General features: G+C 45.8%; 3 protein-coding genes across 3 annotated transcripts; 1 reads left to right on the top strand and 2 right to left on the bottom strand.

Annotated features, from left to right (window-relative positions):
• The first annotated feature begins 9,295 nt into the window (after positions 1–9,295).
• LOC137418004 (neurogenic locus notch homolog protein 1-like) lies at positions 9,296–93,748 on the top strand. The gene is made up of 35 exons (XM_068103948.2): positions 9,296–9,683; positions 12,974–13,061; positions 23,748–24,010; positions 27,820–28,158; positions 29,274–29,396; positions 40,598–40,831; positions 48,140–48,295; positions 48,388–48,573; positions 51,492–51,605; positions 54,303–54,416; positions 55,447–55,680; positions 55,805–55,915; positions 56,247–56,439; positions 57,313–57,458; positions 58,756–58,869; positions 58,988–59,107; positions 59,289–59,441; positions 59,609–59,837; positions 59,940–60,141; positions 60,572–60,722; positions 61,455–61,639; positions 61,944–62,076; positions 62,322–62,579; positions 68,685–68,797; positions 70,064–70,313; positions 70,941–71,247; positions 71,419–71,781; positions 71,941–72,083; positions 72,330–72,555; positions 87,509–87,605; positions 87,877–88,042; positions 89,296–89,624; positions 90,122–90,269; positions 90,380–90,477; positions 90,600–93,748. The coding sequence occupies exons 1-35, from the start codon at positions 9,632–9,634 to the stop codon at positions 91,842–91,844; spliced, it is 7,383 nt and encodes a 2,460-aa protein (XP_067960049.2). The 5' UTR covers positions 9,296–9,631; the 3' UTR covers positions 91,845–93,748.
• Positions 93,749–96,104: 2,356 nt separating this feature from the next.
• SEC22B (SEC22 homolog B, vesicle trafficking protein) lies at positions 96,105–104,104 on the bottom strand. The gene is made up of 5 exons (XM_068096980.2): positions 103,499–104,104; positions 101,542–101,651; positions 99,179–99,339; positions 96,722–96,868; positions 96,105–96,485 (listed from the first exon to the last, which is right to left on the bottom strand). Exons 1-5 carry the CDS (start codon positions 103,571–103,573, stop codon positions 96,331–96,333), a joined length of 648 nt encoding a protein of 215 aa, XP_067953081.2. The 5' UTR covers positions 103,574–104,104; the 3' UTR covers positions 96,105–96,330.
• Positions 104,105–111,058: 6,954 nt separating this feature from the next.
• Positions 111,059–115,157, bottom strand: MRPS14 (mitochondrial ribosomal protein S14). The gene is made up of 3 exons (XM_068103955.2): positions 114,913–115,157; positions 111,717–111,875; positions 111,059–111,531 (listed from the first exon to the last, which is right to left on the bottom strand). The coding sequence occupies exons 1-3, from the start codon at positions 114,967–114,969 to the stop codon at positions 111,349–111,351; spliced, it is 399 nt and encodes a 132-aa protein (XP_067960056.2). The 5' UTR covers positions 114,970–115,157; the 3' UTR covers positions 111,059–111,348.
• Positions 115,158–129,398: the final 14,241 nt, after the last annotated feature.

The following is a 129,398-nucleotide window of genomic DNA, read 5'->3' as shown; positions in this document are numbered from 1 at the left end:
GTATATATATATATATATATATATATATATATATATATATATATATATATATATATATATATATATATATATATATATATATATATAATATATATATATATATATATATATAGTATATATATATATATAGTATATATATATATATATATATATATATATATATATATATATATATATATATATATATACAGTGAAACCTTGACTTACGAGTGCACCAACTTACGAGTTTTCCGAGATACGAGCCGTCGCTCGGGCGGTTTATTGCTTTGAGATGCGAGCCGAGATCTGAGTTACGAGCTTACACCACCCGCCACCAGGTGGGTTCCGGTCACGTGGTTATCTTGCCATGCAAGCATCTCTGCCGTATATCGCTGCTGTTTTGTTTTCGCCATTTTGGTTATTTTGGAGCTGACGCCACCCGCTACCAGGTGGGTTCCAGTCACGTGGTTATCTTGCCGTGCAAGCATCTCTGCCGTATATAGCTGCTGCTTTGTTTTCGCATTTTGGTTATTTTGGAAAATTTCTTAGTTTTAACCATGGGTCCTAAGAAATTGAGTGCCAAGGGCAGTACTGAGAAGAAGAAGAGGATGATGTGCTTGGATATAAAACACGCAATCGTCGAACAACATGAGCGAGGTGTGCGTGTTGTCGACTTGGCGAGGCAGTACGATCGTAGTACTTCTACGATATGTACGATTTTTGAAGCAGAAGGAGTCGATAAAGGCTATAACGCCAGCCAAGGGCGTTACGATTATTTCAAAGCTCCAGACCTCTATCCATGAAGAGATGGAGAAGTTGTTGTTTGTGTGGTTGACGGAGAAGCAGCTCGCAGGAGATACCGTGACCGAGAGCATCATGTGTGAGAAGGCCCGAGACATTTACGGGGATTTGGTGCAGCAGACGGCGGGAACATCAACGGACGAGGCATCGGAAGAGTCATTCAAAGCCAGTCGGGGATGGTTTGATAATTTTAAGAAGAGGACCGGCATTCACTCCGTCGTCAGGCATGGTGAGGCAGCAAGCTCGGATGTGAAGGCAGCTGAAGATTTTATTATAACTTTTGCCAAACTGATAGAAGCTGAAGGATACATCCCCCAGCAAATCTTCAACTGTGACGAGACAGGGCTCTTCTGGAAAAAAGATGCCGAGGAGGACGTATATAACGGCAGAGGAGAAGAGCATGCCAGGCCACAAACCCATGAAGGATAGGTTAACCCTTGCACTGTGCGCGAATGCGAGTGGTGACTGCAAGATTAAGCCGCTACTCGTATATCACTCTGAAAACCCCAGAGCCTTTATGTCTCATAGGATACTTAAAGAAAAACTGCAGGTTATGTGGAGAGCAAACGCAAAGGCGTGGGTCACCAGGCAGTTCTTTGTGGAGTGGGTAAACCTGGTCATTGGTCCTGCCATCAAGAAGTACCTTTTGGAAAATAACCCTACCCCTGCAAGCCCTTCTCGTCCTTGACAATGCTCCCGCACACCCACCAAACCTCGAAGACGACACCCTTGAAGAATTTAAGTTCATTAAGGTCCTCTACCTTCCAGCCAACACCACCCCTATCCTGCAGCCCAATGGACCAGCAGGTGATTTCGAATTTCAAAAAGCTCTTCACCAAGCACCTGTTCCGGCGCTGCTTTGAGGTTACGGAGAGCACAAACCTCACCCTTCGAGAGTTCTGGAAGGATCACTACAATATCGTGACCTGCCTCAGAATTATCGACATGGCCTGGCAGGGTGTTACAAGGAGGACCTTAAACTCTGCATGGAAGAAGCTGTGGCCTGAGGTTGTGTCCGAAAGGGACTTTGAAGGATTCGAACCTGAAGTGTTAGTGGTGGAGGAGATTGTGTCCCTCGGAAAGTCCATGGGCCTGCAAGTGAATGAAGAAGATGTTAACGACCTCGTCGAGAAGCACAACGAGGAACTGACAACGGAGGAATTAAAGAAGCTACAGCAGCAGCAGAAGACGGAGGTTTTGCAGGAAATTAACGCGGAGGAGCCAGAGGCGGAGGTGGTTATCGCTACAAGTGAGATTAAGGAAATGTTGGGAATGTGGGAGAAAATTTCAGAGTTTATTGAAAAGAAACACCCTGAAAAAGTTGCAACAGGTCGTGCGTTGGCGCTGTGTAACGACACTTGCCTCACTCATTTTCGAAACATTTTGAAAGGGAGGAAGAAACAAACCTCGTTGGACAGGTTTTTCTTGAAACGCCCTGCAAGTGAAAGCGAGGAAAGTGTGGCGAAAAAGGCAAAAGTTATCTCCTCTACCTCCGCCAGCATCTTCGTCTGATCTTCAAGGTAAATACACTTAATAAAACCAGTTTATTTCTTTACATTCTCTTTTATTATGTACAGCATATACGAGGTCGTGCTTGTTTATACATTATTTGTTATTTATAAAGTACATTTTTCTTATTTAAAAACACGTAACAAAAAAAATTGGTGTGGTTTTTTGGGGGCTGGAACGGATTAATAGCATTTCAATGCATTTTAATGGGGAAATTTGATTTGAGAAACGAGCAAATTGAGTTACGAGCTCGGTCACAGAACGAATTAAACTCGTAAGTCAAGGTTTCACTGTATATATATATATATATATATATATATATATATATATATATATATATATATATATATATATATATATATATATATATACATATATATATATATGTATGTCGGGAGGGAGATCATAGGTTTCCACCACAATGAAAGATTGACAAGCGTTTATTAATACACCAAGTACACAGCTGGGAGGAATGCTGACATCTACAGCACGAATGGACAGCATGCCACGTCAGCCTTCCTAGAGAATATACGAATTCAAAGTCCGTTTATATAGGAGTTCACTTGTCACATATATATATATATATATATATATATATATATATATATATATATATATATATATATATATATATATATATATATATATATATATATATACAGACTTGGCATTTAATATGGAATATTTTTTTTGTGGGGGTGAACTTACTTTTCAAGATGTCTTAGAACCAAAAGTTCATTGGAATTATGTTGAAATTATTCTAGATTTTGTGAATGTGACCTTTAAAAGAAACAAAAACCACATTTGACATTTCGAAACAAATAAATTGATCCTTGAAAGTGATGTAAACTGATATCAAACTCAATTCATGGACAGTACTGTGTTAAACTTCTGTACGTTTTCCAGAAGTATCTATTTATTTTGCACATTAGCCAAATTTTTTTTTAACAAAAACAAAAGTTAAATTACGACTGGGATTACCGACAGTAAATTAACAGTTCAGTACTTCGTGTAACCCCCACGAGCATTCAGGAGAGCACGTACACGTTGAGGCATGCTGTTCACGAGATTTGCCAAGGTTTGGACAGGAATCGCTTGCCATGCAGTGACAATAGCCTGCTGCAATTCGCGCACAGAGGTCGGCTGCTGGTCCAAGTGGTCGAATTGATGCGTTAATTCTGCCCACAAGTTCTCTATCGGATTCATATCCGGGGACATGGCAGCCCACTCCATATGCTCTACACCACGGTCAGCAATAAAGTGTTGGATCATGCGAGCATGATGAGGCCGTGCATTGTCATCTTGGAAGACAAAGTTTCCTGGAAATGCTGCACGAGCAAATGGAAGCAATGTTTCTTCCAGAATGGCCCTGTACTTGAACTGGTTCAGGTTTCCATTCAGAACAACCAGGTCAGTTTTGCCCTGCCCTCAGAACTTGAGTACCAGTTCACTGGTAATTCCCTGGTTGTCGTTGAAGGCGGCAAAAAGGGTTGGCGTCAGGAAGGGCATCCGGCCGTAAAACATTGCTTCAAAAAGGGGACCAAAAAAACAACAACTACCACGGTCCCCGAAAAGGCCAACCCCCGCTTTGCGGGGAAAAATGGCCTCCAAACGGTGGTTATGAAAAGCAGCCCAAACGGTCACCCCACCACCTCCAGCTTGGACTCTTGGCACTATACAATCTTTGTTGTAGGCTTCATGCACTTGTCTGCGCACTCGGACGCGGCCATCTTGACGATAGACCAGAAATCTAGACTCGTCAGTGAAGATCACGTGATTCCAGTGTCCTGGCTGCCATTGACGGTGCTCTCTGGCCCACTGCAATCGGCGCTGGCGGTGTTGTCTGGCCAGGCGTGGCTTTCTCAGGGGACGCCTGGCACGATAGCCTGCTTGAACCAGTCGTTGGTTGACTAGCCTTCTAGATACAGGCACATTTGTCAGTTGCTGCCACTCAGTCCTAAGCCGATTCGCTGACTTGGTACGGCCATTGCGGACTAAACGGTGCAGCTGGCGATCATCCCTCCTTGTGGTTCTGCGGGGACGTCCTGGCCTCGGTATTGGAGTAGGGACACCCTTCTGAGCATTTCGTTTCAGGATCTTTGACACCTGACCTTGAGTGATGCCATACTGCCGAGCAATAGCACGTTCTTTCATGCCGTAATTTCGTAAAGCCACCACTCCTTGACAAACAGCATTGTCGAGTTGACGGACCATCTCCAGAGGAAGCGGCAATAACTTTTGGAGACGTTCAGCAGTTGTTTTCCACTAATACAGAACGCAACAACCCTTGTATACCCGACTGTGAAGCCAATCGTCAAATGCACCTGTCCGTACATTTTGCCACGCCACCTGTGATATAATCCTGTTGTTGACTTCTTGCTGCGACAGACAATCAGTGACATGGTTCTTTTAACAAATAAATCACCAAAGTGTAAAATAAACTCACCGGATTGATATCCTGAGTTAAGAAAGTAAACACAAGTCAAGAAAAAAAAAATTCCATATTAAATGCCAAGTCTGTATATATATATATATATATATATATATATATATATATATATATATATATATTTAGTTTCTATCGGATTTTGTACTAAATCTAATTAAATAAACAAAACTTTACTTTTTACACACACACACACACACACACACACACACACACACACACACACACACACACACACACACACACACACACACACACACAGCCATTTCAGATTGTATATACTACTATAAAGTATAAAAGCTTAGTTAATCATGCATTTCATTTCAGATTGTATATACTACTACCTGATCTGTCTTGAATTGCAATGGAGCGCCGTCACTGTATGAATGTATCGGACACTTTTTGCTACATCTGTGGGCTCTTTACATCTAAAAGCTTGAAGAAACCAATTACAAGGAGTGTTAAAGGAGCACACAAACATTACTTCAAATGCCCTGTTGGTGATCAAGACAAGAAGTAGGCACCCCACATAGCATGTAAGCCCTGTTTAAACCACTTGAATGAATGGATGTGTGGTAAACGTCCATCCGGTATGCCTTTCGCCGTACCAATGGTTTGGCGTGAACCAAAGGGTCACTGTTCTGACTGCTACTTCTGCCTCACTAACACCAAAGGGTATTCAGTGAAAACCCGGTCTAAGATCAAGTATCCTAACGTACCTTCTGCTCTCAAGCCAGTACTCCATTGCCCTGAGCTGCCAGTTCCAAATCCTCCTTTAAATAGCACAAGCGAATCAGAAGCTAGGTGAGGAGGATAGTTGCATGGATGCCGACTTTGAAGAAGATTCAAAAAGCAGGGAGCCCCACCTTATCAGTCAGGTAGAGCTGCATGACCTTATAAGGGACCCTAACCTACCCAAGGAGAAAAGTGAACTCCTTGGATCTCGACTCAGGCAATGGAACCTGCTGCAAGATGGAGTTCGTACCACCAGTTTCCGCCTTAGACATGTGGAGCTCTCAATGTATTTCAAGATGAACGACAAGCTTTGTTACTGTCATGATGTTGTATCGTTAATGGAACACCTTTTTAAGTCTCGTCCTTATCAAAGAGAAGAATGGAGGTTGTTCATAGATTCAGGGAAGAACACACTTAAGGCTGTCCTTCTCCATAATGGAAATGAGCTTCCTTCTGTTCCAATTGCGCATGCCCATGAAATGAATGAAAGTTATGAAACGACGAGGACTCTGTTGGCTGCTATTGACTACAAAACACATCAATGGCACAATAAAACTTAAACTTAAATAAAACAAATAAAACTTAAAACTTAAATGTAAATAAAAACTTAAAGTTCATATTATTTTTTGTGATATTTTATAAAGTTCATATTATTTTTGGAGATTTACATTTTTTTATGTGATGCAAATAAAAACTTAAAGTTCATATTATTTTTTGTGATATTTTATAACGTTCATATTATTTTTGGAGATTTACATTTTTTTATGTGATGCAAATAAAAACTTAAAGTTCATATTATTTTTTGTGACAACAAATGGCCTTATTGAGACTTAATCAAGAAATTCGCATGCTCTAAACATTTTTTCCACACTTATGATGTACTACGTCAAGGTTACGTGATAGCGAAATTTTAAGGTCAGATTCGGATTCGTGGGCACCAAATTAGTTAGAAACAGTTGAAAATAAGTCAGAACCAATTTGGCTGTTGACCAGTGTTACATACTATTGGAATGTACCTTTAGACCCTTTAGACCCCTTTATACCCTTCGGACTCCCTAGAGCCTTTTTAGACTTTTTGAGACCCTTTAGACACTACAATCCCCTTTAGACCCTTCAGACTTTTACACCCTTTAGACCGCTTTATATCCTTTAATTAGACCCTTTTCAGACCTTTCGACCTTCACACATTTTCAGACCTTTGCCCTTTAGACCATTTGTACCTTTGATTTGCAATCAATGACCTTTCATTTACTAAATCCATCTATTTATTTGCCACACAAAATACACCACCAAAACAAGTCCTGTTGAGGGTCTGCAATCTCTGATTGCCCTTTCTAGTGCCATTCTAGTTACCCTCGCCAGAGGAGAGGGTACTGCATTTGGGTCCGTTTGTTTGTTACTTGCAAAATCGAAGATTTTTCAAGTATATTGGTCGGTTGACTTTGTTATTACTTGGCAAAAAAATTTTTTTGGACAAGTATGTTGATCACTCCGGCTGTGTGTGTGTTGTTTGTGTGTTTGTGTGTTTGTGTGTTTGTCTGTCCGCTCACTTATACTTGCCTACAGGTTACAATTTTAAACCAATATTCATGAAACTTCACCCAATGGTAGAGTTTGTGGTCCGACAGAATCCTATTTATTTTTGAGGTCAAAAGGTCAACATAGGCCAAAGGTCAACCACTTTAATCAAATTTCTAAAATCCTCAATTTTCATCCGATTCACTTGAAATTTGAATATGATTTACATATCAGCGAACTGAATTCAGCCACCAACTATTTTTGAGATCAACATAGGCCAAAAGGTCAACATAGGCCAAAAGGTCAACAACCAATTCAAATTTCTAAAATCCTCAATTTTCATCTGATTGACTTGAAATTTGAAGAGGATTTGCATACTTGATCATTGAATTCAACCACCAATAATTTTTGAGGTCCCACCCGAAGACCCAAAAGACAAAGAGGACACAGAGCCCTAAAATATCAAGGGGACCCAAAAAACCCAAGACCCTGAGGACCCAAAGGACAAAACTACACGTCCTGGCGAGGATCTGCAATCTCTGATTGCTGTTTCTTGTTATTATTGCCATTATTATTTTAGGGTTTTTCTGCTTGATTATTCCATTCCAGATCTTGAGAGTCCGAGTGTGAATCCCTCATATCCACTTGACCTTCAACATTTTGGAATGACTGAAAATTAGGAAATGGGTCGCCATCTACAATATCTGCATAAAACTCAACATCATAAAAATTGGAGGAAAATTATTCACGTTATGATCAAAAAGGTGTTTTTTGTTAATTAGGTCATACATCCGAAAAAGTATGTCAGCGACACTCATCAAATATCAGGTGTATAACTTCAGTGCAGGTACACCATTATGATGCAAGAACACCTTGGTAGACCAAGGGGTCTTTAAGATTCCGCCTTGGCAAAATTGAGCGATGACAAAATACGCCTAATTTTTATCGGATTATCATTTGACCTTGACCTTTAACCCGGAAACGTATTATGTAAATGCACCTTACTCTTGGCTATATTGAAAGGGCAATTCATTCCGATCAGACAAACTCCAGTCGCGTTTTGGTGAAAAATGTTAAAATGTTTATAATTAGGTCATGACCTTAGATTAGGTCAACGTCAAAAAGTCAACCGCATACTTTTTATTCTCATTATTGATGCAAAATTGTATTCGATGCAGATGTAAAGGAGTGATGGAATTCATTCAAACTCAACAACCAGGGGGAAATGATCGACTTGGACGTAACGGGGTCTTACGCTATGCAGAGAAAACGCGGGAAACTCGGGGGAGGGAGGGGGTGGGGGGGGGGGGGGGGAGGCGACCGACGTACGGGACTTCGCACAAATGACGTCATTTCGCAATACAATACTCTTCAAGAGACTTCGTGATGAAGAGATCAGTCGGGTGCATCACGCAGCGCTGTTACGTCATTCCCCAGCGGTGACGTCATTGAAGGGAAGCGCCATGGGAGCACCGATGACCTCGTGAACTAAAACTGGGAAATTTGCTGTTGCGTCACGTGATTTCCTCCAAAAAGGTTCCTCATGGGGGTTCAATTCCGCCAGAGTCGGCCCAATCCCCCAAACGAGCCGTGAGAGCCAATGAGAACGAAGCAGAGCGTCTCCCAAAAACCCGCTTCTTCTTGCCACGCTGCTGGTGGAATTGAACAACCGTCAAATTTGTATCACACCTGTCCATGCAGGTTTCACTTAAAATCAAACAAGGTAATCGAACGTTTCGGGGGAGGATGAGCGGTTCTGGCTGCTGCATTACGGAGCACGCCGTCCCTCCTCATGATCACGTCATCTCTCGAGCGGACTAGGCCAATGTGCGCCGGTGCATCATTTGCACTACCTGTATGTACATATAGGTGGGAGCGCTGCAATAAGGCACGGGCGTGCTGGACCAAACGGATTGAGAAAACCCCGCACACCGCGAGTAAAATGGCGCGAATATAAATTCTGTTCGACAAGAGGCAAAGTTAGTATCGAGGTTAGCGAAGTGATCGCAGTATATATATATAAAAAATACGTGAATATATAAATAGGTGATTCGGTATTAATTGGTAGGTTTTGTCGAAGGGCAACGACGGAGCGTGAGTTTAATGTATTTAAGACAATGCGCAGTTTCGTGCTGGTTTTATGGTTGTTGTATTGTACATCCCGTACTCGCACCTATGTATGGCGCTAAAACCGAACGTCAATTAGTCATTCACACGTCACGTGCCTCGCTCAGGATTGTCCGAGAGTTTGGCAAAAAACGAGGGGCGGACGAGGCGCGTCCTCCTACGCGGAGAAAATAGTGCGTGCTTTGAGAGCCGACCGAAAGTTAGGCAGAGAGAAAGTAGATCCGTTGGCAAAAGTTTGTGCGAAGTGCGGAGTTGGGAGTCACGAGCACATCGAGACCGCGAGCGGTGCACGCTTCGTAGTCCGGGGAGCGGGAAAGACCTGATAGGGGGTCGCGAAGGGGTGGTGTGCACGAGTTGACCGGTGGGAGTGGGTTCGAGTGGTGTGCGAGAGAGTGTGCCGCGAAAGATTTTCGAGGAGAAAGGGGAAGGAGAAGTGCGAGCCTGAGACGCCGAGTCCATGCGGTTCGGGGCTCGTCGATCCGGGACCCTGTGAACAGATCCGAGCCGAGTCCTGGGATGCCTCGGCGACTCTTCGTCTGCGGTCTGTTGTTCGTGTTGTTACGGACAGGTGAGTGAAGGAGCGTCGGACACGGACGAACAAACGGTGCGCACCGCACGGCGCATTCCGAGACCGTCAGTGCGAGAAACCGGTAAACGGGGGATGAAAGTTTATATAAATGTTACTCCTTCACAGGGAGAACTTTTATATAATGGGTTAAAATGTAAATAATGGGTTTATCATCCACAGATAATGTATATAATAGTTTATCATAGAGACATATAATTGCGAGACATATCATCGAGACATTAATTTATCATTGCGATATAATGCATTGCGATTATAGTTTATCATCTGGAAATAATGTATATAATGGGTTTATCATTGGGATATAATGTATATAATGGGTTTATCATCTGGAAACAATGTATATAATGGGTTTAGCATCTGGAAATGTATATAATGGCTTTATCATCTGGAAATGTATATAATGGGTTTAGCATCTGGAATTGATGTATATCATTGGTTTATCATCGGGAAATAATGTATATATCATGGGTTTATCATCTGCAAATGTATATAATGGGTTTATCATAGAGACATTAATTTATCATTGCGATATAATGCATATTATAGTTTATCATCTGGAAATAATGTATATAATGGGTTTATCATTGGGATATAATATATATATAATGGGGTTATCATTGGGATATAATGTGTGTAATGGGTTTGTCATCTGGAAATAATGTATATATCATGGGTTTATCATCTGGAGATAATGTATATGTCATGGGTTTATAATCTGGAGATAATGTATATCATGGGTTTATCATCTGGAAATGATGTATATATAATGGGTTTGCCATCTGGAGATAATGTAGATAATGGGTTTAGCATCTGGAAATGATGTATATATAATAGGTTTATCATCTGGAGATGTATATATAATGGGTTTATCATCTGGAGATAATGTAGATAATGGGTTTAGCATCTGGAAAATGATGTATATAATGGGTTTATCATCAGGAGATAATGTATATATAATGGGTTTTTCATCTGGAGATAATGTATATAATGGGTTTATCATCTGTAAATGTATATAATGGGTTTATCATCTGGATATAATGTACATAATGGGTTTATCATCGGAAATAATGTATATATAATGGGTTCATCATCTGTAAATGTATATAATGGGTTTATCATCTGTAAATGATGTATATAATGGGTTTATTATGGGGATATAATGTATATATAATGTTTTATCATCAGGACATGATGGAAATATAATGGGTTTATCATCTGGAGATAATGGGTTTGTCATCAGAATATAATGTCTATAAAATGGGTTTATCATTGGGGAATAATGTATATATCATGCGTTTATCCTCTGGAGATGATGTATATAATGGGTTTATCATCTGGAAATATATATAATGGGTTTATCATCTGTAAATGATGTATATAATGGGTTTATTATGGGGGATATAATGTATATATAATGTTTTATCATCAGGACATGATGGAAATATAATGGGTTTATCATCTGGAGATAATGGGTTTGTCATCAGAATATAATGTCTATAAAATGGGTTTATCATTGGGGGATAATGTATATAATGGGTTTATCATCTGGAGGTAATGTATATAATGGATTTATCATCTGAAGATAATGTACATAATGGCTTTAACATTGCAATATAATGTATATAATGGCTTATCATGGTGGTCAACACATATAATGGAGCAAGTGTGTGTATGTTTCATCTACTCTGAGAGGATTTGACCTAGGAAGCTGAAACTTTCAGAGATCAATGAGGCACCATGAAGTTGTGCATGCGCCAGCTTCGTTTGATTCAATTTGGTTGCCTCTTTTCAAGGTTTGAAAGCAGAAATGTCACCCATCTTGGAATTGTCGTCCTTTGAGGGGAGGGTGGGAGCAATTGGAATTATCCGAGATATATTAAACCAGAATGTATTATGTATGCACAGAAGCACCACGCACCTTTTTCGTCATATACGTAACAAGGGTTAATTTTATTTTCGGGAGCGTTCAAAGCAGTGGTCTGTTGCCTATACACCACCCAAATAAAGGGATGTGTCAGAACGTGTTGCATGCTTGGAATAAATAAGGTTGTGTGTGTGTGTGTGTGTGTGTGTGTGTGTGTGCGTGTGCGTGCGCACATGCATGTGAACATGCCCCAAACATGAGCACCATTAATAACATAATGGTGTTTAGTTTATGTATGAGCATTTCAAAGTCCAGCAAAGGTGGAACCTTCATGTTGAGCGCATGCAAGTCCATTCGTTTGCCTCTAATGTGCATGGCATTTAATGAATGATCCAATGTTACCATCGCAAAAGGAGATGTCTGAGTGTTGGTGCGTTTGTGATTGTGGATGAACAGACAGCGGCGGTTCATTCCCCCACTGTAGTTCATTGAATCGATCAAATGAGATTCCGTTAAAATGTACGAACACCCATTTTGTTTTCATTACTCTCTTTCCTTTGTTTGTTTGGCTTGTCACCTGTCCTCCTGAAGAGCCATAGTATGATAATACGAGGTTATACGATGGGAGAGAAGAGGCCATTTGCCCATCTTGCCTCTAATTTATCCACACTCCATTATTCTGCTGTCAGTTTGCTTATTTTTGATTTATAAGTGATGTCCGAGGTGCTTCTGCTAGTGAGAAGTGCGAAGTGGTGGCTAGGACAAAACAGGTGCGAGAGTGATTGAGTTTATATTTTATTTTTTGCAGGTGAAGCGTAGAATGGCAGGCTGCCTCAGTATTATGTTTCCCACGTACCTGTTGTTTAGTCCACCCACCAAATCCCCACCACATGTGGTTTGTTAGAGATTTCATTAGATGCCACAGAGCTTGAGCGAATTACATTTTCCTTTCTCCTCTGGGCAGCTGTCGCCTACTGCATGCCAAGTGTCTCGTATTTTCATTGGGACAGCCACGATTGGTTTGCCTCGGCTGGTTAGTCTTATGTGCTGTATGTTAAAAATCCGGATTCTGACCGACCTATCACATAACACGACTGTTGTGGATTGATTAATATAGCAAATGCATGGTTGCATAATGTGCAGAAAATCATACTGTTTAGCCGTGCCCTTTATGTACTCATCTTGATTGCCCCGTCACGTGTGCCCATGTCAATTGCCCCGTCACGTGTGCCCATGTCAATTGCCCCGTCGTGTGTTCCCATGTCGACTCTGGCCCATTGCGTGTGCTCACGTCAACTTTTCCCCATTGTGTGTTCCCATGTCAACTGTGCCCCATTGTGTGTGCCCATGTCTACTTTGCCCCGTTGTGTATACCCATGTCAACTCTGTCCTGTTGCCACTCCAGGTACAGCTCTGCAGTGCTATGACTCGGTACGACCCTGCATGAATGGTGGGACGTGCCATCGCCTGCACAATGGCATAGGAGAGTGCAGGTGAGAGAACTTGGTCCTCTGATTTGGTTCCACGCACAGGGATTGTTGACCCCATGTTGTACCCTTACCACTGTACATTCAACTTCATTTCACACCGAGCCATCAGATTTTTTTTTTAAAGGCCTGCCCAGTGGTGCTGAATGGTGAAGAAAATGAATTTGTCAAAACTTGTTCTTATTCATTCATAGAAGCTTTTATAGAGTACTTGCAGGGGTACCCGGTGTTGCCCGGTGTTGTTCTAATCCTGTTGGTATTTTGAAGAAATAAAAATGTTTTTGTTTTTTTGTGGGGGCCTAAAACACTTCCCTATGCCCACTAAGTAAGGCAGAGGGTCGGGGATCATTTAATATCACCTTTCACATCTCTACAAAGGCTTTCGCACGATAGAGCAAAAAAAAAAATCCAACTTTTTTTGTTTTTTTTCAATTTTTTGTTGGCCTACACCACCCTGCGGCACTCACTGATGAACCTCTGAAATTTTTATGAAGATCTTTTCAGCCATCTCTGAGAAAAATGGTGACAGACCCACACACACAGACCCACACACACAGACCCACACACACAGACCCACACACACAGACCCACACACACAGACACACACACACACACACACACATACACACAGACAGATACACACAGACACACACACATAGACACAGACACACACACACAGACATGTACACAAACACAGACACACACCACAGACACACACACACACACCACAGACACACACACACCACAGACACACACACACACACACACACACACACACACACACACACACACACACACACACATACCACTGACACACATAGACACACACAAACACAGACACACCACAGACACACAAACAGACACACAGATACACAGACACACACAGACAGACAGACACACACACACACACACACACACACACACACACACACACACACTCACACACACACCACAGACACACACATTCACACACCACAGAAACACACCACAGACACACAAACAAACACACACACACACACACACAGACACACACACACAGACACACAGACAGACAAACACAAACACACACACACACACACACACACAGACACACACACACACACACACACACACACACAAACACACACACACACACCTCTTATAGTATAGATTGGACCACATTACAAATACGATTATTTAGTTGTGATGGTGGTCGCGGTCGTGGAGGCTCATACCGTTGACAGGAGATAGTGTTACTCAGGACTATTCGTTATTTCCATGGCTCGGAACCGATCCTGGACCGGTCGCCACTCCGTTGTGGATGTGAGGGTGTCCACCAAGTAGCCTTGGGAATCGAACCCACATCGGCGAGGGAAAATCGACAAGTTTCCCACCACTGCGGGTGACCACCACTGTGAAGCAATCCATATCATTTGGCAAAAAATATTTATGAGATCAAATTTATCACCAATGACGTAATTTCCATTTTATGGGGTTTTATCGTCAGCTTGAACCCAAGACTTTAAGCAAATGGAAAATTTCTCACCGAATCATCAGCCGAACCAACAATAACAGTCAAATTCTCGGCTAAGTCGAGTCAGTGTAGTCATTGAAGAGGCATGAAACAACACATTTTATTCCATAGTCTTCAAAACAACGTTTTTTGGGGAGGGGATTGGGGGGGGGGGGGGCGCTAAAAGCTCAATTTAGGTCTTTATGGACCTTTCGGTCAAGCAGTTGGTCATAGCAACCCTCCGTGAAGCTCGCCGGTTTTTGTAGCCTTGGGGATCGGGACACAAAAGACAACATTGTACGAGAGGCTGTTGAAGGGAGCTCCGGGTACCGGGGAGAGGAGGGGGTAGGGGGGGGGGACGGGGGGACGTGCGGAGCCTGATAATTGCTCTGTGCGGGGAATTCTTGCAGCGACGGTGGCAAAATGAGTGTGGAGTGATGAAGAAGGTGGAGGGAGAGGGTTTGTCCATTAATTCACAATATGAATGAATGGAAGTAGCTTTGATTCCGGTCACGTACTCGCGACTTGCAACATACAAGTCAGCGGTTGAAATACAGATACTGACGCGAGTTTGAGGGAAACGTGAGTTGAGTTGAGAACTATGTATGGTATTGCCGACCTTCAATGTGGCAGTCTTGGGAGTATTTAACGTTATTATTATTATTATTTAGTCGACCTTTGCACTCTTCCAATAAGCGTAGGGTTCTCCCCGTGTTCCCGTACAGATTTACCTTGGTGTACTTACCTTGGTTACCATTTCGCTGCATGAACGGTGAACTTGGAATGAACGATCACATTAGGTCTCATTGCTGTTTTGGCTCCTCTTCGTTCTTCGAACATTTATTATCATCATTCCTCAGCCAGGAGGGTGCATAGATCACATATTTCCCTGACATTTTGTGTTGTGACGTCTGAACCACGAAGACCCAAGTGTATGTAAAAAAAATAAAATAATAGAAATCATGTCAGAGCAGAGCAAACTATTTTTTTGGCTTTTAAAATGTTCCCAGGAAAATGTGCACACGATAAAAAGCCTCCGGCTGTGGTGTTGTCTCTGCGATTGCCTATCAGGAAGTTTTCCTGCAGAAACAGTCTCCTCCATGGAGAAACGTTTCCTGTCTGAGAGCTCGCCTGCATCATTCGTGTGTGCGTGCTTGAAGAACTACCTCTCTACATTCTGCTGAGACAGAAAATGGACAGATTTTAATTTGCACCTTGTCCAAATCGCCACAAATTCCATGACTTGGTATGCCGGGCCAGTTGCCTTAAATCCAAACGGAGGTCAAACTACCACTGATGGAAGTCGCTGTGGTTTGTTGATCAAGCTGTTCAGCCTGTCGTGGCGAGTACGATCTACCTATCCTATGTGGAGGTATGTGAAGCATTCGGCCTGTTGGCAGCCAGCCTGCCGTTCCCACGGTCGCAGTAGCCCCGAGTGCTCCCCTGGGAAGCCAGGCCTGGAGAGGCCACGGGTCAAGGGACAGCCGCAGGTGTTTTACCAGACTGTCCTGGCCGGCTGTTCGGGTAGGGTGCCTGGCATCGGGCCTCCATCTTGATTCTTCCCGGCATTTACTGTCACTCAAGAATGATTCAGCCTGGCTCTCATCAGTTTCTTTTTGTCTTTCTTTTTCATTTGTCTATGGCTGAAGAATTTAGAGAATTTCCAGGCTCGGCAACCAGTTTCCATTGCAATTTTGTTTCTCCCTTATTGCCCTCAAAAGTCCATGGCGCAGCGTTCTTTCCTGTTCCAATTCCATTAGATAAGCTGATTGGACCGACCCGGCGCACAACTCGGGAGCCACGAGGCCGATGGTGACCCATACATATCGTGGCTTCTCGTCGAGCAGTTGGGGGACTTTCTCCAATCGGTCCACCAAATCCATCTAGTAGTGTGAATGGGTTAACCAGGAAGCCGATGGCAAGCCATACATATTGTGGCTCCTGATTGGGCAGTGACAGGGCTTTTCTCCAATTGGTCCACCGAGTCCACCGAAGGTGAATGATTCATCGATGCAAGATTATTAAACCGCTGTTTTTCATTCCCCCAACAGGCTTTCCATGCAATGTTCAAGTGTATTTTTCCGTGCTACCTGCTGCTGCAATTTGGCAGCCACGGCTTTTGAAATCCAATTAGTTTTTTTTGACTGTGAGTCGTGAGACATGTTTTGTATTTTGAAGGAATGTAAAAGCATGACCCCTAGTTTTGAGGCTTAGAAAATGAAACCATGTCCAAAAATAGATCCACAGGCTTTGGAATGAAGATTTAAAATCGGCCTGTTTCACGTTCCCATCATCCTTCCGAAAGGTGTTTGATCCGACATGCTTCCTGCCATCTCCTCCAGACGGCCGTGCTTTCTGGAATTGAACCTTCCTGGCATGCAGAGAGTGCGAAGTGGAATGAGGATGGGTAGGGTAGGGGAGAGGGCAGCGTGATCAGCAGGAGGTGAAACGTGCGGTGCAGCTATTCAAACGGCGTCCATGGATTTGTATGACTTTCCGTCCAGCAGCTGCACCATGAGCCGCCATCGGAGCACCCTCTGGCATTCACAATGCCGTACACAGAAGAGATTATGGTATCGCGATCTCCATTTCTCATTGTAATATAATACGCCTCAAGTACAATCTGTTACGACCGTTTTGTGCACCGTAATTTGCAGAGAGTAGTTACACATCAACTGGACAGCTAAGGAGAGGGAACCAAAAATTGATGAACCATTATAAAGTGTGCGTTGTTATTAAATGATTCCATTTGCTCTATTTCGTTTTGACAGGTATTGTACCTCTCATTGCCAAGTTACTCCTTGTATGGTCATGTCCCCTCTGTTCATCATCCACCTCTACTTTGTGGAGCATGAAGGGGGCTTCCTTAAATCTGAGCACTGCTGATGTTGGTCTCAATTTTGAGGATATTTGTCTGTGTGTACGTTCACGTGGGCATGTATGCACATGTGTATGTGTGTGTGTGTATGTGTGTGTGTGTTACGCAGTGGAGGTGTCGGAAAGGGGGAGAGTCTATCTTTTAATAATTTTTTTTCCCCTGGGTAGCAGGAAAACTTGTTGGAGAATTGGTCGCTGTTATTCAATTCACGGTCTGAATCCCGGAAGCCCGCAATACTGGAATCGAGTCCCTGTTTTCCACTGCATGTAACTTTTATTCTTCCCACCAAGTCTCTGATTATCGCACAGACTTCCAATGGGTAGGGTTCAAAGAGATCAGATCGAAGATTAAACAAATTGAGATTCAGTGGAGATGGTGGGGGTGGAGAAGGAAGGGAGGGAGATGGAAGGGAGGGAGATGGAAGGGAGGGAGATGGAAGGGAGGGAGATGGAAGGGAGGGAGATGGAAGGGAGGGAGGGGGAAGGGAGGGAGAGGGAAGGGAGGGAGAGGGAAGGGAGGGAGAGGGAAGGGAGGGAGGGAGAGGGAAGGGAGGGAGAGGGAAGGGAGGGAGAGGGAAGGGAGGGGGAGGGAAGGGAGGGAGAGGGAAGGAAGGGAGAGGGAAGGGAGGGAGAGGGAAGGGAGGGAGAGGGAAGGGAGGGGGAAGGAGGGAGGGAGAGGGAAGGGAGGGAGAGGGAAGGGAGGGAGAGGGAAGGGAGGGGGAGGGAAGGGAGGGGGAAAGAGTGGGAGAGAGAATTTGTATTTTAAGGGAATGTAAAAGCCTGACCCAGAGTTTTAATCCACAGAAAGCAAAACCATGTCCAAAAATAGGTCTCCAGGCTTTGGAATCAAGATGTAAATGTGGCCTGTTTATTGTTCCTATCTGAACTGGTGGCTCACAATGCTCGGAACCCTGGTCTACATCCTATATACTATAGGTACTTGCCTATATTCTACTAATGTCCTTCTGATTCATGTAAAGGTACACTGATGTCTACCAATGTCTTTGTCCATGTGATTTATATGCAAGCTCCTCGATGCAAACACAGGGGAATAACAGTGCTGTGAGCGCAATCACCAGAAATACCGACAGTGCTGGCGTGCACATCATAACGACGACGTACGAACACTAGTGGGAGGAAACGTGGTGGTCATGCCAATACAATACGAATAACATACTGGGTTGCTTGGAAATTGGAAATATTATGGAGTGGAATCAGGGTTTGGACTCAGAATTGCACTTGGACAAATCATTTGCAGATGATGACATCACCGGTGTTCCGGGAGAAAGCGGGAAGTAGAGTTAATCAATCAGATGGTATCTTCATGGTGCTTTATGTGTTAAAATTAACTTCGGAACAAAATACTGAATTATCTCGGGTTTCGAGCGTGAAACGCGGGTTGGCCTGTTCAGCGCTGCCATCTCAACAGCTGGCTCCAAACCCAGGTTTAAATCCCGTATATTATAGGTATTTGTCCGTCATTACCTCTGCCACCAAGAGTGGACGGAGGTTATGTTTTCACCACTGTCTGTCTGTTTGCTTCTTTGTCTGTTTGCAGGATACCTCAAAAGGTTATGGACGGATTATGACGAAACTTGGTGGAGAAGGTTGGGTGTGAGATGAGGACAAACGATTAGATTTTGGTGAAGATTCACATCCGGCTACTAGAAATGTGAAGACGGGTGTTAAGCCTGTGTCCCGTCTGCTAGCATTGGCTGGTGGGCTTGATGTATTTCATGATGAATCGGCAAGTTATCTCCAGCACCCTGATCAAATTTCAAATTCTCAAATCACCTTCAGTTTAATGTCAGGCCTGGCAAACCGGTTCATAAAAGACGTACATGCTTTCTGAGAAGCACCGACCACAGATTAATGCAAAGTGGGACGAGGGCAAGAGTGACGCGGTGAGAGGCGGAGGGATGGGGGAGGAAGTGGGGGACCAGGGGTTTCAAGTAAGAGACAGTTATCTTCACATTCTGTTCCATTACTTTTTTTAAAGTTTATTTTTTAAAAAAACTAAGAAGTTTAATTTCTCCTTCTACCGCTAATCTTGACATCTCATGTTCTTCGCAGTGATCATTCAGACCATTGAGATATTTTTTACACTTATGAGTTAGCATCTTCTGATTGTAACATGTCTATCATGAATTGACACATGTCTGCTATCATTGGCTTTGTGGATGTTAAAGATCCCACATTTTCTTTTGACAATATTGGATGAGCTATCGACGGCACCTTGAAGACATTGCAACTTCCTGACGTGACTTCACTGCAATGGCAAACCATTCGATGTAATCATTGCCATGAGACTGCTTTGGCAAAACTGACCCCACCTTCAGACAGAGATGGGGATGTGAGAGAGGGGAAGGGGGCGGGGGGAGCAGAGGGAGAGACACAGGCACAGGCATGGGAGGAGAGGTGTGGGTAGAGGGAGAGGGTCGGGGGGAAGCGGAAGGGGAGACTTAACAAATGGCAATACCTGCGTGTTCGGAGAAGCCATAATAGATGGAAACGGTTCGATCAATATTTGCTCCCAAACAATCATTGCATTTGTTGAATTGGAAGAAATTGGAAGAATTGGTTGAAAAGGAAGAATTAATAATCTTTATAACTCTTATTCCTTTGAAGTTTTTATGAGCCTTGACCCATACAACGACATCAATGTATAATTTGTTTCTGTGTAACCATGGCGTGCTCATTCAGCTTCCATAGCAGATGGCACACGTGATCGTCGGGGCAGAAAGGCTCCTCCTTTGATGTCACGAAATGCTCCGCATTGGGTGCGTCCAACATAAGCCATTCAAAGTTTGATTCGGCAACCGGATCGGTGTGGGAAGCCGAGATTGGGTGTGGGAGGGGGTGAAGGAGGTGGAGGTATATGTGGAGGGAATTTTGGGGTTGGAATATCGTCACAAATGTTACAACCCCCTCACCCTCCCACACCAGCACGATTCCTACTCCCTCCTCCCCCCAAAGGGAGCAATCCGCCACGTGCTTAATGTCATGGACTGGGGTTTGCTGGTCTGGGAATTTGCCAGTCCCAGCGCACTAATGAATGGCAATTAATATCGCACTCGCACTCACGCACACACACACACATCACAATTTCTCAAACTCGGTGTAAATTCGAAAAAATAAACGGGCTTGCTGATTCGTAAATTGCTCCAATTGCAGCGGAAATGTGCAGAGTAATGCCACGTCGCAGGATTCCGTTGCTGAGGTTCGCGTGATGCGCCAGGTTTCGATGTAAGAATGTTCCCCCCAGGCTGCGGCAGCTGGACCGGTTGAGGGCACAATGGATTGGGCCAGGCTATCGGCCGGGCTCGGGGCCTTGGGCTCGGCGGCCTGTGTGTGGTCTCGTGGGGACAGCCCAGGGCCGATTAACCCCTTTGTGAGCATCTAAGCAACAGCTTGGCCGACCAAGGGCCACAGATCTTTCCCCAAACAGGTTAAACCGCCTTTTTAACCAATGGGGATGGAGTGAATGGTTGATTTGCCCTTTCACGACTGCTATTTTGAGACGGCACAGGTGGCAGAGGACAATCTGCAGCGATTTTAATAAAAGGAAATATTTATGAGACAAAAGGCAAAATGTTCCAAACCGAGGTGAGTATGTTTTCTTTACAACGATCGAACAATGGGTCGTTACTTCACACCATCGACGAAATGTTGAACACACCATGTTTACACATTCAATTCCCAAATGGTGTTTGGCCAAACTTGGAGCCATCTTTGTGCAATCGGGGTGAGAGTGGCGGTGAGTTGTGACTAGCCTGACCCTGGTTGCTTGGCGGAGGGTCAAGGGGTGCCAGGGTCGTGGCTTTGAGAGAGCTCTCCTCCTCTCCATAGCCCCCATCCACACACCATAACCCCTCCCTTGAGGGCATGCCGGCCTTCTTGGCATGCTGACCATGCTGGGAACAGCAACCAGTACAAAGGCCTATTACCTCGGTAACATGGGCCTGGGAGCCTAGGGGGCTTGGGTGTGCGGGAAGACGGATAGTCTTAACCGTGAGTGCAACAGGATTTTTTCCAGAGCTGGAAAAGTGAGTGAAGTCGTTGAATTGAAGAATTGGGCACGATGGTTCCTTGGTGTGAATACATGTCATGAGGAGTTAAGGCTGAGTTAAAAGTTCGAAATTGAAGACCAGAGAGGAATTGGTTGATGAATAAAAATATATATTATTGTGGCCTTGAGAATTATCCAATATTTATTGTGAGATGTGTTAAAATAATACCTTGATGATGGTTGGTTGTTTAGGACACAACTGCTAATTGTTGAAGTATTCTGATGCTTTTACAGGTGGTCATTCAGTCAAAATGCCTGTTATTGTTTGCCAAATACCTGAATTATGTACATGAGGACCCTGATCTTTGAGTGGTTAACGCCATCATGACAGACCTTTGACCTGTGACAGAATTATTTTGAGTATGGGGCAGCATCGCATCAGACAAAAATCAGTAGGTACAAATCAATCAGACAGCGCAAATCAACTTGGTAGTTGGCTCAAATCATGTGGGTAGTTGGAGTGAATCACGTGGGCAGTTGGAGTGAATCATGTGGGCAGTTGGAGTGAATCATGTGGGCAGCTGGAGTGAATCACGTGGGCAATTGGAGTGAATCACGTGGGCAATTGGAGTGCATTGTGTAAGCAGTTGGATCAAATCATTTGGGCAGTTGGAGTGAATCACGTGGGCGGTTGGAGTAAATCCCGTGGGCGGTTGGAGTGAATCCCGTGGGCGGTTGGAGTGAATCCCGTGGGCAGTTGGAGTGAATCCCGTGGGCAGTTGGAGTGGATCACGTGGGCAGTTGGAGTGAATCATGTGGGCAGTTGGAGTGAATCATGTGGGCAGTTGGAGTGAATCATGTGGGCAGTTGGAGTGAATCACGTGGGCAGTTGGAGGAAATCACGTGGGCAGTTGGAGGGAATCACGTGGGCAGTTGGAGTGGATCACGTGGGCAGTTGGAGTGAATCACGTGGGCAGTTGGAGTGAATCATGTGGGCAGTTGGAGTGAATCACGTGGGCAATTGGAGTGCATTGTGTAAGCAGTTGGATCAAATCATGTGGGCAGTTGGAGTGAATCACATGGGTGGTTGGAGTAAATCCCGTGGGCGGTTGGAGTGAATCCCGTGGGCAGTTGGAGTGAATCCCGTGGGCAGTTGGAGTGAATCACGTGGGCAGTTGGAGTGAATCCCGTGGGCAGTTGGAGTGAATCCCGTGGGCAGTTGGAGTAAATCCCGTGGGCGGTTGGAGTAAATCCCGTGGGCGGTTGGAGTGAATCACGTGGGCGGTTGGAGTGAATCCCGTGGGCGGTTGAGTGAATCACGTGGGCGGTTGGAGTGAATCAACAATGCGCAGTTGTCGCCAATCAGATTTTCATGGATGAACGGTAAGTCAGTAATTACAAAAGGTACCTGGTGATAAGTTAAGACGATGACATAAACACATGTTCTGTGGATTCCACAAGTAATTAACATCTGCTGATGGTACTTGGTGTCATTGCTGAGTGTATTTGTGTCATAGAGAATGGTAGTTGTGGTGGGTCCTGCTGTGATCATCTATGACATCACAAAGGGATTAAAAAAATTGTTCAAATGCAGTGAACCTGAGAGACTGTCTTGTAGAACACCTGTGCCACTTCATTGTGGGACAGGTGACCTGCACAGCTCCTTGTTGTCATGATTCTTGTAAATTAAGTCATTCTGGTTATTGAGCTTATAAATGACGGTTGTGAATGAAATGACACGTGATACACCAGCACCCTTCTATTTAACCCTATATTGGTGATGCGATACACAGCCGGACTCAGGATGGATTGATTATATGAGGTTTAAATAGGTTTGTGATCCCCAAATGAAATTCCTTGACTTCCTGCCATTTCCACCCACTGAAACCTCCCCCTCTCCCTTCGCCTTCATTCTTCTCCCTTTGTAAATATTTGTTTATTTGCCAATGTCTGTGGATCTGATGCTTTTTCCATTGTCATTTATCTCTAACCGTACCTAGTCCTCCTTATCCCATTTCATCCCTTTGTGATGTGTTCCACTTGTAGGAGATAAGAATTGGGACATTGTGTTAACCCATGGTAGCTGCCCCTGTAGAGATTACATGTTTACATGGTGCTTGGACAGAGATTCAGTTAAACTATTTCAAACCAAATCGGTATGCTTCGACATTTATTTTCTTTCTCTTCCATCCTTTTCTTTTATCCCCCACCCCCCCCCCTTTTTACCTCAGCTTCCCCCTCTTTCACCACCACTCCCCTCCCCCTTTCATCCTCAAATATAATCTCACCTGTGTGCACCACATGTCATTTCCAGGTGCCGTAGTGGATATGTGGGTGCATATTGCCAGCTACCAGATCCGTGCCTCAGCTCTCCGTGCCAAAACAGAGGCACATGCCACGTGGACGTACGTGCGGGGGCAGCTGCATACACCTGCGAATGTCCACTGGGTTTCATGGACAGTCTTTGCCTGACTCCGGTGGACAATGCATGCTTGAGAACACCATGTCATAACGGAGGCACCTGCCGCCTCCTCGACCTACAGCATTATCAGTGCCACTGCTTGCTTGGTTGGACAGGTAAAAAACAATGATGGAAATGTGATTCTTCTCATTATATTGATTGATTAATTTATGTATGTGTGTTTGTTTGTATATATGTATGTATGTATATATGCATGTTTGTATATGTAAATATGTATGTATGTATGTATGTATGCATGTTTGTGTATTTGTATGTATGTATGCATGTTTGTATATACACTACATGACCAAACGTATGTGGACACCCCTTCTAATTAGTGGATTTGGCTGTTTTAGCCACACCCATTGCTGTGATAGGTATATATAATAAAGCACACAGCCATGCAATCTCCATAGACAAACATTGGCAGTAGAATAGGCCGCACTGAAGAGCTCAGTAACTTTCAATGTGGCACCGTCATAGGATGACACCTTTCCGACAAGTCATTTCGTCAAGTTTCTGCCCTGCTAGAGCTGCCCCGGTCAACTGTAAGTGCTGTTATTGTGAAGGGGAAACGTCTAGGAGCAACAACAGTTCAGCCACGAAGTGGTAGGCCACACAAGCTCACAGAATGGGACCGCCGAGTGCTGAAGCGCGTAGTGCATAAAAATCGTCTATCCTCGGTTGCAACACTCACTACCGAATTCCAAACTGCCTCTGGAAGTAACGTCAGCACAACAACTGTTTGTCGGGAGCTTCATGAAATGGGTTTCCATGGCCGAGCATCCGTACACAAGCCTAAGATCACCATGAGCAATGCCAAGCGTCGGCTGGAGTGGTGTTAAGCTCGCCGCCATTGGACTCTGGAGCAGCGGAAACGCGTTCTCTGGAGTGATAAATCACACTTTACCATCTGCCTGTCCTACGGATGAATCTGGGTTTGGCGGATGCCAGGAGAACGCTACCTGCCCGAATGCATAGTGCCAACTGTAAAGTTTGGTGGAGGAGGAATAATGGTCTGGGGCTGTTTTTCATGGTTCAGGCTAGGCCCCTTAGTTCCAGTGAAGGGAAATCTTAACGCTACAGCACACAATAACATTCTAGACAATTGTGTGCTTCCAACTTTGTGGCAACAGTTTGGGGAAGGCCCTTTCCTGTTTCAGCATGCCAATGGCCCCTTTATTTAATTTGTATGTATTTGAGGTCCATACAGAAATGGTTTGTCGAGATTGGTGTGGAAAAACTTGACCGGCCTGCACAGAACCCTGACCTCAACCCCATCGAACACCTTTGGGATGAATTGGAATGCTGACTGCGAGCCAGGCCTAATCGCCCAACATCACTGCCCGACCTCACCAATGCTCTTGTGGCTGAATGGAAGCAAATCCCCACAGCAATGTTCCAACATCTCGTGAAAAGCCCTCCCAGAAGAGTGGAGGCTGTTACAGCAGCAAAAGGGGGGGGGGGGGGGGGGGGATTAACTCCATATTAATGCCCATGATTTTGGAATGAGATGTTCGATGTTCTGGTGTCCGCATACTTTTGGTGATGGAGTGTATGTATGCATGTATGTTTGCATGTTTGTGTATATGTATGGATGTATTCGTTTCTTGATGAATTTACTTATTTGGTGGGTTTTTTTGTGTTTCATTTAATTATGTACAGTACGGTACTATGTAATTTTTAGTTTTATTTTATTTATTTATTTATTTATTTATCACATAGTTATTATTACTAGGGCATGCCCGTACTATATCTATATCTAAAATTATATCCCCCCCTCTATTTACATGAAATGGTTTGGTCCATGAAATGTTTTGGTTCATGTGCAACGCCAAAGCGAACGGCGAACGCTTTACATGAAATGGTTTGGTTCATGAAATGTTTTGGTCCATTCGCAACGCCAAAGCGAACGGCGAACGGCTTGCGAGTACAGTGACAATCCCCCCGGGGTTTTAATTAGTTTTAAAACGGAGCTTGGCAACCGCTGGCGTTCTTTAGCCGGCAGCTTCGCCCGCCCGAACGCCGTTACAGTACCTTCGACCGCGAGTTGCTCGGACTTCACTTGGCGGTCAGGCACTTCCGCCATCTGCTCGTGCGAGTACAGTGACAATCCCCCCCCCCCCCCTCTATTTACATGAAATGGTTTTTATTAGTTTTAAAACATAGTTTAACGCCAACATAGCGCCAACATAGTTTGCAAACGTGAAATAAATGAATACGCTCTCAAATGTGCCATCCGAGGCAGAGTGTGTTCGGCACACGCGATAGCTCGCTGCTCTCTGATTGGTTGAATCGTTTTTTGGACATAGCTCGGTAAGTAATTGTCCGATTAATATGAAACCTTGAAAAGGCACATCCTCGGGTCCCCAGCAATATACCTGGCAAGTTTAAAGTATATCGGACCCGTGGTTGTCGAGAAACAGCGGTCACAGACAAACAAACGTACAAACGTACAAACAAACACACAGAGATTACTGGAATTATAGATAGACTAGGGCATTGCCCGTACTATATCTATATCTAAAATTATATCCCCCCCCTCTATTTACATGAAATGGTTTGGTCCAAAGCGAACGGCTTCCGGAGTTTGGTAAAGAAATCGCCATCGCGTGCACAAACGCGCAGGAAAGCGAATGAATCGCAAATTCGTTTTTATTAGTTTTAAAACATAGTTTAACGCCAACATAGTTTGCAAACGTGAAATAAATGAATACGCTCTCAAATGTGCCATCCGAGGCAGAGTGTGTCCGCCACGTTCGGCACACGCGATAGTTCGCTGCTCTCTGATTGGTTGAATCGTTTTTTGGACATAGCTCGGTAAGTAATTGTCCGATTAATATGAAACCTTGAAAAGGCACATCCTCGGGTCCCCAGCAATATACCTGGCAAGTTAAAAGTATATCGGACCCGTGGTTGTCGAGAAACAGCGGTCACAGACAAACAAACGTACAAACAGAGATTACTGGAATTATAGATAGACTAGGGCATGCCCGTACTATATCTATATCTAAAATTATATCCCCCCCCTCTATTTACATGAAATGGTTTGGTCCAAAGCGAACGGCTTGCGAGTGGTGAGAATCCCCCCCCTCTATTTACATGCAATGGTTTGGTCCAAAGCGAACGGCTTCCGGAGTTTGGTAAAGAAATCGCCATCGCGTGCACAAACGCGCAGGAAAGCGAATGAATCGCAAATTCGTTTTTATTAGTTGTAAAACATAGTTTAACGCCAACATAGTTTGCAAACGTGAAATAAATGAATACGCTCTCAAATGTGCCATCCGAGGCAGAGTGTGCCCGCCACGTTCGGCACACGCGATAGTTCGCTGCTCTCTGATTGGTTGAATCGTTTTTTGGACATAGCTCGGTAAGTAATTGTCCGATTAATATGAAACCTTGAAAAGGCACATCCTCGGGTCCCCAGCAATATACCTGGCAAGTTAAAAGTATATCGGACCCGTGGTTGTCGAGAAACAGCGGTCACAGACAAACGTACAGACAGAGATTACTGGAATTATAGATAGATTAGTACCCCTCCACTCTCCCCCTGGTGCACAGCAAGAGTTGTGTCTAAGCCATAACTTTTTTTTACCATTTGTACTTTTGTCATCAAATTTTCAACAACGCCTTATGATGAGAATATGGAGAGAATAATAAAAAATTGGGTCAAAATGTGAAGGGGCAAAATCATAGTGCTTATAAATAGCCCCTATTAGCCCCACCTCAGCGTGTCAAGAATGAGACGACACGTTTTTTAAAATCACTTCCGTGTTTATTTATTTATTTATTTAATACCATTGAATTTCAGTGTGTCTGTCCTGGACATGCTTTCTCATTTGTATTTTGTTCTGTCTATATGTACATCAATATATGTATCTATATCTCTTTCTGCACCCTTCCTTTGATCACATGCAACCCCAAGGCACTAACTGCGATGTTCCTGATCCATGCGCATCAAACCCGTGTGGTTTTGGTGGCCGTTGTGAGGTGCACGCTCAATCCTACCGCTGCACCTGTGAGCCAGGCTATACTGGACCGCTGTGCCGTGACGACGTGGACGAATGCACTGGGGGTTCTGGGCCCTGTTTGAATGGCGGAACCTGTTCCAACCTATCCGGTTCATACTCGTGTCTGTGCCCGCCTGGGTTTAGCGGTCACCACTGTGAGACCCCTTACGTGCCGTGCGCACCCTCGCTCTGCCAGCACGGCGGAACATGCCAACCCATGGGCGATAGCTCCTACATGTGCAGCTGTCTTCCTGGTGGGTGGAACTCCTTATTATGGCAATAATATGTATTGAATTAAGAGCGACGTGTGTGAAAGAGATGAGGCAAAATTATAAAAAATAATGATAAAATGATGGAGGTTGATGGCATGGAGGGAAAGGTACCCGTTAAGTCCAGGTTGAGAGTGGGGGAGCCGATGAAGGTGAAGGGGGTGGTGATTGAAAATCACTCCACCATTTTGGATCTGTGATACTATACGTAGATAGGTGCTCATTTTGATACCTTTGTTTTCAAGTTGAAGGAAAATAAAGTGTTGTTTACGATTTCCGATTTATGAGGGCTTCTCAAACACAAATACGAGTTCAGATCGACATGATGAACTTGCTATTGTAATGAAAGTGGCAGAAAGCGAGGTTGGCAGTGGAGAGGGGGGAGGATGGGGGAGGGGTAAAAGTGATTTGGGGAGTAGAAGTTAGTTTCTTATTGATTGGAAGAGTTCTTTAATGGGACAACATGGTCAGCTGTATCCGTTGTCTTATCGCAGCTTGTCAGCCGACTGCCTGTCTAAGCTCTTTCCTTCCCCAATCGCTGGCTACCATCAGCCTTTCAACTCTCTCCTGGCAGAATTCTCATCACCTGACACCGATCTTCCCATCTTGTTTGTTGTATGATGTTTGCTAACGCTTTCCATTTGCTGTCTATGGGGCTGTCTATTCTGCTTTACGGGTTGGCTAGTCGTGCTTGCGTGGTTCATGGTGATGTTAAAACTCGAGCAACCTCCTTCTCTGTCATCCGGATTTACGCAATTCCATCTCCGTTTACATATTATGTGTAAAAATCCTGCGGAATGTTTTGACATGACGTCCTTCCACTTCCCTATCCCTCCCACCACCCATTACCACCTCCACCTCACCCTGCACAAATAGGCTTGAGAGTGGTTGATGAATCCTGTGTGTCATCGTTATGGTATTATATTTGCGGTAATATGATGGTAATGGCCTGAGACCGGTTGAGTTATGTTAAGCGTGGAAGTCGACGTGTTGATATCCTTCCCTTCTTGTTCTGGTACCTGAGCTTTAAATATGTCATCCACCTTTAATCCAATGTCCTTTAACCCTCTTGTCTCCTCTCCCGCAAACACACTGACCAGGATTCACCGGTTCGGACTGCGAAGTGAATATTGACAACTGTCCAGAGAACTGGTGTAAGCACGGTGCCACTTGTGTCGATGGCGTCAATACATACAACTGCCAGTGCCCTCCTCAGTGGACAGGTAAGCTTACCTCGGCATTTTCTACACGACCGGGGTCCATGTGTTCTAGCTTGATAGTTTTATTTTCGTGATATAAAAATAATGATGGCTTGGCCGTCATGCATACTCACGTGATTCACATGATGACGTATCTTGATGAGCAGGACAAGATAAATCCTCCATTCTGCAAGCAGAATGGGTCACTCATGATAGCTTTCCTGGCTTTTGATTGGAGGAAATGATCAGTCTGATTGGCATGCTCGGTCAACCCGAAATAGTGAAAGGCTGGCAAAGAAGCGTATGCTTGCTTGCCATCTTTTCTCTTTGCTAATAAAGTTCTTTCTTTTGTTAGAAATGAAAAGGCATTAACATGATCTGGCTTGCTTGAGTTGTTGGATCACTTCCTGCTTCTGTTTATTTCACTTGGTGGAGGGTCTTGCTGCCAGGCCCCAGGTTGATGCATTCTCTGGCTTAGTCTTAACACAGTGTCAAAAAGTCCAACAGAATGCACTTGGGAAAGGCTTTGGCCCAGGCTGGTCCAAGTGAGAAAGGATTGTGGATACCATGTATGTTCCATTGGCTGCATACACTGTATGATTGCAAGTCTTGCCATAGCAATAACAAGGGTAATCTGAAAACATTTTACCCCATTTCTTTTTATCGGCAATAGGCATTGTTTTCTCGGTCAGCCTTTTTTACACCAAGAGAACTTTGGTGGAAGGTAGATCGCGTGTGGATTCAACAACTTAAATAATAGGAATAGTGCCGGCCTTGTATGGCCTACTCGACCAAGTTGGTGCTTTGCTCATTACCGTGGCCTCACTGGCTTCCTCAAGTCACTCTATTGCATTGGATCATTGCTTACCTTTCCAATCTTGACGTGTGCTGGTATCGAAGGCAAAGTTCATTACTATCGGCAGGCGATCACCACCTTACTGACACATCGTGCAAGATCTGTTTGGAAATTGATTGTTGGTTGCTATCAACTATAACATTATACCGTGCATGTTTGGTGGTGGAATTGGATTTGGCTAATTTTTGTTGGGATGGGGTAGGGAGGGTATGGGAGTGCGGGGTGGGGAGATGGTTCCCAAAATGTTTATTTTCTGACTTTGTTTGGAAAATGATCACCCGGAATGATTTTCTTTTGCTTGTGTGTTTGTTGCGATGGGAAAATTGCACAAGTAACCAATCAGATTACAGTACTTGATAGATAGAGCTGAATTGCATTGAGGATTATAGATGTCACACACTCATCCACTGAGTTTTAAAATCATTAAAATAAACTTTTAAAAAGTTTTTAAATCGTCTGAAAAACGAGTTTTATTACAGTATCCAAGTGACAATCTGATATTTTATAGGACAAATCTGACATCTGACAAATTCATATCTGAACATCTCATATCTGACAAATCTCTGATATTCTATCTATGCGTCAGTTGATGTTGCTCTTTGCACAAAGCGTTTTTAATCAAATTCTTGTGCGTGTGTTTTTCTGCTGATATTCTTACCCAGACAAGCCTGGTGTTGGGCTAGCGGCTGGGGTGCCAGCTTAGGATCCTAGGATCCTGGGTTCGAATCCCGGTCGATCGCTGAATTAACGCCAGGGGGGTTGACTCAGCCTGTCATCCTTCCGAGGTCGGCAAATTGAGTACCAGTTCACTGGTAATTCCGTTTGTCGTAAAAAAAAAAGGCGACAAAAAGGGTTGGCGGCAGGAAGGGCATCCGGCCGTAAAACACTGCTTCAAAAAGGGGACCAACAAAAACAACAACAACCACGGTCCCCGAAAAAGGCCAACCCCCGCTTTGCGGGGAAAAATGGCCTCTAAAGGTGGTTTTATTTTTATTTTTATTCTTACCCAGACAATATTGCTCTTTGCATGTCGTGCTTTGGATGCCAAACTCGAGGTAATTCTTCATTTGCAGTTTGGTTCAATATCAGTTCCTTCTTCATTCACGAGTTCCAGCTCGTCGAATAAATAATTGTGGTTCCAAGGTTCTTTTCACAGTAATGACATTTCCTGGCTGTGGGACTTTCGGTATAATATTGTTGGACTCTGTTGAAGAAGCGGCTTGGCCTCGGTAAAATATCAGCCTCGGTCTGGTGTAAGGCCAGGCAGTGAATCTGGGCCTGTGGTGAGGCTTGGTGGTGAACCAGGACCTGGGGCGAGGCTTGGTGATCCTGGTGTTGGGGTGAGCATTGGTGGTGACGTTCAGTTCAGGGTGTGAGGGCGTATGGCTATGTTTACGACGATGGCTTTGTGTGTGAAGATCGTGGGAAGAAGAAGAAAAGGTAGTTATGATGAAATTCTATTGTTATGTACTTATGTTCACAATATTGTACATCAGAAATAGTCATGATGGGTCAACGAATATCCATGACTACTCTGCCACCTCCCCTCCCACACTACCAACTATCAACCACAAAGTTATTACACCTGCCCTTTATATACAGTCATGTGAAAAAGTAAGTACACCCCATGTAAAGTTTTGACTTTTTCAACATATTTCAACATACAGCTATTTGATCTTCATTTCAACAATATTGATAGATAAAGGTAATATAATATAACAAGTATCATGAAACATTTACATTTTGTAGTCCATTGTATAATTTAAATAAACATAAATGCAAATTTCGCATGTGGAAAAAGTAAGTACACCCTTGGCTCTAATAGGTGGTATTGCCCCCTTTGGCAGAAACAACCTCAAGTAGGCGTTTCTTATAACTGTCTACTAGTCTCTGACATCAACTGGGAGAAATTTTTGCCCACTCCTCCATGCAGAATTCTTTCAGCTGTGCGATGTTTGAGGGGTTTCTTGCATGCACAGCTCGTCTCAATTCCCCCCACAACATATCGATGGGATTTAGATCTGGGCTTTGACTTGGCCATTCCAGAACCCTCCATTTCTTTCTTTTCAGCCATTCCTTGGTGGATTTACTGGTATGTTTAGGGTCATTGTCATGTTGCAAGGTCCACCTTCGGTTGAGCTTCAACTTTCCGACAGATGGCCTCACATTATCCTCAAGCACCCTCTGGTACAATGTAGAATTAATAGTGGATTCTATGATGGTGAGCTGCCCAGGCCCTGATGCAGCAAAGCTGCCCCAAATCATAATATTTCCACCACCATGCTTTACAGTAGGTTTCAGGTTCTTGTGGTCAAATGCTGTCTTTGGTTTTTGCCAAACATGTCTTCTGGTACTGTGGCCAAATAGCTCTACCTTTGACTCATCTGTCCAGAGCACATTGTTCCAGAAGTGCTGGTCTTTGCGTAGGTGTTCATTGGCAAACTTTAGTCTTGCCCTGATGTTCTTTCTGGACAGCAAAGGTTTCCTCCTGGCACACCTCCCATGTAGATCAAATTTGTGCAGCCTCTTTCTAATGGTAGACTCGTGCACTTTGACATCAACAGTGGCAAGAGCTACCTGTAGGTCCCGTGATGACATTCTGGGGTTCTTAGAGACTTCTTTCAGCATCTTGTGGTCTGCTCTCGGGCTGAACTTGCTGGGGCGGCCTGGCCTGAACAAGTTGGCAGTTGTTTGGAATCTTCTCCACTTGTGGATGATCTTCCAGACAGTCGAATGATTGATTTCAAATTGTTTGGAGATCTTTTTAAATCCCTTCCCAGACTCGTAGGCATCTATAACCTTCTTTCTGAACACCTCAGAGAGCTCTTTTGATCTAGGCATCGTGACGCCGCACACTTCAACAACAAAGAGCAAACCAAACTAAATGTCTGAGGTTTAAATAAGACAGGTTCCTCCAAGATCCTCTCTAACGATGTTCTAATCACTTGCACCTGAGCTGGTGCACCTGATTCTAATTTTAGGTATTTGAAGTAGTGATAAATGTAGGGGTGTACTTACTTTTTCCACATGCGAAATTTGCATTTATGTTTATTTAAATTATACAATGGACTACAAAATGTAAATGTTTCATGATATTAGTTATATCATATCACCTTTATGTATCAATATTGTTGAAATGAAGATCAAATAGCTGTATGTTGAAATATGTTGAAAAAGTCAAAATTTTACATGGGGTGTACTTACTTTTTCACGTGACTGTAGCACAAGCCTTTGTTGAAGTGTCCATTGGTAGTTTATTTTATGGTTGCTATTATACCCTTAGCTTTGCACAAAGGTTCTTCGAATTGGCTGGAATCTATCCTGGAACGTGCCTTGGGCGAAGGCTGTGTCACGTCTCGAGAGGCCGTGTATGGCGCCGTGATGGCATTGTGGTTAAGTTTTAGGTTGACGTTATAAACCCACCCATTTTGGATCCAAATACCAGCATTCTCACCCTGTCACGATTATGCAGTTAATTGCTTGATTAATGGGAACACTAAGTTGCAGTTTACTAACTTAGGAAACCGAGACAGTAGAGCACAGTTGTGTTATGATAGCTATGGCCATGTTTGCTCGTGCTCTGCCTTTCAAACCCTATGGCCTGGTTCGCTAAATGCGGATGGGGTGAAGATGTCTCTTCCTCTTTTGTTGGGCAAGAATGAGGGAAGTTCAGTGTCAAAGAGGTGAAAGGGGGCGGAGGAGGAGAGGAGAGGGATGAGTAGGAGGGGATGAGAAATGCTGTGGTTTTACCACAGTCGGAAGTAAAAGTACTGTAAAGACCATTTTTGGCAACATCTCACACACCACACTGGAGCTTGGTTGCAACCTCAATGGGAGTGTGAGGGTCGTCGGGTTGTTGGTTAGATACAGGGAGGTGGTTGATGAGGTTCCTGGATTATTTTGAGTGGATGTTTGCAACATAGTGTCTTTGACATGTTGCTAATTACGTGATTCATGTCACATGATGTCTTTTAATGATTTTTTACAACCACATCTTTGCCCAATGTGCTGCCGATGAAGGAATTTTAAAAATCCTGGGCTTCTTACCCTGTCGCATTTAACCTGCACATGGACTGGATTGATGAAGTTTATAAGGCTGTCAAGTGTCAGCCATTTTGAAGTTGCACCAAGCATTCTTGTTCCAACCTGTGGTTGTTGGCAGCAGTCGTGTTAGCTCTCCGTTTTCTAAACGAATGCGACTTCTGTAATTATTACATGTATGTAAAACGTGCGAGTGCCACATTTTTCTTCATTCCTGTTTGAAAGTGATAATGCCATCAAGAGCAGTGTTGCCACATATTTATTCCTTCTGCAAATGTGGTTGGAAAACGAACTTAGAGTATCCTGCTTTTTGCTATGATGAACCGATGGAATACGTTTTGCCCAATCCTCTCGGAATTGAGATTTGTACGATTTATTTTTGTGCCAGTATCCAAATCACAGATACCAGGCCCTTCAAATGCCTTGATTAAGTTAGGCCGATGAGCTCGCATCAATATCAGACTCGAAGGTTGTGTTTTTCTTATAATCGGAAGAAGGTGTCAGGGTGGTCAGGTTTTTTCTTCTTGTGTGTTGGTCCGGGAGGTTTCATGGATTTTGGGGGATAAAATTGGGAGATCTTCTGCCATGTCGGGAGACTAGGAACCAATTCGGGACTTAAAATGAAGCTCGACTCGAATCTCGAAAATCCAGAATTACGAGATCCGATGGGCATTTCATATTTCACTTTGACACATCTTTTAACATGAAGAAAAATGCATCATTCAACAGCAAATGCAGCGTCGAAGAAATTTCTGATAGTTTACATGGCGGCTGCCATTTCTTGCTTTGTGCGTCTGATTGGCTAGTTGGGAGGTCCACATGATGTTTGACACCCAGAGCTATTTCGGACTATGATCAATCAGATCTTCATTGCTGCTGTCTTTAGCTGGATTTGAACTCGCACCATGGACCTGTTAACCGTGCGTGTGGCACGAGCTTGACGTGGTGCTTTCATCGTTCAAGCCCTTGTGTTATGGATTGGGCAAATGTGAAAATTGGTTCTATATGATTATTATCTTTACCCTTGTAGGTAAACTTTGCTATGCTTTGGTGGGATTGCTGAAGGAATGAATGTTTTGTGTTTGTTTGTTTTGGGTGCAAAGGAATTTGGGTGCACATACATCCTCATGCGTTATCAATGTCGATTATATATGGTAATTGTATCGGTCAATATAAATCACTTTTGGTTGAGATGCAATGCTGTGTGCTTTTTTAAAAAAAATTCTATTTTTTTCTGTATACAAGATCGAGGCTCGTGAAAGAGCTATCATTAATCACACAAAAAGTCAAACCGACACATAAAACACAAAAAATAAGGGGAGCGGTAGACAAGATGGGGAGAGAGGGGAAAGGACACAAACACAACATTTGAGAGCAGGGACATTGGGAGAAATGTGGGAGGGGAAGGGCTTGGGGGGAGGTGGGAGAGGTATAAAACATATGGACACTGCAAGGACTTCCAGGAAAGAAGTTGGAATTTCAAAAAAAAAGTGTATCTGGGGTGAATTAGCAGGGGTAGAAAAGATCAAGGTTTTGGATGGGGGAAGATAAGAGTTGGTGGTGAACAGCTGTTTTAAAGACCTGGAGGGAGGAGTGGGATTGAAGGGAGTGGGGGAGTTTGTTCCAGAGGTGGGAGAAAAGGGGAATGAAAGAGTGAAGGTGAGCAGAGAGCCTAGATTTTGGCAGATTAACCATAAGAGGGTTGCAGGCAGATCTTGTGCGACCTGAAGGGATATTGGGGGGACAGAGCACAGAGAGAGCTGGGGGAGCAAGGCCGGAGAGGAGTCGGTAGAAAACAGAAAGACCACCAACCTGCCTGCGGTGAGTGAGTGAAAGGCCCTCGGAGTTAGCTTCATCGCAGGAGATTCCAATGATTCTGAAAGCTTTGGATTCAACAGCGTGAAGCCGAGCTAGGTGTGGATTTTATTCATTTATTCATTTTAAGGAAACCACATTTTGCCAAGCTGTGCTAGTTAAAAATGAGTGGTTGGGTCTGTGGCTGTAAGATAAGGCAATTGTGGGTCACAGGTAAACGTGAAAATGAGGAATCAAGGGTCATACTAAGGTTAGCATATGTACATTGTACTTCCTCCTGCCTCATTTCCCGGAAGGCTTGCGAATATCCACACATCCAGGATGAGGTTACCATTGGCCCGGGCGCCTCAATTTGGAATCTTCGGCGTGTCCCTAATCTTTCCTTTTTGTGCATTACGAGGAACATCCATTAGTGAATCTGGCCGAGGATGATAAAATCCCAAAGGAAACGGTTTGGCCTGTTTGCTGCATGGTCCAAACCTTCCTCTGCAGGCCTCTATTTTGATGCAAACTTTCCCATTTGTCGAAGTGAGTCAGCTTTGAGTTGGACCTCACGAAGGTCATTTATCTGACTCACCTGTGGCCTGTGCGACCCCTGTGTGAACCTTACATTTTGGTGCTTTCATTTTTCCTTTCATATAGTTGAGCTTTTCCTACAATAATGTATGATTTTTAAGGTTCATGGAAGTATTTGATTTGCAAAAGGTGGATTGGACGTCATAAAAATTATAGGTAAACCAATCCATACAACTTGAACTCCACAGTAAAGTTACATAAACCTCGAATGCATTTAAAACAAGAAAGAGCAATCAGATTGCAAACCCTCACCAGGATGTATTTTCAGAGGTTTTTAAGGTTTTTGTGTTAAAACAAATATGGCGGCCAAACCACGTGACAGATGACCATCATTATTTTTTCTCCACTAATTTATTCCTAGATTATGCTCAAAAAATTTCATCTTGATCGGATGAAGTTTTGTACTTGTCAAATTATGACGTCATAATAGAGGCACCTATGACATCATCATTAACAGATGTTATTCCACATGGAGAGTTCTTTACAATGAGCCATGTCTAAATTTTTTCTCTGCAGTGCTTTCAGAGATATAGAGGTGCAAATGTTTTCGGTTTTTCCAAGATGGCGGCGTAACCACGTGACCGATGACGTCATCATTTTTTTTCCCTCCACCAATTTATGCCTGCAGGATACTTAAGAAATTTCATCTTGATAGGATGAAGTTTTGTACTTTCGAATTATGATGTCATAATGGAGGCACCTATGACATCATCATTAACATATTTTATTCTCCATGGAGAGTTCTTTACAATGAGCCATGTCTCAATTTTTTCTATTCAGCGCTTTCGGAGATATATAGAGGTGCAAATATTTTCGGTTTTTCCAAGATGGCGGCCAAACCATGTGACCTATGACGTCATGATTATCATTAAAAAATTCTACATATGGAGTTGCATCTATGGTGAAAATTTCCTGTCAATCGGACCAACGGTTGCAGAGAAAATCATATTTATTCTGTGCGGACAAACAGACAGACAAACAAACGGACTCAAATGCAATACCCTCTCCTCAGGCGAGGGTAACTACAACGACACTCGGTAAAGCGCATACCTCCGCCAGGCTAACCAGTTTACATTTTGCATCCCACTGATTGACCATGAACTCCCTAAAAACCGTCCATACTCCTTCCCACATGTCCGTTTAGGTCTCTTCCGACCACAACAACTTCCTCATCTTTCACATTTTCCATCAGCTTCTCTATTGCACACCAGAACTTGTCCTTCTCTTCATCGCTCTGACTTACCTGCGGAGCGTATCCCGAGATGACGTTTACCAAGAGCTTTCCAATCATCATTTTCACCATCATCAACCTATCACTCACTCTAGTCACACTCACCACACTGTCTACAAACTCCTCAGAAAACAGGACACCAACGCCATTCACGCCTTCCGGGCACCCTTGCCACAAACTTGTATTTCTGTCCCTGCCTACCCTTCACCATTCTCACACCACTTCCCTTCCATCTCGTCTCTTGCACACAACATATGTCCACTCTTCTTCTGACCAATACTTGCACCACTTCTCCTGATCTCCCTGTCATTGTCCCTACATTCCATGTCCCAAACCTCAGAAACCGATCTCCACTTCGGGCATCAGACGTTTCGTCGTCATAAATGGAGTGATTTCCACCCTTGCTTCGATCGGGTTCCCCACCTTGAGTTTTGACGAGAGGGAGTGGGGTCCCCCATGGGGTACTTCGGGCTGTACCCTGCCCATATGTAGTTGTAATTGTCATGGTTCTCTTTTTGAGGCAATGTTTTTCTGGCCGGATGCCCTTCCTGACGCCAACCCTTTTAGTCGCCTCTTACGACACGCAGGGATACGATGTACCTATTCGAAACCGGGGTACACACCGGGAAATGAAGTTTTGTGTCAGGATCCGTATTCGAATCGTCACCAAAATTGAATTCACTTCCTTGTCACACACACAACCTCTCCACCATGTTTCATCCAAATCCGTCCACAACTTTTTGAGAAGTCGTGCTCACAAACAGACACAGACAGGAGTGAAACCATAACCTTCGCCCCCTTTACGTGGCCGAGGTATCTGGAATGGCACTCTGTAGAAGGCCAGCTTGAACAGTTTACGTTTTGTTTCCCACTGAGAGGCCGTGTCCGGATCTTCACCAAAATCGAATCGATCCGTCCTTTTCACACACCCAACCTGTCGACCAAGTTTCGTCTGAATTCGCCCACAACTTTTCGAGATGTCCTGCTCACGGACAAACAGACAAGACAAACACAGGCACCATTGGTTGCGGAGGTAATAACAGTTACAATCAAAGTTGAACCAACTGTGTGTGTATTATTGATTTGAACAGACGGTAACATTGGTTTCGCTCATTAGTTGCATAAGCTAATCAAATATGTCGTCGGCCATATGCACATCTTATATCATTTACACAGAGAGTGTGCATTCCCAGTTGGGATATTAATCCCGCTCGTGAGACTCTCGTCGCCGACTTTTTACCGAAATTGATTGAATCGGCTTCTCTTTAGTCAAGCTTCTGCTGACACTTTGAGGCAAGAAAGCTTTCTTCGTGTGCAATGCCGAGGCCGGGCCAGAACCTCATGATGATATTGTTGTTGATAGTCCCTCAGTCATTTGCTCTTGGATTTTGACACTTACCTATCATTTTTGAGGTTCTTACAACCTGTCTTGTTCGCTTGCAATTTAGTCGTACATTTCATTATTTAACTCGGATTTATAATCATCGTCATCAATTTACTATGCAGTACTCTGTACTGAGCGTCGGTGCTGCCAAAGAAGTTTCTGGGCAAAAGTTGGATTTGTATACGACATTTCTAATCCTTCATTTTTCCAGAAAAAACCTTTATACCATATTCACAGTGTTACCGTATTTGCCAAATCCACAGGCAGGAACTGGTTTTGCTGATGTTTCCATCCTCTATATATATATACAACATGCATTTTAAAGGCCATTTTCCCCGCAAAGCGGATGTTTCCATCCTCTCAGGGAACCAAATCTGGGAGAGGGATTTGAAGGCTAGCCTTGTCCCTCTGAGCCATGAAGCAATTCTACCGGCCCATACCTACACCCTTTCCTTTCGTGTTCCTCAGTTAACGCATTTCAACTTCAAACAATAAAACCTCGACCACGAATAAAACTCTTGACTCGAGTCATCAACTTGGACTTGCAATGCTGAATAATTTGATTGGAGGTAGTTTACGAAGGTGAGGAACCCGTACTGCCTCCCGAGTCAGGATGGCAATGCACACAAATGGTGAGGAGTGACAATGGCTGTGTTGGTGCTTGTTGGTTGACTTAATCCCACGGCGATGCAGGTGAATCCACACCTCACTTTGCCACAGAGCCCTCGGAACATGGTGACACTGTAATTTGCTTGAATTGAGTTGTGCGCGTGCTGTACAAGCACATGTCCCGATTGCCTCACCAGCTTTTCAAAGGCCATTTGGTAATTTCCAACAGGCTTTTGCATGGACGTGTCATCAAAAAATGGCAAAATGGTGGGGAATGAAAACCTTTTGGGATTTCATTGGAGATGGGCAAAGTAGGGCAAATGAAATGCAGATTAAGATGGTGAGGTCATTGAGGTCGGCTGAGACTGGATGTTGGGGAGCAGAGTCCAAGTGAAAAATGAAGAATTACTTGATTTTGATTTTATCCTTTAAATATGTATTATCCCTTGTGGTTTAGCTCCTTTATTTTTGTTCTTTACTCCAAGCTGGAGGAGGCCATTAGGCCCATCAAAACCTACATTAGCACATTATCAAAACCTACATTTGTTTGTTTGTTTGTTTATTTATTTATTTATTTATTAGCTCCGCTACATGCTACGACATAACGAATTGTTAATGATTAGATTGCGCAGAGATAAAGGTTTACCCTGGTGGTTTTGTCCTCTGTAAGTAACACCTTCCTTTGACTTCTATTTGGACACCTTGGCGTGCAGGTCAGTTCTGCAAAGAAGACGTAGACGAGTGTGCTCTGCAGCCCAACGCGTGCCTGAATGGCGGTACGTGCCACAACTCACCGGGAGACTACTCGTGCGTTTGCGTCAACGGCTGGACCGGTCCTGATTGCGGCCATAACATCGACGATTGTGCCAGCACCGCGTGCTACAGCGGAGCTACCTGCCACGATCGCGTAGCCTCCTTCTACTGCGAGTGCCCGGTTGGCAAAACTGGTGAGCTCGAGGGATACGAATATTATATACGTTCACCACATCTTATTCATCTTTCCTCTCACCCACCATGTTCCATCTCTCCTGGTATTTTCGCTCGTTCCAGCCCTTGTTATTTATACCCTTTTCAAACTTTTTTTTCCTCGTTTCCTTTTCTCACAAACTTTCCCTTTCGTTGCCTGAATTGTCTTTCCTTAGCAATTTCTAACTGGTTTTGCCATTGTAAATCCATGGTTTTGTTATTGTTGGTTGATCAGTTGCCTTCTTTATTGTTTTTATCATCATTAGTTTTTTCTTTATGTATCTCGTTTACTATATACATATCAATATCTATATCAGCGGTTTATGTTACTGAGCAGATATTGAGGACCAACCTGAATTCATAATTTTAGAAGCGATAATCATGTTTACATTTTAAGTTCAGCATTTGTGGCCAGGAGTTCATACAGGAAGGAAATGTTGGCTGGACATTTGTTGTGGCACGTTCTAGACAGGAAGTGCAGGGGTCCAAAGAAGTGTCGTGGTTGTGGGGGGTATTTGTACGAAGGCCGATTATGATAGCTCTATCTCTCTCTCTCTCTCTCTCTCTCTCTCTCTCTCTCTCTCTCTCTCTCTCTCTCTCTCCCTCTCCCTCTCCCTCTCTCTCTCTCTCTTTCTCTCCCCCTCTCTCTCTCTCAGACACACTCTGCCTCTCTGTCTGTGTGTCTGTCTCTCTGGCTCTCTGTCTGTCTCTCTGTCTCCTCCGTCTGCCGGTTACTGTCTTCCTATTTGTTATAGCTCTTTGTCTCTTCTCTGGCACTCACACTCTTCTCTCTCGCCACTCTCTCAATGTTATAAGCCCATGTGACCTTTTGCAAAAGGCCAGTATTGGTTTTGATCAATGATAGAGACTCAAACCGTGCCTTCTGAATGGTAGATCATTGTATTGACCTGTTGAGAATACATGTGATTTATTAATCTGATGGGAAGTGACAGATGTTTCATTTCTGTATTATAGTTTCCATACTTTGGGCCATAAATGATCAATCCACATGATCCAATGACATTCACCCCATGATTCATTTAATTCTATTTTAGCTTCCCCAAACCAAAAAGATTCCATCTCCTGTAAGTACGACTACAGTTACACATCTACGAGTCCATCGCTGGTATTTTAAACAAGGTTTTTGTTTTCAAGCTAAATGTGAAAATGTTTTCGTTTTTGTTTCTTCTCCCAAGAGATAAACATATTTGGTTGAAGATTGTTAATCAAACCGAGTGAATCTTTAACGTAGTGGACTAAGGGATAACCAGGACGAGATGGTTCCTGTTGAGACGGGCCAATGCGGCAAAAGGGACAATCAGGATTCTTCTGAAGCCTTGTGCTCCTGGCTCGACCTTCTTAGCATCAAGACCACCGTCAATTTGTAATGTGGAAATGCTACCCGGGAGTGAAGCATGTATGGTATTTTACGTACAGTTAATGTTCATGATGCCATATATTTAAGCTTGGATCTTCGTATTTAAAGGCGTAAACAGATAAGAAAATAAAAATGAGATTTTGCTCGAAAAAGTGTTACCGAAAGAAAATTGCAGTTCAGAGGTTTGAAGAGGTACTTCAGCCAAGTGGGAGATGAATGTTTGAGGGGTCAGGAAGAAAGCCCACGCTACCACTTCCTATTGCTCCATTCTTGGAAACAAACCAAACAAACTGCCAGGATTGGACAAGTGAAAGCAGCCAAGTGAACAGTGGCTGTTCAAGAGGAAGTACAGATGCTGCACAAAAGGCCATCAGCTTCCGATTCCATCGATAACAGGTGTCCTCATCTAACTGAGGATTGTATTATCACAGTGTTTTCAAATTTAAATCCTCACAAAAAAGTTGGGAATCTCCGTTTCTCTGCAGCGAAACTATTTTAAGTATCTAAACGACGGAAATAGGAAGCAGGCCGACTGGACGTGAACAGGGTCATTGACTATTGATGGCCAAAAAGGTTACTGACGGGTCTTGTGGACGTCATAAGATGGTGTTGAGCCACCCTGTTGATAGGGCCGGAGGGAAGTCTCACTTGGATGTGGGAGGAAAAGGAGGACAAAGAGCTTGAGACGGTTATTACAAGCTTGTGGACTGTAATGAGGCCTATCTGTGCGTGCACTGAACTGGAGCCACCTGTCATCTCATCACTGCCTTCTTATTTCTGTCCCATTGTCTGAAAGCTCTGTTCAAATAGCCTTATACGATTTGATTAGTGTGATGTAACTTTTTTAAAATCTAAACTGCCCTTTCTGGTAATTAACAAGAAAGTGTAATAATCGTGAAGGATATATTTTAAATGGTTTATTTTGGGTTTTTTGATAACTGACGTCCGTGTGTGCAGCAGTTGAGATGACGTGAGAAGTGGGAGGTGAGTAGTCAGCCATGTGACGTGCTTATAGGACAGTCACAGACATTGGGTGGACAAATATGTTTACGTCAAAACTAGTGAGGGAAAGTTTAACTTGTCCTGAAATGTTGCATTTTATGCCATGAACATTGATCCGTCATTACGTTGTTTCTGCTTTTGCAAGAGGTTCTGCTTTAAAGCCCGTAATGAAATGGCCAAAGCCACACAGAAGGTCTTTGTTTTTAGATTTTGTATGTAGGAGGGTGCATGGCGGTTATATTACCTTCGGATTCTGGTGACCTGGGATACAGTACTCGTGTCTCAGTGTTGTTGGTTCTTAAACCTGCGAGTGAAGGTGAATTGCAGTGAGGTTAGTGGCAGAACATGTGCCACGGAGCAGAAGATGTACTTGTAAACAGGGACGGGGAATTTTTTGAGAGGATGAAATCTGTTGGAAGATGGATAGATATGACAAAAATGTTCATTGGCACTCAAGTATATTGTCGTGTGTCTGCACTGTAGTGAACACCGCAGGGCGACACGGATGACCAAACGAGCTTTAACTCCAAGACGTCCGTGTGATGTGATCCAATGATGACGGTATTCTTTACACGCGAGGGAAAGGAGGATGACGAACTTACCTGGTTGCCTTCCACCTGACGTCTTCGCACCTGGATAATCAATTTACCCAAACTGACACAGAATTAAAATGTACAAAAATACTGGCTTTGTTGAAGAATGCCGGTAACAAAATAAAACACGGCCAAATTAAATCCTAAACGGGACGTCCCCATACAGACTCAAATACAGTATATACATATACATACATACATACATACATACACACATATACACACACACACACACACACACACACACACACACACACACACACACAAACACATGGTCTAGATTCATGGAAGAGCAAGGACAAAGCATGGAGAGGGCAGAGGGTGCAAGACTGGAAACAAGAAAAAGAGCAATCAGAGATTGCAAACCCTCGCCAGGATGTATTTTCAGTGGTTTTTAAGGCTTTTGTGTTAAAACAAATATGGCGGCCGAACCACGTGACCGATGACGTCATCATTATTTTTTTCTAAACTCATTTATTCCTGGATTATGCTCAATAAATTGCATCTTGATCGGATGAAGTTTTGTACTTGTCAAATTATGACATCATAATGGAGGCACCTATGACATCATCATTAACATATTTTATTTCCCATGGAGAGTTCTTTACATTGAGCCATGTCTCAATTTTTTCTATTCAGCGCTTGCCGAGATATAGAAGTGCAGTTTTTCGATTTTTTTCCAGGATGGCAGCCAAACCACGTGACCTATGACGTCATAATTATCATTAAAAAATTGTACAGGTGGAGTTGCACCAATGGTGAAAATTTCCTGTCAATCGGACCAACGGTTGCAGAGAAAATCATATTTATTATTTGCGGACAAACAAACAGACAAACAAACGGACTCAAATGCAATACCCTCTCCTCAGGCGAGGGTAACTACAACGACACTCGGTAGAGCGCATACCTCCGCCAGGCTAACTAGTTTACATTTTGCAGGGGTGCCAGTTCAGAGGGGAGAGTAGTTCCTCCATCAAGCTGTGGATGAAAGCCTTGTAGGTGGATAGGAGCTCAGGTGTGCCTAGGGAGGACTTTGCACGATGGAGGATTGGAGGATGCCCAGTCGGCATCTGGCTTTGGAGGCCAACTTTATCAGCTTGAGGGTGCATGGTGTCCCATAAAATGTACCTTATTCCTTTTTTACTCCTACATTGTCACCCTGCTAATTGTTCTGAAACTGGACACATGAATACAAAACAGTAGCCCGTATAATCGCTCCGGCTTCGATTTTTCAAATTTAAAACAGTAGCCCGTATAATCGCTCCGGCTTCGATTTTTCAAATTTGGATGATGAGGGCTCCCAGGAAGGGGTTACCCACTGAAACTTCGGATCCCTACTCGTCCTTTATTTATCAACCGATTGCTTTGAAACCCGATACAGCCTTTATACTCGATGGTCTGCAGGATCGCTCGGTCTTAGATTTTTCGATTTTGGATCGAGGGACTCCTAGAGGGTTCCCTAAAATCAGCAGAGGTCTGAACTACAACCTCAAGAGATGACCGTCAGCCCACTCAGGGCTATTTGTTAGACTTTTAAGTCATACAATTAGGAGACTGCAGATTCAAACTTTTTATAATCGGGAAAAATTGCTCTGGGAAAAAAGTCTTAAAAAGTGAGAACAGCGAAATTAGTTTTACGATGTTCTTCCATTATTATTAACACTTTGTTTTTCACACTTAGCTGATGTTTTTTCAACAATAAATCGATCTGGAAAAATATAATCGGAACAATTGTGAGTTCCCCTTTCTAATGATATGAGTCTCATAACCATTGGAGTAAAATGTGAAGTTATTAACATTTCGGGTGTTGTGACCTTTTGTGGGACACACAGCATAACATTTGTGGATTTGTAAATTAATACATGAGTTACAATTTTACAAACATAGTTACAATTTTGCACTTGATGCTCCTATTTTATATACAATGTTGTATTTGTCAAAATGCTGAACACAACAACACCCAGCTCGAGAAGATCAAGGATAGAGGGAGGCAGCCGGATGCAGTGTTGCACATGTTAAGGCAGAGTAAGAAAGCAGCAAAGAGCGCTGTAGATAAGGCAAAGAATGACATGGAAGCGGATGTGTACAGCAGGTTAGATGAGGATGGTGGAACCGCCTTTAGAGGCCATTTTTTCCCCACAGAGCGGGGGTTGGCCTTTTTTGGGCACCGTGGTCCCCTTTTTGAAGCAATGTTTTACGGCCGGGTGCCCTTCCTGCCACCAACCCTGTTAGTCGCCTCTTGCGACACACAGGGAATTACCAGTGAACTGGTACTCAATTTGCCGACTTCAGAAGGATGACAGGCTGAATCAACCCCCCTGGTGTTAATTCAGCGATCAACCGGGATTCGAGCCGAGGATCCTAGGATCCCAGGCCGGCACCCTAACCGCTAAGCCAACACCAGGCTTGCCTAGATGAGGATGGTGGGAAGAATATTATTTAGAAATAGCTCGAGACAGGGAAGAGGATGGTAAGGATGTGAAAATGTGGTGGGAAGAGGGGGAGGATGGTGATCAAGGATAGAGACGGAGCATTGGTGACAAAAGGGGGCAGTACTGAAGGTAATGGAAGGCTATTTCAATGAGTTGCTGAAGTGGGGATGAATCAACGAAGAGTTGGAGTTGCTGAGCTATGTGGAAGGGAAAGTGTAAGTTGTAGATTAGGGAGCTGGTGCTGTGACGTCAGTGTGAAAAACGATGAAGGAGATAGCTAGGCATTGATGAGTACGTTCAGAGATGATACTTAAAGTGGGAGAGATTGGAGTCAGTTGGATGAAGAGGCTGCTAAATATATGGATGAGAGAGGGCAATGTTCCGGAGGAATAACAGACTGACGTAATTGTACCAATATGAAAAAGGAAGGGAGATGTGGAAGATCCAGGAAGTACAAAGGTATCACGATTCTAAGTTGCATGATGATTCTCCTAGAGAGGGTTTGGAAAGGTGTGGAGTAGGAGATAGTTGGAGAACAATAGGTTGAGAAAGGGAAGAGGTTGGAGATGCTAGGGGAAATGGTACAAGGACTTGTGGACCTTGAGAAGGCTTACGGCATGGTCTCGAGAGAGATGGTGATACCGATGCTGGGATATATGGGAGTGCCAGAAGCAGAAGTAAGGATGGTAGAAGGCATGTATGAGGGAACGAAGGGAAGAGTTTTGGTTGAACCTGGAATGTCAGAGCAGTTCTGTGTTGACATCGATTTGAAGCAGGGAAGCACACCCGGCCCACTATTGTTCATTATGTTGATGGAACTAGCCAGAATGAAAGACATTCTCGGGAAGCTACTGTGTGCACACAATCTGGCGATAATAGTGGAGAATGAGCAGGAGATGCAAGAAGTGCTTGGGTTGTGGAAGGAGCCATTTGAGAAGCATTGACTGAACATGAGCCTGGAGAAGCTGAGGTAATGTGCACCGAACCACAGCAGTGAGAAACTGAACATCAGATTAGAAGGCAAGGAGATAAGGCAGGGAAACAGATTTATGTGCTTACGTTGAACAGTGACAGGTTATGGTAATGTGGAGGTAGAGGTACAGAGGAGGGCACAGGTGGGTGTGAATGCTTGAAGGTGGAGGGTTTTATGGCAGACAGCTTGGCAGCACCGTGGTTCGGTGTGGACTTGTTGCAGTGTTGCAGGTCACCGTGTTGGATGAATGTGTTAGTGTGGTTGTGGGTCAATGTGGTTCGAAGGATGGAAGGGATGGTAATGGATGGAGGTTAAACCGAGGAGAGAAGGGTTCCCGGTGGGGGATTGGTGTTGGATTGATGGATTGACAGTCAGAAAGTTGGAAAGTTAGATGGAAGTTAAGTGGAAGTTGGGGAAAACCATGAATGGGAAAATCCTAGCTAAACCACACCGCATTTCCCCCCATTCCCTGTACAAAGGGAAGGGACCTATGTAAGCACACATACTCACGAAATAACTAACCCAGGATTCACTACATGTTGAATGCAACTCCCCAGGGTCGATTTCCACAACTGTAACAATATATTTATGTCGTTTTTTTATGGTGATATTCCACTCATGATGGATCGCGTACAGGGCAAGGACATTAGGAGACATCATTGTACTTTTACACTGATTATGAAGACATCAGTAGACAATGGACAAATGAACACAGTATGTGTGATTTTAACCTGGGTTTCCAGATGCATGAAACAAATGCTTAGATGTGAATGTCAAATAGGTCAACACGAAAGATCCTGCCATGCATGAACCCATTTGCTCCTCGTATGACTTTAACTTACAATATACTTGGAGCAGGAACATAGTTTTTATTATTATTTGCTGTTTCTTTGCATACTGTGACTCGGCAGGCCTGCTCTGCCACTTGGATGATGGTTGTGTTAGCAACCCGTGCCAGGAAGGTGATATGTGTGACCCAAACCCTATCAACGGAATGGCCATTTGCACCTGTCGCCCAGGCTTCATTGGCTCTTCTTGCAGCGAAGATATAGACGAATGCACAATTGGTAAGGCCAAGAGGATTTCCCACCAGGTGCGATGCTTTTCATTGCATCTTCTGTTTTGCTGTATGATCCCGAGACTTTTTGTCTTGCTCCAGGTACAAATCCATGTGAGCATGGCGGGAAATGCCGCAACACTCAGGGCTTATTCCGATGTGAGTGTGCCGCTGGGTACACTGGCCCGCGATGTGAGACTGACGTGAATGAGTGCTACTCTATGCCGTGCCGCAACGATGCCACATGCCTAGATCAGATTGGAGAGTTCACCTGCATCTGCATGCCAGGTGAGTCACAGAATAGTGCTTTGCACTCTCCACACACGAAGCTCCAAAATGGCCTTCAAAGATGAGTATTTTATAAACCCACATGAACATCTGTCTGCCTCTTTTGCTTGCTGAGTCCAGTCCTCTTTTGCTATTACATTTTGGAGATTTTTCTTTCACTTACCTTCACACATAGCAATGTGTATCATCACATTTGTTAATTTGAGAGCATCACTCTCTTCCCCTCATTCTGATCCCAGCTGTCGCTCTCTCGAGTTCTCCTTGGCGCTCTCTCTCTCTGACACACGCTCGCTCTCTCAAGCTCTCATGCTCACTCACGAGTGCTCTCTCTCACTCTTTCGTGCTCTCTCTCACTTTTTGATCAGTCTCTCTTGGGCTCTCTCTCTCTCTCGCTCTCTCGCTCTCTCGCTCTCTCGCTCTCTCGCTCTCTCACTCTCTCGCTCTCTCTTTCTCTCTTTCTCTCTTGTACTGTCTCTCTCTCTCTCTGGTGTGCTAAATCTCTCGTGCTCTCTCTCTGGTAATCTCTCATCAAACTCTCGCAGTCTCAAACTCTTGTGCTCTCTCAATCTCTAGTGCTCTCTCAAACTCCTGTGCTTACTCAAACTTCCGTGCTCTCTCAAACTTTCGTGCTCTCTCAAGCTCTCGTGCTTTCTCAAACTTTTGTACTTTCTCAAACTTTTGTGCTCTCTCAAGCTCTTGTGCTCTCTCAAGCTCTTGTGCTCTCTCGAACTTTCATGCTCTCTCAAATTTTCGTGCTCTCTCAAATTTTCATGCTCTCTCAAACTCTCATTCTCTCTCAAACTTTCGTGCTCTCTCAAACTTTCGTGCTCTCTCAAACTCTCCTGCTCTCTCAAACTCTCGTGCTCTCTCAAACTCTCGTGCTCTCTCAAACTCTCGTGCTCTCTCAAACTTTCATGCTCTCTCAAACTCTTGTGCTCTCCCCATCTCTCATACTCTCCCCCTTTCTCATCTTCTCCCCATCTCTCGCCCTCCCTCCATCTCTTGCCCTCTCTCCCTGTCTCGCCCTTTCCCCATCTCTCATCCTCAGCCCATCACTCGCTCTCACCCCAACTCTCTCTTTCTCCCTCGCCCATCTCTCTCCCTCGACCTCTCTCTTTGCCTCGACCTCTCTCTTTGCCTCGACCTGGACCACGCTCAACCTGGACATCTCTCTTCCTCGCCCTCGATGTCTCCCTTCCTCAGCCTCTCGCTTTCTCACCCTCAACCTCTCTTATCCTCACTCACGCTCTACCTTTCTCTTTTCCTTGCCCTCACCCTCTCTTTTCCTTGCCCTCAACCTCTCTTTTCCTCGCCCTTGACCTCTCTCTTCTTACACTCGACCTCTCTCTCTCTTCCGCAACCTCAACCTCTCCTCTCCCTCGACTTCTCTCGACCTTTACCTCTCCCTTCCTCGATCTTTCTCTGCCTTTCCCTCGACTGCTCTCTGCATCTCCCTCTCTGAGTCACTCTCGACCTCTCTCTACCTCGTCCTTCACCTCTCTCTGCCTCATCCTTCACCTCTCTGCCTCGACCTTGACCTCTCCCTTCATCAATCTTTCTCTGCCTTGCCTTCGACCACTCTCTGCCTTGTCCTCTCTGACTAGCCCTCGACCTCTCTCTGCCTCGCCCACGACCTCTCTCTGCCTCGCCCTTGACCTCTCTCTACCTCCTCCTTCACCTCTCTCTTCCTCATCCTTCACCTCTCTCTGCCTTGCCATCGACCTCTCTCTGCCTCGTCCTCTCCCTCTCTCTGACTCACCCTCGACCTCTCTCGGCCTCGCCCTTCACCTCTCTCTGCCTTGCCCTCAACCCTCTTTCTGTCTCGTCCTCGACCTCTCAATGCCTTGTCCTCGACCTCTCTCTGCCTTGTCCTCGACCTCTCTCTGCCTTGTCCTCGACCTCTCTCTGCCTTGCCCTCGACCTCTCTCTGACTCGCCCTCGACCTCTCTCTGCCTCATCCTTGACCTCTCTCTGCCTTGCCCTCAACCCTCTTTCTGTCTCGTCCTCGACCTCTCTCTGCCTCGCCCTTGACCTCTCTGCCTCGCCTTCGACCTCTCTCTGCCTCACCCTTGACCTCTCTCTGCCTCGCCCTTGACCTCTCTCTGCCTTGCCCTTGACCTCTCTCTGCCTTGCCCTCGACCTCTCCCTGCCTCGCCCTCGACCTCTCCCTGCCTCGCCCTCGACCTCTCCCTGCCTCGCCCTCGACCTCTTTTGCCCTCACCCTCTTGTCCTTGACCTCGACCTCTTCGTCCTCGACCTCTCACACACATTGATCTCTCTCGCCCTCGACCTCTATCCCTCTCTATTGTGCCCTCCCTTACTCTCTAGTGTGCCCTCTCTCACTCTATTGTGCACTCTCTCACTCTCTACTCTATTGTGTCCGCTCTCTCTCTCTCTCTCTCTCTCTCTCTCTCTCTCTCTCTCTCACTCTCTCACTCTCTCACTCTCTCACTCTCTCACTCTCTCACTCTCTCACTCTCTCACACTCTCACACTCTCACTCTCTCACTCTCACTCTCACTCTCTCACTATTTTGCCCTCTTGTGCTCTATCTCTCTCTCTCTCTATTATGCTCTCTCTCTCTCTCTATCTCTCTCTCTCTCTCCCTCTCCCTCTCCCTCTCCCTCTGCCCTCCCTCTCTTGTGCCCCCTCTCTCTCTCTCTCTCTCTCTGATAGATTATAGACTCTCTTTCTCTCTATCTTTCTCTCTCTCTCTCTCTCTAATTCTCTCTCTCTCTCTCTCTCTCTCTCTCGTGCTCTCTCTCTCTCTCTCGTGCTCTCTCTCTCTCTCGTGCTCTTTCTCTCGTGCTCTTTCTGTCTCTCCCTTGTGCTCTCTCTGTTTTTATCTCTTGCCCCCTCGCTCTTTCTCACCCCCTTCCTACTACTCTCACTCAATCTTTCTTGTGCTGTCTCTCTCAGGGTTCGCAGGAACATACTGTGAGGTTGACATCAACGAATGTGAGAGCCAGCCATGCCTGAATGGTGGAAACTGTACCGACCGTATCAAATCATTCGTTTGCCATTGCCCTCCTGGTCAGTTTATGATATATACCTTTACACACATAAAACAAATGGATGTACATGTACCACTTCACTCGAGATGGGTCAAAGGAAAGTATTGCCTTGTGGAAGTGGAAGTGGATTGGGAGGAGGGAGGGGGAATGTCTCAGAGAGGGAGAACAAACTGGCCTTTGTATCTTGGTCTGGTGCCTTGGCTTGAATCCAAGTCCTACTCAGACTAATAACTCCCCCACCCCCAACCCTACCTTCTTCCTCCCCACCTACTTCTTTCCCATTCTTTCTCGAAACTCATTTACAATCAGAGCAGACGTACTGTTACACCATCGAAGAGTACGGCGGTGTGGGTCAGGCGGCTGAGGGTGTGTGGGACATGCAACTGGGGTCAAAACATTACTGAAGTTTTGTAACATTACTTTTTGTCCTGGAGCTCACCGTATTCTTTCTCTTCTGTTTAGGGGAAATATGCCGAGCAAAAGACGAATAACATGCAAACCGCTAGCTTAGAGCGACCTGCTTTTTCCTTGTGTGGCTCTTTATCCCTACCTTTGTGTGGGTCACGATGCAGCCTTCGTACCATTGTGCGACGATTCATTTATTATGCCTCATTGGCTGTCTGCCCTTAGTTTTTATCCTTTTAATGAACTCTGTCGGCCCATTCCTGACTATTATAGATTCATGGTTGGAATTATATATATATTTGTAGTTCAATCTTTGGGTGATTCCAGTTGGCTTTCACTCCTTTGCATTGATGTATAATTTGAGGAACGCTGGATATTTATTTATTTTGCAATGTTTCTATTCCTTCTGCAACTGCAGTCAGACATTTATTTATTTATTTCTGACTCCCACAACCACACGTGCACTGTGCAATCACTGATTCCCCCAACCGCACATCCTCCATGTAGATGTAACTCCAGTTTCTTAAATCTTATTCTGTCTGTGATCGTGAGTACATCCACTGACCCAGGGTTATTGTTCTGTAGCTTGATGGAGGGAGAGGTGGGAGATAGGGGTCGTGGAGTTGACTGGCTCGAGTCCTGACGACCTTTCCTTGTCTTAGAACCGCTGTGTTGATTAAATTATGCTAAATCAATGGTGAGTGCCCAATGGGATATCGGATCAGATCAGTGTACCCAAAATTAATCAAATGTCCACTGGGAATATAAATCATCGACCTGATCATATTTGGATTGTGTTTGACGTCCATTTTTTTTTTTTTTTTTACCCTTCAGCTTTAACTCAACCAGTCGTATGCATTATTGTCCAAATCCTAACATTCACAAAGTATATAAGAATTTGCAGGATTGAAGGAGGCACACTAACAAGAAGAAGAAGAAGCGTGATTGACCACCTTAATCTGTCGATTGTCATTTAGTCATACAGGTTTTCTTTGATGCAATATGATGTAACATTCATCTCGTAGCCTTGTATACCTTGGGAAGGTTCAAGGCCTTGGATATTGACAGTAGCCTTTTACTAGTGTTTGTTCTGTGGCCAGAACTAGTACGTCCATGCCTTACTAATTTCCTCATCTTTTCTCTCGATGCTTTTTTGTGGCCTTTCCGGCCTTCCTCCTCACGCTCCATCCACTGTTCCTCCTTCCATCGCAACTCCTGCTGACAGGCATTGGAGTTGTGCTCCCAATGTAGGCGAGGAGCATGGGGCGGGTGGGCTTAAGGTGGGGAGCTGCACCATTGGCAGGACGCCTCATTGTCTGCTAGAAATACTAAAGTTCATTGTCACGGTGGAAGAGGGGTTCAACATTTGAGAATTGGGAGGAGGGGAGGGGAGAGGGCTTGTGAGGAGCTGAAAGGAGCCTGCAATGAAGGAGGTTGAGTTTCATTTCGTCATTTGTAAACTGCCATGCCTAGATATGCCCTTTGCCGCACTATGAGTACTTTGATGTGGGCTTCTTGTTGAAAACACTATACCCATATTGATTTTCAGAGTAGAGGAGGATGTTCTTGGAAAGGTGAGAGTGAAAGTTTAAGGGCAGGGTTGTAGGAAGAAGGAGAAGGACAAAATTAAGAGAAGTGATCTTTGTCGGGTGGGGATGAGAACGCTGAGTGATATGGGTGAGATATTTAGCGTAAACCTTGTTGGGTGTCACGGAGTGAGGGTAGTGATGAATTGAAAATAGAAATGTGGTGCTAAGGAGGAGGCAGATGCAATGGAAGGTGAATATGAACCATTGAGATGGTACAATAGCAGGAATGATAGGAATTGAGGTTGGAAAAATAAATAGGAAGGGAGATGTAAGATGGAGTACGCATTCCACCAGTCTGACACAAATTATAACATTTGCCAAAATGTCTTTTTACAAGTAGAGTTATGTTTGAGTTTGTTTAATCAAATAAGCTGCCTGGAGAGCTGCATATCACAACAAAAAGTTTTTTTTTTTTTTTTTTTTGTATACATAATCGAGGCTCGTGAAAGAGCTAACATTTATCACACAAACAAATCAAACAGACAAACAAACAAAGTATATAAAAAGGGGAGCGGTAGACAAGATGGGAAGAGAAGGGGAAGCACAACATAAACACAACAAAAAGTTTTGTTCTACAATGTTATGCTCTTTGACAGGTGGGGTGGGGTGGGGGTCTTTAGGAGGTACAGGATTGACCTTAAAAAGTGAGAAAATAATCCTCACTCTCATCTGGCCTCCTCAGGCCAAACTTGACCGTGCGTTCTGTGTGCCTCGGCGGGCAGGGTTCTCGGGCGCCATGTGTCAGATCGACATGGATGAATGTACACAGACGCCGTGCCTCAATGGAGCCAAGTGCATCGACGGACCAAATTCGTATTCCTGCCAGTGCACCGAAGGTACATCCCATTAATTAGTATGCCCACTCTATGTAATGGACCCCATCATTTTGTTGCCTTCCTTTAATGAAGGAATTGCCACATGGCAGAGTTTTAAGTTTTGAGTTTGGTAAAGCAGTGTATGTGTGAGGGGGAGGAAGATGGCAGCAGGAAAGTGATGGGTTGAGAGAAAGAGATTGAGAGGTTGTGGTGGTGGGGTTCAGGCCTGGCGAGGAACGCAGGAGCCCTTTGTTTCCTCGAGCTTCGTTGGCACCGGGGTCGCACAGTGCCTGGGAAGGGCTCCCGGAGTTCATGCTAATCAGGCTGGGATAGGCTACGACTGGCTTGGAGAGAGAGAGAGAGAGAGGGGGGGGCGGTGGGCGGTGGTTTGGCTTTGAGGATGCAGGAAAGGGGAGAGTGGGGAGAGACTGCCATCTCAATGGGAATTTGAATTGCACGGTTCAGTGTTTGGGGGCTGGGGGAAGGTGGGGGTGTAGGGGGAGAGCCGACGGAGTCTGTGGGAATCTGAAAGAGAGTGGGGAGAGGCCTGGAATAGAATAGATTTGGGTTCGGGTTGATGGCTACTTGGACTTTCTCACGAAAATGGCGGGAAATTCCAAATGTTTTTGTTTGGAAGTACAAACTTTTTTGCCGTCGGTAATATTTGCACATCTAGTCGCACATTTGTTTGCACACTTTGTTGTGCTCGTTGCATTGTGACATTAAATGCATGCTGATAGCTCGTTTCATCGCCATTTTTATAAGAAATATAGCAGAACAATTGTAAGCCTCTATGTGGGAGGGATGCAGCACAAGGTGAAAAGCGAAGGCCTGTATTATTATTGATATATCGATATGTATCAACCTTTTTTGGGAGATGGGTAAAGGGGTAGGGGAGGGTCATACTGTTATATGGGGCATTGTGAGGAAGGTTAGGGGGGGTCATAGGTTTTCAGCTCGGTGTTTGTTGCTCACCACTAATTTATTCCCATTTCATTTCTGGCACACTTTTCTCACCTCGTTTTTGCTGGTCTCGGTCACCTCTCACCAGGCTTTACGGGTCGGCTTTGCGAAGTGAACGTGGACGAGTGCGCCCAGCGGCCGTGCCACCATGGCTCGTGTGTGGATGACATCGCGTCGTTCTCCTGCGTCTGCCGGCCGGGGTACACGGGTCAGCTGTGTGATGCTCAACTGGATGAGTGCGTGAGCTCTCCTTGCCAAAATGGCGCCCGCTGCCTGGATCTGGTAGCGCGCTATCAATGTGTCTGCCCTGAGGGCACCTCTGGTGGGTGCAAACACTTTATCTTGTAATTACTCCCACAATCCCATGATCAGTATTAATTGCATGCCACTCATTTTCATTGCGTCAATAACTTTGACTCTTATTCTGCGATGTCACTTCCTGTTAGGGGTGAATTGTGAAATCAACTTCGATGATTGTGAGAGCAAACCCTGCCTGCACGGCCGCTGTGTGGATGAAATCAATGGCTATAAGTGCATTTGCCGACCTGGCTACACAGGTTTGTGCACATCATGGCCTGAATTTACCAAACTCACAACAAGTAACTTGTAGCAAACTGTTCATACGTAACCTCTTACACCGATTCACTAAGCCAACAAAGCTATGGATGACAGAGGATAGTTTTGTATGGTTAGATGGTTGATGCCAGGGATGATGTGCAATTGATGTAAAGGGAATTACATTATTTAATGATAATGAATACAAATGTAGTGACATCCGAAGACACTTTGTGCAAACCTGAGCTGTCAAAACCACTAATCTCTTAACCCCTGCCTGCCCCTTTTCTTCTGTCCATCCTTCACTATCGATATGCCCTTTGACCCCCGCAGGTTCTGAATGTGAAACAGAGGTGGATGAGTGTGCATCCCAGCCATGTCAGAATGGGGGTGTGTGCCACGATGCAATAAACAAGTTTTACTGCGAGTGTCTGGAGGGATTTTATGGCCCACTTTGCTATGCCAAAACCGATGAGTGCTACAGCAGCCCGTGTGTTCATGGCTTGTGCCACGATGCTCCTGGAATGTGTGTATTTTCTGATATTTATATTTCATTTGTACCCTCTCTGTCCCCCACCCCTTGATCTCAACCCTCACCTGCCCTCCCTTGCAAATGCCACCTTCCCAGATGCCAATCCCCTTCTTTACTGCTAGCTGACCGGTAGCTTATGCACCGATAGGTCCTATTGGCAACCATTTTCCATTACATGGGCTTATTGGACACCGTGAGTGTTTTATGCCAATTAGGAGCAGGGAAAGTTGGAAAAAGAGCAGGGAAAGCAGGGAGATTGAAAAGAGCAGGGAAAGTTGTAGCTGGATTCTGATGGGGGAAAGTATTTGATGTTTTCCAGTGAGCCTTGGCAGGCCGGGCTAGTGGCCCCTAGACCTATTAACATCATGACATGTTCACCGCAAGGATTTGGTTGATGTAGTCAGGGACAGTTCATTTCAATATGGCGGAAGTTAGACTTTTTTTTTTAAGGAGAGATAAATCAATGGTGCTATTTTACCATGTTCGGTGATTACTGACAGCCAGCCAGGTGATTTTCGAAGATTGTTGTGAACGAAAAAATACAGAAAAAGATGTGCCATTTGGCTGCCTCACGTCCTATAAATCATTGATGTTGTTAAAATTAATGTTATCAATTTCCAAATTCTTTGGAAAAGAATACAGTTATTGAAAGTCCTCAATAATGTTTTTACCAACATTAATTGCATGGCGCCAATATGGGTTAGGACCATTTCAGAGTTAGTTATTCCGGTAGTTTTAGGCCTTCTCAGAAATGTTTCTTGCTGTTTTATTCCCTAGAGATCTTTCCCAGTATTTTTTTCATCTTTACTCCTACAATAACCTTTTAAACAAACGCCATTTATGACTCACAAAGGTCAATGTGTGCAGGTTTGTGTGCGAGTGCGAAGATGGCTGGGAGGGCAAGCGCTGTGAGCGAGACGTCGATGATTGCCACTCGATGCCGTGCATGCACGGTGGAACATGCCACGATCTTCTCCGTGGCTTCATTTGCCATTGCCCGTCTGGTTTTCAGGGTATGGGGCATTAAGGAAAAAGTGTGTGCTGGGAATGTTGGTTAAAAAGTACAACCATGGTGCCAACTACCTTGGGTTGTCTGGTTATTCACCAATGGCATTGTGCCACCATGCTGACATTTTTAATGTTACATGATTGCAGTTGTATAAAATATTCTGCTTTTTCATTGATGGGAATGCACGTGCTTCCGAACTGTCTGTTTGTGGATTTATTCCTCTGTTGGATCGAATCCAACTTACATATTCTTGGAGGAGGTAATGCTTGTTGGAATATACTAGCCTTCAGACAGCGATGTAAAGCTGGCTGTCCCATCTGCATTTGGGTGGTGGACATTAAAGATCCCAGCATGTCTTTTGAAAAAAGCTGGCCATTCTTTTCTGGTAACCCAACCAAATTCCCTGCTTGAAGATTAAATGGGATATTTGAGTTATTATAAAAATAAGTGCATTTTGTTTCATTACATTAATGGGTGTGGATATTCAGCTAATTGGGTGTGGATACTGCACTGGCATGATGGGCCAAATGGCCACCTCCTGTATTGAGGTTTCCTTCTACTAACAACGGTACCCGCCCTGTGGGCGGGGCTTCAATTGGGAGGCCCAAATGAAAAGGCAAAATATCAGAAGGCTTTTTTTATTTTAAACGATTCATATAAACATCTGTTGAATCATATCACATGCAAATCATCAAAATCTAAACAGTACATGGCGCCCATTTTGAAAAAGGATTGAATTTTGCAAAACGGAAGCGGCCGCTACATGTCTTTCTCAGTCACATGTTTATGTGTGTGAAGAGTGCGCGCCGAATCTGTAACACGGAAGCGGCCGCTACACCTGTTTCTCTGTCGCTTTGCACACGCTGCCGTGTTACTTCAGTGCCACACTTTTCTATAGGAAGAGTTCGTCAGGAGTCGATCTACTCTCTCCTGGTATGTAGAATTTCAACAAAAGCCACATCACTGTTCATACCGGTAAATATTATTCCAACGTGTTTGGAAAAATTGGAAAACTTGGAAAAATTGGAAAAACAATATAGCCTATTTTACTCCCAGAGGTCCCAGGAATACCCACCCAAAATATCGTTGCGATCGGTTGAGCCGTTTTTGCGGTACTTTTGAATGGACGGACGGACATTTGGTGAATTATAGTAAGATAATCTTGACTAATTATGACTCGGCGCTTTGTGTGGTGTTTAAAACTTTGCTTTGATAGATTACCTTGGTGATTAACAGGTTAGTTTACTGAGCAGGTGACGTGATGTATTTGTAAGTGGCGAATTGATTCTGCATCATGGCAGGTGCTTCCTGTGAGGAGGATGTGGATGATTGTGCTTTCGAGCCATGCCTGCATGGTGGTCAATGCGTCGATGAAGTGGCAGATTTCTCTTGCCATTGCCCTCTGCCATACACAGGTACACATTGCATGCACACATTTTCAGTTGTTAATGGCAGGATGAGCCATGAAGCCAGCACACCCATTTAGCAAGCCGGAAGTTTGGCAGATGTCTTTATGTTGGTTATGTGTGGCAGGACGACGCTGCGAACTGGCATTGGCACCTTGCGCTTCCCAGCCCTGTCGGCATGCGGGAACGTGCCAGCCAGCTGCCAATTTCTCCAGCTTCTCCTGCAGCTGCTCCACGGGGTGGCGAGGTGAGAGAAATATTATCTTTGCTTTCTATGTGGCTGCCGAGCTTACTCGTCCAATCATCTTTATTACCTGTTACGCTTTTCCTCTCCCATTTGCTTATCTTTTTATGCCCACTTTATAATGCCACCTTTGCTAACGTGTGCCATTTTCACTGGATGGTGTCCTGTTTTGACATGTGTGAAGGACCACAATGTGAAACCGACATTGATGAGTGCACCGGACAGCCATGCCATCACGGTGGCACGTGTGAAAACACGCCGGGAGCGTACCATTGCTTGTGCCACCCTGGGTTCTCCGGAAATAACTGCCACCTGGATATTGACGAATGCTCTCCGAGTAAGGGTCATTTGGGTGATGGGCAACTTTTTGGGAGGAGATTTGGTCGCTCAGATCCAAGGAATGTAGGATGGTATTTGGGAGGGAGCAATGCTTGGAGGTAGGACAATAAATAGATGGAAATAGTGGAGATCCTAAGCGAATCTTGCGCCGTTTGCCACCTCCAGACCCTTGTAAAAATGGTGGATCCTGCGCAGACGGCTTCAACACGTTCTCCTGCGCTTGCCGCCTGGGTTTCCATGGCCCGGAGTGCCAGCACGAGGTGGATGAATGTGCAAGCGGTCCGTGCCTTAACGGTGGAACGTGCTACGATTACGTCGATAGCTTTGTGTGCAGGTGCCTCCCAGGTTTTACAGGATCACGCTGTGAAGTGAACAAGCAGGAGTGCTCCAGCAGGTGAGGGACTTGACAACTTCACAAGAACCTTTCTCTAGGACACCGTTATTTTACGATTTGTGTGCTTTGAATAGCAATTCGTACTTTGCTCCCTCCGCCCAGCTCATGCCTGAACAATGGAACATGCGTGGATGGGATTAACATGTTCAGCTGTCTTTGCAAACTGGGATTTTCGGGGGAGTACTGTGAGGTCGACCTGAACGAGTGCACCTCACGACCGTGCCTCAATGGTGGAACCTGTGTGGACGCCCTGGGAAACTACAAATGCTTTTGTCCTCGTGGCTACGTTGGAACCGAGTGCCAGGTGATGATGGGACAAATGTTTTTCTTTAACTTCTACAAAAAGGAGAAAAGTGAAAGCATATTTCAGCCCCAGATTTGTTAAGTTTAGATTTGGTGATGCCACTGTCGGCTCTGTCGGAATCGAGGGGGATTTATTAATGAGTGAAGCGAGTCGCGCATATTTCGGATAACTTTGAACTGATATCGTTTGATAACGGAAGCCGATCAAAGTTAAATATTTGGTCTTGGTGACATTTGAAGACACTGCTGTGCTGGGCGTTCACATTAAAGATCATGTTCCTGAGTTTGATTTCAACCTTTGCGGCCATTTTCCTGTCCTATCGGTCCTAGAGTATATGTACATGCTCCATTATGGCTTGTGTTTGTGTTGGCCTAGATTTGTTTGCATGCGCTAACCCCTTCATTTTTGCCCTTCCCATTTGTTACCGTAGAACGTGGTTGACTGGTGTTCCTCAGCTCCATGCAGGAATGGCACGTGTGTGCAGGAGGCAGCAAGTTTCCGTTGTGTGTGTCCCACAGGCTGGAGCGGCCTTTATTGTGACATTCCGAACGTGCCATGTGCCGTGGCCGCCAAGCAAAGAGGTCTGTCGGTTCGGTCCCTATTGCTGCATTTGGTCTTGTGTTGTACGGACACGCTGACGGTATTTGAACTCAACTGGTGGCCTATCTCTTCTAACCTTCTGCTTGTTTCCTTAAATCGTTCAAGCTGGCTTTTTATCGGGGTGGGGAGTGGGTGATTGGGGTGTGTGGAAGGCGAGGTGGATTGATGGGGTGGGGGGTTGTGAGGGCTTTTTTAGGCGGGCTGGTGTTAATTCCCATTACATGAATGAGTATTATTGTGTCACAGTCTCATCACCAAGTTTCATTGCAAAACACAACGAAGTTTTGAGATTTGATGCTAAATATCTGCAAAACGACTGTATGCTATGAGTCAGTGTTTTAATAAATTAGGTTCGGTGGTTTGTGTTGCTGCTGTCAGCAATCAGGTAGTCTAATGTAATATACCCAGGACTTTTGTGTAGTGTCAATATGTAACGTGAACATTGTGACATCTACATCGAGCTTCGACCATCTAGTGGAGACGTGCTGTGTGGTTCTGGCCCTGCCTGCTTCCAGGACAGAAAGGTTTCCAAATTGTTCATGGAGACAATTAATGAATGCTTGTTTGACAACCATACAGTAACAATGCTACATGCATACAGATATGGTGGTGTGTGTGTATGTGTGCGCATGTGATTGTTTTTGTACATTTGTTTTTATAGATTCATGGAAGTGTTTTACCTGTCGTGTGTGTGTGTGTGCGCGTGCGTGCAGGTGTGAAAGTGTCTCACCTGTGCAAGCGTGGCGGCCGTTGCGTGGATGCTGGCAATTCCCACTACTGCCAGTGTACAACGGGGTTCCAGGGGAGTTACTGTGACGAGCAAGTGGATGAATGCTTATCCAATCCATGTCTTCATGGAGCCACATGCGTTGACAGCCTTGCCTCGTACACCTGCAAGGTGCTCCTCCTACTTATAGTTGTTCTTATGTTTTTATTCTCCAGAACAGGCCTGTGTTTAGATATATGTTCCGAGGGGATTCGCCTCATAAATACATTGACCTTTGAACTCTGGTTATGCATAATAGCTGTGTAAACCTGTCCTGAATTTGCCAAAAGTTGGAGAGAATGTTGGGCATGGAAAGTATAGCAAAAGGCGATTGCCGTCGACTTGCAACGTCTAACATTTGTCGATTGTCTATTGAGAACAAAACCTGACCCACAAATCGTTTGTTGAACAAACCTTCTCCTCTCTGACCCGATAGTGCCCTGATGGTTTCCACGGTGTTAACTGTGAGTCCGAGAAGAATGAATGCCTCTCGAGCCCTTGCCAGAATGGTGGAAAGTGTCTCGATCTCATCAACGGTTACAAGTGTGTGTGTCCACCAGGAACACTCGGTGAGTGCAGTGCGAGACTGCCTCTGCCCTACTGTATCTTATGCACTCTCACGATGTATTTTACATCGAGGATATTTTGACAAATGGTAGTGATGAATAAGGTACATGGAGATAAATATGAACGAGGTGATCGCGTTTTCAATGTCAATCAGCGATTACATTTGCAAATGATGAAAGATAAATGTGATGTTTCATGAGGTATTGTTGGAGCTCCTCTTTTGGAATATGCCCACCTGCTGCCACAGGCATACTGTGTGAGATCGACGAAGACGATTGCTCGTCAAGTATAGACCCCGACACCAGGGAGCTCCGGTGCTTTCACGGAGGCAGCTGTTTGGATCGCGTCGGAGGATTTGAGTGTTTATGTCCACCGGGGTTTGTCGGCGCACGATGTGAGGGCGACGTGAACGAGTGCGCGTCGCATCCTTGTGACGGTCCTGGTTTCCTGGACTGCGTTCAACTGGACAACGATTATCGCTGCATCTGCCGTCCAGGTTACATGGGTATGCAGATCTTGTCACTGTCACTCCAAAGGTTTCTCACGTGGATGTTGTTTCCTTTCTCCACCTCATGTGATGAGAGGTGAAAAGCTTCTGGCCACGTTCAATTAGATCCATCTCCAGGTTTAGTCCAGTCAATTTACTGAAGGACCCACAACAAATTGTAACAGAAGGTTTATTTTCGATTTTATTATTTAATTGTCATATGTGGGAAAATTACACGTCCAGACCAGGAATCGAACCCAGGTCCTCTGGTGAACCGTACCAGTGTTCTGCCATCTGGGCGACCCTGACCAAGCATGCATTTTGCCCATATATAGAGACCCAATGCCATTTGCCCATATATAAATGGCAGAGCACTGGTACGGAAGGCCAACTGATATGAAAACGAAAAATCTAAGACCGGGCGATCCTGTGGACCATCGAGTAGAAGGGCTATATTGGATTTCAGAGCAATCAGTTGATAAATAAGGGACGAGTAGGGATCCGAAGTTTGGGGGGATTACCCCCACCACACTGGGAGCCTCCCATGAGCTAAAATTTAAAAAAATGGAAGCCCCTAGCGATTGTGTGGGAAACTGTCTTTAATGCATTTTTTTTGTCTCTTTATGTCTCTTTATGTCTTTTTTGTTGGGCACGTCTTTTTTTTTTTGTTGTCTTTTTTGTCTTTATGCATGTGTCAAGTTTCAGAACAATCAGCTGGGTGATAAGGGAGGAGTAGCAAAAAGTTAACAGATGACCGGATGGACGGACATCCAGACATTACGGCCCATTTAATAAGTTCATCTCTTCCAGATGACATGACCTAATGTTATAATTCTCTGTTTATTGGATGGTTTTGCTAAACAACATAACCAAACGAAGGTTCGTAACATTTGCTGGACAGCTTATATATATTGTCGTGTGTCTACCCTGTAGTGAACACCGCAGGGCGACACGGATGACCAAACGAGCTTTAACTCCAAGGCATTCAATCCAATGGTGGACCATCATTAGTGGTTCATTACACATGAGAGAAAAGAGAATGACAAACTTACCTTTACGGATCCCAACGGCAGTCTTCGAACCTGCGACAATTAACTCAAGCCCGACACAGATTTAAAATGTACAAAAATAAACAGGTTTATTGAAAATAAATGCCAGCAAACAAGAAAATGCATGATAAAACTAATATCCTAAATATAACGTCCCCACACAGACCCGTATACAGACGAAGGGGAAAAATAACTGGAAAATAAATATGTGTTTGGGGGGCACTGAGCTCTGAGCGGCTCTTGAAACTCGTCAGGAATCGTCCCGGATCGTCACAGGCCTCCACGTCCTTGCGCGGGAACCACAGGCTGCACTGCCGCAAGCGGGAACTAGGCCTCGCTGTGCAGTCTGCTCTCTCGCCGCCGAACGCGAAGTCAGCAGGCCGAGCCCATTCCACTCACCCCTGCTCGTCCCTGTCGATCTTGTTCACCAACACCGACGTGCCAAGGAAAAGAAAATGCGGCCGCGCCTTCAATCGGAACCCCGTGCCAAGAGAACACGCAGATGCGTCCGCCTACCACGAACACCTCCAAGTCCAGCTCAAGAGGCACCATATGTTTCCGTTCGCTATGGAGGCCAGCTTGGAGAGAGAAAAGCCACAAGAAGCCAAAATGTCGAGGAGACGACCGCTCGCCACCAAACCCAGAAAATCAGAGAGCGAGCTTATCGGCGACTGTTCGCTATCAAAGCCAGAAAATGAGAGACAAAATGTCCGCCCTCCAACTCCTTTGTACTCAAGGCTCTGACATCATCCAACGATGTCTGCATGTCTGCTCCTATCAGTTAGTGCCATCTCATCATTCTTGGTGTCCTGACCAATCGCTGCTCTTCGGAGCGTGGCCTCCCAAACCTGCCTGCTTGATGAGATGTGACGGCTGCGGCACCCGGTAGTTGAATGTCCCGGTTCCAGTCGCTTTTATTTAGTGTTATAAATGCGCGATTGCCTGGCTATGTGTGTGTGCTGCTGGTGTCATAAGTTAAAAAAAACACCTTTAGAGGCCATTTTTCCCCGCAAAGCGGGGGTTGGCCTTTTTCGGGCACCGTGGTTGTTGTTGTTTTTGTTGGTCCCCTTTTTGAAGCAATGTTTTATGGCCGGATGCCCTTCCTGCCGCCAACCCTTTTTGTCGCCTTTTACGACAAACAGGGAATTACCAGTGAAATGGTACTCAATTAGCCGACCTCGGAAGGATGACAGGCTGAGTCAACCCCCTGGCGTTAGATTCAGCGATCGACCGGGATTCGAACCCAGGATCCTAGGTATCCTAAGCTGGCACCCTAGCCGGCAGCCCAACACCAGGCTAAGTAACAGATGTAACTGGTGTAACTGGTGTAACAGATGTAACTGGTGTCATAAGTAACAGAGGAAAAATAACAGAGGCCTTCACATACAGGGGATTAATTACCCATAATCCCTAACTAATTAACATAACCCCACCCCTCATGATGGGAACGAAGATACGCGCTTACACCACATCCGGTCTAAACAAATTTCCTACTTATGATCATGGGGTTTCTTCTTCTTCACGACAGTCGGAGCACACTACCTATACCATTCTACCTGGCTCTGAGGTAATCATTGCCTACCCCCTACAAACGTAACAATATCATCACTTGTCTGTAATGTCTGCGGACATATTTGTACAGATTCCTCAATACTAGCCACACCCAGTAGAACAATGAAGACGAGCTTTTTGACAGGAGCAGCGCATATTCCCACACCCCATGTTGCAGTTACATTTCACTACTTCAAGAAGTGGTTTTGGAGCAACTTCCATGCCACATTCTTTAGGCAGCAGTTTACCTTTAACAGCTTTCCAAGTTTACCTTTAACAGCTTTCCAAGTTTACCTTTAACAGAGAAAGTAGTATTACAATTGAGGGCGGCTTGAACAAACAACATATTGTTGCAGATCTCTCTTCCCAATATCCTTCACATATATTTCATGTTCCAGCATCATGGGTTGTCCTTAGTTCCTGTCCTTATCCCTGACATGAAGACGATGTCAAAATAATTATCTTTGACAGGAAAACAGAGGAGCACAATACAATCTGTGTCATCACCAACTAGAATGGTTTCACAGCTGACTGCAGATTGTACAGCCGTCTGTACTATTGAAACACCTGCATCACCCATGGCATGGTGAGTTTCACATCCAACTTCTGTTGATGATGTTCACTGAGAAGCTTAATTAATTGCTGCTTGTTGTCCTTTTTGGACAAAAAAAATCTTCCTTTTTGGATTTCATGACCGTGTTACCCAAGAAATTCAGTTGGACTTGTTCGTCCACCTGTCCGACGTTGATGAGTTCTACCTTTCGTGGACAATATTTCCTGATACCCATCAAACACAATAATGGCATTGCCATACTTTCTAGTGATGTAGTTGGTATACTGCCTAGGTCATGTTACACTGCCATGATATCCGATGCAAGAGGGATCCACCATCCAAAACGTACTGGCTTTGACTTATTGGTCCAAAAACGTCTGTGATCCGATCTACGTACACCATAAAGTCCTCAGCTGAAGTGTCTGAAACCCTCTGGGTTATTCTCCCGATGCTTAGTAAAATGCGGCAAGTATATGTAGGCATTTTGTGGACAAATAATGTCCCGGAGCAGCTATCTAAGGCAACATCTCATACATGGCTTGCATATGTAGTTCCCAGATGCCCGTTCGTTCTCCTTTGAGGAATTTGAGGAACTTCCTTAGAATTTCCATCATCTTCATAAACTGCAACCACAATATGCTGTGCAACAGACGAGCGTGGCTTGTTGTTTTGTTTCAAGCATTTCGAACTCTGGCCAACTCTTGCGATCTGCAGGTTTCTTGAACAGTCGTACCAGCCAAAAGTTCATCGTGCAGATTACCTACTGCTTCCAGATCTATCTGTGTTACATCAACAGTCTGATTAGAAAGAGTCTGTTCTGGTGCAGAGGATAGTTGTTCTCATCACCATGAACCTCGTTCTCCATCTCAACTACATTCTGGGCTGGAGCAAACCAAGGTGTCGTTACACTGAACCCTTCTGAAATGATCATGGCATTGAGAGCTGAATCTACAAAAACAGACCTCAAACTGGTCGTTGACCTGCTCTTCCAGTTAGCATGTGAGTGACTGCATTTTTTTGGCATAGATTGTTTCCACTGATTCCCGTAGCTCCGATCCTACCATTAGGTGACGAATGCAGCCGATAAGGCTCATCCGCGAATGTAATACACCCAATCTCAACACTATGGAACGTAATGGGCTGTTCTCTGGTTGGCTCTCGATTACCTGTTTGGTTTTCCACCAGAGTGGCTGGGCGAATGTTATGATAGGTGCTACGCCGTAAAGGCTATCATGCTGACATATGAACTGAAAGGTCGAGTACATACATGTCATGTTACCAGGATCCATGTGTTCATTGGCAAGAACCACACTGACGACTGTCATGGTTGGTCTCTGGTGTGTATCATCTGCATCATCTTATACTAGGCTATCCTTGGTAACCGCTTCCACAGATCATCAATGATTGATGTTGCGTCCTCCTTCTCGACGTTACGTAGCTTTTCACAAGACTTTCATAAGAGATTGTCTCACATTGAATGTCGGCATGAAAGGCACTATGTTCATGGTACCAATTGCTGATATCTCTTCTGCTGTTAAAGCAACACCTGGGACACCTTGATTATTCTCTGTTGCTGGTGTAGTTGCTGCAATCATCCCCATGCCAGCAACTTTGCATTTCTCAAAATGTTTCGGTAGAACCAAGTGTCAAAAACCACCACCTATTTTCTCTATTTTCTTTCACTATCTCTATTTTCATTCCAAACAGCATCATTAAATCATCAAATCATAATCATTCAAATCATCAATCATCATCACATCAGAGAGTAACATCATTACTCTCTGCTCACCTTCACTCCTTCATTCCTCTTTTCTCCCGCCTCTGGAACAAAGTCCCTCACTCTCTTCAATCCCACTCCTCCCTCCAGGTCTTTAAAACAGCTGGTCACCACCATCTCTTATCTTCCCCCATCCAAAACCTTGATCTATTCTACCCCCGCTAATTTCACCCCAAATCCACTTTTTTGAAATACCAACTTCTGTCCTGGAAGTCCTTGGTGTCCTTGTGTTTTATACTTCTCCCACCACCCCGCCCCCTTCCCACGCCTCCTCCTCCCCCCCCCCGCCCCCTTCCCATGCCTCCTCCCCCGAAGCCCTCTCCCTCCCACACATCTCCCTGCTCTCAAATGTTGTGTTTGTGTGCTTCCCCTTCTCTCCCCATCTTGTCTTCCGCTCCCTCTTTTTATATATTTTGTTTGTCTGTTTGATTTGTTTGTGAAATAAATGTTAGCTCTTTCACGAGCCTTGGTTCAGTATACAAAAAAAAAAAAAAAAAATTCCAATCATAAATTAATACTATAACAAAATACTGTGTTAAATGACGATTGTATTGAGATATTATCAAACCAGCCCATTGTCGTTGTCTTTTCACTTCCCGATTTGGGAGCAGGTCCGTATGGAGTCAATTTCAAAATCATAATTTCATTGAGGAACTGATTAAAGCTCCTACCTACCTCACAACATCCGCTGGGACCCCAAAACATTCCGCAGAAGATTTGGTGGGGCGAAGCCCCGAAACTGAGGGAGAAGTTTGGGGACGAACGGACAGACTCTCCTGTTTTATAATATATATTCTAAAAACCTTTCTGATAACAAATACAAAGATAAACCTTCTGTTGCTATTTGTGATGGGTTTAGCTGTAATTTACCATAGATTGACTCGACTCATTGAAGTTTGATGTTTTTAAACGGCGGTGTGTGAGAAGCACTTCATGGAGGTTTAGCGGAGTAGAAAGGTCACTTGTTATATAAGTGGATGCCTAGTGTACTTTGTTCTGAGTTGTCCCTGTGCATGATACCCTATTTTCTCACGAAGTGAAGTGATCTGGTTATTGCTCTTTACACATTCTCCTATGAATTCAAGTAACTGGTTGATGCGAAGTTTTTATCTCAAGGTTTGCTAACCCTTTGATAACCTTTGATAATGGAAATTTGACGCAGAGTGACAAGGAACAAACAATCTTGTGTGCAGGCCACAGGTGTGAAGCAGTGGTCAACACATGTAAGGTGGAACCGTGCCTGAACAGAGGAACCTGTATGATTACCGTGAATACACCACTTGGCTTTACCTGCCGCTGTGCACCGGTCAGTGGCACCTGTACAGGAGGGTCTGGGTGTTGGGGTAAAAGCTGAGCCAGCGACAGTGTCAGAATGCCCAAAACTGCCACATACAGCGCATTCAGAAAGTATTCAGACCCCTTCACTTTTTTCACATTTTGTTATGTTCCAGCCTTATGCTGAAATCGTTTAAATTCATTTTTTCCCTCATCAATCTACACTCAATACCCCATAATGACAAAGAGAAAACAGGATTTTAGAAAGTTTTGCAAATTTATTAAAAAGAAAAAACTGAAATATCACATTGACATAAGTATTCAGACCCTTTGCTATGACACTTGAAATTTAGCTCAGGTGCCTCCCATTTCTCTTGATCATCTTTGAGATGTTTCTACACCTTGATTGGAGTCTACCTGTGGTAAATTCAATTGATTGGACATGATTTGGAAAGGCACACACCTGTCTATATAAGGTCTCACAGCTGACAATGCATATCAGAGCAAAAACCAAGCCATGAGGTCGAAGGAACTGCCTGCAGAGCTCAGACAGGATTGTGTCGAGGCACAGATCTGGGGAAGCCTACAAAAAATCTCTGCTGCATTGAAGGTTCCCAAGAGCACAGTGGCCTCCATAATTCTTAAGTGGAAGAAGTTTGGAACAACCAGGACTCTTCCTAGAGTTGGCCACCCGGCCAAACTGAGCAATCGGGGGAGAAGGGCCTTGGTAAGAGAGGTGACCAAGAACCCAATGGTCACTCTGGCTGAGCTCCAGAGATCCTGTGTGGAGATGGGAGAAACTTCCAGAAGAACAACCATCACTGCAACACTCCACCGATCTGGGCTTTATGGCAGAGTGGCTAGGCGGAAGCCAAACAGTTCAACCTTGGTTTCATCAGACCACAGAATCTTGTTTCTCACAGTCTGAGAGTCCTTTAGGCGCTTTTTTGCAAACTCCAAGCGGCTTTCATGTGTCTTTCACTGAGGAAAGGCTTCCGGTCTGAATTCCAAGGGATTCCTCAGAATTAGCTTCTGAATTCCAAGGGACAAAACTCCAAGGGGTCTGATTACTTTCTGAATGCACTGTGTACTGTACCTGCCCATTGTAACTGTGAAGTAGGCACGTATGCCGTGTCTAACCCGAATACCAAGTGAGATCACTGCGAAGCAATAATGTGAATTGTCTGAGCCATCAAGTCGTATATTAACTATCTCTCTGCTCTTCCGGTCTCTCATGAGGAGATTTATCGCATTATTTTTCATGATGGAGCAAGTGTTAACATTTCGTGCATTGCAGGGTTACACCGGCCCTACGTGCAAGAAACGCACGTCGGCATGTGGGCGGCTTCATTGCCAGCATGGCGGCACGTGTCTGCTGGGCCGTGCAGGTGTTTCCACCTGCATGTGTTCCATGCCATACACCGGGCCCGAATGCGAGTACGTTGTTGGGAATGCGTGCCTTCGCATGCCGTGCCTCAACCAAGGAACCTGCCTCGAGACGTCGCAGCCACCATTCTATTCCTGCCGGTGCCATAAAGGCCTATCCGGTACGATAACCTGGTCGTTAGGGCCATACAGTCTGGGTCGAATTATGGCACATTTTTGTTTTGTTGGAAATCCCAGAATTTTGAGATGGTGGAACGGGCCTGCATCCTCCATTGAGAGGCAATTGAAAAATATAAGTCATGACGGAGTTTTTCTGCACTTTTGGAAGTAAATATAATTTGTTTTCATCTTCGATTTATTTGTGCTATTAATCCTGAGCTTTTGTTTGTTAACAGGTTCTTTGTGGTCCAAGTTATTGTCCTGTATTATAAAATAGATAGTTGTTAGGATAGCTTCAAGGTATGCACACTCATCTAGCTTCGGTTTGAATCCAAACCTAGCTAGAAACTGCCTCCCTGGAGTTCCACAGGCAGGACGAGACATCAATATACATGCTGCCCATTGGATGGACATTGAGCCAGGGGATGCGTCTGCCAGCACTGCTTGTTCGTGGATGTTAAAAATGCCATGGTGTTTCTCTCGAAGAGTAGGCGAGTTATCGCCGACACCCTGAGCAAATTGCGAACTCTCATGCAATGACTGCTGAGAAAGCAATGGCAAACCATCTGGAATGACTCGGCTTCCTGCCAGCAAAGCTATAAAGTGAAATTTCCCTTTGCACTTTCCAGGAAGTCGCTGCCAAGACGAAGACGCTCCATTGCCACGACAACCGTTGCTACCTGGCCCCACGGAGCCTCGCTGCCCTCTCGCAGAGTGTGCCACACTCTCCCACAACCTGCAGTGCGATCCGCAGTGTCGCAACCAAGAGTGCAATTGGGATGGAGGGGACTGCTCTCTCGGATTCCCTCAGCCCTGGAAGAACTGCCCTGCCTCGCTGGAGTGTTGGCACCTGTTTAAGAATGGCAAATGCGACGAAACCTGCAACACGCTCGAGTGCCTCTACGACGGGTTTGACTGCACGATATCCAGTTGCAAGTGAGTAGTGTATGTAAGGGGAGGAGGGAAGCATGCTCAGATTGTAGTTGTTTGTTCTTGGGATATCAACTTTAATTTGATTCCAACCCAGTCTCACACTTTCAGCGATGATCTGTGGTTCAACTGTAAAACAATTTTTTAAACCAACACTACTCCGCCCACTCCCCGCAGCCCATTCTATGATGCTTACTGCTCCGACAATTACGGCAACGGATACTGCGATCAGGGGTGCAACAGCGCGGAATGTAGTTGGGATGGTGGCGACTGCAGTAGCTCGTTGCCTGAGCGCCTCGCTTCCGGTCTGCTCGTCCTGGTGGTGAGAATTCCACCCTTGCGCCTTCACAACGAGTCTGCCACCTTCCTGCGGAACCTGGGTGCTATTCTCCGCGCAACAGTGCGATTCCAAAAGGACGAGCAGGGACGAGACAGGATCGAGCCTTTTTTTCTCAACGAAGATGGCCATAGCGTGGCACATCTACGGCGAGCGGTCCGGTCTCTTTTCACCTCCTGGGAGAAGGAACATCAAGCGAATAGGTGAGTATGCATCTTACGCAATCGAGTTGAGGCTCAGAAAAAACTTGTACAAAACGAAAGCAACAATCTTCCTGATCTTTCTTTCCACTAATTTTGCAAGAGGCATCTTTAAAATGATATTAGTTGATGCTCCAATGAGACGTGTGCTGTGGTGTGTAGCTCCAAGGTGTATGTGGTGATAGACAACCGCCATTGCCACCAAGAATCTCAACTTTGCTTCACAAGTGCCACTGCAGCTGCAGCCTTCCTCGCAGCGCAGGCAGCCCAGAGCACTCTACAACTTCCGCTGCTTGATGTTGGAAGTATGTGAGGGGTTGGGAGCTTTTGTGGAGTATGGCTGTCCTTCGGAGTTACTGGGGTCTTGCCATAATGCTTTGGTTAGTGAAAGTTTGAAATAAAGTGACCTTTTCATCTGGGGACCCCGTACGTTAACAACAGTATGGCAATTCATCCACACACCATTATTCGCTCGAGATTTTGTAAAAACATTCAATATAGCCCTGTCATTGCATGTCCATATTCCTCCCTCGATAAATTGTTCCCTCCAGTTGAGGAAATTCCTCAATCGGGAAAGAACAACATTTCATCGCTACTTCTGGGCCTTGGCTTGGCGCTGCTGTTGCTGGCACTTGGCATTGGAGTCCTTGTAGGACAGCGCAGGCGACGGGAGCATGGACCACTCTGGTTCCCCGAAGGCTTCTCCTTCCGTCCATCCTCCACGGAAAAGAAGAAGAAGAGGCGTGAACCCCTTGGACAGGATGCTGTCGGCATGAAGTGAGTGCACAAGCACAGACGAGTTGCATTTTATCTAATGCCTGAATAGACAGACAGACAAGTGATGTTATTCTCCCCATTGAATGTATATATTGAAATTCATTGACCTTTGATTGCAAGATGTGCAGAAATCCTGACAGGTTATTTACAGGTGTGTCGTGGTTAACAAACAACTAAGCCAGTATAAAAGCATCTTAGTTCCTTTCATTCATGATTCACCTTTCAATTTGGAAAAGTTGTTTTTAGATGGTGTTCCTTCAAAGTGATTGTGTGCAGCTCCTCCTCACTTCTGTCCTCGCTTCTCATGCCCTCTTCCCTCCATCTTCCACTGGCCTGCCCTGGTCACATGCATTCTTACAAAATCCACACCTGTTACCCTCCCAAATTCCAAGCAGAACGTTCACCTCCATTCCTTCATCCCTCAATTCCCTCGTCTGGGGAAGCAATTCCATATCTTTTTCCCCACCATCCAGTTTTTCGAGAGTGCTGCCATCGTCACCTCATGCTTTCTCCCATACCCATTCCATATCTGTCTCTGTCTCTCTGTCTCTCTGTCTCTCTGTCTCTCTGTCTCTCTCTGTCTCTCTCTGTCTCTCTCTCACTCTCACTCTCACTCTCTCATTCTCACTCTCTCACTCTCACTCTCTCATTCTCACTCTCTCATTCTCACACTCTCATTCTCACTCTCTCATTCTCACTCTCTCATTCTCACTCTCTCATTCTCAATCTCTCATTCTCACTCTCTCATTCTCACTCTCTCATTCTTACTCTCTCATTCTTACTCTCTCATTCTTACTCTCTCATTCTCACTCTCTCACTCTCACTCTCACTCTCATTCTCACTCTCTCTCATTCTCACTTACGTCCTCCCCTCCCATTTTCTTTCTGCAACTCATCCGCTCACATGAGATACCCTTTTACAAGTATGACACCACTCGACCTTGCATAGCCATTCCGCTAGACGGTGCGATCGACCCATGCAGATGTAATACCAGCTAATGGGAAAAAGTGTTCAGGTCCACACAGCCTCCCCACAATCTCCTTCCACTTCCCCCCCATCCCCCCACAACCTTTCTCCCACCAACTCCCCAATATACAATGCATGCTGTTTGGGCCATAACACTTCAAGTTGCTGCTTTTTTTTTTTTTTTGTATACAAGACCGAGGCTCGTGAAAGAGCGAACATTAATCACACAGAAAGACAAACCGACACATAAAACATATAATAAGGGGAGCGGTAGACAAGATGGGGAGAGAGGGGGAAGGACACAAACACAAGATTTGAGAGCAGGGACATCGAGAGATCTGTGGGAGGGAGAGAGCTTTGGGTGGAGGGCGTGGCATGGGAAGGGGGGGGGGGGAGTGGTATAAAACATATGGACACTGCAAGGACTTCCAGGATAGAAGTTGGAATTTCAGAAAAAGTGGATCTGGGGTGAATTAGCTGGGGTAGAAAAGATCAAGGTTTTGGATGGGGATGGTGGTGAATAGCTGTTTTAAAAACCTGGAGGGAGGAGTGGGATTGAAGAGAGTGGGGGAGTTTGTTCCAGAGGCGGGAGTGAAGAGGAATGAAAGAGTGAAGGTGAGCAGAGAGTCTTGATTTTAACAGTTTCACCAGAAGAGGGTTGCTGGCAGGTCTTGTGCGTCCTGCAGGAATATTTGGGGGACAGAGCACAGAGAGAGCTGGGGGAGCAAGGCCGGAGAGGAGTCGGTAGAAGACAGAAAGACCACTTACCTGCCTGCGGTGAGTGAGTGAGTGAAAGGCCCTCGGAGTTAGCTTCATCGCTGGAGATTCCAATGATTCTGAAAGCTTTGGTTTCAACAGCGTGAAGCCGAGCTAGGTCGGCCAAGCAGTTGACCAACTTCTGTCTACTCATCCTAACTCTCTCTTCCTCATATGTGGTGATTTCAATTGTCACCATGCCAGTTGGCTGGGTGTGGGTACCGCTCTCACCAGCCATGGCTCCTCAGCAAAGGAATTCTGCGACTCACTGGGACTGACACAATCTGTCAATTTCCCGACCCCGATCTCAGTCAACGGAGCATCTTCTCTTCTGGACTTGGTTATGACGAACTTCCCTGAAAATGTCTGCTGCTCTTCTTCTGCTCCAATCGGCTCATCTGATCATGTGCTTGTTAAAGTGGACATCTCTCTGACCATTCTCAGGGAGCCTCCTCAGCGTCGACGAGTCTGGCATTTCACTCAGGCCAACTGGCACGGTCTTCAAGCAGCCATCAATCATCTGGACTTGTGTCCCATCTCTACCACCTCTGACATCAACTCATCCTGGTAATTCTTCCAAAGTAAATTGCTCTCTCTCATGCAAAGATTTATCCCATCTCGTCTTCAGTTGTCATACCCTTCCTCCCGTCCATGGTACACGGAATCTTGTGGTGAGGCTGTTGCCCAGAAACAACTTGCCTTCATCTCCTGGAAAGCAAATCCAACGGAAGGAAATCTCATTTCCTTTCACAAAGCCCGAAACAAGTGTGTGTCCACCCTCAGGAGAGCCAGGAAACAATATCTCTCCGTTCTCAAGACCGAACTTTCTTATCTGTCTCCCTCTTCCAAATCCTGGTGGCGTCTGGTCAAATCTGTTTCTGGTGTTTGTTCCCCCTCCATCCCCTCCCTTACCTCAAACGGCTACACAGCTGACTCCGCACGTGAAAAAGCTGAATGCCTCAACTCTGTGTTTGCCTCTAAATCTTGTGTCCCAAACCCATTCCTCTCGGTACCCACCGTACCCAGTCGTACCCAGCTGCTCCTGGACTCCGTGTCCTTTCCTCCTGACAAGGTGGAAAAGTTTCTGTCAACCCTCGACTCTGATTCTGCAACTGGACCTGACGACATCAGCCCACGGGTCCTAAAATCCTGTTCTTCCGCTCTTTCACTCCCTCTCTCTGTTCTCTTCACGCTCTCTTTTGCTCAAGGTCAACTGCCATCTGCTTGGAAATCAGCCAACATCACCGCTGTGCACAAAAAAAGGTGCAAAAACAGATCCTAGCAACTACAGACCAATCAGCCTTCTCCCAATTATCAGCAAAGTAATGGAATCCATCATTGCTTCGGAATTGAAATCTTTCCTCTTCTCCAATGGCTTGATCTCTGATCATCAATTTGGTTTCAGACCAGGTCACTCTACTCTGGACATGCTGCTTCTGCTGTCTCAACAATGGATGGAGGTCCTCAATGCCAAACAGGAAATTAGAGCTGTCTCCCTCGACACATCACGTGCCTTCGATACGGTCTGGCACCCTGCTCTGCTCACCAAACTCTCCTCCTTTGGTATCCATGGAAATCTCCACGCATGGCTGGCGGACTTCCTCTCTCGTCGTAGTCAACGTATGGCCCTGAATGGGTTTCTCTCATCTCCTCTTCCTGTTCAGGCTGGAGTTCCCCAAGGCAGTGTTCTGGGCCCTGTGCTTTTTCTGGTCTTCATCAATGATCTCTCTGACTCTCTTGAAAATCCTCTCTATCTCTTGGCTGATGACTCCACTCTCTGCCGCTCCATTCCTCATCCCTCAGATCGGCAGTCTGCAGCCTCCTCACTCTCTGCAGACCTGGACAAAATCACAGACTGGGCAAACAAGTGGAACATGTCTTTCAATCCTGACAAATCTCACACTCTTACGATGTCTCTCCGAAAAGACCGACTGGACAACCCTCCCATCTACTTTCTGAATAATCCTCTCCAAGAAGTTCTGTCACTCAAGCTTTTGGGTCTCACTATCTGCCATGATCTTTCCTGGGAAAACCACATTTCCAAGCTGACCTCCAAAGCCAGTCGCCGACTGGGCATCCTCCGTCGTGCGAAGTCCTTCCTTGGCACACCTGAGCTCCTCACCACATACAAGGCTTTCATCCGCAGCTCAATGGAATACTGCTCTCCCCTCTGGGCTGGTGCTCCTGCCTCACACCTAGCTCGTCTTCACGCTGTTGAAACCAAAGCATCCAGAATCATTGGAATCTCCCGCGATGACGCTATCTCCGAGGCCCTTTCACTTACTCACCGCAGGCAGGTTGGTGGTCTTTCCGTCTTCTACCGACTCCTCTCCGGCCTTGCTCCCCCAGCTCTCTCTGGGCTCTGTCCCCCCAAATATTCCTGCAGGTCGCACAAGATCTGCCTGCAACCCTCTTATGGTTAAACTGCCAAAATCAAGACTCTCTGCTCACCTTCACTCCTTCATTCCTCTTTTCTCCCACCTCTGGAACAAACTCCCTCACTCTCTTCAATCCCACTCCTCCTTCCAGGTCTTTAAAACGGCTGTTCACCACCATCTCTTATCTTCCCCAATCCAAAACCTTGATCTTTTCTACCCCCGCTAATTTCACCCCAAATCCACTTTTTTGAGGTGACTTTTGTCTTCTTTCCTGGAAGTCCTTGGTGTCCTTGCGTTTTATACCTATCCTGCCTCCCTCCAGGCCCTCTGCCTCCCACACATCTCCCGATGTCCCTGCCCTCAAATGTTGTGTTTGTGTGCTTCCTTCCCCTTCTCTCCCCATCTTGTCGACTGCTCCCATTTTTATATACTTGTTTGCTTGTTTGTTTGATTTGTTTGTTTGATAAATGTTAGCTCTTTCACGAGCCTCGACTCTGTATACAAAAAAAAAAAAAAAAAAAAAAAAAGGTGTGAGGCAGGAGCACCGGCCCATAGGGGAGAACAGTATTCCATTGAGCTGTGGATGAAAGCCTTGTATGTGGTGAGGAGCTCAGGTGTGCCAAGGAAGGACTTCGCACGACGGAGGATGCCCAGTCGGCAACTGGCTTTGGAGGCCAGTTTGGAAATGTGGTTTTCCCAGGAAAGATCCTAGCAGATAGTGAGACCCAAAAGCTTGAGCGACAGAACTTCTTGGAGAGGATTGTTGAGAAAGTAGATGGGAGGGTTGTCCAGTCGGTCTTTTCAGAGAGACATAGTAAGAGTGTGAGATTTGTCAGGATTGAAAGACATGTTCCACTTGTTTGACCAGTCTGTGATTTTGTCCAGGTCTTCAGAGAGTGAGGAGGCTGCAGACTGCCGATCTGAGGGAAGAGGAATGGAGCGGCAGAGAGTGGAGTCATCAGCAAAGAGATAGAGAGGATTTTCCAGAGAGTCGGAGAGATCATTGATAAAGACCAGAAAAAGCACAGGGCCCAGAACACTGCCTTGGGGAACTCCAGCCTGAAGAGGAAGGGGAGATGAGAGAAACCCATTCAGGGCCACACGTTGACTATGACCAGAGAGGAAGTCCGCAAGCCATGCGTGGAGATTTCCGTGGATACCATAGGAGGAGAGTTTGGTGAGCAGAGCTGGGTGCCAGACCATAACGAAGGCACGTGATATGTCAAGGGAGACAGCTCTGATTTCCTTTTTGGCATTGAGGACCTCCATCCATTGTTGAGACAGCAGAAGCAGCATGTCCAGAGTAGAATGACCTGGTCTGAATCCAAATTGATGATCGGAGATCAAGCCATTGGAGAAGAGGAAGGATTTGATATCCGAAGCAATGAAGGATTCCTTTACTTTGCTGATAATTGGGAGCAGGCTGATTGGTCTGTAGTTGCAAGGATCTGTTTTTGCACCTTTTTGTGTGAAGCGATAATGTTTGATGATTTACAAGATGCTGGCAGATGACCTTGAGCAAAAGAGAGGGTGAAAAGAACAGAGAGAGGGTGAGATAGAGTGGCAGAGCAGGATTTTAGGACCCGTGGGCTGATGCCATCTGGTCCAGTTGCAGAATCAGAGTCGAGGTTTGACAAAAACTTATCCACCTTGTCAGGAGAGAAGGACACAGAGTCCAGGTTCGACTGGGTTAGGTGGGAACAGAGAGAGATGGGTTTGGGACACAAGATTTTGAGGCAAACACAGAGTTGAGGCATTCGGCTTTGTCACGTGCGGTATCAACTGTGTAGCCATTTGAGGTAAGGGACGGGATGGAGGGGGAACAAACACCAGAAATGGATTTGACCAGACGCCACCAGAATTTGGAGGAAGGAGACAGGTTTGAGAGTTCATCCTTGAGTGTGGAGAGATAGTGCTTCCTGGCACTCCTGGGGTAGACACACTTGTTCCGAGCTTGGTGGAAGGAACTGAGATTGCCTTCAGTTGGATTAGCCTTCCAAGAGGCAAAGGCAAGTTGTTTCAGGGCAACTGCCTCACCACAAGATTCAGTGTACCACTGTACCATGGACGGGAGGAAGGGTAAGACAACTGAAGACGAGATGGGATAAATCTGTGCATGAGAGAGAGCAGTTTGCTTTGGAAGAATTCTCAGGAAGAATTGATGTCAGAGGCAGTAGAGATGGGAGACCAGTCCAAATGATTGATGGCTGCTTGAAGACCATGCCAGTCGGCCTGAGACAAATGCCAGACTCGTCGATGCTGAGGAGGCTCTCTGAGATGCTTTATATGATAATCCTGAAAAGACCGTCTGGACAACCCTCCCATCTACTTTCTGAACAATCCTCTCCAACAAGTTCTGTCACTCAAGCTTTTGGGTATCACTGTCTGCCATGATCTTTCCTGGGAAAACCATAGTTCCAAGCTGGCCTCCAAAGCCATGTCGCCGACTGGGCACCCTCCGTCGTGCAAAGTCCTTCCTTGGCACACCTGAGCTCCTCACCACATACAAAGCTTTCATCTGCAGCTCAATGGAATACTGCTCTCCCCTGTGGGCTAGTGCTCCTGCCTCGCACCTCGCTCGGCTTCACGCGGTTGAAACCAAAACTTTCAGAATCATTGGAATCTCCTGCGATGAAGCTGATTCTGAGGGACTTTCACTCACTCACTGCAGGAAGGTAGGTCATCTTTCTGTCTTCTACCGACTCCTCTCTGGCCTTGCTCCTCCTGCTCTGTCTGTGCTCTGTCCCCCAAATATTCCTGCAGCATGCACAAGATCTGCCAGTAACCCTCTTATGGTTAAACTGCCAAATCAAGACTCTCTGCTCACCTTCACTCCTTCCTTCCTCTTTTCCCCTGCCTCTGGAACAAACTCCCACACTCTCTTAAATCCCACTCCTCCCTCCAGGTCTTTCAAACAGCTGTTCACCACCATCTCTTATCTTCCCCCATCCAAAACCGTTATCTTCTCAACCCCCATAAAAACACCCAAAATCTGCCTCTTTCAATACCCAACTTCTTTCCTGAAATTCCTAATTAGGTTTACTCTCCATGAAATGGAGAGTAACCTATTATTACTGCTAGAGTTTTTCTTATTATTATTCTTCCGCCCTATTTTGCACCTCCGAAAAATTCATAATTAATGTTCTCAGCAACCGCTGGTCGGATTGACAGGAAATTTTCATCCAATGATCGTCTCGGCTCCTATAATTTTTTTATGCTAATTATGACGTCATAGGTCACGTGGTGTGGGCGCCATCTTGTAAAACAAATTCAACTTTTCCCCTCTGTATCTCCGAAACGGCTCAATGGAAAAATTTGAGGAATGGCTCATTCTAAAGAACTCTTCAATGGGAACAAAAGACATGTGTATCGAGTATATTAAAAATGCTAACGTTAAGAGGTTAGAATTCGTCAAACAAAAAATTTTCTCCCCCGAAAATGGGATTTTTTTCCCAGATGCTTAGTTTAAAAAAACTCAGATTGCAAAAAATTTCGAAGTCATACTTCACATGGTTCGGCCGCCATCTTGTTTTCGTGAAAAAAACACAAAAACCCCTTTTTCTCCACAACAGCTGAACGGATCGAGCCCAAACTTGGCATGCATATTCGCATACCCATGACGAACAAAAAGTCAGTGAGCACGACATCATCCGACACATGGTTTCAGAGTTATGACGTTTTAAAGCTCAAACTAGAAATGGTATCACCTCCATAATTTGTGGAGATATCGAGTGAAAACTTTACACAAATGTTCCTCATGGGGGGATGTTTCAATGTTACTTGAGACGTTTTGATAAGTCACATGGTTTGGCCGCAATAAATAATAGAATTTAAATTTTAAAAAGCTTGTAACTCTTGAACCACTGCATGGATCGACTTGAATTTTTAATGCAATGCAGCACGCATCAATCGGAAGACGTCTGCAAAATTTCAAGATGATTGGATGTACGGTCTGGAAACTAGAAGTTGTTATTGCCTGAAGAAATAGAACCACAACACTTTTTTTGACCAGGCCATGTGACATAACCACCTCACGAGCTAAGGGTAGCTCGAAATTAAATTGTCTTCGGATTTGGCAGTCGCTCGAGGGTGTTAACATTCGAATGCAACAAATCTGGGCAAATTCTGATGAATTTTCGTAAAACTACACAATATTGTCATTTACATTGGAAAATAACATTGTAAAACTCTCCGCCACCTCGGCTTATTTCTCGCTCTGAAGTTCATCCTGTCTTCAATTTTAAGGAGAAAGAGAGGTATCTGCAAGCAATGGTGACCTTTATTTGGTGGAAATCCGATGAAAAATGACGAAGTTATTCAAAATCTAACATTTTAAATGGATCGCATTTCCAAAGTGAATTCTTCCTCATGTAAAATATCCATGTGTGCAGGCAGACCTTGCGGCGTCAATTTTGCTCCTATTTCAAATCGGATTTCGATTGTCGTATTGCCTCGGATGAGTTAACAAAATACCACAACAAATTTGGTGACAATCATGAAAAATTTGACCAGGTTCGATCGATGGGATACTTCGTTCTTACGCTGACATACGGCACGGGCCACGGATGACGTCATGCCATGGCATGACGTTCTTCCACGGGTGGCAGATATCGTTAATTAAACGAAAATATTTTTAAAAATGGATGGGGTGGGGGATGTGTGTGTGTGTTTGTGTGGAGGGGTGTGCGTGTGGGGGGAGGGGTGTGGGGGTGTTGTGTGTGTGTGTGTGTGTGTGTGTGTGTGTGTGTGTGTGTGTGTGTGTGTGTGTGTGTGTGTGTGTGTGTGTGTGTGTGTGTGTGTGTGTGTGTGAAAGAGAGGGATAGAATTGTGAGGAACAGAAATGAAAAAACGAGATGTGTGTGTGTGTGTGTGGGTGGGTGTGTGTGTGTGTGTATGTGTGTGTGTGTGTGTGTGTGTGTGTGTGTGTGCATGTGTGGGGATGTGTGGGGATGTGTGTGTGTGAGGATGTGTGTGTGGGTGTGTGGGGGGGGGGGTGGATATGGGTGTGTTGGGGGGGGGGGTGTGCGTGTGGAGGAGGGGGGGTTGGATGTGTGGGGGGAGGGGGGATGTGTGCATGTGTTTGTGTGTGTTTTAGGGGTGGGGGGATACGTGTGTGTGTGTGTGTGTGTGTGTTAGGGGTGGGGGGTGGGGGTATGTGTGCGTGTGTTTGTGTGGGTGTGTGTGTGCATGTGTGGTGGGGGGAGGGTGTGTGTGTGGGGGGGGGGGGGGGTCTGTGTATGTGTGTGTGTGTTTGTGTGTGTATGCATGTGGGGATGTGCATGTGTGTGGATGTGGGGATGTGCATGTGTGTGGATGTGTTTGTGGGTGTGTGGGTGGGGGGGGGGGGGGTGGATATGTGTGCATGTTTGGGTGGGGTGGTTGGGGTGTGCGTGTGGAGGAGGGGGGGTTGGATGTGTGTGTGTATGTGTATGTGTGGGGGGAGGGGCGATGTGTGCATGTGTTTGTGTGTGTGTTAGGGGTGGGGGGATACGTGTGTGTGTGTGTGTGTGTGTGTGTGTGTGTGTGTGTGTGTGTGTGTGTGTGTGTTGGGGGTGGGGGGATGTGTGCATGTGTTTATGTGTGTGTATGTGGGTGGGGGGTAGGGGGAATGTGGTGTGTGTGTGGGGATGTGTGTGTGTGGGTGGGGGGGGGGGGGTTGGTGTGTGCGTGTGTGTGTGTGTTAGGGGTGGGGGGGGTGTGGGTATGTGTGCGTGTGTTTGTGTGTGTGTGTCTGTGAATGAAAGAGAGGGATAAAATTGTGAGGAACAGAAATGAAAAAACGAGATGTGTGTGTGTGTGTGTGTGTGTGTGTGTGTGTGTGTGTGTGTGTGTTGGGGGTGGTGTGTGTGTGTGTGTTGGGGGCGGTGTGTGTGTGTGTGTGTAGGGGGGGTGGGGGTGTGTGTGGGGGTGGAGGGATGTGTGTGTGTAGGTATGGGGGGGGGGGGGTTGGTGTGTGTGTGTGTGTGTGTGTGTTTGGAAGGGTGTGGGTGGGGGTAGGGGGGATGTGTGTGTGTGTGTGTGTGTGTGTGTGTCGGGGTTGTATCCAAGGGGGTTGTGTCAAAGCATGTCCAATGAAAGTGTGGTTGTATGAAAAGTGGGGTTGTATCAAAAGTGGGTGCGAGTAAACCGGTCATCACTGCCAGCAGTTTTAAAGTGGCAGTTCTAGTTAATAGTGAAATTCCTAGTAGTGTTCATTTGCTTTATACCGTGTACCCCTCCCTCCTCTCCCAGCCCTCTCCCTTCCAAAGATCTACCGACATCCTTGTTCTCTACTGTTGTGTTTGTGTGCTTCCGTCTCCCTCTCCCTCTTGTCTCCCGCTCCCTTCATTGTATGTTTTATGTGTCTGTGCATGTTTTCATGTTCAATGTGTTAGCTCTTACACGAGCCTCGATTCTGTATACAAAAAACAAAAAAAAGCATTTCTAATGTATGTATGTATGTATGTATGTATGGCTATACATACATATATACATATAATTGCCTTATTTCATATCGTAACAACAGAGGTTGTATGTTTGTGAGAACAACTGGGTCAGGATGATTGTGGGAGGGAAGAGGGTAGATTGAAGGAGGATGGATGATCGGAGGGAGGGGGTTGCTGTGCAGATGAGCTTCATGGGGGATTGGTAAAATGCCAGTTGAAGTGGGCTGGACACTTGGTGTGGATGCAAGAAGAGAGAATGGCAAAGAGATCGGATAAGTTGAGGGAGCAAAGTAGGAGGAAAAGAGGTAGACCAAGGTTGAGATGGGAAGATTGTGTGAGGAGGGATATCAACAAGGTGGGGTGGTTGGAAGGTGGAGAGAGAGAGATGACTGAGGATAGAGGGAAGTGGAGGAGTATTCTGGTCAAGGCTGGGCAGAAGCTTGGTACTGTTGGACTTCACCCCTCATAAAGGGAAGAGAAGAAGAAGGTGGTAGTGCCCAGGGTCAGGTCATAGGTGCAAGGAAACCCCCACCCCTTCTTGTGAGGGCGGTGGAGACGACTAGCCAATTCCAGTACATATAAATAACAGTGCTGACAGGATGGCTTAGAGGTACACACACTCACCTGTAAACCGTCCAGCCTGGGTTTCAATCCCAACCCAGCTATAAGCTGTCATCCTGGTGTTTTGCAGGCAGTGTGATTCATCAATGTGTTTGCCAACCTAAACTGGACATCCAGTCTGCTGGCAATAGTTGGTGGATGTTAGAGATCCCATGGTGTCCTTCGCAAAGAGTATGTGAACTATCGCCGGCATCCTGACCCATTTCCAAATTCCTACCCTAACTATTGCTCGAAGAAGGATGGCAAACAGACCAGAAAAAATAATTAGTGGTTGAATTCAGTGACTTGATATGAAAATCTTCTTCAAAATTTTAAGTCAATTATATGAAAATTGTCGATTTTTAAAATTCCGCCTATGTTAACCTTTTGATTTCTAATTTTAATTGGTAGTTGAATTAAGTGACCTGATATGCAAATCCTCTTCAAATTCTAAGTCAATCGGATGAAAATCGAGGATTTTAGAAAATTGACTGAAGCTGTTGACCTTTTGACCTCAAAAGCAATAGGCTTCTTTCTTAAGACCAACCATTTGGTGAAGACCATTTGGTGAAGTTTCGTGAAGATCGGTATAAAAGTGTGACCTGCAGGCAATTGACATTCAGCCAAACAGACATGCACGTGACCAACCAATATACTTGAAAAATCTTCCATTTTCGCAACTAACAAACGGACCCAAATGCAAGACCCTCTCCTCTGGCGAGGGTAATTAGAAGATATGGTACAAAATGTGAATAAACATTAGCCAAATACACCCCTTCCTGTACAGTACAGTGCCACTTCCACACATGTGGTTTACATTAACTTGGAGGCATTTGAATGCAAGAAGTGTGGTGGCATGGGCAGGCGGTAATAGTTGGGGGTGGGGGGGAGAGGGGGAAGGTGGGGGAGAGAGAGCTAAGAGGTTAGGTTAGAGCTATGTTTGTATTCACATGATACAGGACACACGAATAACAGTGGGTCAGCACAACAAACAGCTGTGGGAAAAAGAACCTGTTTCTGCAGACATGTTTCAATTGGCTCTGTTTGACTCTTGAAGCGTGGAAGCTGACAGCAGGATGTTTGAACATTTCCAGTTGAATTGGTAATGTCTTTCTTCAGTTTGGGATATACCTATCAACAACTTGTTCATTTGCTTCATCCAAGATGATAATGGTTTCCAGCGGCGTTGTACGCAGCAGAGAGTGACCGTTGGCTGACTCACCAACTGATGACTGGCTTTTCTTCTCCCCTTCTCCTTTTCTCTCTGCTTTCCCATTTATATATATATTTAGAGACAAAACATTTGCTAAAACGCCTCTGTTTACCAATCAGTCATAATTACTAAGATGATTTACATATCCGTAAGTAACCGGAGATTTCCTATGTCCAAGCAATCTTTCAAACCTGGCTTAAAGTCTCATTACACGTTACAACAAGAAAAAGAGCAATCAGAGATTGCAAACCCTTGCCAGGATGTATTTTCAGTGGTTTTTAAGGTTTTTGTGTTAAAACAAATATGGCGGCCGAACCACCTGACCGATGACATCATCATTATGTTTTTTCTAAACTAATTTATTCCTAGATTATGCTCAAGAAATTTCATCTTGATCGGATGAAGTTTTGTACTTGTCGAATTATGACGTCATAATGGAGGCACCTATGACATCATCATTAAAATATTTTATTCCCCATGGAGAGTTCTTTACAATGAGCCATGTCTCAATTTTTTCTATACAGCACTTTCGGAGATATAGAGGTGCAAAGTTTTTCGGTTTTTCCAAGATGGCGGCCGAACCACATGACCGATGACGTCATCATTGTTTTTTTTTCTCCACCAATTTATGCCGACATGGCGCTCAATAAATTTCATCTTGATTGGATGAAGTTTTGTACTTGTCCAATTATGACGTCATGATGGAAGCACCAATGACATCATCATTAACATATTTTATTCCCCATGGAGAGTTCTTTACAATGATCCATGTCTCAATTTTTTCTATTCAGCGCTTTTCGAGATATAGAGGTGCAAATTTTTCGATTTTCCCAAGATGGCGGCTGAACCACGCGACCTATGACGTCATAATTATCATTAAAAATTATATCGGTGGAGTTGCACCTGCGGTGAAAATTTCTTGTCGATCGGACCAACGATTGCAGAGAAAATCATATTTGTTCTTTGCGGACAAACAGACAAACAAACAAACGGACTCAAATGCAATACCCTCTCCTCTGGCGAGGGTAACTAGTCAGATTGACTCAACTCAACTTTTGGAATAAACATTGCACGTCAATAAATATTACGCAGTCGTATGTTAAAAAAGACAACAATAATTTGTCTCATATTGAAACATACAATTAGGCATACAAGCTTAAACAATGCATTGAACACAATACATTGCCTAAGTCTCGAAATAATTTGTGATAAGAGGCCGCAATCAATCACAGCAGCGTGTATTGTCAAAAATAAACAAACGAAGGGGGAAGGGGGGTAGGTTTGATGTTGAGGTTTTGGTTTGGTGACCAAGCTCGTGAAGCGAAAAGCAGGGTTAGGCATTCGGTTACGAATGTGTGGCGTGCGTACATGCGTGTCTGCATTTTTTAAATTAACTTTCTCGGCAACCGTTGGTCCGATTGTCACTAGATTTTACCATAGGAGCGCCTCAGCCTGTAGCATTTTCTATTCATAATTATGACGTCATAGGTCACATGTTACGGACACCACCATCTTGGAAAAAACGTCACACTTCTACATTCCGAAACCGCTCAATGGAAAAAATTGAAACAAAGCTCATTGTCAAGTACTCCCCATGGGGAATAAGATATGTCAATGATGATGTTATCGCTGCCATCATTATGACGTCATAACCCGACAAGTACAACTCTTGATCTGATCAGTATGAAAAAAAAATTCTGCAATTGTTAGTCCGATGGACACGAAATTTTGACCATATGAGCACCTTCTCCTGTAGAATGTTTTAATGATAATTATGATATAGGTCACGTGGTACAGGCACCATCTTGGAAAAACCAAAAAACCATTGCACCTCAATATCTCGAAAACCGCTCCGAGGAAAAAAAATTGAAACATGGCTCATTGGCAAGTACTCCCCATGGGAAATAAGTGTTGTTAACGATGATGTCATTGGTGCCTTAATTATGATGTCATAATTTGACAGGGACAACGCTTGGTCTGATCAGTTTGAAATTTGTCGGGCGTGATCTTGAATTTATGATGTCATCGGTCACGTGGTCTGGCAGCCACATTGGATCAAAGGAAAACCCCTTCAAAAACAGAAGAGTCGGCTCGCACTGAGTTGACTATGCAGGGTAAGTATTCTATGAATACCATCTAGTTTAGGAAGAAGTTAGTGAGATCTGACTGGTTCACTCTTCTGGTTCTTACGTCAACATAGCCATCAGTGTTTTTTGTTTTTCTGGTCATGAAAATGCAAAGCCTCGTGCTGGACATGGATCTTTAGGGAATTCCCTGATGAAAGTGTTGGTCAGTGATCACTTATCACAACTGACCTTGACTGTGGTGATACTGTAGTGCCAGATGCGAGTGTCTCCAATATTTTTGGATCAAATACACTCAGACGCAGTAAAAGTTTTTTACAAGATCGATGTGAGAATGTTCCTAATCTTTACGTGATGTAACTTAGCATGAGCATGGGGCCCTTGGTCTGTCGGTGTCTGTAAACCTGCTGCCCTCCATTGTTTGGCTCCAACATAAGCCTCGATTTTTGTTTTAAAAGAATGGAATACACAGTATGAGCAAGATCAGTAACCTATGATCCCTGATAACCATTCCTCTCCTCCCATCACTAGAACATTGTCCCAATGCTCGGTGGAGGCAAGTCTCATGGATGACAACCGCAACGAGGCCTGGTTTCAAGATGGCTTCCCAGGGGGCAAGCGCATCCGGGTCAGTCTACTCACTTCCTGATGCTTGGAGAATTAGGAAAAAAAAACTTAAGAAAACGAAAGAAAAAAGAAACTTTTACTATTTGCTTAACGATGAGGTTTTGCATAACGATTAGAACAATATTTGAAGGAATTTCGTTGTGGATTTCCACACTGATCTACAGATGAAACCTGACCCATTATTGGAATATCAGGACCGACTGCTATTGATCATGGATCACAGCCCTCAAATAATTAATTATTGTATCCATTCATTTTTCATTTCCTAATAGCTAGACGAGCAATTGATCTTGTCGGATGCCGAAGAGCCGGTGGATCATCGTCCTTGGACGCAGCAGCACCTGGAAGCCGCTGATCTACGAAATGCTCCGGCTCTTGCATTGACTCCACCACAGGGTGACACAGATGACTGTATGGACGTCAATGTACGTGGACCTGGTATGTAAACAGTTACAGACAGACAAGCATCTACATTTCTCCTTTTTTTTTTCAAACAAAGGTTAAGGATAATGGAAGAGCATGGGAATGTTGATACAGCTGTGCAACAGAGATTGGGTTTACGTACAAGGTATGATGGAGAAATGGGGAAGGAACGAACACGCAGGCAGCAAATGTAGGGATCGGGACAAACAGACAGGACAAGGGAACCAACCGAATGGACTGAATAGATAAGGAACATGTGAGCAGACAGGAAAAGCTGATAAATGGGTAAACATGGGAAAGTGTGATCAGACGGGAGGGGAGAGTCAGAGAATATAAAATATTGCGAATAGAAACGGGATAATGTGAGATGGCGATGGCTCACCGTTTAAAGGAGTGGAGAGAAGAACATGATTGGACAGACTCCGTAAGTCTGGAATTGAGCAGTTAGCCTGGATTTGGGGAGGGTAACGAGGTATGGGTTGCTTTTTGAGGCAAAGGATATTTTGTTACCCTCCCCATGAGCTCTTTAGATTTTGAAGTCCTCCAACCTCATGGGAGTGACCAGAACTAGCAATTGCAGCACAAGTGTGGCTGACATGACAGCACAACTAGACATGACAGAGAGAAATGAATGGTCATGCAACAACGCAATTATTAACTAGAACGGGCACTCGGTAGAGCGCATACCTTCGCCGCAGCTACTGTTCTGTACTTGGTAAAAATACGATTTTGACCTTTTCGTGACCTTGACCTTGACCTTTGACCCGATTGCTCCCAAAATCTAATCAAATGTGTCCCGTATAATAACCAATCATCCCACCAAATTTCATGCAATTCGGTTGAATACTTTTTGAGTTATGCGAATAACATACACACACACACACACACAGACATACAAATAAATACACAGCGATCAAAACATAACCCTCCGCTTTTGCGAAGGTAAAAAACAAATGTCATGTTAGGTCACAAAATTTGCCCAAAATATACCGAAAAGATGACTAAAGTAATGTGGGGCAAAAATCTATTGACAAAGGCATGGTCACCAACTGGATAACGAACCGAAGCAAGAGAGTTTGGACAAACGCCTGGTGACAACAGTAAGGAACTGTCATGTGATACTTTTGGCACTTCATTGTAACGAGGTGTCCAATGCACTGATTTGAGGTGTACGTATCGCTGTTAATGTAACGTAGTGGACGATTGTGCTAAAACACTCAACACGACACATTGTAGCTAACATCACGTACCACCTTCTAATCTTTCAGATGGCTTCACGCCTCTCATGGTCGCATCGTTCCATGGCGGGGGCCTCGACACCGGCACGGGAGCGGATGATGATGGTGAGCCGTCCAATGAGGACGGTGACAGTGACGGATCTGCTAACATCATCACGGACCTCATCTGCCAAGGCGCGTCGCTGCACGCCCAGACAGACCGAACGGGCGAAGTGGCTCTCCATCTCGCTGCTCGTTATGCTCGTTCGGACGCAGCCAAGCGGCTTCTGGACGCGGGAGCAGATGCCAATCTCACGGACTACATGGGCCGCTCGCCATTGCATGCAGCTGTTTCGGCAGATGCTCAAGGTGTTTTTCAGGTGAGAGCACAAGCATTGATGCAGGTGTTACAGGCCAAATAGCAACTTTGTGGGGGGGGGGGGGAGGGGAACATCATAGCTTGTCTTTTAACTAACCCTAACCTAAACCCTCATACGTAAGGAAAGTAAGAAACTTGGATTGTACGATTTGATAAAAATTACCTTGGTGTAATAGTCGGTAATTTGATTTAAAAAATTACCTCTCCTGGTGGTTGAACCACCTTGAATAAAAGGTAAAACTGACGTTTCGGGCTTTACTGTTCGTCGGAGCAAAAGAGAGAACAATGGGGGACAGAGGTTCAAACGGGGAGAGAACAATGGGGGGCAGAGATTCAAAAAGGGCCCAAGTGGATAGCAGATACGTTTGTTTCTTCTGTCTTTTATTATTCGATAATATGCACTTAGCATTATTCATATTTGGGGAGATCTGTAATTGATGCTGTTCATATTATGGTCTCATTGGGAGCCGTTCTTTCTGTACCGTTCACTTTGCCTAGATCCTGATTCGTAATCGTGCCACGGATGTGGACGCACGCATGCACGATGGAACAACCCCGTTGATGCTGGCTGCACGTCTTGCCGTTGAGGGTATGGTGGAGGAACTTATTGCCTGCCATGCCGACGTCAATGCTGTTGATGATCACGGTATGGAGATTTGACAATTGGTGCATTGCCCATATCTTGTAGTACTGGCACCAACCACCACCACAACCACCACCACACATCCAACATGTCCTTCCTCTTTCTCTGTGCAGGGAAGTCTGCTCTGCATTGGGCAGCTGCAGTGAACAACATTGAGGCAACAACAGCACTGCTAAAGAATGGAGCTAATAAGGACCTGCAGGACAACAAGGCAAGTGCATAGATCCTGGGTATAGCATTTCGATGAACAACCGACTACAAAACCTTGGTTGGTGTACTATTTCCAGGAAATGTTACTAAAACTGGGTGGTTATCCTTTCTTTCTTTTTAAAGGAGGAGACGCCATTGTTTCTGGCAGCGCGGGAGGGAAGCTATGAAGCAGCACAACTGTTGCTGGAGCATTTTGCCAACCGAGACATCACAGACCACATGGACCGACTTCCACGAGACGTGGCGCAAGAGCGACTACATCACGACATTGTCCGTTTGCTTGACGAGTTCAACTTGGTTCGGAGTCCTTCTGGAGGTGCAGAGGCCAACAGTGGTATGACGGCAGGTCTCTCCTCAACAGTGCCAGCCCAGTTAAGTAATGGAACGGGAACACCTCCATTTTCTAGCAACCAAAAATCTGGAAAGAAGGGTGGGCCACGTAGGCATGTGAAAGCGGAAGCTGGGACAGGTCGAGCGAAAAGGGGAGGAAAGAGAGCGGGGACAAGTACTGCTGCAGAGAGCAGTCGGCTGCTGGGCCTTGACGGCTCGGCTTCGCTTTCACCGGTAGATTCCGAGTCATCCAATGGTGCATTATCTCCAACAATGCTAACGTCAACATGTCAGGGAGCTCCATCTATTCTTTATTCCTCGATCGATTCAGGCCAGCCAGGGATGGTTGCGCATGGGCCTCGGCAACACCACTACCTTCACCCTCAGCAGCGGTTGGCTTCACCGCAGTCGACTGCTTACTGGCTCCAGTCACAATATGGTCCACAGCAAGTGCAGCTGCTACCACAAAGGCCAATGATAGTACAAAACCACTTTTTGCCAAACATACTACCTTCTACTGGTCTACAGGGCTACCCTGTCGGCAAACCGCTTGCTCACGAACATCACCTCCACCGCTTTGGGGGAAGTGGAACGTTCTTCATTCCAGCTCAAAGGCAACCGATACCCCCAGCGCATTTTATTCCACCCTCTTCTACTTCACATGGGCCACGTTTGCAGTTCTCGACAGCCCCAACCCGTTTATTGTCACCACCTCGAGAGGCTGAAGTGAAGGGCGAAGCAGCCGACGTCAACCATTTTCCAACCCCACCGACTCAGCGCGGAGATGGGACAGCTATCTGTAGGCCAGCCGTCCCCTTTCAGCAACTCCAGGCCCAAAACTTGCCCCTGACATCCGAACACCCTTACCTGACCCCATCTCCCGAGCAGTCGTCGTCTCCAGAGCAGTGGTCAAATGCTTCTCCAGCCGGTGGAATTGCAGACTGGTCTGAGAGTATTATAAGTCCATCCTTAAGGCAGGGACTTGGCTCGAGACCGGTAGATGTACCTGGCCAGCTAAGCATGCCAGTTTACATGTGAACTACAAATGCCAAACTCTAAAACGTTATTTTCCTCGTGCTCGTGGATGTTTACTCGTGGATACCCTCGGTGGAAGATTGTCTTATTAACTTTGTCTGTCAGCCGACAAACATGGCGGGGATTTTGCAGTGGGTTGACAAGGAGTGGTGAGGTGGTAAGTGGTGACGGGAAGTTTTCATTGGTGATGTCCATAACCTGTCGTGGTCCGTCGCTATCAAACCCCGTACGAGGGTGCCCGGCAGCCGGGAGAGGTACGCTTGGAGCCTAGCATTACGGATGCAGGACCTCAGCCATCTAAGATGAACATTGCAAGAGGTCTTGACCTTTCCACCCATCTCCGACTCACCCTCCCGCATGTGAAATTGTCGGTGCTACAGGCTCAGCACATACTCATAACGGTTTGTGTAAGTGATTAGTGGAATGGCAATTGGATGAGTGCAGGTTTTGTATAAAGGGGAGATGGGTTTTTATAACTATATATACCTTGTATGAGGTCGGGGTTATCCGTGGAAGTTCAGTTTAAGACTGGAGTTTTGGGCCTTTGAACTTTACAGCTTCGCAACATTCTGAATGCAAATCGTGGGCTCCTCCAAATGGCCAGAATGGAGGGTTTCTTGTTGCATGTGGAGCTGCTCGGCCCTTCCAGGTCACCAACGCTCAAGTCCTGCATGCTGCTGCATTCGGGACCTCGGACCGACGTTCCACCTCGTAAGAGTATTTATTAAAGATGAATTGGCTTTGTTTGAAGATGCGAAGTACCGTGTTAGAGAAGAATTTCCACGATGTCTAACGCCAAGTGCTTTGTCGTTTTTATCCTTCGAAATATTAATTCCAAGCTCGAAGCAGTGGACTTGACGAGACGATGACCCAATCTCTCCACTTGGTAATGTACTCCACTTGAATAAGTCTTAAATAATGCAGTCTTTTTTTTAAAAAATTACATTATTTTTTGAAATACATTTATAACTGTGTTTTGATGCCTTGTTTATAGCAATGTGCTATCTAGTTCAAACGAGGGAGTAATAACAGCCTTAAATTTGATGCAAGATGTTGCGCTTTTATTGTAATTCTGCAAATTTGTGTATTTTCTCAAGAAAAGATTTTTTTGTTTTTTGTCAGCATTTCCGCTGGCCTTTATTTTATTTTTTAAACCCTGCCCTGAAATAGTGTAGATTAACACCGATGCAAATATTTTGCGTTGGTTTAGGCCTAACAGTTTCACATGTTGCCTTATTAACCAAGCGCACGTCCCATTTACCGGGGACGTCGCGCGCAGAGGGATTAGCACTAACACGTGACCCCGTGTGTCAAAGGGTGCACATCAACTCCGTTGTGGGCAATTTGAGGCTCACATGGAGAACATACTGTATATGGAAAAACGGCTTCCCATTAACCACGTTGAGATATACACGGGTGGAATAACCAAAGGATCAAAAGATTGTAGTGCGCCACCTGGCACAATTTAGCAGAGTGAGAGTTGCGAGAACACCTGCACCACAAGGCTTTACGTGCCTGGGTTACCGTGGCAACGACGAACATGCCTCCAACGCGTAATGGTCCACTCCAATTTTGGTCGGTAGTGGGAAGGCAGCTTGTGTCACGTGAGCGCCATGACTGACCACCGGCACACCTACAGACAGGCCGCTCACACCGATGTCTTTGCGTTAACCAAATTAATCTCGAGATCTAGTGTCCTGTACACACACCAGCACAGTACCCAATTGGTCCAGTCATTTGGCTCAAATAGTATTGTTGTAACAGGCCCTTCCGTTGTGAATAATAGAAAGCCGTTTTAAGAATCCTTGCATTAAATGTTTTATTATTATAGTTTTGCAGGACAAATAACTAGAATGTTTCTTTTTGTACGCCTCACTGTCGTAATAAAATTTTTATCTACAACCAAACGGGCCATCTTTGTTGTATGATTATCTCTCCTCTCTGTGTCTGTCTGTCTCTCTCTCTCACACACATTGTTATGACTTGAGAGATCATCGTACAAAAATATCGACCGTGTCAATGCCAAGTTCGTTCTGCAATTCATGTAAAATGATCAATTGCAATGGACTCTGAGCAGTCGAGCCTGGGTTTGAATCTCGGCCCAGCTACAAACTATCAATCCTGGTGTCCCACAATTAAGGCAAGGCATCAATGTATTTGTCGTCCAGTGGATGGACGTTAAACTGGGTACAGAGTCTGCCAAAATTAGTGTACATTAAAGATCCCATGGTGTCCTTTGCATAGAGTAGGCGAGCTATCGCCAGAAACATGGTCAAATTTTTAACCTACAGCAGCTCTGCTGCACGCCCTCAGCCAATGATGCTATTTGCAGCAATGTGCTGCATACGAAAGACCAACAAAAATAATGGTTCTGGGAGAATGTGTAATGCGTCTGGCCCTGCCCAGTGCTTGTTCCAAGTGTAATCTATCTATAATGCCAGCAATCTCTGTGTGTGTGTCTGTCTGTGTGTTTGTCTGTGACCGCTGTTTCTCGACAACCACGGGTCCGATATACTTGAAACTTGCCAGGTATATTGCTGGGGACCCGAGGATGTGCCTTTTCAAGGTTTGAAATTAATCGGACAAGTACCTACCGAGCTATGTCCAAAAAACGCTTCAACCAATCAGAGAGCAGCGAGCTATCACGTGTGCCGAACGTGGCGGGCACACTCTGCCTCGGATGGCACATTTGAGAGCGTATTCATTTATTTCACGTTTGCAAACTATGTTGGCGTTAAACTATGTTTTAATAAAGTTTTAAAACTAATAAAAACGAATTTGCGATTCATTCGCTTTCCTGCGCGTTTGTGCACGCGATGGCGATTGCTTTACCAAACTCCGGAAGCCGTTCGCTTTGGACCAAACCATTGCATGTAAATAGAGGGGGGGGTTCTGTGGTCGTTGCGAATGGACCAAACCATTCATGTAAATAGAGGGGGGGATTGTCACTGTACTCGCAAGCCGTTCGCCGTTCGCTTTGGCGTTGCGAATGAACCAAACCATTTCATGTAAATAGAGGGGGGGGATATAATTTTAGATAGATATATAGTACGGGCATATATATAGTACGGGCATGCCCTAGTGGTTTCAAATTGCTCAACTTAAGCTCCTCCACAAAGTGCTAATTTACCCTAGGCATCAACAACAGGCATTTTAAGGCCATTTTCCCTGCTAGAGCGGGGGTTAGCCTTGCGGTCCCTATGACAATCTTCTCCATTTTGCCCTATTTTCTGCATCTCTCCTTGTTAACCCCCTTGCCCGCATTTCTTCTTCGACCATCTTCAGCCAAGTCTTTCTCGGTCTTCCCCGTCCTCTACTTCCTCCCACATTCATTTCCATCACTCTTCCCAACCAGTCACTTTCATCCTCCCTCAACACATGACCAAACCATCTCAAACTGTTTCTCTTCACAGCATCCATCACAGGCTCTATTCCCATCATCTTTCGCAATTCATCATTTGACTTCCTCTCTCAACGATACTCCACACATCCACCGAATCATTCGCATTTCCACCCTTTCCAGCCTTCGTTGCTGCTCTACGTTCATTACCTATGTCTCGCTCCCATAAATCATAACACTTCACACATGCAGCATTGCAGCATACACCTTTCCCTTCAGCTTCAACGATACTCCCCTCATCGTCAGCACGCCACTCAGTTCCCGAAACTTCTTCCATGCACATCTCTCTCGCAAACGTTGCCGAGTCTGATCCACCTTCTCCATTCAGCATGTCTCCTAGATAACAAAATGTTTTCACACCTTCCAGCTTCAGGCCGTCTCCAAGATCCAACTCAACATTTCCTCCATCTGCAGCTCCCTCTATGCACACCTTACACTTGAAAGTAGCTGCCACACTGGTTAATGACCCTCTCAAACCACTACATTTTTGATGAACCCACTCAGCGCACATTGTACGTTGAATGGAATTCAATCCGACACCCTTCCTACACACAGCACAGGGCCACTTCCCAGTTCTTTCCACCTCACCACATGCTTTACCACTTGCCATCACCTTCGTTTTTCCGATATTCACCTTCAGACCTTTTGTCTCCATACATTCCTTCCACTTGTTCATCTTCTCCTTCAGTTCATCCATACTTTCTGCAATCAACACCACATCATCTGTATACAACAACTCCCACGGCAAACCCTCCTTTATGTTCCGAGCCAGCACCTCCATCACAGCTACAAATAGTAGTGGACTTAGTACCGACCCCTGATGCACTCCCGAGGCATCGGGAAACAAAAATCAGTTCCTGAACTTTGGACTCAACATGGAACTTTAATGGTTGCTCACATTATGAAGGGCCTACAATGTTGTCAGCATGACACATATATATGCTATACACAAACAAAGCACAACTGCACGTGGAAGCAAGAACTAGTCATCGGAAAAAAAAAAAAGGAATAGGGTAAACATTTTCTGAAACACTGCAGTGACTAGTACGGAACATGGTAGGTGAAGGAAAAGGTAGTGCAGAACCAATATCAGAGCCACCAGAAGCGGATGTACAGAATGAACATGAGAGAGAAAAGCGCCACGGCAGCCACTTTGGCATACGTGGAGCGCATGTTGAGGTATCGTGCATCCTGCCGATACTTCCGAGAAAGGCTCGAGAGGCTGCTTGCCTTGCTGTCCAACACTGGGGTCGAGGGCGCAGAATCGGTCGGGCACCGTTAAAACAGATAAGCCAGGTAAGTATTTGGACAGTCAAGATGCAAAGAAAGCTTTATGTAATTCTCAGTGTTTTGCTTCTTGCAGATAAATGACCGTGCAGTACGACGATTAGATAAGAGCTCAATTTTAAATGGTCCTGGAGAAATTTGACATGACGACCTTAAGGGGTCGAGTAAAAGACCAGGTTCGTTTACAACTCACCAGACAGTGCTTCACCTCTCTGCAGCACCTCTTCAATATTAGTTACCATGATCCGTTGTACGTCCTGCAGCTCGGTATTGATAGAGCTCAAGTTGCGCCGTGTGCGGGAATCCACGTAGGACTTCTTGGCTTTCTGAATGTAAGTGTCTGGGGTGGGATGGAGGTGAAAGGAGGAAGAAGATGAAAAGTGGGTAGGGATTCAGGGTTGAGCTGAGGACAATGTGGGCTCAGCTAACTTAGGGATTCCTTACGATGGTATACGTTTATGGTGGAAGTAGATGAAAGAGTCAATCACTTTAACAATCTAATCTACTATATAAGAGAGATGTCTGTCGTGCATGTCTGTCTGTCGTGCATGTCTGTCTGTCTGTCTGTCGCCATTTTTCTCAGAGATGGCTGAACGGATCTTCGTCAAACTTTCAGAGGTTCATCAGTGAGTGCCTGGGAGTGTTTCAGGCAAAAAAAAAATGTTTTGGGAGTTAAAAAAAAACAAACATTCGATAGTGCCTAAGCTTTTTAAAATTAAAGACAGTTATATACAGGTACACATTTGCATAAATCAATACAAAACAATCACCAGACATTTGAATACAAATAAATCAAACGATTCCGGAAGTGTACGAAGTTGGTCGTATGGCTTCTTCTTCCTGATCGGCATCAAACTTAATTTAGTCCGTGGCCTGAGTAGGGTTTACATGCACCCCCCCCCACAACTTAACTTCCCGGGTATGTCCATGTACCCCCCACCCTAGGGGTTAGGAAAAACCATGTTAACAGAAAAAAACTCATTCCCTCATAGTTTGACCTCTGGTGACCTCATTTGCATATAACACATATCATTGTAAAGAGTGTCCCAGGACAAACATTTTGAGGGGTCATATGCAACCATAGGATGACTAGGTAAAAGGTTATGGCCATTTGAATTTCGCCTACCCCTAATTTTCGGAAATCACTGACACAGGTGGGGTAACATCAAAATATGCATGGGAGGTACCTTGGGAATGAGTTTTTTTTTCTGTTAACATGGTTTTTCCTAACCCCTAGGGTGGGGGGTACATGGACATACCCGGGAAGTTAAGTTGTGGGGGGGGTGCATGTAAACCCTACTCAGCCCACGGACTAATTCAGAAACGTGATGAACGCCACATTCACCCACCAGCATATATATGAAGCCCCTTCCTCTCCTGCCTCTCCCCACCTCTCCCCCCTCCACCTCTCCCCCCTCCCCCCCTCCCACCCCATCTCTCCCCCCCTCCCCTTCCCTTCCCACCTCTCCCCCTCCCTTCCCACCTCTCCCCCCTCCCCCCTCCCATTACCCCCACTCCCCCCCCTTACCTCCCCTCCCCTTACTCCACTCCCCCCCCCCCCTTACCCTCCCCTCCCCCAGCAACACCGGGTACTTCTGCTGGTATTATATATCGATACTATGGTCCCAAATTGCTCCATGAAGGAGTTTTCACGTTAATTACATGTAAAATAAGGACACAGAAGTCAGTGTACGAGGGGCATTCAAAAAGTTCTTGGTACAGCATACAATCGTACAATACTGGCCAATTGTTTGGTTATTTCTGAGTATATCTCCAAAATAACGTTGAGTGGTCCCGGTGTCCAGCTGTACGTATGTCCGTTAACATTTGACGAAAATCCCCTGACAAACCACCCAAGCGATAAGGACTGAATTTAGTACAATGCATCAGAACAACAAGGTCTCATGGGGATTGTGCTCCCCATCCGGACCTTCCCCCTATAAGAGGCTGAAAAGTGGGGTTTGGCCTCAAATTCAGGCAATGTTTTCATTATGTCCCAACAATGACTGAGATGGTGGAGTCGAGGTATCACACTTACATAATAGCTAGTGAACATTAATGACCCCATTGTGTGTTTCGTGAAGAATAGGCAATTTATCGACGGCAAAATTTCTCACGTGGAGGTGACCCCTTGTACAAATTCCAATTTGGTTTCAGGATCCTAGACGGTGGTGAAGCTGAATTTCCGCCCCAGTTACCATCTAAGAGACGAAGTCCGCTTGGTCCGTGTTCACCGGTTCTCTAACGGTTTTCACACCAAAAAAAATGGCGACATTGAAATACTCGCATTGCCCACTGACTCGCATTCACACCAGCACCCGATGCTGTAAAATTGCAGTAAACCGGAGGTGACGTTTTGTCCGCAGTACATTGTTGTACTATATCATATCAAAATGGCAGACGGACGGTTACGATAACGAAGTTTTTCTCACATTCTGGTACACGCCATCCTTACATTTTATTCATTATACCAACAACAATTTGTAATTTTGCGAGTGCAGGAAACCCAGAGATGCTGGGCCACATGATTGAGGAGCAGTATGCAACACGAGGAAGTGAAGAAGGCAGCACAAGGAACAGTTTTAAAGGCAAAGACCAGGGAAGTATCAACAAACATAAGCACAATGGAGGTCTGAATTTGGAAGCCTACCAAACTCGATGAATGAATAAGGCCGTGACACTGCTGCCACCTTTTTGCCATAGAGTTCGTGGAACTCGGTTTGCAGCTCCTCCAGGTACGCAAAAGCCAGCTTCTTGGGAAATGCACCCTCGCATAACACCAGGTAGCAAACACCTTGCTCAATCAGGTATCTGGGGTGCAGTGGGCGGGATGGAAGGCTCAATAGAAATTAATTCCATGTTCCCTGCACTGCATGTGGTATTTTGTTGAAAGTATTATATAGAGTCTTAATGATCTGAAACTAAAATAAAGATTTGAGAGAGAGAGACCTCTTCTACCTCCTTTAAAAGCATAGCTGTTCATTTTACATCTGTAACTCTTTCCCAAGGGGAGGGAAGTGCTAAATTATGGAATAAAAATAGGATGATATTTCAGAAGGAAGGAAGGTAAGGTAAGGCAAGTTCAACAACTGAAAAATCAGGATTCTTCCTCGGTATTTGTAGTTCAATGGAGTACTGCACTTCTCCATGGGCTCGGACAACAGCATGACATGTCACTCTATGGGATTATGTTTTTCTAATTGGTTAAACTCCCCATATCCAGGCTTACCGCCCATTCTCCATTTGTAGAACCACCTTTCAGAGGCTGTTCAATCCCACGCATCAACAGGTGGTGCACCACCATCTTAAGTCGGACCTCCAATAACAATCTTTTCCATTGGTTGTGATGTCGTCCACCAATTTAAATCTAGATAGCCAACTTGTTTGTACACCCTAAAGTCTACTAAACCCTTTACTCGGTTTATTGTATTTACTAGCCGAGAACCTGCCCTACAGGCGCCCTAAGGGTGATCTTGTTCCAAGCGAGCAAACACATTTTTCTGCCATCAGACATTTTCTGCTGACAACTACTTTGTCTTGGATTTCTTGCTGATTTCCTTTGGTAATATTTCTCTTGCTGATTTCTGTCCAACTTAGGTTCCCTTGATTTTTGAGGCTTCAATTTTCCAGAAAAAAAACAAAAAAACAAAACACCAAACATCACCCTAGCTTACAATACCCATGACTGCCAACACCCCTCACCCCACTCCACCATCCCCTCACATTCCCCTATCAACCGTTACCCTAGCCCGTAACAACACCTCACCCCACAATCCCCCTTCAACAGTCACCCCAGATAACAATACCCATGACCACCCCACACCCCTCATCCCACTCCACCCCCCCCCCCCCCCTCACAATCCCCTATCAACAGTCACCCCAGCTAACAATACCCCACGACAACTCCACACGCCCGAACCCCCCTCCCACTTTCATCTCCAATCAGTATCAGAATCTGAGCTCGCAATGTGGCGTTTCTCTATATCATCGCAGGCAGGATCACTGAGTTCACAATGTGACGTCACTTGCAATCTCAAAAATCGACAGTCTAGGGTTTTTTTCTGCACTTTGTGATTGGCAAATAAAAAAGAAATTCCCTTCAAATAAGACCGTGATTAATGATTGCCAATGGTTTTTCAGAAAATAAATATATATATATATATTGTTTGGGCTCCCCTTTAAGGGTCAATCAATCAACGGTTTATTTTTTAAAAAAGACTTTCGCAGCCATGGGCTGAATTACAGTTGATTTACAAATATTGCAGGGATAAGAATTTTTTAATTTTTTTTAAAAATGGCTCAAACATAAAATGGCAAATAAGATAAAATTGCCATCCAAACCAAAAAAAAAACAACACATCTAACAAAACACTATGGGCTTCAAACTCATTAACACAAGGACCTCATCCAGTTATTATTCAAAATGGTGGTTAAAAGGGGATGGGGCTGCACTTGCAGTAGTTGGTTCGCCATATCATAGTAGATAAAGGTCTTTTGGGTCTTCAGGGTCTTTTCAGTCTTTTGGGTCTTTTCATTCTTTGGAGTTTTTTTGGACTTTAAGGATCTTTGGGGTATTTTCAGTCTTTGGGGGTATTTTTGGTCTTTGGGGTCTTTTGTGTCTTAAAGGGTCTTTGGAATATTTTCAGTCTTTGGGGTCTTTTAGGTCTTCAGGGTCGTTCAGGTCTTTGGGGTTCATTGGGTCTTTTCAGTCTTTTGGGGGTATTTAGGGTCCTCTGGGTACTTTAGGTTAAGTATTTCAGGTTACATTTGTGGGTGGAGTCAGGTCAGCTGTCCAACCAATAGGTGAAGAACAGACATACATACATATGCTCCATTATACGAGTATATTGATGTGCTCCGCTTTCCCAAGGAGATGGGAATCATGAGGGAAACATACCCACTCACCATAGACCATCAATGCAAAAGGTCACCGTGCATTTCCAAAACGTATTATCACGACCACCTATGGACGACCTGGCTGGCTAAACATCGACAATGTCAGGTGAGACTCACTGGAACATCATGGGACCCGCTTCGAGCGTGCAGCGAGATGGAGACTGCTCGTTCAACTTGCGGAACAGCTGCTTCGCCTGGCTCTGGTATTCCATGAGATTCCTACCGGACTGCACACAAACACCAGTTCACACTCGTGCACACTGGCGCGTTCGCACTCCCGTACACACACCTGTATAACCACATCCCTATTTGTTCACACACCCGTACACCGACACCCCTATTCGTTCACACACCTGTATAACCACATCCCTATTCGTTCACACACCCGTACACCGACATCCCTATTCGTTCACACACCTGTATAACCACATCCCTAATCGTTCGCACACCCACCCCTATTCGTTCACACACCTGTATAACCACATCCCTATTCGTTCGCACACCCGTACACCAACATCCCTATTCGTTCGCACACCCACCCCTATTCGTTCACACACCTATATAACCACATCCCTATTCGTTCGCACACCCGCACACTGCCACCCCTATTCGTTCGCACACCCACACACCACCCCTATTCATTCACACACCTGTATAACCACATCCCTATTCGTTCGCACACCCGCACACTGCCCCTATTCATTCACACACCCGTACACCGACACCCCTATTCGTTCACACACCCGTACACCGACACCCCTATTCGTTCACACACCTGTATAAGCACATCCCTATTCGTTCGCACACCCATACACCGACACCCCTATTCGTTCACACCTATATAACCACATCCCTATTCGTTCGCACACCCGCACACTGCCACCCCTATTCGTTCGCACACCCACACACCACCCCTATTCATTCACACACCTGTATAACCACATCCCTATTCGTTCGCACACCCGCACACTGCCCCTATTCATTCACACACCCGTACACCGACACCCCTATTCGTTCACACACCTATATAACCACATCCCTATTCGTTCGCACACCCGCACACTGCCACCCCTATTCGTTCGCACACCACCCCTATTCATTCACACACCTGTATAACCACATCCCTATTCGTTCGCACACCCATACACTGCCACCCCTATTCGTTCGCACACCACCCCTATTCGTTCACACACCTGTATAACCACATCTCTATTCGTTCGCACACCCGTACACCGCCACCCCTATTCGTTCACACCCTGTATAACCACATCCCTATTTGTTCGCACACCCATACACCGACACCCCTATTCGTTCACACACCTGTATAACCACATTCCTATTTGTTCGCACACCTGTACACCGACACCCTTATTCGTTCACACCTGCATAACCACACCCCTATTTGTTCGCACACCCGTACACCGACACCCCTATTCGTTCACACCTGTATAACCACATCCCTATTCGTTCGCACACCCATACACCGACACCCCTATTCGTTCACACCTGTATAACCACATCCCTATTCGTTCGCACATCCGTACACCGACACCCCTATTCGTTCACACCTGTATAACCACATCCCTATTTGTTCACACACCCGTACACCGACACCCTTATTCGTTCACACACCTGCATAACCACATTCCTATTTGTTCGCACACCTGTACACCGACACCCCTATTCGTTCACACACCTGTATAACCACATCCCTATTCCATTCGTTTACACCTGTATAACCACATCTCTATTTGTTCGCACACCCGTACACCGACACCCCTATTCGTTCACATATCTGTATATTGTATAACCACATCCCTATTTGTTCGCACATCCGTAGACCGACACCCCTATTCGTTCACACCTGTATAACCACATCCCTATTTGTTCGCACACCCGTACACCAACACCCTTATTCGTTCACACCTGTATAACCACATCCCTATTGTAATTGTATTGGTTCGCACACCCGTACACCGACACCTGTTAGTTCGCACACCCATGGCCATATACCGACACTCTTAACACCTCACTCAGACTTGTGACGGCACATTTGTACTCGGACCTGACTCACCTGTTCATCTTCCTGCATCGACGCTGCCAACGGTAGCCCATCCGCCACTCGGGCGATCATAGTCATCACCACCATTCTGCCTTCGTGTGTGTGCGCGTGTCTCGCGGCGCTGCCGATATCTCACCGAACTCGTCTCCTCGTCCTTGGCCACACACGCTCGTCACGTTAACAGAGTCACCGTCTCACTGCATCGCAACGTGAACGAGTCGCCTCACCGCGTCTTTTATGCCTGGGCCGATGAGCCCAGAGCCCCGCACCGGGAGTAATGGATGACGTGGCCCACAGTCCAGTAATCACTTTTTACACTCTTCGTTTACCCTTCCCTTTACTATTACGTTACCACAGGCCTGTCCTCTCCTTTTTACTCCACAATTGTCTTTGCTTGTCGATTTCTAGCGGCCTCGTACACTGGGAACAAAAACGCTACTCAACCCAACCTCAACCACCTGAATGAATTCGTTCTGTGTATTTCATTCCCTCCCGTCAAACTGTATATATCTCGCGAAATACTCTTTAATCGTATAGAAATTCATTAACTGGCAGAGTGGCTCAAAAGTCCAAGATGAAAACCAAGCAACCGTTAAAATTGGTAAAAAAAAAACCATTGAGAGCCTAGTAACGGCGTCAGCTCTTATACACCGCCTAAATTTTCACCGTGAAATTCAACTCACCAATTTGTGAATGCTTGGTGTTTCTGAGCTTTCGAATGCTTCTTGTGAAGTTTCACACCTTTGCGTTCGCACACTCTACCAAATAAAATGAAAATGCAACCCAAAGCGGATCGCATGACGAAGTCTCTTATTCGCGTATTCGTGAACCAACTTCCGCCGCTTCACATCGCGTATCATCAGCCAGTCCACGTACTTGGTACGTACCGACTGCAACTATGGCACAGCCACGAGATTCGTGGAAAGGGGGACAGGTAGTTAGGCAGTTAAGAGGAAGCATCGTTCATTTTTTCAGGAAAGCACCAAATTTGGCACAGATGTAGTATGGACCTATACAATTGTTTTCCTGAGGGGCGCCCAAAAATTCAGAAAATTCAAAAAAGCCAAAAAAATGTCCTGGATGCCGTGAAAAAGGGGAGAAAACGGGTATTGATTCGAACTGTAGATTCTGATATTGTGGTCTTGGCAATAGCACACTACTTTACCTACCAGTCACACGGTGTGGAGGAACTCTGGATTGCCATTGGTAAAAGCTACCGCTACCTTGCCATCCATAAAATTGCCACCGGCCTTGGCCGCAGGAAGTCCGAGTCTTTGCCATTATTTCATGCCTTCACTGGCTGCGACACCGTGTCATTTTTTGCCCAAATTGGGAAAAAGACAGCCTGGAAGGCTTGGGAGGCATACCCCAGCATCACGCAGACCTTTCATGCTCTCGCTTATAGGCCATCTGTGGACGCTATTACTATGGAACTACAGAGCATAGAAATATATGTTGCCATCCTCTATGACCGGACTACCGAGATAAAGACAGTGAATGACATGCGCCGACACTTGTTCACGAAGAAGGCAAGAACAATTGATCACATTCCCCCAACAGCAGACACCTTCGAACAACACCTAAAACGTGCGTGTTTTCAGGCTGGACACGTATGGAGTCAGGCACTTGTGCCCAACCCAGAACTTCCATCACCAGCTGATTGGGGCTGGATGAAAACGGGGACTTCTTGGACACCAATTTGGACCACAATACCACTGATACAGGAGGCATGTTCAGAGCTTACAAGCTGCCATTGTAAGTCGGCCTGTAAAGGCAACTGTAAATGCTCCAGGGCAAATCTGCCCTGCACATCACTGTGTGACTGCGATGGACAGTGCTTGTAGTACTACGCGTCTGTGCGAGAGCCTCCACCTTTCAAGTGCCCACAATATTTTAAGTTAAAACTGCAACTGTGTGTAACTTTGATTAATTAATACCATTCCATTGTTATGAGACCAATAAAACAATGTGTATCACTTTGAAATTGAAATTTTACCTAAAATACTATGAGAGATTCAAGGAAAATGGAAACACCATGGCGGCCATCTTGAAATTAAAGATGATGGATGCCAATCTTTATGCAATTGATCCCATTGGATTCAGAGACCATGAAAACATGGGGTAAGACACTGGAACTGTGGTGTTATCGCTCATAGTATAGAAGTTATTGAGGGAAATAGGTCACAGAGGGCGGTCATGTTGAAATTCAATATGGCGGCCACCAGGGATTCTGAATTTTTGGGCACCCCTCAGGAAAACAATTGTATAGGTCCATACTACATCTGTGCCAAATTTGGTGCTTTCCTGAAAAAATGAACGACACGCCCTATTATTCGGTCTTAACTGCGTAAGTAAGGGGAGTCATGGGAGGCAAACAGTGTTCCTTAATTCTGTCTCATAACTCATAGACTACGGATTTTTATGTTAAGAAAATAGGCCTTTTATGTTTTGAAAAGCGGAAATATATATTTTTTATGTGAAAAAATCCCGAAATATTTTTTTTCCCCATTTTATTCGTTTTTTATTATTACCAAGTTTTTCAGAAATCAGTCAAAAAAAGAACAAAAAATGGTAAGCTTTTTCCTGCACAACATTAAGCACTCTGGGCTAGTAAACAGGTAAAAAATGACGTTCAGGTACCTTTATTGCAACCGCATTGTTTGATAAGTAGAGGACTAGAAGAAATTGACAAGACCCTTTTAGGAACGGTTAAAGGAGGTGTTTGAAATCATTATCTTGGTAATGTTCTCCTTGGTGAGGCGGTGTCGGCGGTCGGTGAGGACGTTTCTGTAGACGGAGAAGGACCTTTCCACGTCGACGCTGACGATGGGGCAGTACCTCAAGAGGGGGATGTCGGCAAGCTTGACTCCAGCCGGCACACCAACCTCAGATCCGTGCTGATCTCCATCCAGGATCAAAGCCACTGTCCTCAGCACACCAATGTCGGGATTGCGCTGCAGCACCGCCTTGAACTTGGTGAGCAGGATCTCCTTACGGCAGCCTCGGATCTTTTCGAGCTCCTCCTTGGCCTGATCAAGGAGTTGGAAGGCCTTGGCCAGCTCCATGCCGGCCTCCTCCAGCTGCTTAAGGATCTTCAGGATGAACGACACGTGGGCATTTAAGAAGACCAAACTGAGCTTGATGTCCGCCTTTCCGAACAGGTCCTTGGCACTCCGGATTGCCATCGCGTCGTCATCGTTCAGCTGGTCCACAATGTCCTTGACGGCCTCGAAGTGCTCGGCGCAAAACACCGCGGCGTCGATCCACGTCCCCCACCGAGTCAGAATGGGCTCCGGGGGGAGAGAAAGATTGGGCTGCTGCTCCTTCCAAAGGACAACACGTGACGGGGCTTTGACGAACACCTTCTTCGTCGTGGCAATCAGGTCGTTGACGTCCTTGAACATTTCTCGGACTGTCTCGCAGACACGGTGGAGCGCATGGGCAACGCAAGTCACATGCAGCAAGTCCGGGAAGAGTTCCTTCAGGGCATGGCCGGCCTTGATCATATAGGCCGCGGCGTCGCTGACGAGGACCTTGAGGCACTCCGGCTTGAAATCAGGCCAAAGATAGTGCAGCGTGTCTGACTGCGCGCACGATCTCCCCGGAGTTGGTCTTCTCCAGAAACATGCACTGGACGAGGTGGGGACGGAAGTACCTCTCCTTGGACAAGCGTCCCGCGATGATGTTGGCCACATATCGACCTGCCAAATCGGTCGTCTCGTCGACGGACAGCTAGATGGGCTGCTGTCCGAGGTCGGCACGGATCCCCGCCAAGGCCTCGTCGTAGCACTTGTCGAGGTAGTGCTTTCGAATCCAGCTTTCATCGGGGATCTGGAGAGTGATGTGCTTCTCCAGGAACGACCGGAGGGCAGGGTTTTCCAATTTCGACCATGGGATGCCAGCGGCCAGCATGGCCTGGCACAGCTCCTGAGCCACGACGTCGCACTTGTGCCTCTTTCCGCCACCAAAGTCCTCCATGGTGGCTTGCGTGACCGTCTTCTTCTTCAAGGCCAAGTTGCTCTTGTGGCGGTCTCCTCGGACATGTTGGGCCAGCTCAGACTTCTGCTTCGCCCGGAAAGTCTTTTCACAAGCTCGACAGAAAGCCGTGTCACTCGACACGTACTTGAAGGTAGCCCCATCGCCACCAGCATTGAATTCCTTCAGCCACTTGTCACGAAGAGCAGCACTCATCTTGATAGGAGACTTGTTCACACTTTGTGTACACTCTCTCACTGTAGTACACCGCCTCACTGCTGTGCACGCTGGGGACGCAACGCACGCAAGTGGACGCAACGTTTTGTTTTTGAGATCGATCGCAGTTAAAAATTTCGATCGCAGTTAAAAATTTCGAAAAATTCCCTAATTTTTTTTAGCGTTGCCAGACATTTTCGACCAAAAAGGGCATTATTTTTTATTTTTCCCGAAAAAGGGCGAAATATTTTTTTTCTCCGAAAATAGCAAAATAATTTTTTTGCGTGCAAAAAAGCCGTTTTATGTGAAAAAATATTTTTTATTTTTTCACATAAAAATCCGATGTGCACTCATAAGAGGCTCGACCGAGCACTGAACATGGAGGAAAACAGACTTTCACAAACATACTACACTTGTGTTATAGCTTTAAGCAGTTTATACACATGCAACATCTCCAAGTGTTTCCTCTTCATTGAGAACTGAGATTCTGCAAAAACAACCTCATGGATCATCGCGCTCGACCAACAGTGGGGGATTTGTGGACCACCGTGCCCAGCTCCAAGTGGGAGATTCGTGGACCACCGTGCCCAGCTCCAAGTGGGAGATTTGTGGACCACCGTGCCCAGCTCCAAGTGGGAATTTGTGGACCACCGTGCCTAACTCCAAGTGGGAATTTGTGGACCACCGTGCCTAACTCCAAGTGGGAATTTGTGGACCACCGTGCCTAACTCCAAGTGGGAGATTTGTGGACCCCCGTGCCCAACTCCAAGTGGGAATTTGCGGACCACCGTGCCCAGCTCCAAGTGGGAATTTGTGGACCACCGTGCCCAGCTCCAAGTGGGAGATTCGTGGACCACCATGCCCAGCTCCAAGTGGGAGATTTGTGGACCACCATGCCTAACTCATCATCATCATCATCATCATGCATTTGAAGGCCATTTTCCCTGCTAGAGCGGGGGTTAGCCTTGCGGTCCCCATGACAATCTTCTCCATCTTGCCCTATTTTCTGCATCTCTCCTTGTTAACCCCCTTGCCCGCATTTCTTCTTCCACCATCTTTAGCCAAGTCGTTCTCGGTCTTCCCCGTCCTCTACTTCCTTCTACATTAACTTCCATCTCTCTTCTCAACCAGTCACTTTCATCCTTCCTCAACACATGACCAAACCATCTCAACCTGTTCCTCTTCACAGCATCAATCACAGGCAATATTCCCATCATCTTTCGCAATTCATCATTTGTCTTCCTCTCTCTCAACGATACTCCGCACATCCATCGAACAATTCGCATTTCCACCCTTTCCAGCCTTCGTTGCTGCTCTACGTTCATTACCCATGTCTCGCTCCCATAAATCATAACACTTCTCACACATGCAGCATACACCTTTCCCTTCAGCTTCAGCGACACTCTCCTCCTCATCAGCACGCCACTCAGTTCCCGAAACTTCTTCCATGCACATCTCACTCGAGCAACCGTTGCCGAGTCTGATCCACCTTCTCCATTCAGCATGTCTCCGAGGTAGCAAAATATTTTCACACCTTCCAGCTTCACGCCGTCTCCAAGATCCAACTCAACATTTCCTCCATCTGCAGCTCCCTCTGTGCACACCTTACATTTGAATGTAGCTGCCACACTGGTAAATGACCCTCTCAGACCACTACATTTTTGATGAACCCACTCAGCGCACATTGTACATTGAATGGAGTTCACTCCGACACCCTTCCTGCACACAGCACACGGCCACTTCCCAGTTCTTTCCACCTCACCACATGCTTTACCACTTGCCATCACCTTCGTTTTTCCGATATTCACCTTCAGACCTTTTGTCTCCATACATTCCTTCCACTTGTTCATCTTTTCCTTCAGTCCATCCATACTTTCCGCAATCAACACCAGATCATCTGCATACAACAACTCCCACGGTAAACCCTCCTTTACGTTCTGAGCCAGCACTTCCATCACAGCTACAAATAGTAGTGGACTTAGTACCGACCCCTGATGCACTCCCACCTTCACCTCAAACTCACCACTGTTCCCGACCTTCGTCCTTACAGCTGTGCGCGCTCTTTTGTACATTGCCATCACTACTCTGATCAACCATTCCTCCACTCCTAACGTCCTCAATGCCCATGTCAATACTTTGCGTGGAACCCTATCGAATGCTTTCTCCAGATCAACAAACCCAAAAAACAACTTCTTCCTCTTATCCATGTACTTCTCCTGCAACTGCCTCACAATGAAAAGCGCATCTGTCGTTCCTCTTCCTGGCATAAATCCAAACTGCATTTCGTCGATCTTCACTTTCTTCCTTATCCTCCTCTCCAACACCCTTTCCAATACCTTCATTCCATGCTCCAATAACTCATTCCATGCCTAACTCCAAGTGGGAATTTGTGGACCACCGTGCCCAGCTCCAAGTGGGAATTTGTGGACCACTGCACCCAGCTCCTCGTGGAAGATTTGTGGACAACCATGCCCAGCTCCTAGTGGGAGATTCGTGGACCACCGTGCCCAGCTCCTAGTGGGAGATTCGTGGACCACCGTGCCCAGCTCCAAGTGGGAGATTCGTGGACCACCGTGCCCAGTTCCAAGTGGAAGATTCGTGGACCACCTTGCCCAGCTCCAAGTAGAAGATTCGCGGACCACATTGCCCAGCTCCACGTGGGAGATTCGTGGACCACCTTGCCCAGCTCCAAGTGGGAGATTCGTGGACCACCTTGCCCAGCTCCAAGTGGGAGATTCGTGGACCACCTTGCCCAGCTCCTAGTGGGAGATTCGTGGACCACCGTGCCCAGCTCCAAGTGGGAGATTCGTGGACCACCTTGCCCAGCTCCAAGTGGAAGATTCGTGGACCACCATGCCCAGCTCCTAGTGGGAGATTCGTGGACCAACGTGCCCAGCTCCAAGTGGGAATTTGTGGACCACCGTGCCCAGCTCCAAGTGGGAGATTCGTGGACCACCTTGCCCAGCTCCAAGTGGGAGATTCGTGGACCACCGTGCCCAGCTCCAAGTGGGAGATTCGTGGACCACCATGCCCAGCTCCTAGTGGCGGATTCATGGACCATCTCGCTTGACCCAAAACGGGGATACGCAAATTAAAAGGGAAATACAAATACATGAAAATGAGGCTCTATCAGGCATTTTATTAAGTATGCCAGGTCATGGTGACCAAAGTACCTTTTGTCCTCATTCAACGTGTTTAGTCTTTTGTGTAAGGTTTGAGCTGTTAGGAAAAGAAAAAGGAAAAGAAAATCAAAACATTGTGGATGGTTTGTGTTATCAAATGCAATCCAATTGGCAATTTGGATTGAACTTTTAACCCTTTATTAACCCACACCAATTGGTCTCAGCTCATCCAAAATGAACCAATGCAAGCAGATCGGCATCAAGTTCTACAAACATTTATTAATACCCACATAACTACCAAACCACAGGGGCATCTCACAACAGTAAAATAGATTGGCTGTCGGCTTTAAATTAAGAGACTAACTTTGGCATGTAATGGCGAGATCGGAGCGGTTACCCATAAAATATGCAGACAAAGAACCGCTGTACAGGCCCCGCGCATTGTCCCGTCCATTCCTGCAGAATCCTTCGCAACCCGAAGAGGCTACAATCAGACTAGAGCACAAAAACAACGGCAGACTTGCTCATCTGTCAAGATCCATCTCGACTCTACCACATGGCTCTCTGAATGCCTGACATTTGCCCGTGGTCGGCTAGGTGGCGAAACACAATGCGGCTCAACCGCCAGCGTCGTTTAACGCCCCGCGGGCGTGACGTCAGCACGCAGCGGTTCCTGATCCGTACAGGACAACTGTCTCGTGGCAGCGCAGCAATCTCTCGGTCGGCTTCCATCTGTCACCCACGTGTGCAGGTTGGGAATGGGCATCGGAAATAAATAAATAAAAATAATAACTGTGAAAACCCAATGACAGAGAAACTGCTTACTCATTCATTCCTAGTTACGCATACTGTACTTGTATTCCTGAGCAAGATGTCAATTCACGTTTCCATTTCAATTCTCAAATTGCCCCGTGTACCTGTAGCGGTTTGGGAAGGATGGTATTCTTGCGTAAAGCATTAATGCGAAGTCTCTCATTTGCGTATTCGTGAGCCAACTTCCGCCGCTTCACATCCCGCACCATCAGCCAGTCCACGTACTTGGTACGTACCGGCTGCAACCACGGCCCAGCAAACCACTAAGCAATAACACACCGGTTAAAGCTGTGGTGCCATTTAGCAGTATTTCTATGATACGAAAAAAGGAAATTTGTCCCATGAGGCCAGCCTATCCATCATGCTGTACGACATTCATCACTACTCTCAAGCACGACCCAATTACTCAATCCACAAAACACAACCTCCACAAGCCAATCCAGGTATACTACCCCCTCTCCAATAACATCAACCACAACCCAATTACCCGAAAGGGGGATGGAGGAGAGGGAAAAGGGGACAGAGGGAAAGAGGGACAAGAGAGAGGGAAATGGGGACGAGGGGAGATGGAAATGGGTGCAGGGGAGATGGAAATGGGTGCAGGGGAGATGGAAATGGGTACAGGGGAGATGGAAATGGGTACAGGGGAGATGGAAATGGGTACAGGGGAGATGGAAAGGGGGACAAGGGGAGATGGAAAGGGGGACAAGGGGAGATGGAAAGGGGGACAAGGGGAGATGGAAAGGGGGACAGCGGATATGGAAAGGGGGACAGCAGATATGGAAAGGGGACAGGGGAGATGGAAATTGGTACAGGGGAGATGGAAATGGGTACAGGGGAGATGGAAATGGGTACAGGGGAGATGGAAATGGGTACAGGGGAGATGGAAATGGGTACAGGGGAGATGGAAAGGGGGACAAGGGGAGATGGAAAGGGGGACAAGGGGAGATGGAAAGGGGGACAAGAGGAGATGGAAATGGGTACAGGGGAGATGGAAATGGGTACAGGGGAGATGGAAATGGGTACAGGGGAGATGGAAAGGGGGACAAGGGGAGATGGAAAGGGGGACAAGGGGAGATGGAAAGGGGGACAAGGGGAGATGGAAAGGGGGACAAGGGGAGATGGAAAGGGGGACAAGGGGAGATGGAAATGGGTACAGGGGAGATGGAAATGGGTACAGGGGAGATGGAAATGGGTACAGGGGAGATGGAAAGGGGGACAAGGGGAGATGGAAAGGGGGACAAGGGGAGATGGAAAGGGGGACAAGGGGAGATGGAAAGGGGGACAAGGGGAGATGGAAAGGGGGACAGCGGATATGGAAAGGGGGACAGCGGATATGGAAAGGGGGACAGCGGATATGGAAAGGGGGACAGCAGATATGGAAAGGGGGACAGCGGATATGGAAAGGGGGACAGCGGAGATGGAAAGGGGGACAGCGGAGATGGAAAGGGGGACAGCGGAGATGGAAAGGGGGACAGCGGAGATGGAAAGGGGGACAGCGGAGATGGAAAGGGGGACAGCGGAGATGGAAAGGGGGACAGCGGAGATGGAAAGGGGGACAGGGGAGATGGAAAGGGGGACAGGGGAGATGGAAAGGGGGACAGGGGAGATGGGAAGGGGGACAGGGGAGATGGGAAGGGGGACAGGGGAGATGGGAAGGGGGACAGGGGAGATGGGAAGGGGGACAGGGGAGATGGGAAGGGGGACAGGGGAGATGGGAAGGGGGACAGGGGAGATGGGAAGGGGGACAGCGGAGATGGAAAGGGGGACAGGGGAGATGGGAAGGGGGACAGGGGAGATGGAAAGGGGGACAGGGGAGATGGAAAGGGGGACAGGGGAGATGGAAAGGGGGACAGGGGAGATGGAAAGGGGGACAGTGGAGATGGAAAGGGAGACAGGGGAGATGGAAAGGGGGACAGGGGAGATGGGAAGGGGGACAGGGGAGATGGGAAGGGGGACAGGGGAGATGGGAAGGGGGACAGGGGAGATGGAAAGGGGGACAGGGGAGATGGAAATGGGGGCAGGGGAGATGGAAAGGGGGGCAGGGGAGATGGAAATGGGGGCAGGTGAGATGGAAAGGGGGGCAGGTGAGATGGAAAGGGGGGCAGGGGAGATGGAAAGGGGGACAAGGGGAGATGGAAATGGATACAGGGGAGATGGAAATGGGTACAGGGGAGATGGAAATGGGTGCAGGGGAGATGGAAATGGGTGCAGGGGATATGGAAAGGGGGACAGCGGATATGGAAAGGGGGACATCGGATATGGAAAGGGGGACAGGGGAGATGGAAAGGGGGACAGGGGCGATGGAAAGGGGGGCAGGGGAGAGGGAAAGGGGGACAGGGGAGATGGAAAGGGGGTTCAGGGGAGATGGAAAGGGGGACAGGGGAGAGGGAAAGGGGGAAAGGGGGAGAGGGAAAGGGGGAGAGGGAAAGGGGGAGAGGGAAAGGGGGAGAGGGAAAGGGGGAGAGGGAAAGAGGGACAGGCGAGAGGGAAAGTGGGAGGGGGAAAGGAGACAGGCGAGGGGGAAAGCAGAGAGGAATGGGGGACAGGGGAGAGGGAAAGGGGTGAAGAGGAGCATGGCAGGTAGAACTAGAACGACACTCATTTCGAGCATACCTGCGCCTGGTTCGCCATATCACTCAATGGTGAAGAATCACTTTAAAAAAAATTCTCATGTCCGAATCCATATTCAGATCTTCACCAAAATTGAATAGAATCTTCCTTGTCACACACACAACCTGTCCAACAAGTTTTGTCCAAATCCGTCCATAACTTTTTGAGATATCCTGCTATGTATCGTTTTTTGGCCCTATCTCCCAATGGTGAAGAATCACTTGAAAAATTATAGTAGCCGGATCCGATTCCGGATCTTCACCAAAATCTAATCATTTCGTCCTTTTGACATACACTACATCCCTGCCAAATTTCGTCCGAATCTGTCCACAACCTTTTGAGATATTTTGTTCACAACAAACAGACAGGGGTGAAAACATAACCTCCATCCACTTTTGGTGGCGGAGTTAACAATTACGTCATCACCTGTGGTACGGACGAAGAGGTGCATCAGATAAAATGGCGGTTTTTAATAAATAATAATACAGTAAAACCTGGGTAGTGGCACATTCATAGTGACAGTACTAATGTCGTAATGAGGAATAGTGTCATTCTAAACAAGGCCCGAGGTTCAATGTCAAACACTAAACAACGAAATTACGATAAAAAGAAAATCCACCAATGCACAAGTATTACTCATTCACACGAGCCACAGGTAGTTAATGAGGTACGAATGAGAGAACTTACGGACAGACTGTTCCGTAACGGATAAAGACAACGCGTGGACAACCAGGCCATGGCCATGTCCACATTAATTGTACGTGCAATGTACTCGGTAAAATTAGATGGAGCTTTTCGAATACATCCAAGAACAAACAACGGTTAACCTTAATTGATAGTTTAATATCTGAACCTCAAAACATCGCTAAACACGGAATAAAAAAAACAGTATTAGTAAACAACACTATGGTTATACACCGCTTATTATCATCAAAGGCGTATGCTTCTTCAATAAAGTATAAAATGGTATATTTTTACATACAGTGTCGAGGCTCGTGGATGAGCTGAAAGTAATAGAGAATTAGAAACACATTGAGGAAGAAAATATTAAGAACAGAGAGGATGTCAGGAATAATATTAATAAACAATAACAAAGACCTCCTCAGGATGATGGTTTAATGGTTGGTAAAGTAGAATCAACGTCCGCTTTCATTTTTCTTATAAATAAAATGTTATACAGTCGTGTAATCACAGCTTGGCGCCAGGCCAGGCCAGGGGTGCGTTCCATTACCGAGCAGCTTGTGTCGCGCTCGCCAAGTGACTTAAGCACTCAAGCAAGCACTCCATCGAAACGGTTGATAAGGAACGGCTGGCTTGGCAAGTTGGTTGGTAATGGAATGGAACGCATACCTGACTTGCTTTTAGTCGCTATAACTAGTATAAGTCTCTGACAGCAATGCGCACGTGCCGATTGCCAACCGCCACGTGTCTATTGTGACCTCATGTGGGAGGGGGGTGTTTCGGGCCTTATGGCGTCATATCTGGGTGTTATCACATCACCAGAATAAAGCCCATCAAAAATGACGGGTTGGAACCGTTTATTTGACGGTGCAGCCGCGTGAGCGTGCCAAAGTCTGAATAGCGGGGCGGCTTAGCCCAAATATTCAAAAGAATTGTGCATTTTGTGATACAAGCACCAAATTTGGCACACTAGTAGACTATAATATTATGAAAGGATCTGGATATTGGGCCATCTCAGATTCAGAGATTTGATTTTTGCAAGATTTGCAGATTTTGCAAGCTGAGATTGCAACGCCAGGGACGGCCGACTCCTTCCTGCGAGCTGCCCACGTCACCCGCACAAGAAGAGCTCATCAAATCACTGCAGCGGCACTGCACATCCTGCAACACCGTGCGTATGAACGCCACTGTATGACATGCTGATGATGCAGAAGACCTGCCTGAGTTCGAAGACTGGTGTCACCAGAGAGGAGAAGACATTCCCAACTTTCAGTACTGGGCAACTGTGCTGGAACTAGAGATGTTGGTACTGGTCTACGTGCGTTCTCTGCGGCAGGCTTCATTCACGACGTACCTTGATGCCCTGACGGAACTGGTCCCATGGTTCCATGCCTTAGACCACACACACTATGCCAGGTGGGTCCCTGTTCACCTGAGGGACACGGTTGCACTCCCAATGAAGCACCCAGATGTAGCCAGAGAATTCAGGGCTGGCAACTTCACTGTACAGAAGACGAAGAAGGTGTTCTCTTCGATCCCAATCGAATCGAAATCTTGCAAAAATCAAATCTCTGAATCTGAGATGGCCCAATATCCAGATATTTTCATAATATGATAGTCTACTAGTGTACCAAATTTGGTGCTTGTATCACAAAATGCACAACAGGTTTGCTATGCTGCTACACTATAAGTCTGGGGCTAGTGTCAGATGTGCTTATATCTTCTTCATTTATTAGACATCCTATTGACTCATTTTACTCTGCGCACATTGCACAAAACGTGTAGCGAATTTCACTTCCCTGCGCCTTGTATTTATTGTGATTTTTTTTAAAAACCGTTTCTGTACACTGACCTTGAGGCTCAGTTTGCAAGCCACCGTCTACAATTCCAATGTAAGAGACTTAATAATTACTCTTCTTTTGGGTCTTTGGAGTCCTCAGGGTCTTTAGGTCCTCTGGGTGCTCAGGGTCTTTTGCATCCTTGGGATATTTTGGGTCCTCAGGGTCATTTTTGTCCTTGGGGTCTTTTGGGTATTCAGAGTCTTTTGTGTCTTCAGGGTCTTCAGAGTCTTTTGTATATTTTGGGTCTTCTGGTTCCTCTGCGTCATTTGAGTCTTTTGGGTCCTCTGGATCTTTGGGGTCCTCAGGTCTTTTCGGTCCTCTGGGTCGTTGGGGGTATTGAAGTGTTTTTGGGGTATTTTGGTTCTTGGGGGTAATTAGGGTTTTTGGGGTATACTGGGTCCTCAGGGTCTTTTTGGTGTTTTGGATTGTTTGGGTCTGTGGGATTGGGGTCTTCGGGGTATTTTGGGTCTTCGGGGACTTTTTGGTCTTTGGGGTCTTTTTGATCTTTGGGTTTTTATGTCTTTGGCCTTGAAGGTCTTTGGGATATTTTGGGTCTCTGGGGTCTTTTGGGCCTTTTTGGTGTTTGGTGTATTTTGAGTGTTCGGGATATTTTGGGTCTTCGAGGTCTTTTGTATCTTCGGGGTCTTTTGGGTTTTCAGGGTCTTTGAGGTATTTTGTGTCTTCGGGACTTTTGGGTCTTCGTGGTCTTTTCAGTCTTTTGGGTTTTTGAGTCTTCTGGGTATTTAAGGGTTTTTTGGATCTTCAGGGTCTTTTGAGTCTTTAAGGGTCTTTTGGGTATTTGGGTCTTTAAGGATCTTGGGGTATTTTGAGTCTTTGGGGTATTTTGTGTCTTCAGGTTATTTGGGGTATTTTGTGTCTTGAGAGTCCTTAGGGTATTTTGGGCCATTTGGATCTTCTGGGTCCTTTTGGCCTTTTGTGTCTTTGGGGTCTTTCAGGATCTTTAGGGTATTTTGGTTGTCAGGGTCTTTTGGGTCTTCAGAGTCCTTGGCCTTTTCTGGGTTCTTGGGGTTGTTTGGGTCTTTTGGATCATTAGGGTATTTTGGGTTCTTCTGGGTCCTTGGGATATTTTGGGTCCTTGGTGTATTTTAGGTCTTTTAACCGGTGAACGCACAGTGGTGGTCAAAGATTGCCCATTAAAACCCCACTCAAATCCCTCCTAAAGCGTTACTTAAAGCCTTTAACCCTTTGAGGACGGATGACGTCCAGTGCCGCAACCCACGAAAAAGTTTTGTGTGCGGATGACGTTACTACACGTCATCGACTATACCTATAAATAGATCGTCAGTACGTGGTTGCATTCCCGTACCAAAATGCCAAATTAATCCCGTACCGGGGGTATTTTTTATCAAAATAAAATATCCCATACTCAAAGGGTTAAAACCTACCCTTATGATGGGGGACAGACATCCCACAAATACAGAAACACACAAACACACATTGTGTTCTATATGGCAGATGTGTTCACGTGGATTCCTTAGATTCTTAGGTCTTAAGTCTTAACGGTTTATCGTGATGTCAGATATGAGTATGACGCTCTCTTGTTTAGATTAGAAAAATAAACAAATAAGCCAAAAAAAATCAAAACGCAATCAGTGATGTGTTCACCTCTGAACGGTCTTGTAATAAATTCGATTGTTGGGAGAATCTGATCCAGCTAAAACCATATCGCTTGTATAGTATAGGGCAGAAATAGTCCGCCATTGAAGGAAGGATCTCTTGAAATATAGTACCATTCACAGGCCATAATATAATTTACTCGTCTCGCCCATAGATGATTATCATGGTAAACCATTCAACATCAATGAGAGACCATTCCTTTTACTGCTCATTGATTACCATTTTAGTGAGGTCGACCACGTAATTCCATGGGGATTTGATGCCTAAATTGAGTTAGGGGAGGATATCGCATCTTTAGGACATGTAAGAAACACGAAAATGGAAGGTGACAATTCTGTCAACCCCATAAGGGGGTCAGGTGGCCCCTTTTAATCACCTTGACCTTTATAGGATATATTGATGTGGAAATGGGTATATTACAGCAATGCATGATCTGGTTGAGAAGATCTAAGTTTGTAAACTCCGTTTTTTTTAGGGTGGCCAATCGATTTAGACATGTTCCAACACCCGATAAGGTCAAGGTCATACCCTAAGGTCAAGGTCAATATAAATATGGGCAACTGAATATCTCTCGTCTCCACAAAAACATTGACAAAGATCGATGACTCCTTTTAAAGAATCTTTCAAAAAGAACAAACTTTGTAGAGGAATCATTCAATTGGGAGATACTTCTCTGGAATAAATGTCTTCTTGCCTTTGATCTCCAAGAGACTCAAGTATGAACGGGTCTTTTCCCCCAAGTTCTCAAATATTTGCATGATTGCATCATTGCTGGGCAATGACAGGTCGGCAGAAACCCAAGTTTTCTTTGACCCGCCGACAAATCTTCCAACCCAGTCTGTGCCAGAGAAATGGTCAACTAAGCCCCTTGATTTTTCAAGTCCGATTGCAGTCACTTGATTGCGCACATCAATTGCTCTAAATTTTGCTCCCTTTCCAGTCAAGAGACATTTTAGAGTTTACACCCAAGTGGCCATTTGCTGCCAGGTCGATGAGAAGAATAAAAACGTTGGTATCTGAAGACCAGTCATCGGTAGCCTCGAGTTTTGACTCTCGCACAATATCGAGCACGTGTAGAGGAATCATGTCAGACATGGGGGTGGTTCATCATGTCTTCTGGTAGAGGCCTGGCTGGTTTGACTTGACTTTGTCCTGGTATGACACCACCAGGTCCTGTTCAGTGAGCTGGGATTTTGTTTTTAAGATTCGAGAGGAGTTCCAAACGATATATGGCATGATATGTCAGAAAGTTATGGACGAGTTATGACAAAACTAGGTGGATGAGTTGAGGAGGTGACAAGAACAAGCCGATTCGATTTTGGTTCAGGTCTGGATCCAAATCCGGTCTATGAGTGGGACACAAAATGTAAACTGTTCTGCCTGGCGGAGGTATGCGCTGTACCGTTCTCGGTTTGAAGTGTATTTGCGTCCAAGAGAATAAGCGGATTGTCTGGCACCAGCTCAGGCAGTGGAAACAAGTAGGTGATAAGACCTTTGATAACTTTCTCAAGGACCAGCGGATTATTCTCGTGGACTGCAAGTAGGCCAATTGTGACATTCTAATAGATGTGATTTTTAAGGTGCAAGAAAGGTAACTAGACCAAGGTGAAGGACTAACACTAGCAAAGGCCCTCGAGATTGGACAATAGTTCGTCTTGTCTCGCAAGCAAGTTCGCATCGTGCGGGATGAAGATAACTACCAGCCTGGAGTGTCAGCCATTACAGCTCAGAGGAAATCACATTTCAAACCAAGTGCATAGTCATCACAATCACAGGCAAATAGAGCTTACTGTAGATGTGGCAGGGATGAGCAGGGAAATGTGTGGAACCAAGGGAAATGCCCTGCGGTGGGATCCACCTGTTCCTTTTGCAAACGTGATTGTGAAACTGGTGCAGGCTCAGGCTTTCCCCAAGGAAATCTGTATTCTGAGCAGATCTGGATCTCGTCGTGATTCAAGTGATGGGAATCAATGCAGACATCAGTCAGTCAGGAAGTGGAGCCTGCTATGCACGCTTGACCCATTTCTGGATAAAAAATAAAATATTGAGAGTTGGTGGACGCATTAAGAGAGCGGTGGTTCCAGGGGATGTCAAACATTCCATTCTTCTTCCACGTCACACTCGTCACGGTCACATGAGTAGCATCATCATTGACCCCATCATGTTGAGAGTGGCCATTGTGGTCGTGGCATGACGAATGTAATTTGTCAATTTGGATTTTTGATAGTTGGAGCCACAACCGATGTGACAATGCATGTGTTGAGATGTGTGACAATGATGCTGATGCCGGAACCTTTGAGGTGCTCCATGTGGGAAAAAGATGTCTGACTTGCCACAAGACAGACTGGACCCAACTCTGCCGTTCACGTACAGTGCCGTCAACTACTTCGGCCCATTCATCATCAAAGGACGAAAGGACCTCAAACGATGGGGAGTAATCTTCACTTGCATGGCATCACGTGCCATTCATATCGAGACCTACAATTCCATGAGCACAGACTCCTTTCTCAACGCATATCATTGATTAATATGCAGGAGAGGTCCCATCAGACAGCTTCGATCGGACAGGGGCATCAATTTCATTAGAGGCAAGAGCGAATTGAATGCCGCCCGAGCTGAAATGGCCAACATGAAAATTTCGCAAAAGTTGCTCAAGGACAGTTGTGACCGGGTTGTCTTCAATACGAATTCCCCATGCCAGTCACATGGGAGGAACATGAAAGAGGATGATTAGTTCCACCAGAAATAACCTATTGGCTTTCCTACTGCAGCAGGTATGGCAGTTGGATGACGAGCTGTTGAGAACTCTCATGACGGGGGAAGAGGACATCATGATCAACTGAACAGCTGTCCTCGTGTCGACATGAAGTCCTCATTCTACTTGGCCAATTAAACCGAGGCAGCTGCTGATGCTGAACACCAAGGTGGTTTTCCTCCACCAGGGCCTGTGTTGTCGCCGTAAACTTTTGGTGACTTTTGGTGACCAATATGACTTTTGGTGACGGTGGAAGTCTGAATTTCTGACTACCCTGCAAGAATGAAAAAAGTGGATAAGGCCCCAGAAGAGCCTCATTAGAGATGATATTGGCATGATGGTGGATGTATCACTGCCAGGATGCCAATGGTCACTGGCTCATGTAACCAAGGCTTACCCTGGACGAGATGGACATACCCGGAACGTCGAGCTGCAAGTTGTAAAATCTGTATTCGAGAGACCCATCCACAATATTGTGTTGTTGTTGCACCGGGGATCCCCTGAAGAGGAGCCAAACCACTAATGGACTTCCTATTGAACAATGTAGATACATGTTGGATTCTCTTGATTCAAGATTTCACCGTTTCTCTGTATGCTTGTTTTCAAACTATGATAATCTTTGAATACCCTAGTTGTGGTAAATTTCCATTATTGATCATGGTACCTGGTGGACTTGTTGATTTTTAAGGATAATTTGAGATGTCAAATTAGGGGAGCCACGTAACGGTTATTTGTGCAAGTTCTGCTATGTCTACCTGTGCCACTCGGGGGTGCTGTAATCACGTTCTTCCACCTCCGCTTTTTCCCCGCCAAACTGTTTGCTCACAACGAACGAAGAAACTGTTCAGACTCCATTATGGATGTTTTCTCTTTAATACCCGATCCTGCGATAGAGGTAAGCTGAATCTCAATGTATTGTTGAACCCCATGAAGTAACTTGATGCAAATTATTGTGTTGCGTGTTGACAAAAACATATCACAGTCGGTTTTGTGTAAAGAATTATACTGTAAATAACTGCTTGTACTTAATGGAGATATTTTTTTCTTCTTCGGTTTTTTCGTGAATGAAAGACACGCTTTTGAGAAGTATAAATGACCGCTGCGGAGTATAGACATAAAGTATGGCAACCGCCACAGCACCAATCACGGGCAGAGGAGACAGGGTACTCCTGAGCCGAGATTCGACCAATGAGAGGAGTGGAGGACTGCGAGGTGAGGGTGTAGGTCGGAGGTAAAAGGATGAGCACATGAGCACTCAAAGCTGGTAGTCTGCAGAAGAAAGAGAGATAGAGGAGGGTCTTGAGTCTGCTTGAGTCTAGAGCCACTCAGGCCCTTGTCCGTCCACACTCGTCTCTCACTTTCCCTTGCATCTTTCACCTTCATTTCTCCTTTCATTCTTTTACTTTCACTTTCGTTCTCACCCATGTCTCACTTTCATTCCTTCTCACACCTTCAACCTTGGGTCCTGTTCACCACGCTCCCCTTATCTGGCTTCATCGTCAGACCCTTTCACCTTGTCAACGCTGAGCGGTCCTGCCAAAACCTGCTTCTGGCAGGTTGCGAACGCACATATCACCGGGCACACGGAGAGGCATGGCACATTGGCGGCATGGACACAGCGACCAGAGTTGGGCGTGGGGGGTCCAGACAGCGGAGCATTGTGCCAGAACTATTGGGCGGCGCTATCCCAACCGAGTTAGTGCAAAGTGTGCAGGGGCTTGTCACATCTCCATCTTATTACTTATCTTCCTCTCCATTTTGCTCTTGCCCATCTCTCCCTCCCATGTCGGATGCACGATTTGTGCCAATGTCAATGTTACAGTGATAATTGACAGCATAAGACATCTGATGGCACGAATGTTCACTTAGGCTAAGGGGATAAGTGGGAATGTATACGTGCTCGGTAAATTCTTGCTCGTGAACCTCCTTTTGTAAATGCGTGCATTGATTAGTAAAACCCTGTTGGGCAAGAATGAGCGCCCTGACTTCTCCTATCAGTTTTGATGGTGGTATAAGGCAAGTGAGGGGTTGATTGCTCAGATGTCGATTGACTTATAGACCACAGGAAGCCACGACTAACGTTGGCTTACTCGGCCAATTAACATCCATTATGTATCTGCCAGCACGATACTCCATCTGTAAAGATCATCTCACTGGTGAAGGTAAAGCGACGCTGGGCGTGAGGAGCCGGCCCGAGATGAGCGACATGGACGCGTTTGTGGTCTTTCAAGACGCCTCAACCTCTTTGGAGTTATCCAGAGGTGCTGTCCTTCATGATACATAGTCCTCAAATGAACCAGCTTTTATCTGTAAACGATTGGACGTGTGCTGTCAGCAACCCGTACTGAGGATACAACATAAATGCACCAGAAGAGATCCATGCGCATGCAAGTCAAAGTTGTCTTCGTGTTGTTTTAATACAGGAGAGGAAGCCTGTGGCAAGCACTTCACGATCCCTCTCAGAGGCGGAACAGCGGTATACATAAATCGAAAAAGAATTGCTTTCATTCCGCCATGCGTGTATGAAATTGCACTACTACATATTTGGCAAGGCAGTGACTGTGTACACACACCACAAGCCACTTCACTTCAATAGGTACTGCGTATATATATATATATATATATATATATATATATATATTGTCGTGTGGCTGCCCTCTGGTGAACACCGCAGGGCGACAGAGATGACCAAGCGAGCTTTAACTCCGAGGCGTTCAATTCAATGGTGGACCTTCGTTGCACGCGAGCGAAAGGAGGATGACGAACTTACCTGGACGGCTTCCACCCAACTTCTTTGACCCTGCAATAATCAACTCAAACCCGACACAGAATTAAAATGTACAAAAATACCGGCCTTATTGTAGAATGCCAGTAACAAAATAATGCATGATAAAAACTATGATTCCTAAACGGCACATCCCACACACAGACTCGAATACAGACAAAGGGAAATGTAACTGTGAAAATTAATGTGCTAATTTGTGGCACTTTGCTCTAAGTTGTTCTTGAACCCTGTCAGGAATCGTCAAAGATCGTCACAGGCCTCTATGTCCTTGCGCACAAAAATCATAGGCTGCACTCTGGTAGGCGCGAACTAGGCCTCGCCACGCGGTCTGCTCACTCCTGGCTTCGTGCGCGAAGCAAACAGGCCTTGGCGCACAGCTCGCTCTTCCAGCCGCGCTTGTCCACTTGCCGTCTGTTCCACACCAGCACCCACGTCTCCCAGCGCAATAGCGCTATGAACTCCGACCACTCGTCGTGAACTCCCAAAGCAGAGCGAGATAGCAAAATCGTGACTGTTCACCACCAAAGCCAGAAGGTCAAAGCCAGCCATGAGAAGATGAAGAAGAGAGAGATGTTGGGACACGACCGCTTGTCATCAAAGCCAGGACTCGAGAAACAAAGAATAAGCACGGAAATCAGGCGCGAGGAAAAGCCAAGAGGGAAGAGAGAAAATGGCGGGCAGAGCGTTCTTTTATACTCGGGCTCTGACGTCATCCGTGACTTCTCCACCAATCCCATAGTCCCTTCTTACCAGTCCTTTCTTGAACCAAATTCCAGACCAATCACTGCTCTTTGGGGCGTGGCCTCACGGCCCTCCGATTCCTGTGTGCTCACCAGGTCGATGTTATCCGCAGTCGTGCTCAATGTCCTGATTCCGGTTGGTTTTTATTTAGTGTCATAAATGGGCGATTTCTTACTATATGTGCATGCTGCTGTTCTCATCAGGAACAGAGGAAAAATAACAGAGGCCATTACATACAGGGGATTAATTACCCATAATCCCAAGCTAATTAACATACCCCTCCCCTCTCATGGGGACAAAGATACGCTCTTCCATGACATATGGTCTACCGGATCCCGACTCATAATACATGGGGGTTTCTTCTTCTTCACGATAGTTGGAGTACACTACCTATGCAATTCTACCTGGACTAAAGTATTGCCTACCCCCCACAAACGTAACGATATATATATATATACGTATATATATATATATATATATATATATATGTATATATATATTTAAACCATTCCTGTCTGCTCTCATACACATGCAGAGGACACTGTTGGGCCTGCAGTGGTATGATCTCAAAGTCGTATATAAAAGAGGCAAAGATATATACAACTCCCAGATACACTGTCTCATGCTTGTTTGCCTTACCAGTGGACAGGACAAGAAGTTATTTTGAAGCATGTTTCCATGTTAGACTTTATCTTCATTGCCAACTAGAAGCATGCCCAGCTACAGGAACAGACCCAACAAGAATTACAGTACCTGTTGGATGATCCACACTTGGTGGCCCAGTTATAGGAGTGAAATGAAAATTCCGCTGAGACCATACTGGGACTCAAAGAGTGAGTTAGTCTCTGATGGAATCACCTGTAAAGGTATGTGTATAGTTGTGCCATCTCTTCTCTGTTAACACATTCTTTCCATCATACATGTCTCTCAACTTGGCAATGCAAAATTGCAAAAACAAAGGCCTCGAGAAGTACTCTATTGGTCAACTGCAGATCAAGTATATGGTGAAAAACTACACTAATGTGCGGATTACTTAAAGGGGAACCTAAATGCTCAGACCACATCAATGCTAATCTATCCCTTGATACCTTACAAAATAGATGTGATGTGTCTTTTTCTGATTTGCGATTTGTAAAGTGGGTAATTTTGCGATTAAAAGTCTAAATCTTCTCCTTCACGATTAGCCATGACGTCGCACCAGGAAGTTGACCGCCACTTCCGTATTGTTTGCGGGTTACATCGCGGTACAATTTCATGAGCAACTGTCATGCCTTCCCCTGCTTTCGGGTGATTGACTGGATTTCGTATTGACTGGACTGGTCTCGATGGCCTTGCCATTGGAATAAAGCATTATGTCACACCTTCCATCCCAATCCCATATACATACCATGGCTGTATGAATGCTAAGTGAGGCCTTTTGTGTATATGCGCTGTGTGTGTCCTTCCAGTGACTCGCTTATACTTTTAACCTGTCATTTAACCTGCATTACCGGTCACTTTTAACCTGTCATTGCTAATGTGAAATCTGTGATTCAAATAGTCTTTTGAACATAATTTTCAGCATTTACATAAAAGAATGGCAATTTCAAAATGGTTGACCACAATTGTTCTGTCCCTGAAAGCAAATCAGACTCACACGGAAATGTAAGAATATGAAAAGTATATCCGTGAATGAGGGCAATCGGGTGCGTACCATTTCTTGTTAAGACAATTAGCTGGAAGCAGCTGTGGTTATAACTCACATATACATACACATTAAAGGTTGCTTCTCCTTTCACCAATATATGCAAAAGTGCAATATAATTTACCTTGTAGCCTGGAACCAAAACAAGACTGATATCGTCTAACAACGGCGTAGCCGGACTTGTGTCGATCGCATTTCAAAATCATAATTGTATTGAGGAATTTCTGAAACAACCTACCAACCTTATGTTACCCACTGGGACCCCAAAACATTTAACAGAAGGTTATTATATTTCCTTTCAGTAAAATATACAACTGTAATGGTTACCAAATGTTATGTGACCAGATCCTCACGTCTGATTGGTGCAAATTTGTGGGGACATACGGACAGACAGATGCTGTTCTAGACGGCATTGCCCGACGGCTAAGCTATAAAAAAATTTTTATAACGGCACTCACAGCCCAAACACTCACACATCCCCTCAAATTCCTCCCAAACATGATTAATAGTAAATATCATCATTTTAAACTTACCTTGTGCATCAACAACTTGCAGATATGACCTTCCCATTGGTGTAAAGAAGCATGAAGGTTTGGGTAGAACGCGCCCATCTACGACCCTTCCGGCCATTCACAGGTTGTCTGGTGTCTGCCATCTTGGTGTGATGCATTATTTGTATTAGAAGAAAAAAATGAATTAAACCAGTTTAGGAGTCGCGGAAAGCGAGAAGACGAGGCCATTTCGTAGGGTTCGAAGCTCGTTTATTCGTACAGAAATCTCCAGCACTCTAAACGCGAACGGAAGTGGTACAGCTTTTATAAAGCCAAAACCCTCTTCGGAGGGCGTGGCTCCACAACCGCGCGTGCGTCACTTCCACACAACCAAAAGCCCCACAGGCCCATGCACGTGGATTATGACCAAACATAAGGTAACCGTCACATGCGAATAAGTTAACCGCGACATGCGAATAAGTTAACCGCGACATGCGAATAAGGTAACCGCTACACCAGTATAAATACATGGTATTGTGGCAGACACGAAAGCCCATTGGCGTGGTGACATCATTCCGCGCACCAAGTGGGCGGCGGCCACGCCCGAGGGGTAGGCGTGGCCTCAGGATATACACTGGGCGCGCAGTCCGGAGCGCGCCAGTGCTACAGTGACCTCTTGTCAATAAAGACACTTTTGTTTAACCGTGTTTTCCGCTTACTCCTTGGTAGCAAGTCACGCGTGTAGCACCGCGCTTCATTGGTGACTCCGACGTTTTGGTCAGCCATCACTGACCACCCGAACCCGCCACAGCCATGGCAACCAACGCGGTAGCGATAAAGCTCCCCGAGTTCTGGGAAGCTCAGGCGGAGATCTGGTTCCTGCAGGCCGAAGCCCAGTTCAGGCTTCGACGCATCACGGCGGACGAGACGCGCTACTGCCACGTGGTCGCCTCCCTCGGGGCCAGCGCAGCCGCCCGCGTCGTGTCGGTCCTGAGGAACCCACCGGCCCACGACAGGTACGGGGCGATCAAGCGTCTCATCCTCGCCACGTTCGGCCTCACCATGGACGCACGGGCCGATCGCCTCTTGGACCTCCTCGAGCTCGGTGACACGCGACCGTCGGTCCGAATGGACCATATGCTGTCGCTCATGGGCGACGAAACCCCGAACGCTCTATTCCGGGCATTATTTCGACGCCAGCTGCCAGCACGAGTCCGCCTCGCGTTGGCCGGTTCCGCGACGATGGAACCCCGTGCGTTCACGGCCGAGGCCGACAAGTACTACGCGGCTTTGGACACGCGGGCGAGTTTCGGTGCGGCCATAGCGGCTCCCGAGCCCGAACCTCCTGCGGGTGCCCACCCCTGCTCCGAGGGGCGCCTCGTGGCGGCCGCCACGCCCCGCCCACCACCACCGCGGAAACTGCGGCCTCCGGCTTCGCCGCAAACCTGGTGCCATTTCCACGCTAGGTTCGGCCACGAGGCTCGGCAATGTCGCCCGCCGTGCTCATTCGGCAGGTCAGGAAACGCCCGGGCCGGCCCTCGGTAGTGGCACTGAGCGCCGGCCGATTAAACAGCCTCCTATACATAACGGACACCTTATCCGGCGCCGTTGCCTGTGCGACACGGGAGCGCAGGTGAGTGTCGTTCCCGCCGGTACGTCCGACAAGCAGTCCGCGGGCCGGGGCCCCGCGCTGCTTGCTGCCAACGGTACGCCCATTCACACGTACGGAAAACGCTGCCTTTCTCTGCGGTTCAGAAGGCAGGTTTTCCGATGGTCGTTCGTCACTGCCGAAGTGCCTATGGCACTGCTCGGCGCGGACTTACTCTGTGCCAATGGCCTGTTGGTCGACGTCAAGCACAGAAGGCTTGTCCAGGCTGAGACGTTCAGCTCGCTCGCGTGCGCGCTGCCCGCCTCGTTGAGCAGCTCACTGAGCGGCTCATCGAGCGGCTCGCCGAGCGGCTTGCTGAGCGGTTCCGTTCCGGCCAGGTTCATCTGCACGCTTCCGGCAGCGAACGAATTCACCCGCCTCCTCGCGGGTTTCCCGGCCCTCACGAGGCCCACCTTCTCGGCGGGGACCGTCAAGCACGGGGTGGAACATCACATCCCCACCGCCGGGCCACCGGTCTATGCCCGGGCACGCCGCCTCAAGCCGACGAAGCTCGCCATAGCTAAAGCGAAGTTTGCTACGCTGGAGCGGCTCGGCATCGTGCGGCGCTCCAAGAGCACGTGGGTGTCGCTGCTCCACATCGTGCCCAAGCCCGGCGGGGGATGGCGACCGTGCGGGGACTACCGCCGTCTCAACGACGCCACCACCCCCGACCGCTACCCCGTCCCCCACATTCAGGACTTTTCCACCCGCTTGGCGAATATGTCCTTCTTTTCGAAGGTGGACCTCATACGCGGTTACCACCAGGTACCCGTCAGGCCGGAGGACATCCCGAAGACGGCTGTCATCACGCCATTCGGTCTTTTCGAATTTCTTCGGATGCCCTTCGGTTTGAAGAATGCGGCGCAGGTGTTCCAGCGCCTCATGGACAGCGTCTTGTGCGACTTGGAT

This window comes from Myxine glutinosa, chromosome 8 (assembly GCF_964187855.1).
Source record: "Myxine glutinosa chromosome 8, kmMyxGlut1.1, whole genome shotgun sequence".
Taxonomy (NCBI): Eukaryota; Metazoa; Chordata; class Myxini; order Myxiniformes; family Myxinidae; genus Myxine; species Myxine glutinosa.
Note: the sequence above shows the minus strand (reverse complement) of the source record. Positions and strands in the feature narration are given on the sequence as shown.

Bases quoted from the DNA above. Each gene is read 5' to 3' on its own strand.
- LOC137418004 (XM_068103948.2), top strand. From the start codon at position 9,632: ATGCCTCGGCGACTCTTCGTCTGCGGTCTGTTGTTCGTGTTGTTACGG. The intron at 62,077-62,321 runs GTGAGTGCAGTG...CTGCTGCCACAG, and splicing joins GTGTCCACCAGGAACACTCG to GCATACTGTGTGAGATCGAC. The intron at 90,478-90,599 runs GCAAGTGCATAG...TTCTTTTTAAAG, and splicing joins AGGACCTGCAGGACAACAAG to GAGGAGACGCCATTGTTTCT.
- SEC22B (XM_068096980.2), bottom strand. From the start codon at position 103,573: ATGGTGGTGATGACTATGATCGCCCGAGTGGCGGATGGGCTACCGTTG. The intron at 99,340-101,541 runs GTGAGTCTCACC...ACTGCACCCCAG, and splicing joins GCGGGTCCCATGATGTTCCA to ATACCTGATTGAGCAAGGTG. The intron at 96,869-99,178 runs GTAGGCTTCCAA...ATCCCACCCCAG, and splicing joins TTATTCATTCATCGAGTTTG to ACACTTACATTCAGAAAGCC.
- MRPS14 (XM_068103955.2), bottom strand. From the start codon at position 114,969: ATGGCCATGGCCTGGTTGTCCACGCGTTGTCTTTATCCGTTACGGAAC. The intron at 111,876-114,912 runs GTAAGTTCTCTC...GTTATTGCTTAG, and splicing joins CGTTACGGAACAGTCTGTCC to TGGTTTGCTGGGCCGTGGTT. The intron at 111,532-111,716 runs GTACACGGGGCA...CGTGGGTGACAG, and splicing joins TCCTTCCCAAACCGCTACAG to ATGGAAGCCGACCGAGAGAT.